Consider the following 136,215-nt stretch of genomic DNA (forward strand, 5'->3'; position numbering starts at 1 on the left):
CCAGAAATCGCTCTCCCAGCGCTGCTGAAATAAGGGGGCAGCTGCTGTCCCCCCCCCTCAGTAAGCAGGCTGCAGGCGAGGGTGGTCCCACTCTCACCCTCCTTTCTTTCTGGGGCTGAGGAGGAGATGGAGGGGTTTGGGAGCTGCGAGCAGCTGTGAGCTGGGTGCCCAGGGCCTCTCCCCAGCACAACATGTGGAGCAGACCAGGGAGACAGCCTGGCTCTCACAGCTGCCGGCATCATCATCCTCCTGCCTGGCTCCCTGTTCCCACCGTGAGCCCATGCAGGCAGGATGGGCCGTCAGAGCGTCTCCCCAGAGGCCCTGGGGATGGTGTGTTGCATGCACGTGTGTGGCAGTGGCATTGCACATGGACAGGGACCAGCCTGTCCCCTCTCTGCTGCAGGGTCTGGCTGTGGCACTGCCGCCTGGCTGCACAGCACCTGTGTGGCCACCAGCCCTGGGGGACTCAAGGTAGGGGAGGATGGAGCGATGCCCTGCATGGAAGGGTCGGTGTGGGGAAAGCGCCCCGGCAAACCCAGGCAAGGCTGGGTGGGTGGGGGTGGCAGGGAAGGACGAGGAGCTGGAGGGTCCCAGGGTGGCTGCGGTGAGCCCAGTACACCTGGGTGGTTAGCAGGGCTGGGCTGCTTGTGCTGGCTGCAGAGGAAGGGCTGGGAAGATGGGGGCTGTGGTGGGCCCTCTGCCGTCCCCATGCAAAGGGGGAAGACATCCCTGAGCACCCTTCCCCAGCTGCCTGGATGCTGGGACCCACATCACGGCTCTCCAAGCCCCAGTGGCTCCAGCAGCATTGCCCCCGCAGTGCGTGGGTAGGGACCAGTGGTGAAATTCAAGCAAGCTGTGAAACACTGAGAAACCCTTTAACATTTCCCTCCTCCGTACCTGGAGCTGGAAAGCCCCTCTAGCAGCCCTGGCTCCCCAGTTTCTCCTCTCTCCCTCCCCAAGTGCCCTGCAAAGGGGCCATAGGCATGGTCCCGGGAAGGAACGAGGACACGGGGATGCTGCAGCAGCTCTGGGCAGTGCTGAGGTCTTTGGAGAAGACAGCATCCCTGTCTGGGGCCAACGGGCAGGGGAGAGGCAAGCAGCCCACGGCTTGCTTTGCACCAGCAAACAGTGCCGAGTCGTTGCAAGGCTTAAAAAGAGGAGGAAAACTATTAAAACGGTTGAAGCCTATATATTATGTGGGTTGAATTACACTTCCCCAGCAGTGCCAGTCCCTCGGCAGTGGGAATGTGCTGGTACCAGCATAATTTTTGTCACTCCCTGAGCCCAGAGAAGTTACATCTGCATTTACGTGGCTAGAAACTGGGTTTGCTGAATGAAAAGTTGCCAGGACAGATAGAGCCACCTGCATCTTGTCACCCTTTGTATACCCTCAGCGCCTGGAACCTTGCTTGATGTCTGCTTTTGCTTTCCTCCAGGGCTCAGCATCACCTCGCAGCCCTTCCTCAGCCTAAAGCTGCCCTGAGCCTCCCAGCCTGGCCTCGCTCCGCCTGCCTCCCAGCTGTCCCCTGCATTATTAAACCAGAACCACCTTATCAGCCCCTATCTTTTTCCACTCATGCAACCCCCCCCCCCACACCCCCCCGCCCTGGTTCTAGCTTTGCCAGCCAGCAGCTCTTGCATCAGGAGCCATCAGGACACCCCTTCATCACTGACTCCACCAGCTCTGGCTGCGAGAGCCACCGAGCACCGGGTCCCCAGAGAGTCCTGTTCCTTGGGGAGCTGGAGTTGCCCCCCAGTTCACACACACACACCCCCTGCAGCCCCTTTGTGGGGGGACAACCTGCCGCTTCCCTGACCCGAGACCCCTGGGAAGCAGCTCCAGCTCCCCCCAGGCTTGGAGCTGCTCCGACACCTGGTTTTAATAATAAACGGCGCAGGAAGGGACAAAGGCGCCTTGCAGGAGGGCGGCGGGATCAGGATGGAGCTGGGGAGAGGCAGCAGGTGGGGAGAGAGGGGGGACGTGTTGCTGGGATGAGGGGAAAGCTAAGGGGGGGCATCAGCCCAGGAGCTTTGTCGGGCTGGGGGGGGTCCGGCTCCCAGCAGAGCTCCCCAGGGTCACAGCCCCAAGCTGCTCACCACCGTGTCTGTCTCAAAAACTCACAGAACTGGGTTAACTACAGCCACCGGAAAGCCAGGATTAATAGGAAGTGGTTACAAGACAATTTTCTTGGGTGGAAGAAACATCTTTTTATCATCTGTCCTTTGACATTTCAGATCTATTTTACATCTCCAGTGTTTTCTGATTTAGGCTGTGACATTTAAATAGGCGACTCATATTTACAGTCTTAGGCGTTGTAAATATCTTGTATATAAATGTCTTCTAATGCATAGGAGACATTCTATACATTTGTATCTTCTAAACAAGGTCTATAAATCTTTACAGGAAAAGGTGCAATTGCTACAAAAAGATTTCTATCAGCATTGTAATCCAGGGGTAGATGAACATATAATAAAAACACATTGATATTTTTCAGGGACCAGAATTTAGCATTATTTTATCGCAAATTGTAAATACGTCACTTCAAAATCACGGGAGACATTGGGAGAAATATTTTGCATGGCTCTTATTCAAGGACTTGGTGCCTTGCACAATTCCCTCCCTCCCCGTCTAGAGTCATTGTCCCTGCTCTGGTCACAGGTCCCACGACAAGGATGCAGTGAGTGCCAGGGCTGGAGAGCCAAGGTCATGTCCCAGCAGCTGCAGGGGTCATGCAAAAGCACACAGCCCTCTGGCAGGGCCGGCACGGCCACCGTCATCTCCCAGCACACAGCACTGCTGGGTGACATTGCAGGGTCTCAGGAGGCTTTCAGCTGCCCCAAAGCTGACCTTCCATGAGATCAGATCATCCATCATCCCAGCAGGAGCCTGACCACAGCCAGGGCCCCACCAGCCGCAACTCTGCCACCTCCCCATCCACCGAGTCCTGGTATGTCACACCCACACCCCACATCCATGACAATATCCCCTGGGAGGAGGTCCCCGGCCTGGAGGGAAGACTTGTGGAAGAAGGCAAAGGCATCACTGCTTTCGCAATCCTGCCGTGGTGTGAAATATTTGCATCATCTGGTTTTAACCTCCAGCCATCTGGTCTGGGGATGCCTTTCCCCGGGGAGTAAGGGGCTCCTCCGCGGTCAGCGATCTCTGTTATTTATAGGGTGCAAACCCACCCTTGCTTCTCCCCGTGAAAGCTGTTTCCAAGGCCCTTCCCGACTCCCTCGCTAGGTTTCCAGAGCCAAGGTCTTGGACGGATTAGTACTTGCCAGACTTGGCCCCTTTCATGTACCTCTTCTGGGGGAGCAGAAAGAGGAGGTGGTTAGCTTGGTGGGGAGGGTCACAGTGAGATTTCTCCAACATAAAACCATAGTATAGACATTTTTTCATTGAAATAATTCTGACCCCATGCAAACAGCAGCCCGGGCTCCACATCCCTCCTGCAGCTGCCTGCAGTGGGGATTGACCAGCACATCCCCAAGCAGCCAGGGAGGATGCAGGACGTGTTGGGGCACGGACATGGGATGTATCAGGACGTGGACAAGGGATGTGTCAGGGCATGGCCACAGGATGAATTGAGGTGCAGAGCGCAGCCCCCAGGGCTGGACCCGACCCTGCAGCGACACATCACGGGCAGGAAAGCCAGCCCTCGCCATGGCCACCACAGTCCCGCCGGCAGGCTGGGGCTGCAGGGGGCTTGGAGCAGCCTCAAGCTCAGCCCTGTGACCTTCAGGATGCCCAGGAAGCTGCTGCCTCCCACCTGCTACTCCATGCAGCCCCCAGCCCCCAGGGGCAATAAACAATTGCTTGAGTTAATTGCTTGGGGCTGCCTTGGGCTCTCCAGCGCATCTGCAGGATGAGGCCACAGCAAGTGCAGCCCCAGCAGCCCCCGGCCACAGAAGGGGAGCTGCTCAGGGCCATGGAGGGTTCGAGCCCAGAGTGTGGATGCTGGCCAGGGGTCCCACTCCCCCTGAGGCCCTGCCAGCCACAGCCACCCGGCCCCTGTCCCATGCCCAGCCCGGTGCAGATTTCACCAAGGCTGCATGTTTTCGGCAGACACAGAAGCTAGAAAACATGACCAGTGCCAAGGCAGGCCATGGGTGAGGGGGACAGACCTTCCTCCCCCACAGCTCTCCTGAGGCCATGGGAGGGCAGAGCACTCCTCATCCTCCAGGGCAACCAAGGACCATCACATGGGGCTGAGCTGTACTTCTGGCCCTGTTAATTAATAAGCAATTAACTCAAGGCTAAGCTGGGCAGCAGCTGGTCCCACCTGGGGCAGCCCGCGGCCCATAACCCAGGGCTGGATGGGGACGATGGGGGCCAGGGAACAGCCCCACCGCTCCCTCCTGGGCTCGGGGACACCAGGAAGGGAACCGTGCCTAAGGGGTTGGTAGGGTGCCTGGCTTGGCTTTGTTCCAGCGCAGCCAAAAATTAAAAGCCTCCTTGTCCAGGCAGGCAGCCCACAGCTCTCCCCTTGCAGCCCCCTCTCCTCCGGCCAGCAGCTCCTGCGGCACCGCACATCGTTTGTCACTCCAACAGGTTCAAACAAATCCGGCTGGGATTAATTAGGCTCTGTCTTCGTTTCCTCCAGCGCTTCGCAGGGGCCAGGCTGCGGAAGGCGGCGGGGAGGCAGCAGACAGGCGGGCAGGCTCTGGCAAGCAGGGACTGGCTAATCGGGCGAGGGGGGGAAAGCAAGCAGGATCCCCCTCTTCCCCCCCAAATCCCTGCGCCATCGCTAACGCAGCCGGCGCTGGATGCTGTCCCGGGAACACGAGGCTGCGGGCAGCTGTGCAGCGTGGCCAGATCCAGGACTAGACAGCTGCTGCCACCTCGTGCACGGAGGGCTGCTCCCACCCACCCCCCCGTCCTCCCCAAAGCCCCCCAAAGATGGGCCCAAAAGCCCCCAAAGGCAGATGGGGCCCCCGGGGGGAGGACTGGATCATGCCAGGGAGGAGAGAAACAGGCAACAACCAGCAAGTAAAACCAGAGCCCCCCGTTTATTAGCAGTTGGTTCAACAGGACTTTACACCAGCGCCCGGGAGCCCCTCCCAGTGTAACCCCTCCGAGGGGCAAAGGGCATGTGCAGCCCCCCACGGCCCCACGCACAGCTACAGGGGCTGCTGCAAAAATAACCGGGTGGGAACACCCGCTGCCAGCGGGGACCCTCTGTCACCCAGGGCATAACACTGCATCCCCCCACGCCGTCTGGGCCCCGCACCGGTGGCGAAGGAGGCATCCAGGGTACCGTGTCCACCTCCTGTGGCAACCACTGCCATCCCACGCCCTGCGGAGCAGCTCCAGCCAAGGGGAAATTTGGGCCTTTATCCCAGTAAACCCGTGATGGCCCAGTCTCATCTGCCAGCCCTGGCAGCAAAACCCAGGGGACAGGACGGAGCGCGGGAGCGGCAGAGCCAGGGCTGCAGCTCTGCACGGCACCACCGGTATAGACGCATCTATGGCTGGGAAACCGTCCCACGTTTCCCCACTGACCTTCGTCCACGTCACATGTAACAACCGAATCGACCACGTAAAACCCTCGGGGTCTAGGTACAAATTCTGGTACCGAAGAAAAACAACACCCTGCAAAATGGGAACCAAATGACACCACCCCCACCCTCCCCTGCACCCCAACATTATTAAAATACTTTCACTTTTAATATTCAAGAGGTTTGAAGTTCTCAGCATCCTTCTGATTGCCATTATCCCAACGTCTGCCCTGTCCCCGAGGGTTGGCTCAGCTCCATGCCAGGGGACGCCGGGCACCGCTCAGCTTTACCACAGGAAACACCACGCGTGTACAAGGTTGCAGGGTGGGCTTGGGGGGACAGGAGTGCACTGGGGGCAGCACACCAGCCCCTTCTCCTGCTTGGCCAGTGGAGCAAGAGGTTGAGGAGCTTGAAAACTAATGGAGATGACAAAAGAAATTGTGCCTGAGTCTCTGAAAGAAAAATCCACCTTGTTTGCAGCTTTTCCAAGTAAGCATCAGGGGAATCCAGCAAACTCTCCTGTTTTCTGTCATGGAGCTGATGGCAGGAGTGGGCCTGGGTCCCTCTGTGCCTTGGGTCTCCACCAGATCCATTCCTCTGCTCCAGCTCAGCAAAGTCACCTCCAGTGTGCGCAGAGACGCTCCTCCACCCTTGGATCAGGAGGTGAGGGACGGCTCTGCTGCTGCCCGTGGGCCCAGAGGAGTTGGAGCCCATTTTGGGCAAAGAAAGGGGGAATTTGTGCCACTTCCCCATGTCAGAGCAAGGCGGGAAGGGACCTCGCCAACAGGCCCAGGGATTAAAAAGGAAAAATAAAATGGAAGAGAAATGGGTGCGGGGTAGGCGGAGAGGTGACAGGGCAGGGACAGCAGCATCAGGCTGCTGCTTAGGCAGCCTCTTGGCGCAGCCATCCGCTCCCGGGGGTCTGCTCCCGGGGGTCCCCTCCAAGACGGCGGCCAGGTATTGCTGAGGAAGGTCCCGCCGGCTGCAGGGGCTGGCCCCGCTCAGGGATTGCTGGGCGGGCGGTGGGCAGCAGCTACCTGGTGCTCTGCAGCTCCTCCCGCAGCCAGGTGGGCAGCGTCTGCCCCATTTTGTACAGAAGCTTGGAGAGCTCGATGTTATGGTCCCTGTAATAGTCCCGCAGGAAGGTGCGTGACTGCAATGGGAGAACAGAGAGAAGGGTCAGGGGGACCAGCTCTGAGCCCACCGCCCCGGCATGGCCCCTTGCCCCGCCTCGGGACCATCCCAGGAGGCTTTCCGCATACTCACATCTGAATCCATCTCAGGGTACTTCCTCCCTTTGCTCTTTCCCAAGCATTTTGTTTTCCCTCCATCCAGAAGCTGACACCAGAATCCTTTCTTTGGATCAAACCTGTGAAGTGAGAGCTCTGCCTCGCTCCTCTTGCCCCTGCACGCCTTCCACAGGCAACCACACTGCCCAACAAGCCCTGCTGCTGCTCAGCCCTGCTCAGGGCCGCTTCTCCACCTCTTTTTAATCCGCAGCCCAGCTAACATCTCATTATCGACCCCCTGGCACAACAGGCTCCCCGTGCAGCCGCACAATAAGCAGCCCGCCAAGGTTCATTCGTCACCACACTGCCCTGCTGAGGGAGCACAGGCGTCTGTGTGGGTTCATTATTTTCTGTGGCACCTTTGGCCCTGGATGCCCTCAAGAGCCTCACAGCACCTGGGTGCAGACTCAGAGCAGCTACGTATACAAGCAAGCCTGCACAGAGGTAAATTAATATTTTTCTAGGAGCTCTGGAGACTCTTGCTTCCCCTGGTGGACTCTAATGTTTGGAAGGTTCTGAGCAAGGTGACACCTGCAGAGGTGCCACACAGCCAGCAGCAAGAACTGCTCTCTGCATTGCGTGCACGAGGAGCCAAGGTGTCAGGGCTCAACACTGTCACGTGTGGCACAAATGCAGCCCTGAACTGCAACAGAGTTGCTCCTGGGCTGCCCAGAATGACACCACTGTCCCCACCGTGGTGTCTGGACAAGCACAGCAAAGTGGGGTGCTTGCTGAATGGTATTTCTGACTGCAGCTACCCCAGTATAGGTCACAGCAACGGGGAGCTGCTGTTCCAGCCTCAGGTGAAACCCTGGTCTCATCAAAACCAGCAGCAGCTCTGCGGTGAGCCCCAGTGCTGGGGGCTGCCCCAGGCAACCCACCGCCCCAGGAGCAATGCCAGGTTGGAGGAAGAAGTTTGGGAAAGGACTCACGCCAGGGTCTTGTGATAATCAATGAAGTTGGTCACACCGAGGAATTTCTGGACCGTCTCCATCACTTTGGCGGGTTCCGTTCGGAGCAGCTTGCCGTCCAGGACCAGGATCTGCAAGGAGCAAAGCAGGGCAGTGAGGTGCCACTGGCTCCCAGCCCCGCTCTCCTGGGGCACAATGATGCCCTCGCCACACTTTTTGCCATCATGGAACGAAATGTGCCACCAGCCCGCACAGGGCCCACTTTTGAATGCTAACGTGCCCCAGCGTTCACTTACACTGTGTGTTGGAAAATGAAATGCAAATAAAAGCCAGAGCCAGGATCCATCCAGGATAACATCAAAGCTTCAACTCAGGGCTGCCCAACCCACAGCCAGCCAGGACTGCATTATAGCAATTCCCCCAGCAGAAGACAACTAATAGGGTTCATAAGGTTAAATGACGGTGGAAAAATCATTCAGGGACCGAGCCCGTATACTGCCAGCAGTGCTGCACTGTGCCGGTCACAGCAGGGCTGGCATCCAGCTGCCATTTCCCCTGCAGACAGTTCAAACCACGGGCAGCTTTGCCTGCCACTTTTGTTCTGCTTCAATGCCGCAGCAGCACCAGACAGAGCAGCCCTGCGGGGGTCTGTGGCCAGGAGTGGCAGGCGAGTGGTGGGTGCCCCTGTAGAGCCACCCACCGCCCTCCACTCCACGGCTCCCTTTCAACCCTGTTTTGCCAAAGGACTGGCACAAGGACATCTTCATGCATCGCCCATTACCAACCTCATTCAGCCAGGGCTTCCTTCTTGCACAGTATATCCCCTCTGCCCCTTCTCGGAGTACTGTCACCCTTCCCCTGTGGTTTTTAGGGTATAAGAGCAGCAGCTCCCACGCGAGCACCCTCACAGCTGACTTTGGACCCAAGCTCTCTTCCCCCTGCATCCCTGGGTGAGGGGGCTCCCCAGGGGTGCTGCCGCTGTAGGAGTGGGGCGCTCCCATCCCTACCTGGTTGGCATGGTAGCTGTTCAGCCAGCGCTCGATGTGGGTGGCGTACCAGCCTGGCACCAGGCAGCGATTCTGCAGGGTCCGGAGCCTTGGAGCAGCCTTGGGTCCCGCCGTGATCACCTCATGGAAGGTGTATTTCAGGGCAACTGGGTCATCGTGAGCTCGCTGGTGCTGTCAGGCAGGAGCAAGGCAGGTTTGTTCCTGGGGCAAGCCAAATCCTGGGCTGCCCACAAGGCTCCCAGGCCACCATGCCACATCCTCACGCATCTTGTTCAGCCAAAAAGCGTGGTGTCCACAGCCATCCCACCTCCCAAACCAAGCTGATGGAGGGAAACCCTTTGCCCCAAGGATCCAAGCTGGGGGACAGGCAGAGATGGGCGGCTCACCTGATACCAGGAGTAGGCTCGATCTGCAGGATTGATGAGGATGGTGATGACTTTGGCCTTGGAGAGCAGGGCCGCAGCTCGCCGGGGAGCCACTTCAGAGTCAAAGTAGTTGGCACTTTTCTCGAAGTAGAAGTCAGAGGTGGTGTTGGAGGGGATGGGGAAGAACTCCATGTACCTGGGGGAGGCACACTGTCAGGCAGGCGCTACCAGATGTCCCTGGCACCCACCCTTGCAGGTGACATCTCAGACACTGTACCAAGCACTAAACCTGCAGAGTCCCTCCAGGTCTGACATGCTGCCTGGGGCTTCACAACCCCCTCAAGCCATTCTGGAGGGCCAGACCTCACTAGATTCCCCAGGCAGACCCTGAAACCAGGGGGCAGCAGATGCACACAAGTCTGGCTTTTCTGCCAAGGGCACTTCTGAGTCCTGGCAAGCGGCCTTTGCCTTATGGACAACATCTCGGGGATAAGCCATGGTGGTACGATGGCCTGAAGGCACAGGGCAAAGCCTGTGTGGGATTCATCCAACCTTGCAGCACCCAGGTGCCCTCCACCAAGAGCCCGGCAGTTACAAGGCCAACGGGAAACCCCACAGCACCGCTGCTCCTGTTCCTGAAGAAACTGGTGCTCCCAGCTCAGCCCCTGCAACACGAAGACCTACCAGTCAATGCCCTTGTGATAGTTGTGTCCGTTGAAGAACTGTATCTCCTCGAAGGTCTCCGAGCTGGGGTAGTTGCTGCTCAGGTCCGGGTGCATCCCCAAGAAGAGATAAAGGGCAGTTGTTCCTTCAGACAGACAGAAAGCGAGAGCTGACTTGGGCCAAACCTCCCTCCAAGCTCTGCGTCAGGGCAGGAGGGCTGAGAGAGGCTCTCTGGGGTGTGGAGGGGACTTGGCAAGTCCCCCAGCATGCTCACAGCACCGAGGGTGAAGGGAAGCACCTGTTTTTTGAGGCCCAATTATGAGAAGCTTTGGGAATCGGTCACAGGTCTTTTCTTTGGACCAAATGTCTTTGTGACGTTTGTCTTCACAGGGATCCTGAAACGCAGGAGGGAGTATTAGAGACAGGGCAGCCCCAATGGGACCGTGCACCACTGCTCAGCCCCCTCCAACCTGAGCAGACACACAGGGAGGCCACACTGCTCAGCGGGCAGGGCGAAGACCAGGCTTATCTCCACATCTACGGGGCAAACTTTCCTGGCACTGCCCGCAGAACCACAGAGAGGTGAAAAACTGCTGCTTACGCAGGTGATCAGAGGGAAATCCAGGTTGGAAGGGACCCGAGTAGCTCAGAGGAGGGCCAGCTATACCCCACGTCCCTCTCCCAGCACAAGAAACAGGGCTGCTCTGCCCATTCTAGGCACGGAGGGTACCTGCCACAGAGGGTCCTTCTCCTCGGAGAAGATCTGGAAGTATTTCTGTGCCAGCTGCACGGGTGGTAACGTCTGCAGCTTCAAGTTGGTCCAAGAGTTGAGGAAGCGGACCAGGTGCTTGAAGGTGTACAAGCCCAGGCGGTCGTTGCCATAATTGGACAGATGGGTCATGAAGATGCTGATCTGAAGCAGAGAGGACAGAGCAGGGATTAGCAGAGCCTCACCTGGCAGCTGTCCCATGCAAACGGCTCCCACCCTGGCTGAGGACATCAGGGACAACTCCCACAGCAGCGCTGGGGGACAGCTCTGCAAGCGATGCCTGTCCACCTGTCCCCGGGCAGCTGGACGGCAGGACTCACCGGGTTGAGGAGCACGGTCAGGAACAGTTCACCCCCATTGATGATTTTGTCCAGCTCACTGGAGCCACCGGGGTATTCGTTGTAGAAAATGGTGTGCGTGAAGAGGCCACAGGTTTGCCGGGGGAGTACCTGGGATAGAAGAAAGATACAGATGGAGCAGGCACAGGAGCCAGGACAATGAAACAGCCACACAGCCTCTTCCAGGCATCTAGGTCTGGATCCCCTTCTCCTCCCAAACGAAAAGGGGGTCCTCAACCCCTCTGAGGTCAGGACCGCTCCACTGCCCCTCACCACCTCCGACTTGAACACTGCTATCCACAAGGGATGGAGGTGGACAGATGGAGAAGCCAAAAATTGTCCTCACACAAGCTTCCTCTATGCAGGACGAGCAGAGGGCACAGCTCCCTTAAATCAAATAATCTGAGCTGCCCAGAAATCACCCACTGAGGTTCTGGGGTTTGGTGGGGGGAGGCAAGAGGAGAGAAGAACCAGAGATAAAGCCTGGCCACATACCATGATGCCATTGTGGATGAAGCCACGGCGATAGCGAGCAGGTTTCAGGTGGGGGTACTCCTCCGTGCTCGTCACTTTGATTGACCAAACCTGCTTCCAAGCTTCGTACAACTGCACATGGACAGGGTACACGCCCGAGTGGTGGGGGGCCACGGCATACCCCATGTCAGTGGGGATGCCGTGCTCCTGCAGAGAAGAGAGCAGGGAGTGGGTGATGGTGGAGACCCCAGAACCACAACATCCCAAAGCAAGCTCTCCCCATGGGACTGCCCGTTCCAAACTACAAATTGTTTATTTGTGCCTCTGGAGAGCAACCAGGGCAGGGCTGTGCCCACACATCATCTCCTAAAACCAGGGCTGTCTCCATGAAAAGGAGCCCCGGAGCAGACATGCCCGGTGGGCAATCCCTCCTCTGCTTCACAAGGACCATCCTCATCCCTGCCAGTTCTGCTGTCACCAACAAAACAGCAGCAGCAAAGCTCTTCTGTGGAGAACGAGAAGATATATCCATACAGAACGGTGAAGTGGTTTGTATCAGTAGATACAAAACTTCCTGGAAATTCTGAGCTGGACAACCGCCCTTCCCAAGTAGGAATGGTCTGATCTCTCTCTAATCAAGCAACTCTAATTACCAAACAAGGCATTCAAATTAGCCTGAAGATCCCTCTCTTAGGCCACAGGATCCAATTATTATTACTGGGCCTGGCTTTACTCATTTGGATTCAAGACAGCTGTGAGCAAACCAGTCAATCCCAGTATGACCCATTCTCAACGCTGGCTTTATCAAGACACGTGAAGGACAGTCCAAGAGGGTGGACAACCCCTTACCAAACTGAAGGCCAGAGCCTGCCCTTATAACAAAACACGTCCCCAACAGCTCAGCCTGCAGAGGGAGTTTCCATCAGCCAAAGCCTCCCAGCACATGGCCCCAGCTCCAGGATCCTGCGCCACTGCCCAGCACAGCATGAAACCGCACCTGGCTGAGCACCCAACCCGCACCCCCCTGGACTGGGCTGCCGCTCCCTCCACGGTGCCGGGCCAGGGGAGCACAGCTGCAATGCACACATGACGTCTCCCCTCGAACAGGCAGCGGGGCAGCTCCCTGCCACAGCAGCAAGTTGGCTGGTGCAGGTAAATCCTTCTGCTCCAGGTACTAGAGTATAAATGAATTTACCCGTCTGGCTGCAACATGGGCGACATGACTTAAAGTCACCACGTCCCTTTGGTCCAGCAAGCAGAGACCATCACCCGGGTCCCCTGGCAAGACTCTTCACCACCCTTCTCCCATCCTCCCCCCACCATGAGCACCCCCACCGGCGGCATCTTACTCACGACAGCGAATTTCTTGTTTAAGGTCATCTGCTCAGCAAGAACCGACTGGTTGTGGAAGAGGTGAGGCTGCATGTGGCTCCACATGTGGGGGAACCACCAGAACTCCCTCACGTAGGAGAGCAGCAGGTCATCGCCTTCGTCCTCGGCATCGGTACCTGGGGGCACAACGCTCGCCGTCGCCACTGGGCATGCAGAGCCACACGCAAGCAGTCGGGGCAGAGGGAGGGGGAGCCCCTCTCAGTGATCGAGTGATGGGGAGCAGCAGGGTGGGATGCCTGAGGACCCTCCCGCAGCCCCGATGTTGGCCCCTCTGAGCACTGGTTTGTGTCCCAACACCAGCCATATGCCACAAACACACAAAGCGATGCCCTCGTTCTCCTCACCCGTGTGGAAGAATTTCCCTGAGTATCCCAAGTTGAAGGTGAAGTTCGGGATGTGGGTGCGCAGCTCATTCTGTGTGTCAAACAGCGCCTGAGAGAGTGAGAGAGCAAGCAAGATGTCCTCAGCATCTGGCCACAGGGATGGCTGCCATGCCAGGGCGAGGACCCGTGCTCCCAAGAGCTTTGCAGGGGACCAGGGGATACTCTGGGGGCAGCAAAGCTCATCCCTGGAGCATCCCAGAGCAGGCACAAGTGCCCAGCCCCACACGTCCCCTGCCCACCCAGCCAGGACGTCACAGCCGCACCTTGACATCTTCCACCTTCATGCGCGTGCCCTCCTTGCCCACAAAGATGTCATCAATGTCCACCAGGATGTAGCGGTCGAGGGGCAGGGAGAGCCTCTTGCCTGTCAGGAAGGAGACAGAGTCCACGAAGACCAGCTTGTGCAGCCAGAAGTTGAGGTTGTTGCCGAAGAGCACCCTCTGGATGCCATCGTGGAGGCCCAGGTCCTGCATCACGGTGGTGTGCAGCGCTGCGTCTACACTCATGTGCGGGATGGATTCGGCCGACTTGGTTTTGGCCAAGAGGACAGGCTCGTAAGTGGAGTGGTTGGACTGGAAGACAGTCCAGTCCTCCCCGGGGAGCACGCCTTTCTCCACCTCGCTGGGGCGTGTGATGTACAGCAAGGGTGACTTGGGGTTGATGCTGCAGTCCTTCAGCGCCAGGTTGGAGTGGAGGAAGAGGGGGAAGCCCTTCAACTGGGCACTCAGCAGGCTGTTCTCATTGGCCTGCATGGGGGAGAAGAGGGCTAGAGGAGACGGGACACTGGGGACGAGTGCCCAGACTGGCTGAACGGGCAGGGGCTCACCAGGGGCACCAACAGCCACGGCAAGGGGCAATGTGGCTCACCACCCGCACTGACCCAGCTGCCGGATTTCCCTCCTCCCTCTCCCGAGCATGGGGTGCCCTCGTCCCCCTCTCATGCTCAATCCTGCTCGTATCCAACACGCAAAGCGCCCTGGGGCCACAAGCCCTGGGCAAGACAAGGGCAGGGGAGTACAGAGCAAAATACCTGCTCATGCTTTTGGCGAACGCCAGCAAGGGTCGCTGCTGGGAAACAGGATGCTGGGAAACAGCAACTGGCCTGACCCCAGAGGTGTGGGTTTAGTCCCAGAACACCCAGGGGCCACACAGCCCTTCCACAGGGAGAGGGCTAAGACAGTGCCTCTGCTAGAAGCCCATGCCCCATGCCAGGCTGTGGGCCAGCTCCACACCAACTCAGGCTGCTTGCAGAAAGCAAGGGGAAGGCAAAGTCCCTCCAAGGCAGCAAGACCCCAGAACCCCCTGCTCTGGCCTGGCCGGGCCACGCGGCCTCAGTTCACTCTGGACACCCCATTACCTTGAAGAAGCCGATGATGCCCACACCGTACTCCACACAGTACTTGTCCAGCAGCTCCCGATTCCAGGCGTCCAGGTTGACATACTTGAGGATGTTCTCATAGATGATGAGTGCAAAGCGTCCCCGGTCCTTGTCGGTCAGCGTGGGCATGTCCCCCTTCCCCGGGGCAATCTCCGTCCTGTATTTGAAGCGGCTCGACTCCAAAATGGCCACGATCTCCTGGCCCAGCTGGGAGTAGAGGCTCTCCACGAAGACCAGCACCAAGGGGTCTGTGCGGGAGGAGTCAGCCACCTTGAGGGTCTTCAGTGGCAGCAAGCGGGAAGGGGCAACCTTGGGCTCGTCGCAGTCCGGCCCTGCCACGTCCCCAGAGGGCTCCAAGCCCCTTTTCCACCCATATAAATAATACGCAGAGACAAAAACACTGAGCAGGCATAAGGCAAAGAGCACGAGCAACACCACCTGCGGAGAGAGCTGCCAGATACCCCGCCGGGCCCTGGCCAGCACAGTCATCCTTGCATCCGCAGGGCGAGCTGGGGCCCCTCTCCCCTGCCCGCCCCGTCCTCTTGCGAGCCCCGGGGAGGGGAAGAAGCAACTACCCAAGCAAAAAAAATAGCTAAAATAAAATCGAATACTACTAATAAATTAAAAATACTAGCAGGCCGCCTGTGCAGACTCTCTCCCCTCCAGCAGTCTGGCGTCCCTCGCCGTCCGCTTCATGTCACCATGGCAGACGCACCGAGAGTCCCCTTGCCGAGCCGAAATCCCTGTGGTGGTGCCGGTGGGAGCAGCAGCAGCCCCACGGCCTCAGTGCGGGGAGGGGGCGGCGGGCGGCCTCGGCACAGCTTGCGGTGGGTGCATGGGCATGGCAGCTCCCTGGGGCGCCCTGGTCCCCCCGCTCCACACGGCACCCTGCGAGAGAGAGGAGGGATGAGCGGGGAGGGACAGCGTTGGTACCAACACCACCGCTTTCATCCACGCCAACACGGCGGTCCTGGCAGATCCCTCGGCGAGCTCGCTGGCATGCCAGGGCTTGCTGCAAGAGCACTGTGAGCTCCTGACAATGCCAGGGATGGGGCGGGAGTGCAGCACGTGCTGTGGGACCCCAGCTGTGGCCTGTGCCTGGGGCATGGCAGCATCACCAGGGTGCTCCGGAGGGGAGCTCCCAGTCCCCCACAAGTCCCAGTCACACCGAGCAGCCGGAGAAGCAGCCCTGCTCCTCCTGTTTGCCCAGCGGGAGCCAGGCTGCAGTGGGGAGAACAGGGGTGTGGGGGCTGTGAGCCCTGCATCACCCAGCCTGGCTGCCAGCGAGGGACATGGGCTGCCAGCCAGCCAGGCGGCATGAGGCCAAGCTGGGAGCCACCAGCCAAGGTCACCGAGACGGGCATGTGGGAGTGCCCACGTGGAGCTGAAGGGACCTTGGGAATATTCTACCCTTCCCTGTGAAAGGTTCATTTAAAAGAAAAGAAAGAAAAAAAATAAAAAGATGGGCACTGCTTGCCAGGAGGTGAAGCCACCCAGGGCAGGTCACTGATGTAGCCAGTGTGTTTAAGGAAAAAAAGAAAAAAGCGTTGGCACAGCAGCTCACAGCACTGTCCTCAAACTCACCACCAGCCCCGGAGACAAGGGCAGGAGTCCCTGCTCCTCCGCTGGCACCGTGGCCGAGTACCTGCCCTACAGACATCAGCCGGGGCACGTAACGGGATTAAACGTGGCCGGCTGAACGGTACCGTGGATTACAGGCTAGGGCTTGGCAGTGTAATCCTGTCATCCTTGCCCTTCCCTGTAGTAAGCCCCACTCCAGGCCCCGCTTCCCAACCCTGCCAGCATGGCACTGCTTCACCCAGGCCGCCGTGCACACCACCGGCAGCCAGTCTCCATCACCATCTCTGCCGCTCGCTGGCAACCCCCGCTGCCAGCTGTGCCAGGCACAGTGGAGCACCTGGTTTTATTGATTTGCAATTTATCTTTATGCACATGGATGATCTCCAGGCAGGACCAAAAGAGGATGCGCCTTTGCTCCTCAGCCCCCTTAGGTGTGCCCTGTCTCCGCTCACTCCTTCCCCCCCTCCAGTGGGCTTGGACCTTCATCATCCCCAGGATAACACCCCAGCTGGGCTTTCAGGGCAGGGTGCTTCTCCAGGTCTGAAACAAGCAGCACACGTGGACGCTGAATTTAGGGATGTGCCTGTGCAGAGGGAGGCTCCCCTGACTGGGTACCATCCTTAGTGATGCAGAGAGCCGGGACCACGTTATCAAGCATCTTAGCCATGCCATCCTGCTCCCCTTCCGTTTTTTTTTCATCTTTCAGGAGTGGTGGGTGCTGGCAGCCGCATTCCCATGCTGATGGGCAGGCAAGTGACAACCAGTGGGTTTGATGCCAAGTGCTGGAGCCAGAGGCTGATGGGCCGGGACCCTGTGTCCATCACTGCACCACCCTCCAAGAGACCGAGCAGAGAGCAACAGGGCCCCACACCTACATCACTTGCCATTGCCAAGGGGGCTTTGTTAGTCCATCCTCTTCTGAGAGCTTTTAATTACAGTACTTAATGATCAGGCTTTGGAGACAGCATTTCTGGGCAGATGCTGGCTGACTCTCCCCAAGGAGGGAGGCTGCTGCATCAAAACACAAAGGCAACACCTGCCTGGGTGGGGGCAGCACCAGACCCCCAGAGCAGCCAGGTGGGAGCAGGGACTGGGGCAGGCAGCATCCCGCCCCACAAACCTGCCACCGCCCCACAAACCTGCCACCGAGGCAGAAAGCAGGCAGGAATCCTGCCCTGCTGGCTCGCTGCCAGAGCAAACCCTCCATGGCAAGGATGCTGAGGGATTCAGGGTGATGCTGTGGGGTGGGGATGCTCCTACTCAGGGCTTTCCCTGTGCAAGTGGGTGCTGGCTGCACACTGCCCAGCAAACCCCTGCACAGCCCCGCAGTAGTGGGAGAGCCGACAGCTCCACGCCAGAGAAGGTTTAGGTCCAAGAGCACAAAAGAGTTCTCAACAACAACAGCTTTTCTAAAAAAAAAAAAAAAAAAAAGGGAAACAGGATGGTAAAATAGAAAAAAAAATAACACACAAGAGCTGGCAGGGTGAGAGCCAGGGTCAAACTTCTTTTTAATGTGATTTTTAGAGCTGCTCAGGTGGCTTTTAAAACCACAGTGGTTATTTAAAAGGCAACAGCTGGAAATGTCAGCACCAGTATCACATGTGGACCTCAGGCTCCCAGAAACACCATACAGCACCGGCAGGCTCCCATCACACAGACGGCTGCTCAGCCACAGCCGCACATCAAGGACCACAGAAGAAAAAGCCCCAGAAAACGCTCTTTGGTAGGTTTCTGAGCAAAGCCCTGGCCCAGGCTCCACTAGAGAGGAGGCTCCGTGAGGAGGCTTAGACACAACACTCTTAATCTGGCTGCCCTGACAAACACAATCAGCATCCAAGCGGCTTCCCTGGCACAGCTGGGAGCCCGGAGCACCCTGCAGGGCCGGATCTGACCCCAGGGCAGGCAGGGAACATAACGGATGGCTGGGGAAGCCCTTTACTATATCAGCACTTCAAATCTAAGACAGCTGCAGGAAGAAGGGGAAAATGGTTGAAAAGCTTTTCTAAATCCACCCCCCAGTGCAGTTTGGGGGCTGCAGTTTCCCCTGGCCAGAGTTATTGGCCACAAACACTCCCCAGGGAACCACTGCATCCCAGAAAGCCAGAGGGGCACAGGAGGGGATAAGAGAGGATGAAACCATCTCTGTCAGTGGCTTTCAGCGCTCTTCCTTTAACCTCCGGTGGAATTTTGCAGGGATGCAATGGGAGGATTAAATATAAGCAAGGAAGTGCAAGCAGATCCGGAGGAGAGGGAAGGGCTGGCAGTCCCAGCAGACAACCACAGCAGGATTTGATTTATTGGGGGTTGCAATAGGTCTGGCCACAGGTGCAAGCAGTGAAGATCAGGCAGTTCACAAGTCCTGGCTGTCAGATAAATCAAGTGTCCCAACCCCATGGCCCAGGGATGGGAGGTAAGCTCAAAACCGCAGATGTGACACGGCAAGAAATTGCTCATGTATCTCCCACACATCACTTTGGAAAGGGCTGCGAGGGAGGGAGCAAGCATCCACCTCCATGAAGAAGGGACCCCAAGACCCTGCATGCACAAGGACCCCAAACCCTGACTCCAGGAGCTCACAGGCCCCCAAGATTCAGCCCATAGAGACTGGGCCATGTCTTAAACACCACAGCCAGATGGGTTATCTGGCTCCTCTTCCACTGGCACCCTTCGGGTGGGCACCCCTCTCCTCACCCCCTCATCGCCACAGAAGAGCCCCCCACGCCAGCACCGCTGGGTAATCACCTTGTCCCAGCCACACCATCTCTACTTCTCCACCATGTAAGCCAGCCCTGGGGGTTAAGCCTGGATGGAGGAGGATTTAGAGGCAGGATGCTAAGCTGCATCGCCCAGCTCAGCGATTTGCAACCACTTCTGCTCGCTCCAATGCTTCCCTTCCCGTATCTGACCGCCACAGGGGATACGGCTGGCTCAGCCCCACTGACGCATCTGCTCTGTCTCCCACTTGCACATTTGATGGCAAAAGGCTACTGGAAGGTCTAAGTTCAGCCAGGCCAGGACCCAGGTCTGCAGTGGGGTGACAGCACTCAGCCCACCATGCCTGCTGTCTCCCATACCTCGTGCATCCTCAGCAATCATTAACTGGTGCCCTGCAGCCCCAGGAATCACAACTACCTGTAAAAGACGCACAAAAGGCAGCTGAATTATTATTAATAGGTTTAAGTTCCCTCTAGAGGGAATCCCCTTCACTCTGCAGGTAATATTTAGAGGGCTGCAGGTCTAAAACCACTGAGCTAAGCACATCCTTAGAGAAGAGATTAATGCCACCATATTATTCGAGACAACTGTGAGCTTAAGACAGGGGAGCTTGCTTTGAAAATGAAAAAATAACTGGCATGAAAAACCTGCCTTTAAACACCTGTCTCTGCACCGCTGCCTTTATCAACACTGAACGGCAGCGGTCCCAACTGCAACTGGAAATATCTGCAAAGAGCTAGGAGTACTGCACGGGAGAAGAGCCATCACAAGGCACAAAGGACCACTGCCTGCCCCTGTCCCCATCACCTCCCACCCCAGCCAGGGTTGGATCCGCCGGCCAGAGAAGGCACAATCAGGAGGCGATGAACTCCTTTGCTTCAGTGCATGGTGATGTGATGATGCACACTGGTATCAAAGCACAGGAGGCAGAAGGTCACAGCCCCCTGTGCATCCCACAGAGATGCTCAAGGAGGGACTGAAACCCTGCACCAGAGGGGATCTTCATCCCAGCTGCCCAGGGAGAGGAACCCAGCACAAAAGCTCCAACCGCTGCAAAACTGTGGAATTCTACTGGCAACCCCACTTACTGGTAGCCAGGGCAAGCCTTTAGGATGGGCCCAGAGACACAGACAGAGGGATGAGCTGCATGGACACCCAGCTGCCTCCTGCCAGGCTGCAAACCCAGGGTGTCCGGGCAGGGGAGAGGGATGTGGAGCAGACAGAGAGGGGAAAACGAGCAGAAGGACAGAAACAAGCAGAAGTGAGCTCGTCCTGGCCACGCGTTCTCACTGAGGCCGCCCGCGCGGTTTTGTAGTGCCAGATAAGGAGCGTCTTAGCCGTAGATTATACGGGCTGCTTAAGCACTTTGCAGACAGTAGTTACAATATGCCAGGGAGAACACCCTGCTGCTGTCAGGGGGACAGACACAGCACCGCTTTCCTAAGGACACTGGCATTTCCCCGGTGCCCTAAAGGTGCAAAATTAAAGGAGGACAACAGCAGCCCGGGCAGCTGCCCTTGGGATAGGCAGGGACAGGCAGCCACTGGCACTACTCCCACCCCAAACCCACCCAGCTTGGCTTCTCCCTTCTGTGCATAGGCTGGACAGGAGGAAACACGGGGGAGTATCAGGAAAATTTATCCCAAAATTATTCAAGGTCTAGAGCATTTGCACCCCAGAAGGAATTCGGCAGGAAAATCCTCTTTTTCTCAGCACTTTTCTAAAGATCTCACTTATAAAGCCTGGCCAGAACTGAGCAATCAGAGCATCCACCTGGACTGCTGCTGCTGAACCAAGTTTCCCCTCAACACCTCGCTCCCTTCTGGAAATAAACCTCCGGCTCCGGCTGCCCACCACCTGCCTCCTGTGCGAAAGAAACCAAGGCGAGCGATGAGCCCAGTGAAAGCCATCAAAGATGTTCACTTAAAAAAAGTTATTTTTGGCCAAAGCACCTAGCTCTGGAAAAGATGTTTTTCACCCAGAAGGCCGTGCTAGCACTTCAGTTTTACTGGAAAAGATAAAAGTAATGTTTTTCTCAAGTTTTCTTCAAAAAACCAATCATGAAAATGGTCCTTTCCCTGCAAAGGGATGGAAAGGAAGGTTCGGTGTGCAGCAAATCGCTGCAAACATTTGCTGAATTTTTAGGGGAGAAAAACCTTAAACCGATGGAAAAAAAAAACCCACCCAAACTCCCAAAGAACTGGGTGATGTTTCTGGAAGCCCGTGATTAAAACTTCTTCTATGGCAGAGCAGCTGGCAAGCCCAACTGGCAGGGCTTTTAAGACCAGCTCTAGCAAACCCCACATCACAAGCCCACTCCCCAGGTACTGCCCCTGCTAACCCCCAGCCCTGAGGTGCTGCAGCCCCCTGCCAGTGAGGCTGTACAGGGGAACCCCCTGTGGAGGCCACCCCATTTCTGATCCTTGGGCACTGGTGGCTGCCACCCTCCCTTGTCTTCAGCACCCTGATCTGGAAAAGCACCTCTCCGCGCTCCCACACGTCTGTCTCAAACACCTGCATGAAATCAGCCTCCTCAGTAAACTAGGCCAGCAATTAGCAGCAGTCATTAGCTTTCCTGTGCCCAAGGGATGCTGGGCTGGGCAGCTGACCCCCTGGCACCAACGCTCCCCAACACCATCCCAACCAAACCTGACACCCCAGGGCCAGGTTACGGTTCGGGTCATGCCACTGCCTCTCAAAAAAACAAGCTGGAGCCCTTCACAGGTGACTCCTCATGGATATTTTTTGCCCTTGAAACCTCAGGAACAGCCTCGCTCCAGAGGAAGCGGAGCTGGGGGAATTCTCCCAAACCTTAATTGAAAGAGGCGCTTAACGAGGAGAGTTTCTTTTGTCTGTTAATTGAAACAGGTTCTTACTGACAAAACTCTCCACGAATTTTAAGTGGGTTCGCAGGAGGGGAAAAATCCACTCAATGAATTGGGTTTTCCTGCTTTGAAATGTGCCGTGTAGGTCCCTGTGGCTCTCCAAACGCCTGAGAGCCTTTTGGGATAAGCAGGGCCTGAATCCCAAGCATTTTAAAATGGAAAAGGGCAAGGGGAAAATAATCTCCCCGTGAGTTTTTATAATTCACTGGAGCAACAGCCAGCACTCTCGCCAGCAGGTTGCATGAGAACTCCTACCCAAAAAACCACACTGACTGAAAATCCCTCAACGCCATGGCTCTGACACTTTGGCCAGATTTTCCCAGCAGAGATGCTGATCCTGCCATGAGTGTGAGGGTGATGCTGGACTGGAGAGCTGCGGGGCAACAGCGATTTCCCCTGCCAGCCACGGCAGCACTGCGAGCCCCACGGGACAGGCCAGCTGCTTCATTTTCTTGACAGCTTCCCATTACAGGGAATTTGAAGTCAGTAGGAGAGCAGATTCACCCCACCACAGAAGAACTGCCAGCTGTACTGGGGAGCGGAGGCTGCCCTGCCAAGTGCCAACTCGGCCCCAAAATGGCACTTTTGCAAAGCAGCATCCATAAAACCACAGCATGAACCAGCTCACAGAGGGCAACCAACCCCCTGGTGCCTGCATTCAGGAGAAATCCCTGCAAGGACGGAGCACTGCACAAGCTGCCCCCTCCTCCCAGGGGCTCCTGAGGATGCTCCTGCCAGACCACATCCATCCTGCCTGATGTCCCAAAGCTTTGCTGAGCCACAGTCGACCTCTGCTTCCCTGCAGTCTCCCAGGACAGACCCTCCTGGGAGCCCAGTGCACCCACGGGGCTGGGTGCTTGCAGCCAGTATTGAATTATAAGTCAGGTAAGTGCCTGCCATGAGCGTAGTTGTGCTCCAGCAACAGCTCCTGGGCTGGCAGGTCCTTTCGGGAAGGGCCAGGCAGCACACGCTGACGCATGGGTGGGATGCTCCCGGGGCCGGCACGCTCCAAGGTCATGGCCAGGCCAGGCGGAGGTCAGATCTTTTATTAGACCAATGGACACTGCTGGAAAAAACGACACATCTTGGACGCGCAGGCATTCCTCGAGCCCAAGAGCACATCTGTTTTTTCCTAAAGGCATTAGTTAGGCTAATAAAAGACATTTCTTCTGCACGCAAACTTTGACACCCTTAAAAAAAGCACCAGAGGCTGCAATGCCGGCCAGTCCAGGGGAAATGCAGACAGCAGGAACAGGCGCAGAGCACAGGAGACACTCGCAAGATCTGTTTTTGTTTTCACCCTCTAAGACACTGCTGGTAAAGCCCATACTTGCCCCCTGCAAGCACAGCATCAGGGCTGCTGGCACCCAAGCTGCCTCTTGCCTCCCCTATTTCCAGATCCACATCTGAGCTTGCACGAACCAAGCAGCATGTCCACAGGAAGCCTGTTGCTTTAGTTTACCTGCTCCCAGGCTACATCAGCCCTGTCCTCTCCTCCTCCTCTGCAGGGCTCCAAGCAAAGCAAACGCTCAAGGAACCAACCTCTGATGCCCCACCAGCACCTCCATTCCAGCACCACACTGCCTGCCCCACTCCCCTGCCCCCAGCTCATGCTTTCAGCCAGTGAGAGTTAATAAACCACCGGTAACATGTGCCGCTCCCACCGGTCAGTTGGGCCAGGGGACTGCACCACTCTTGGCCTCTCTAACTGGGTACATTCCCCACTCAGGTAGGCTCCCACATCCCCACCCAGCCATCAGGCAAAGCATCCCCATCCTGGGTACCACACACAGCCTCCTTCCCTCCTGGCCCCAATCCCACTCTCGGACATAAATCCATGAGGCCAGCCGTGCACCAGCACAGCCAAGGGATGAATCAAGGCTGCTCGAGGAGATGTAAAATGGCCTGAGCCATATGTTTAGACTTCAGGCATCGATAGAATTTTGCAGCCGTATTTCAGGATTGTGCCATTAACACTTTTTAATGCATCCCTTTTTTTTTAAGCTGATAACACCACTTCAGGCTCCAAGCCCTGGGGCTGCAGGGCTGTATAAGGCTGTGAAGAAGCAGACTGTGCTCGGGACAGAGGGGGGATCGTCGGCGAGATGCTGTCAAGTAGCTGGAAAGCATTTTTTTTTTGCTGAGGCCAAGGCACGGGAGGCAGAGCCAAGGTAGCAGCAGGCCACCCTGAGGAGCTGGGACAGCCTAGGGGCTGTCATCCTTCCAGACCATACGCAGAGCCATCAGGCAAGTCACACATCTCCCCATGCAGCAGTGGGAGCTGAGAGGGATACCCCTCGCCGTACATCCAACCCTCAACATGCCCAAGCCCAGACAGACAGAAAACACTTCTTCCCTGCTTTACGTCAGCAATGAGATTTCCAAGATATTTTGGGCTCCCTGGCAGAAGGGGCACAATAGGGAAGAGCCCCTGGGAGAGAGTCTCAGTATCCCAAGACAACCTGAATCTCCTTGGCTTTGGATCAGGCCAGCAGGAGGGCTGAACTCCAGGCATCCCCTCACATAAATACCCAGGCAGCTCCTCCCAGGATACCCCACATTTCAGTATCTCTGGACCTTCCTAAACCCCTCCAGGAAGGCTCATGCCACCTGAAGGTAGCACCGAGGATCTTGTCCTCTTCCCCAGACAGAGCTGCAGCAGGGTCCCACTGCTTTTGGGGAAGACGCAGCAACCAAGGTGCTCCCAACCCCAGCCACCTCACCACCCAGCCGGCAGTCACGTGGGGGATTTACGGCTTAATATTGATTCGTCTTCTGCAAGCTCTGCCATTACAGTCGGTGGCTTTTGCAACAACATGAATCATAAGCTACAGGCCGCCTTCTCCCCGTGTCCGCACCGTGTGACTCACCGAGCCCTTCCAGGGATCCTGGCACGAGTGCTGCCCTGCTACTCCACACCTGGGGACAGGAACAGAGGGCAGGTGCAGCGGGCACCATCTCCCATGGGCACTTGGGGACTGAGTTGTCACAGCCCCCAAGGTTTGTGAGGTGGTCTCCAAGAAAGCATCACGCTTACCTTCCACCCGGGTCCTCCTTCCCCCGTCTCAGGCTTCAAAGCCACCAGCACACAGATGCCAATGGCACACTGTATAAATGCGCTTTGGCCAAAAATAGGCAAGGAAGCCAAGGGCAGTCCTGAGGTCCTAAGTGCCTTCAAGAGCAGGGCTGGAAACATCGGTGAGATAGGCTGGGAATCCTAGTCCTCCACGGCCACAAAACAACCGCAAGGTATAGAAGCTTAATATTTTACTTCTCTCTCTGTCTTGAGCCCCAACCTCATTCTAGCAGGCTCTACCTCAACACCCAAAACCCAACAACTCAATAAGGTACATCTAGAAGGTAGAATTCCACACAAAAAAAAAAAAAAAAAAAATTTAAGCAAAGCCCTCCATAACCCTGTCCCGGAGTACAAACAGCCAAGAGAGCAGCTCCATTTTCAGTGCCCAGCCAGAAGCCCCTGAAATGGGGCATTTGGTGGGACCACAGCCCTCTGTCCCCGGGCCAGGCACCTGGAGATGCTCCCAGAATCAAACCTAGTTATAAAAGCCTGCAGGTGGAGAGGGGCAGGCAGTGCTGGTGACACTGCAGCAGTGACATGCTCGGCCACACCATACTTCACAGTAACACGCTACTGAAAAAAACATTAATCATTCCCGCTTCATTCCAGCCCAGTTTTTGACTTGTGAGCTGTCTTTTTTCTTCTGTTTAAATTACCACCAACAGTGCATTAAATAGTCCTGTTCTAGAGCACTGACAGCACCGTATAGAAAGAAAAGTGGGAAAAAACCCAAACCAGCCTGTAATAAAGTCTGCCTGGCTGGGATGGGTTTTCCATCCCCACCCAAACACAACCAGACCAGACCCGCCACCTTCCCAAAGGCACAGGAAGCGGGAAAAGCTTCATGTGTGTGAGCTTTCCCGTCAGCGCCCATGCCCCGTGCTGTCGGCTCCAGGTTGGAAGGGAGGAATGTGGGGGCTGCAGCTGGCGGCACGGCATGGCACACACCAGGGCTGGGTGAGATGACCATGGCAGGTAGCTTGGGGACCAGCAGGACAGTAATGTGGGAGGTCCTGGCTTCCCCATACCCACGCACGGATGCTCCAGACACAGAGGGGTGTTGTGAAACACAAGCTTTGCCTTCACCGTCCTTGCCAAAAAGGAACACCAATATAGGTGAAGGGAAGATGCTCGGCCATCCCGCCAGAGGCCAGCAAAGTTGAAGAGTTTTTTCCTGCACATAAAGCCCTCCACGTTTTTTCTATTGTTTAATTTCCTTCTTCTCCACCCACGGCAAGTTCACTCAGAAGCAAGGAACTTATTTCCTATTGAATTCATCCTGGTTGTTTTATTTGGAAAAGGACAACTTCCTCGGCCGTGGTCCCCATGCACAGCCGAAAGGAGCAAGCACGGGGCTGCCTGTCTCCTCATCTGCGCCAGCCCAGCCCCGGTAAAAAACACTCTCGAGATCAGAGTAACAAAGATGCTGCTTTGCTGCAGGACGAGCTGCTGTTTCAAGGATGTCGGTGACAAAGGGGCATTGCAAGGCACCGGCTTCCCAACCCTGCGAGCACCGGTAGCGGGAAGAAGAGCAGCCCCATGGCGTGCTGCGGCAGCAGCCGGCTGGGACCGCGGGAAGGGAGAGCCCCGGCGCTGGGATGCGATCGCGGTGCTGGGAGCAAGCGCCAGCCTCGATGGGAAGCAAAGCCTTGCAAGCGATGCCAAAAGGTGGCCGAGCTGGCAGCCGCACCGCCGGGCATCACCGGCTGCCACTGTCGGCAGGGGACAGGCTGCTGTGCAGCGCTGGAGGCAAAACCCCAAAGACCTGGGGGGAAACCATCAATACAGCCAGGCAGGAGAGGCCCGGGAGCTCAGCGTGGCGGGGTGCGCGCCAGGACCTGTTCCAGAGGGGCGACAAGGTGCCTCACGGGGACTCCAGCCAGCAGGCGGGCGCCACGGAACCGGCCCTCCGGCTTCCCCCAGCCCTTCGCTGTCTGTAACCGGTCCCCCGCGCCCCCTGGCCCAGCCCGGGGCCGCCGCAGGCCTCGAACCCGCGTCCCGGGCGCCCGCCGCAGCCCGGCCTCGCCCCCCCGGCGGCCCCGCCCGCTGCCCCGCGCCGCGCTGGGATGCCCGGGCAGCGGCGGGGAGGGCACCCCCGTGCCGCCCTCCCGAGCCCCCCGAGCCGCACAGCCGAGGGGGGCGGCGGGGGCACGCGGCGGGGCGGGGGTGCCCGAGCCGAGGGCTCGCGGGGCTGCCCGGGCCGAGGTGGGCTCCTGCGCCGGACCCCTGGCTCTGTCGCCCCGGGCAGGCCCCGCCGGAGCCCCGGCGCCGGCCGGCTCCTCCCGAGGGGCACCGGGAGCGCCGCAGCGACCTGCCGAGGGGACGGGAGGGGCGGCACGGGGAGAGAGCCGCCGTGCCCGGGGGGGGCTGGGGTGGCGACAAGGGCGGCGGGGCCCGGTTCCCCCGGCCCAGCTCCCAGCCCGGCCCGGCGGCGGTGCGAGGCCCGGCGGGTCCCGGCCCGCGCTGCCGCCGCCCTTTGTCTGCGCCGCCGCCTCCCGCCCCGCTCGGCCCGTACCTGCCCGCCCGGCCGGGCCCGCGCCGCGCCGCTCCGCCAGGCCGCCACCGCCGCCCGCTCCGCTCCGCTCGGCTCGGCTCAGCTCGGCTCCGCCGGGCCCGGCCCCGCTCGGCGCGTCCCGCCCGCCGCCCCGGCCAGGCGCCGCCCCCTGCCGCCCCCCGCCAGGCCCCGGCCCGGCAGCGCCGCCCCGGGGCCCGCGCTGGGCTCCCCGCCCGGGCGGCGGCGGGGGCTGGTGGAGCGGGGCTGGGGAGGGCGGGATGGCGGCGGCATCCCCGCGGCCGGCGGGCCCGGCCCCGCCCGGGGCTGCCCTTCCCCACAGCCCCCGCCTAACACAGCTCCTCGGCCCCGCGACCAGAGCGCAGCCTGGTGCCGGTAATCTCCCGACGGGAGGGCTCTGATGCCCCCGGGCCTGGGGCGCGAGCGCGGATGCGCCCGGCGGCGCTCCCACCGGGTCCCTGCTCCCGCGGCTGTTCCCCGGGGCGAGCGCGGCGGGGTGTCCCGAAGGGAGAGGCCCAGGTAGCCTGTTGGGTGTAACTGGGGTGTCAGGCTGATGCCTCCCGCGGAGCCCTTTCATCTTGCTCCCGGAAGGTGTGCACCCTTCGCTTCAGCTCTTCGAAGCCAGTTAAGCCTGAGCTTGTCCCCATCCTCCTCTCCACCCGCAGGACCCGGGTGTGTTTTCCGAGTGCCCGTACATCACCTCGGTTCAGCTATTCCACCCTGACCCCAAGAAAAGCTCAAGGTACGCGTCTGAGTCACGGCCTGGCTGCCCCCCGACTTGCATGCACACACACAAAATTCCCTTCATTCCTCAGAGAGGGGAAAAACGAGCTTAACGCGGCTCAGCTGCTCTCCTCCTGCCCCTGCCCTCCCTGCGGAGGCTGCCAGGGGCTCTGCCGGCGTGCGGAGACACGCTCGGGTCCAGGGAGGGGAGCCCACGTCAGCTGCCAGCAAGAGCTGCCTGGCTCCGGCTCACCACCTGCATGAGAAGGGATGCTCGGAGGAGACCCTGCCAGATTTCACGTCCAGCCCGCAGGGATGAGATGTGGCAGCAGGTCTGCTGGGTTTGGGTTTAGTGGCGTGCTCTGGGAGAGCTTCCCACTCAACGGGAGTCGAGGAAGCAATTTCAATCAAATGCAACGGGCAGATAAACAAAAAGAAAAGAAGAAAGGAAATCGTAGGGAAGGAGCACAAAGAATTACAGACAATTATGGCTGCAAATTTTCTAACACACTGAAGCACTCATTGAAGTTAAGACTTTTTATCCTTAAACATTTGCTTCCCTCACAAGCCTTTTCTCTGAAGATTTCTGAGTATCTTGCCTACGCCAAAGTTACTTGAAAGCTCAGAAAACAAAAAGGGACAAACAGGAAGTTTTTCAACTGCAAACTGCTGTGAAGGGTATTAAAGAGATTTTTTTTCAGCCTTAAATGATTTGCAAACTCAGCCTGAAAATATATCTCCACCGGGAACACTTTCTGAGGCCATGCTAACCTCCGTCAGAGTTTTAGCAGAGGAGACTCATGCACAAATCACTGAGCAAAAAGCCAGCAATGAGTAATCAAAGGCACGCACCAAACTCTGAGGACAATCTGCAGAATCCACAATCTCCAGCGGTAAAGTTTTCCACTTAATAATTACTTCGGAGAAAAAGGAATTTGTTGAATTCTTGGTCTGGCATTTGCTAATAGTTTTTTGGTTTTTTTTAAAGAATGACCTACTCATTTGAAACAGAAGGCTGCTCAGAAAGGCATTGGTATTTATTAATGCCAGCTCTACTATTTTACATGAGTATCAGGTAGCTTTTTTTTTGCTTTTTTTCCCGCTATCTTCTGTTTGCAAACACAAAGGAAACCAGTTCCTTTCCTGCATGCTTTAACTTACAGGCTCTTCTTCAGTGCATCTGTCGGATAGAAGTTCAGTGGCTTTCCTCCGCGTTGTCTCCAATTTATTAATCAACACTTTCAGCTCCCTGCTGAGTTACAGCCAAATTATGGTCCCCTTGAAGTCCATGGCAGCACTTCCACTGACTTCATTAGGACCAGAAACCGGCTCTTGAAGTCTCTGCCAATTCCTGAAGTGCTTTAACTTCAGTGTTGGAGATTTCTTTTATAATCTTCTTACGCCTGTTTCTGACACATCATTTTACATGTGTGCATGCACAAACTGCCTTTCTGAAACTAAAACCAGCCTTAAAAGCAATAGGAAAAGCTGCTTTTTTTCTTCTTTTTTTCTCTTTTTTTTTTTTTTTTTTTTTTTTACCTGTGAATGGCTGCATTCAGGGTCCTGAATTTCTCTTTTCCAGGGCTACTAGAGGAAAGATCCCATTCTGAGGGACCTGGAACTGAGAACCCTGACCGCAGACCCCGCTCTGTACCACGCAGACAGCAAGGGCTCAGCCTGCAAGGAGAGTTTTGGCCTCTTCCAGCTCCAGTTTCTGTTTCAAGGCCACCAGTAAGGCCACTGGTCTGATGGATCATGGGAACAAGATGCAGACACGAAAGTGGTATTTGCGCGCCAAACATTCCTCCTCGCAGGAAGCCTGGAGCCAGGGCCTTCGCAGGTCAGGCCAGTCACTAGCCACTGACCTCTCTCAGCCAGGACCAGTTTACACCAAGGCCAAAGCCCCGGCAGGAGAAGAGGTCGAGATCAGTGTTTCCATTTGCCTTCGCTCTCAGGCTCCCTTTTTGTTTAGTCACTGGCTGAGTTACGAAATCTGCTTGCAGCGTCACTGTGTCTGTGGGTTTCCCATGGGCTGGAGAGGCTATTACTAAGGAGCAGCTGGAATCTTAATTACCCATTAAGGAACTAAATCTGGGGGATTTCTCAAAGCAAATACATATCATCTCTGGCACTGACCCCACCGTGGCCTGAGCATCCTTCCTGGCCTGGCTGGAGGACGCAGCCCTTGCAGCCCCTGTGAGTGCCTCCCTTCTCACTCATCCCAGCCTGGGAAGGTCCTCAGCTCTGTACTCGGCTGCTGGGGCAGCCCGGCCACAGCTGGCACTCGAGCCCCAGGAACATTCTGCAGGGCAGGCAGTTCCCTTGTAGACATGCAAGTACTGGTGCAAAGCGAAGCAAAAAGGAAAAAATTTGTGGGGAGTGGAGAAAGCCTCATCCAGCACAGAGCCTGGAGGGACTGGGAGCAGCTTGCCTCCCAGCTGCTTCGGGACTGAGGGCAGCACTGGGTTTTGAACTGCTGGGTTGATTTATTATTTTTTTTGGAAGCTTAACTGGTGATTTCAGCCTGTTACCCCATAAGTGGAGGCTTGCCTGTTTCCTTGCCTCTGGCTTGCATCTGTCCCAGGGGAACATCTGTAGGCTGGCGCAAGCCTCGCAGAGGATCATTGCAGCCTGCCCTGCACATGTAGCTTCTCGGGGAGGAATCCACCCTGCCCGGCTCAGGCTGCCTGCGCACCCTTCACCCTTCCCACAGCTCCTTCTCAGATGGGTCACCCACAGCCACCATGGCACACGTGGCCTAATGCAGGCCGACCTTGCAGCACTTGCCTGCTGGTAACTCCTTCCTTCCCCTTTCCTTCAAATCAGGCCAAGGCCAGCCAGCGTCACTGGAGCTCCCGGCTGGAATTACAGCAGTCCCGCCAATGTATATTTTAAAAGCCTCTCCTTCAATGTTTAAACAGGAAGGTTCCTGACACAGTGGCAAACCACGAATGAAGAGAGGAGCAGGTGAGGGTTGCCCGTGAGGTCAAGACAGGCTTTATGGCGACACCCGTGAGCGCAGAGAGCTTTCCTGGGAGAGAAGGCCAGTACAGGGGGGTGCAGGCGAGCAGGGGGCCTTGCCAACCCAACCGCTTCTCCCAGGTGGCAGCTGAGAGGTTTGCATCCTGGAGGGACCAGGGATGCTCAGCCAGAGAAAGGAAAAAGTACCGTGAAAGATATCAGCCTTGCTAGGCACGTGGATCCTCCCCCAAAAACACACAGCACCCCAGAGCTGCGGGGCTGGTGGCTGCAAGAAGGGGGTCAGGAGTTTCCCGGCGAGCCGGCAGCAAAGGCTGTCAGTTGAGCAGCTCCCTGCAGGTGTGTTTTCAGGCCTTTGGACTGCACAACTCCCTAGCGGGGCCGTTACCAGGAGCCTCCCTCCCTCCCTCGTCCATCTGCGTCTCCTCCAGCCGGACACAGAGCTCAGAGCGCAGTTCCTGGGTGCAGATCTGGCGGCCCGTCAGCCTCCCCATGTAGGCACCCACGGGTGGGCTCCCGGGCTGTCGCTCACCCCCAGCCCCGCTCCGAGCTCTCTGCTTCCCCAGAGCGCGAAGTGCCGGACGCGGCCCAGCACCGGGGGGGGAGGCATCTGGAAGCAGGGCAGGATCAGGCCCGGGAAGTGTATCGCGAGCGGGCAGAGTGCTGGCGTTACACCGGTTTTTCTCCAGTTGTTTTTTAAACCGCTTCAGGATTACGCTTCCGCCATCCTGGGGAGGGACCCTCGGCCAGCTGCCGCCTCCATCTTGGGGAGGGACCCCCGTGAGGAAGGCGCCGCCATCTTGGGAAGGGACCCGGGAGGGCGGCCGTGCCATCTTAGGGGGGGAGGCCCGGCTTGCCCTCGGGAGCGCCGTTCCCGGCTTCGCGGCGGGGGTGGGGGCGGGAGCGGGGCACAGCCCTGCCCCTGCGAACCCGGGAACGCCGCTCCCCCCGCCTCCCCCGGCCATCGCTTCCGGGTGAGCGGCGGTGACCTCCGCCCCCCGACCTGCCGCTTCCTTTCCAGCGGCGGCCGCCGGAGCAGACGGTAGGTGAGCGCGGGGCTGCGGCGTATCCGCCGCCATCTGCTCGCCCGCGCCTCGCCGCGGCCTCCCCGCCCGCCGCCCGTCTCCCCGGGCCCGGGGCTCCGCGGGGCGGCGTGCCCGGTGCGGGCGAGGCGCGCCTGGCGGAGCGGGGCGCTAGGCCGCGGGCGAGCCGGGGGCTGGCGTAGCTGGGCGCTCGGGGCAGGGCCGGCGCTCCCGGCTGGGGGTGGCGGGCTGGAGGAGCGGGGAGGCCGGGTCCGTGGCTCTGCGCTCGGCCGAGGCTGCGGGAGGCGGCTGCGGGCCGACCCACCCCCGGGCCCGGTGGCAGCGCGAACCTCCGCCCGCCGGGCCCTCAGCGGCCGGGGCTGCGCCCAGCGCGGCTTCAGGTGAGCGGCGGGTTCGGTGCCGCGGCCAGCATCGCCGTTACAGCTCCCACGGCTCCGAGCTTGCCCTGCCTGCCGGCTCGGTGTGGCCGGGCTTTACGGACCCCGGCTGGGGACGGCGGCGGCCGTGGACCTTCGGCGGGCTGTGCCGGGCGGGGGAAGTGGCTCTGCCAGCGGGGCCTGTAGCCTGGCCCGAGGGGTTGGTGCGCAGTGCTGTGTTCTGTGGCGTCGGGACGACCGTGTTTGTGGATGAAAGTAGGTCATGCTTGGGCTGATTTGCTTAATGAAGTTAGTGGGCTTCTCTCTTGTGCGAGGCGCCAGCTGTAGCTGGTATTTGGCAGGAGAGGGCAATAGGGAACCGTCTTCCTGTGCTCAGGAGCAGATGCACGGGATCCCCAGCCGCTTAACCGAGCACTGCCAAGTGCCGTCTGCTGTCTTCCATAGCTGGGTGTAGGCTTCAGAGGGAGAGGAGTTACCTGGGCTTGTCCCAAGGATGTGGCTAGGACACCAGTAACGTGGAAGGATTCAAGCAAGTACTTGAAAGGTCTGCAGAGTCAGAGCTTCGTGAGAGTACCTGGGTCTTCAATAATTGTTTGGTTAGGTGTGTTCTTTCTGTAAAGTCATACATAAAATTGAGCAAGGGGGATGTCTCGGCGTTGTTGGTTATCAAGGAAAGGGGCTCCCTCTTGCCGTGCTGTGGTGGTGCCTGGGGACATCAGCTGCCATGAAGCACAGCTTAGGCAGCTCCTGCTGCGAAGTGCTGCAGAACAGACCCTGCTAAACAGTTGTGACCTGTCTGCCAGCGTACAACAAAGCTGGGAATCTTGGGTGTTAGAAGAACTCTATCTGTACCCCAGAATTGCTACCTATGTTTTGGCAATGGTAACTCATTTATCTTGCTTGGTAAAGGGTTGCAGTAGCAGGGAATTTCATAAAATCCTGTAAAAGAATGCTGAGAAATCCACCATCACTCATACTTCTCTTTTGTTGTTCAGAAATGGCACCTCGTAAGGGCAAGGAGAAGAAGGAGGAGCAGGTCATCAGCTTGGGACCTCAGGTTGCTGAAGGAGAAAATGTGTTTGGCGTCTGTCATATCTTTGCTTCCTTCAATGACACTTTTGTCCATGTGACTGATCTCTCTGGCAAGTGAGTAGTGAACAGTGATCACCTTGCTGTAGTACCTGGCTCCTTTGGTTTTGAAAGCAAAAATTAGGTTTGGCTAGAGGTTCCACCAAAGTCCTTGAGCTTCTGCTGAGCTGTAAGATGACATGGCATGTGTGCATGTGTGAATGCAGCCCTGTGGCGCTGTGTGCTCCTCTGTGATGAATATTGTGTTTGAGGTACTGGATGGCAGCTTATTAATCCAGTAACATTCAAAGTACCGGGTTCTGTCTGTATCCAGAAGCTGGTTTGTGGGGAGGAGGGAGGGAAGGGCTTTTTTTCTTTCTGAACGTCACCTTCCTCTTTTGTAGGGAAACCATCTGCCGTGTGACTGGTGGCATGAAGGTGAAGGCGGACAGAGATGAGTCTTCTCCCTATGCAGCTATGCTGGCAGCCCAAGATGTTGCCCAGCGGTGCAAGGAACTGGGCATCACTGCCCTGCACATCAAGCTGCGTGCTACTGGTGGAAATCGGTACGTTGGAGGGGCTGGGCTCAGCATTCCCAGGGGTTGTGTCCAGTCTTAGAACTTTTCCAGGTTGTACCACATCCCTTTGTACTGCCTTAGTTGGTAAGGTAGGTGTATCCTGTGAACTTGACTTTTAAAATTCACCCAGAGCCTGTCTGTCACTTTGTGTGGTGGCTGGCTGATGTCATCCCTCACTGAGCACGTGGAACTTGTCCTGAACGGGCATCTTCAGTTGACTCGAGCTAGGGTGTGCTCATACTTACCTGGTAGTGGGTGGGGAGGTGCTGTCAAACTCGTGTGTTACCTGGGAATGAGAGTGAAGTGCCTGTCTGGTGGCTGATGGTGAATGGTTTGGGTCTGGGGACAAGAGGAGGTTGAGTTCTGGAATCTGGATGTTTTGGAATGGGAAAACTGGTTTTCTAAATGTCAGTTGTTTGTGAACTGTGTTCAGCTTCTGAATCATTTAAGGGGTTGTTTGTTTTGACACTCTCCTCCAGGACCAAAACTCCTGGACCTGGTGCCCAGTCAGCCCTGAGAGCTCTGGCTCGCTCTGGAATGAAGATCGGCCGCATTGGTGAGTGATGGAGAAAGTGGATAGCTAGACACATAAGTCATGGTGTATCAGTGCAGAGCCTTGCAACTTTAAAAAAAAAAAAAAAAGCCACCAAACCAAAACTGTTTTGAGGGATTATGTAGTAAAAGGAGCTTTGTAGGCATGTATACCACTCGGTACAATGATTTAGCTTTGGGATCTTCTTCTTAGCCTCTGTCTGACAGCACTGAAGGTACGGGTTAATTTAAACATTCTTATATTGGCGGTTCACCAGGAGGTGGTGTGAGCAGACTTCAGAAACCAGGTTTCTGTCTGTGTGATAAACCCCAGCTGCGCAGCAGGATGCTGGTGCTCCTCTGATGTAACAGCGTTTGCGCCAGAGCTGTTCAGTCGCTTGGAGCATGTTGGTCTCGATTTAAGACTGTAACACAGTAGTAATGGAGTTCCTCCAGCTGTTTGAGGGCAAGTCCCAAACTTTGTAGGGGAGTCACAAGAAGTGGTGGTGATGGCTTCTCTGGAAATTACATCAGGCACCATCTGTTTCTTTGGAAATGCTGTGGCTGCATGTGTAAGTGGATGGGAGACGGGGACTTTTGCTTCCTAAACATCAAAAGCTCTGCGTAAATTCACAGGCTTCACTCCTGTGGAGCGTTTGTTCCTCCTGTGCCTGGCTCCTGTGGTGGTTGCCTGCTGAGGTGCAGCCATGGGATGTTGGTGTGACTTGGGCCTGGGTGGCTGTGTCTGGCTGGTTTCTTGGGGTACCTGTGGAAGGTAACTCTGTTTTGGATTTTCTTCTCCCCACAGAGGATGTCACCCCCATCCCCTCTGACAGCACTCGCAGGAAGGGTGGTCGCCGGGGACGTCGTCTGTAAACAGTGCTGCACCTTTCATTATTAAAGCTCTCTTTTAAACCTCTGCTCAACTGTGTTTTCTTACTGAGGTGTACTTAGAAGTTGAGTGGCTTCAGTTTAATTCCATCCATGAACAGCTTGTGCTCTGAAGCTGGTCTTCTGGTTGGCTTGGGGTTGTTACTGCTGCAGCAAAGGTGCTCTCGAATATACATGGGAAAAGCTTCTAAAAGCACTAGAATTACAGCTCCCTCGGCTGCTCTGTTTATGTATTTATACTTCCAGAGGCATTTAAGAAAAATGACTCCTCACTTAGGCACACTGCGCTTCCTGCAGCGTTTGACCTCCATGGAATGTGCTGCCATCACCTGGAATAAATGCCCTTTTCCACCTTTGCCAGTGTTCTCTTCCTAGCTCTCCAGGCTTCAGAATCACTGCTGTTCCTGTCGCTTCCTCTGCTGTAGCAAGATTTTAGACCAAGAGAACGTATGATGGGCATACTTGAGCATAGTTTAAGATTGGCGGACTCTGTATGCTCCTGGTTAAAATAACTGGCTTCTACAGCCTCCTTGAGAGAGATGGAACGGTCAGAATGCCTCCTGTGCTGTGGTGCTGTCGGCCTTCGCGCAGTGTGGTGGCTGTTTTGATGGGGGTCTGCCCTGTGCTACCCTGTGATCCCGCTGCAGCGCGGGGTGCGGTGGGTAGGAGTTTGTTGTAGAGGCCGATACAACTTGCCTCACTTTGCTGCCTCAGTTCAGTGGAACTCTTGGCCATGAGTGAGTGAGCTCATCTGGAGCTGGTGAAATGTTGGGGAATAGTGGTGAGGTTTAAGTGATGGTTGTGGTTGAAAAACCTTAGGATTCTTAGCACAGTTACATGGCAGATGTGAATAGTCCTATGCGTGATGTGTGACCTATAAAATGAGGCTGGAAGCTGGTGGTCTGATGTCCTGGGCTCCTGAGCAAAGTCTGCTTCCAGACCCCAAACTTTGAGAACCTCACCACCGTCGTGTGGGCGCTTTCCCACCCTTTTGCATCTTAAAACGCTTCACAGGGGTTTCCTTCGCCTGCCTGCTCCTGAGCCTCCCTCCCCACACGGGAAAGGATGCTTTGGCTGATGGTAGTGTTGGAGGCGCGCCCCTCTCAAAGCAGTCTCTGTTCTGGTACAGTTACTCAGCCTGGAATAGATCCAGGGAATGTTGCTCCTGTCAAGATTGGTTTTCAGTTGTTGAGCCCTAGCTCTTTCACAGTAAAATGGGATGAGTTTCATGGCAGAAGAAACACGGGTGTCTGGTCTGAAGCCATGGTGTGTCTCGGTCTTCACAGTGAAAACTACTTGGATGCTTGTGGTTTCGAAGTGAGTCATGATTTTTTTGGAGGTGCCTTTGCTGTGTAGAAGAAAGCCGGGCTTGCAAGCAAGCTAACTACTGCTGGGGTTTCTGCAAACTGTTGCTTAATACGCAACTTCCCCTTTCTGTGGAAAAAATCTTTGCCTGGACTGATTGATATTCCTAAACCAGCATTTCCCTTGGCACAGCTGAAGTGTTTTATTTGTAATTTTATATGTGGACATGGAAAACTTTAGAATAGACTTCCCTTACTGTCTTAAGAGAGTGTGCTATTTGGAGTTCAAGCCATTCTTTTCCTGTACTTCAAAGTGTTCTTTGAACTCTGGAGAAGGTGCTGAAAACATGAAACCAGCAGTGGCTCAGCCAACGTGGAGCTGAACTGAGGAGGCGACTGGGCGGAGGAACCCAGGGGAGAGGGAGGCGAAGGTGTGGTGTGATGCTAACAGCCCTGGTCGGGTGGTTTTTTCATATATACAGTGAAACCTGTTGCTGTTCTGGTATGTGTTACTTTGTCCCGTGTGACATTAATGTGGCTACTGCACAGGGTATGTTTGGGCAAAGCTGTACAGGAATATAAAATCCAACACAGGATCTTCGCAGCGGTATGATTTTCACAGGCCCCACTCGTACCTTTAGGTGCAGTTTGAGATGTTTTCTGCTCAGTTCCATCTCCCTTCTGTGGCCCACCAAGGCAGGGCGCAGCCACCCTGGTGCAGGCTCGTTTAGCCCTGCTGTTTTTAAGGACAGACGTGGAAATGGGAAGGTGCCTGCTCGGTACCGCTTTAAGGGCGTGAGAAGGGAAGTGGCTCTTCATCTGCAGCAGGGTCAGGCCGACCTCTGGGCAGCTTGGACCTGGCTGGTGAGCCTGGCAGTGGCATTGGCCTTGTTTGGCTCTGGAGAGGAGGTTGCTGAAGCACCAGCTGGGGCCTTTCTGTCTAACCTGAGGTAGGAGGAACGCAGTTCCACCGCCCTACTTGGCGTATCCTCCCCCAGGGAGGTTTGCTGGGGTTTGCACAGGTGGCGGGAGCTTTGCCCAGGACAGGAAGGTGGATTTGCTTTATTAGCCCTCAATCTTCGGAAGCAGGAGCTCTGCTGGGTGCGCAGGGCTGTCGGGGCTGAGCTGCTGTAAGCCCAGTTCCTACCACTTGCCCTCACCATGCTGTGCCGTGGGCAGGGTGTTCCCTGGGCTCGCTGCACAATTAATAGCAAAAATGGCTTTTATTTCTTAGCCGACCTGACGTCTTTGAAACAACTTCCTGCGTCGATGTGAAACTCCCCAAGGGAGAAATGGTGAATGAGGAAGAGAAACCGGAGAGCCACACGCATCCCTGCGCAGAGCGGGCTGCTCAGCATGCGTCCTGGGGCTGGCTGGACAGAAAAACTCTCCTGGCTGAGCAGTGTCGATGGGTTTCATGGCTCTTGCCGTTCCTGCCCTACCTAGCTGCCTCGTCTTGCGTGACGCAGCGAGGAACTGCGTCACCTGCAAAGCCCCTGCGGCTGGCTGTTGCCTCCCCCATTGTGTGGGTGGGGGACACGTGTGGCTGCCTACCCCGTGTCTCCCCAGCAGCGATGCTTGTCCTGCCGAGGGCGCGGGGCTGCCCGCTGGTTGCAGCGCATCCCCAGCCCACGAAGACCCCAGAGGCAGGTCTGCGTTCGCTGGTGAGCCCTGCAGCTCAGCCGTTCCCCTCGAGTTTGTCCGGGGCTGATCCTGCGCTGCCCGGGGTGTTGTCCCACAGGCAGTGAGAGATGTGGGTTTGTTCACCAAATGTCAGTCTGTGCAGGGTCTGCGGGCTGTGAGCTGCGAGACGGAGGTTGGGCTGGTAATGAATGGCTTCACGTGAATGCCCGTGGGGTTATTTCCGTCTCCCTGCCTGAAATAATCACTCTGCCAGCTTGGGTCAGGGTCCCCGTGGAACAGGCAGGTTTGGGCTGAGTCCTGAAACTTCTCCTTGCTCCAGATGACTCCTTTTCCAACCAGAAGACGGCTGGTTCCCCAGCCTCCTGTAATGGTGCTTGTCAAGTTTTTCATGGGTGGCACGAAACGTGCACAAATAGGAAGCCTTGGGGGTGACAGGGTGCTGATGAGCCCGTGCTGTGCCTGGGTGTCAGCCTCAGGCTGTGGAGGAAAGAGAGGGGGATAAGCAGGCTGAAAGCTGCTCCGGAAAATGGTCTGCATCTTCCCAGGAAAATCAACGTACAGACTTAAAACAGCTCGGAGGCTGTGTGTGTGCATAGTGCTTGTGGTGGGGAAGGTACTGAAGAAGTTAATGGAAAAGTCTGTGTGGAGCGAGGGCTGATTTGGTGCTGACAGGCCCCCTCTGGGCTGGGGGCTCAGCCTGCCCGTGGTGGGGCTGGGGCTCTTTCCCACCCCCCTGTTTATCGCCTGTGTTTGCGGTTTGCGGAGTTGGGTCCAGCTCCATAAATCGCTGGGTGTTTTGCTCACTGAGTTCCCGTTCAGACTTTCCTTACTTGCCCTCAGCACCGAGGCTGGTCACGGAACATGCCTGGACCGTGGCCCCAGGGCTGGGGGTGGGGTGGTGGTCTCGCAGCCCCAGAGGTGCTGATTGAGGGATGGGGCTGTGAGAAAAAACCTGCATCCCCCCAAAACTCCTGGTGCCCACCGTGGCCTGAGAGTGAGGGGAGAGATGAAAACATTATGGAAGGGTTTTATGTGTTTTAACACCTCGGATGGTTTCTAAATGCAGCATCACCTAAAAAGCAGCAGTTACTTGTCTTCAAAATAGCCTCTGGGGAGGAAGGCAGGAGCTGGGGATGCAGGTGGCCTGAGGCACCTGGGTAGGGGGATCTGTGCACCCCTGGGTGCCCTGGGGCTTTCCCAGCTGGATCACCTGAGCCTGGGGTGACCAGGCTCTGAGCCCTGAGGAGGGGCTGTGACTCCCCACCTGGGAGGCCGGAGCATTGTCCCACCAGCGCCTGCTTCTCCTCCAGAAACAGCATCAGCCAGGAGGCCCTGCCCTGCTCTCTGGAAAAGCTTTTAGATTCTTCCTTAAGCCTGCTCTCCCCGGAGGCTGGCTGTGCCACCCCTGCCGGCCGGGATGGCGCCAGGGCTGGCTGGGGAGAAGGGCTGGAGTCAATGGAGAACCCAAGGGCTGGAGTCAATGGAGAACCCAAGGGCTGGAGTCAATGGAGAACCCAAGGGCTGGAGTCAATGGAGAACCCAAGGGCTGGAGTCAATGGAGAACCCAAGGGCTGGAGTCAATGGAGAACCCTGCCCCTGCTCGCCCCTCACAGCCATACCGCTCTCCGGCCCTTGGGCTGCGGTCACCGGTGATGCCAGGGCGGATTGCTTTTAATTTCACACTCGGCGTTTCACTTTTGGCTGATGCTGGCCATGGTTGTGCTGGGTCCTGACGCTAGAGATGGGGGGTGCAGCGTGCCTAGCAAGGCCAAGGCTCAGCGCTGGCGTCGGGGGCGTGTTAGCCCCCGGCTGCCCCGGGTCCTTGTATAAAATAACTGAAAATCAGCATTATGGGGGTGGATGGCTGCTCTCGCCTACACAGTGCTAGCAGGGCTGTGGGGTGGCCTGGGGACCCACGCTGCCCCACTCCCACTGGTGCTTTGGGGGTTGTCCACATTGGGGGGCTGCTTCTGCGTTCTTGGGTTTGGGGGTTCAGCCCCCTGGAGTTGCTGTAGACAGGGCGAGGGGGGTCCCGCAGGAGGGAGGGGGGCTTTAAACACTTGGTCCTTTAATCGTTACTTCCGCAGCCCAAGAGGTGCTGGCAGATCACCCCCACTCAGGGGGGTCCAAAATGACCCTCAAGGAGGGGTTTGGACCAAAGTGCAGCTTTTCCTTGGTGGCGGAGGTGAGTGAGGAGAGGTACACCCTGACAGCATGCGCCCACAGAGGGTCCTGCTCAGCCTTTGGTGTGGGGAGCCCTCCCTGTGACATCCCACCTCTGCATCCCACCCCCTTCCTCACGTGCTGCCTCCCACCTCCACATCCCCCTTTTCACATCCTGTACCCCATATCCCCCCAGGCCTACCAAAGCCCCCAGGCCCATGGCACTGGGTGTCACCAGGCTGGGCATTGTGACCAGCCTGTGGCGGTGGGGTGGGAAGCGATGCCCCACGAGTTGGCCATGGTGCTCGCAGCCACATCCAGCATCATTTCTGGACCAGAGACCTGGTAAGCAGATGTCTGCCTGGCAACAGGTGACGGAGGTGCCGGCAGCCAATGGGGCTTTTTTCTGCTGCTCCCCCCCCCGCCCCGGGGGTGGCAGGGTAGGGTGGGGGCCTGGGGGGGTATTTCCAGCGACAGCACTCGGGGCACACATTGCTCATCAGGGTGCCGACAGCAGAGCCATGGCCGAGGAGCAGCGGGACCTCATCTCCGACCACGGCAGCAGCGTGTTCCGTGCCAGGGACACTCAGAGGTGATGGGGGGCATGGGGGTGTGGGGTCAAGGGGGGATGAGGAGGCCAAAGCGGGGATGTGGGGCAGAGGGGGAACAGCACGGCCGTTGCGTGGCCATGGGGTAGAAAGGGATACAGTTGGGCCAAGGAGGTACAGAGTGACTATGGGGCAGAAGGTGGGGGTCATGTTATGGCTATGGGGCACTGTGGAGCTAAGGGGGGCATGATGTGGCTGTAGGGTGGAAGGGGCTGGAGCGTGGCTGTGGGGCAGGCAGGGGCACGGGATGGCTCTGGGGTGGGTGGGTGCATGGGGTGGCTCTGGGGTTGAGGGGGGGGCACTATCTCTGGGGCAGATGGAGGTGTGGCATGGCATGGGTGGATAGGTTTGCAGTGTGGCTGTGGGGCAGATGAGGGCACAGCAACAGGTTCAGGTCATGGCTATGGGGTGGATGGGGCAACAGCATGGCTATGGGGCAGGCAGGCTCAAGGTGGGGCCATGGGGCAGGCGGGCTGATGATGTGGCTATGGGGCAGGCAGGGACACAACGTTGTCCCAGACGCCAGCCAGCTTTGTAAGGCCACCCCCCATGTCCCAACCAGCCCTCATCTCCCAACTCCCTTGGGGGAGTCCCCAAATATTTCCAGCCAATCAGAAGGCCAGGAGCTCTGGCATCATCAGTCGCCAGGCAGACATCTGGACAGCAGGTCCAGCTCTTGACATAAATGCAGCAGCACCGGCAGCAGGGCAGCACCCATGGGTGCAGGCACCTCATCGGGCAGCAGAGGCAGCTGGCGGCTCCCTGGGGCACCGCTGCACCCCTCCAGTGCCCCGCTCGCCCCGGTGGGGCAGGATCTGGCCTGGGGAGGCTGTGGCAGCATGGCAGGTGGCTGCATGGCGCTGGGCTTTGCCCTGCCTCGGCATCCCAGTGTGATGGCAGCACTGCGCCAGCCACCTGCCCGGCCTGCCTCTGCACTCACGGTGCCCCACACCCTTGCTTTTTGCACAAAACTTTAAAAATTAAGTGTAGTTGGGCATCCCATGGGATATGTCCTCTGCCCTCCAGGACCACCAAGGCTTCAGGTGGCTTCATCATCCTGCAAAACACCCAGAGTGAGGCCGTGCCCCAAAATCCCCTGGCAGCCCGCCTGCCCGCAGCCCCCGTGCGCCCACATGCTCCTCGGGTACCCCTCCCCCGCCTCCCCCGCTCTTGCCCCTGCAGGGGGTTTCGGTTCCCCAATGTGGAGTGACCTTCACGCTGAGATTTCACTTCTGCATGCCCGCGACAGGGGAATTTGCCTTTGGTGCAGCCCCCGCCCAGGGGTTTCGTGGGCACAGTGATCCAGGGTACGTGGTCATCTCCTGCAGCGGCTGAGTTCCCTCTCCGTGTGCTGCACGCAGGTCTGCGTTGGGCAGCAAAGCCGCCCTCTCCACGCTCTCCATCCTGGTGGCACTGCTGATCGCCGGCCAGGCTGTCACCGTCTACTTCGTCTACCAGCAGAACGGGCAGATCAGCAAGCTGACCAAGACCTCCCAGACCCTGCAGCTGGAGGCACTGCAGAGGAAGCTGCCTGCCAGTCAGTAGCACCACGGGCACCGGCACGGGAGGGTTTGGCTGGGGAGGGGGGATGGGTCCTACCCAGACGCCCCCACCCCAGTGCTCCTCACACCACTCCTTCCTCGGCAGGCGCCAAGCCAGCCAAGGGTGCGAAGATAGCCGTAATGAGCATGCCGCTGAGGGGCCCGTCTCTCGATCCCACTGCTGACGTGGTAAGAGATGCCCACCGCTGCTCGGCACTAGCTGCTGCCTGCCCTTGGGGCTCGCTGCCAGCCCTTGCGCTCATGCTGCCCCTTTCCCTTCTCTCTTGAGGCCACGGCTCCTGCCAGCAACAAAACTGAGGATCAAGTGAAGCACCTGCTGCTGGTAAGGTCCCCTGCTCCCCCAACAATCCCTGCCCCCTGTGCTGCGGGAGGCCGTGGGACCCTCTGCTTCCAGCTTGTTGTCTCTCGGCTGGGTCTGGGGTCTCTTGAGTGCTCCGAGCTGTAGGAGCTCCTGGCCTCCTGCAAAGTCCATCTGGCCGATACAAGCAGAGCTTCACCCTCCCCTCAACTCATTTTTCTTGGCCTTGTCTCACTGTGGTGGTCACTGCAGCAAGCAGACCCCAGGAAGAAGTTCCCGGAGCTGAAGTACAGCATGATGGCGGACAACCTGAAGACCCTGAAGACCACCATGACTGATGCAGACTGGAAGGTCAGTGCTTGCTGCTGTCCTACTCTTCCCCTTCCAGGAACACCCCACTTCAGGGAAGCAGTGGGGCATCGCCACCTGGAAAAACAAAGTCCTGCTTGAACCAGGCTTGGGTTGCTCCTGCCTCAAGGAAGGTGGTGGTGCTCACAACCTTCTTTGGCCCAAGCCGGAGCTTGCAGCATGGCTCCCACGTGGTGCACGTGCGCGCACACACACACACCTGCTGGTTAAACATTCTGGTTCCTCCTGTTGCAGTCCTTTGAATCCTGGATGCACAAGTGGCTGCTGTTTGAAATGGCCAAGAACACCAAGCCCAAGGGGCGTAAGACAACCGCAGCAAAGAAAGGTATCGCGGTGGGGGCTGCCGACCTGGGGAGGGTTGGGACTGGATGTTTGGGAGCAATCACCCCCCCCCAAGGAGGTGCCAGCATGGGGCTTCCCAAAGCCAAACCCTCCGTCCCCCGATCATGGACCTCCTTCTTCATTCCATGTGGAATCGTTGGTGGCCTTCAGGACATCACAGAGCCACTGCCTGCAGGGCATTTGGCATGAGCAAATGTCTGAAAAGCTGGAGCACCACTGTCCCTGTCCCGTCCCTGGCTAGCTCAAAAGCTTTAGAAAGGCCACTGGGGTGGGGCTTGTTTGCCTTTTAACTGCTTCTGGATGAGAAGACCCCTCAGAGGCTGCCGGGCAGAAGGGCCTGGGGGGCTCACAGTGTCTCCCCTTTGTTTTTACTGCCCTAGTGCAAACTAAGTGCCAGGCGGAGGCCAGTTCTGGGGGTGTCCAACCGGGTCACTTCCAGCCGCAGTGCGATGAGAACGGCGACTACCTGCCCAAGCAGTGCAATGCCTCCACAGGCTACTGCTGGTGCTCCTACAAAAATGGCACCAGGATCGAGGGCACCGCTACTCGGGAAAAGCTGGACTGCCCTGGTAGGTCACCAGGGAGAATGAACAGCACGCATGGGTGCTGCCCCCCATTTTGCCTGTGCTTAGGGAAGAGAGCTGCCAGGAGGGTGCCCAAGCTGTAGAGCATCCCTCAGCCCTCTTTGATGCCGGCACGTTAAGGCTGGAGGGGACCCTAAAAACCCCAGCCCTCCTCGGGCAGCTGCAGCTAGAGCAGAGGCATGCAGTCAAACTTTTCTATGGCCACCCCCCGCCGCAGCTCACTGGGTGGGTGCAGGCTCTGCCCCACTGCCCTGGAAGGGGGGGTCGTGATGGGGTAGCCCCAGGGGTTCAGCACCCATGTCCTGCCCTCCCTCTGCAGATGCTGCTGCAGTCACTACCCCTGCTACCACTGTGGAACCGGAGATGACCTTCTCCGGCGCGGAGGCAGTCAAGCTGGCTGTGTAGGAAGGTGAGTCCAAGCAGAGTTATGGGACTGGGAAGGGGAAACCTTAGGGCTGGGGCAGAGGAGGTGGGGGGGCTGGGGGAGGCCAAGGCAGCACCAAAGTACTGCAGGGGAGGTGGAGGTTGTGATGGAGGCACAGCAGAACAGTCTGGGCTTTGGGAAGTCCTGGACCCATCTTAATGACTCCCTCCTCTTTCCCCTAAAACAGCCTAATAGAAGAGGATGCCAGCTGTTGCCTGTCCTGTCTTCAGCATCCCAGCTCAAATTTCTTTTTCTCTATTTCATTTCTGCTCTTACATTGCTTTTCCAAGGCAATTAGATTAGCAGCGGGCACCCCTGCACACCCCTGTCCCTAGAGGTATCGACTGTGCCCCCCTGCTGTAAGGCACCAGATGGGGCTTAGCTGCCACCAGGAGCAGTGCTGGAGACAAAGTGTTCCCCCAGAGAGTAGGTAAAGCAGGCTGGAAAATTATTTCAATGATGTCAGACCCATAAATCCTGTTCCCTTTTGCGCATCAGCATCCCGCAGCACCCAGACAGTGGCACGCACACTAATGCTTTCTTACACTGAATAAACATTAAAAGCAGCAAAACAACCTCCACCAGCTTCTTAACTGACCCCTGTAGCCCGAAGCCCTGTTATTACTAGAGTAGATGGTTGTTGTGCTGAGTTTTGTAGGCAACATGTTCACCTTCTGCCTTCAGGCTGGAGGACAGCTGAAGCAGTGGGTAAGTGTGCAGAGAAGCTGACCCTGGAGTCAAAGGGACTTCTAGTTTTTCTGGATATATCTGATAGTTTCTTTAGAAATGTCTCACAAGCTAATTTCAAATAAACTTTTGAATAAGAAAGCCTTGTAAACAACTCTATTTGCAAGCGCTGCCCTGCCACTAGCATGCAGCTGTCCTTGGTGTAAATGAAATGAATTTTAAGAAAAAAGGGAATAAAAAAATCGGCAAAGACACTAGGACATCTGTGCCCTGACCCAGGATCACACATATTCCTCATCTACCACTTGTTCAATCTCCCAGCACAGCACGGGAGGCTGAAGTCACCTTTAAGTGTATCGCAGCGCTGGGGAGCTGCGCCCTGTACGGGGAGCAGTGTCCCTCCTGCACCCCAGTTGCGCAGGTGCAAGGGGGCAGCCAGAGCCCTCTGCCCTCAACAGCAGAGCCTGCAGCAAGGCTGTACAGCATGGGAGGGAGGAGCACAAGGGGATCCAGTCCCTTTTTTCCTCGCCTCCTAAACCTTTAGGAGGAAGCAAGGAAACCAGGTACAAGCCCAGTACAAGGTGCAGGGTAGCAGCTGCCAGCAAGGCAGCAGGCTGGATCTGCAACAGGGTGATGTCCAAACCTATTCTTGGCTCCTGCCCCTACACAGCACTTTAGTAATTAAAAAAACCCATACAAACCAATCCTAGAAGAACAACAGCATCTGCTCGTCTCTGGGGAGGAAGCAGAAAGCAACTGATTTTTCCCCAGGGCCTGAAGTGGTCTCTATGAACTGGGTAGACACTGAGCCCTGCCCTGGGCTCAGCCCCAGCATCTACCCTGCCTCAGTCAACTCCCTTCCCTTGAAAGCAGCTGAAGAAAGATCTCACCGTTCTTTTTTTATTTTGTATTCCATAAAAAAAACCCACAAAAAATTATGCCACCTTGGCTGAGAACAGCTGCTGGACACAGCGGTTCAGTGCAATCCAGGGACACAATAGTCACTGCTGTGAGTGTTAGAATAAAAAGTAAACCCAAGAGCTCTCTTCCATAGTAGCAAAAAGACTGACACCACAAATCACAGAAGGTGAAAGAAGAAAAAAAAAAAAAAAAAAAAGGTAAAAGTTTCTCTTAAAAATATAGCTCTGTGATGAGAAAGATAGAGATGGCTGGGTATCAACTAGGAGGAAAGCAGTTTATGCAAGCTGGCTCCTCTCTGGTCAAACTGCCTCCTTCAGTTCTTGTGCAACAAGTGAGCCATCGGGAGGGACAACAAACACATCTCTGGGCCCGGGCAGGAGGCAGCAGAAAGTTACACTGCTCTGCTCTAAAAGTCATAGTTAAAAGAACTTATAAATTATTATTTAAAAAAAAAAAGTTGGAATTCTCCTGATGAGCTTCCTTTTCCTTTCTTCTGTTTGATCTTCGCCCATAAATCCTTAATCACAGGAATGCGGTACCTTTGGGGAGAGGAGTTAAAAGAGTTAGGGATGGGGAGGAGGATAAACAGCCTTACAGCTGAGCAGAGCAAGGGCAGAGTCATCTGGTCCATTTCCAGGTGTCTACATCACCGTCTAATCCACATTACTTTTCCAAGCTCCCTGTGGTCAGCAGGGACAGACACTGCTTATCTCTGCTGATGACAGAGGACAGCAACGTCCAAGGCTGGACATCCACTTCTCAGCAGCTAAAGAGTTGAGGTCAAACACATCCAAAGAAGTCAGCACACTGCTGCATGACTTTCCTTACAGCACTCCACATCCTGGCCCTCTAATCTAAGGCCAGGCCGACTCAGTGAGCATTTAGAGGACACACTGTTGTCCCAAGAGTGGCTCAGGAGTACCGAATTTGGCCAAGGTTACCGCCGTTCAGAGGTACCAACTGATAGTCCCCACAGGCCATGTACCTTCTCACAATCCTTCAGGCTTGGGTGTTTTCTTCTTCTAAAAAGAAAAGGGTGAAAAATAAATCAGTATCATCTGTACCACAAACATGAAGGACCCAGCAAAGTCACAGGCCACGGATGCGTCTTGGCTACCACCCCTACAGGGACATATTCATTACAAGGAACATCTGACAGTCTCCCTTCTGCCCCGCTTCCTAGCTCTTGGGATGGGAAGCAGTAGCCTGCCAAGCCCTCAAGGGTTCCAGTTTCTGCTGAGAACAACTAGACGAACAGACAGCTGAAGAGCAGCACTTATTCCTTGGGCAGGTTCTCTGCCACCAAAAGGGCCCCTGGGTTTGACTCTTCCAGAGAAAGGGATCTCTTCTGGGGGAGCAATACAGGAACAAGCCCTTCTTCGAGACACCCCAATCCCAAGCAACCAAAGGTCATGGTGTGTCAAGACTAGCCACAATTAACTGCAGCCGCCTCCGTACTACCAGAAAGGCCAGGACATGGCTCTGTTCCTCTCCAGCCTGGCATGCTGCAGGGATGAGCGTAACAACTGCAGCTCAGAACAACTCTCCCCATGGTACCCCTTTCCAGGGTCTTGCACATACCTTCTTCTTCTTGGGAACCTCAACAGAGCCATCTGCTATAGGCTCCCCTTCTGAAGACACCTTTTTGCTCTTCTTCTTTTCTTTTCCAGTCTTTTTTTCTGGGAGAGGGAAAGAAAAGTCAGCTAAGAGAGGGACTGGTATTGCTAACCTCTGAGATGGAGCACAGAGTGGTAGGAGCATCTCCAGTAAGTTTTTTTATCATCACATCTGAACCTGAGCAAGCTTTCTAGAACAGTAACTGGATGAGGGCAGAGCCTCACTACAAGGCAGCTGCTCCCAGGACTTTTTCTCCAGTACCTCTGAGACAGCGTGGTTTGATCCCACCATTCATGCACATATGTGGGCAGAACTACACAGGATCCCCTTCTTTCCACCTCCTGCTGCCCACCCATTTCAAGGAACCGCTTTGCAGCTGGAATAGCTGTGCACATGCCAGAAATCAGAGCAAGGGGAGCTACTAACACAGAATGGACACAAGGTTCAGGTCAGCACAACTGCTCCAAGAAGCTCCAGCTCACCCCCGTGCAACAGCCCACAGAGGGGCTGACGGACAAGCCTGCCTCCCAAAATGAAGGGCTGCACCTCTGCGGAACAGAAACCCCAGCAGACCCCGCCCACCCATTCCATCTCCTTTAATAAAAAAAAAAAAAAAAAAAAGTCTACAAGATCCAACACAGAACCAGCTCTGATTTGCAAATGCAGTCTACGCTGCAAATTAAAAACTGCCTTTGCATTAGGGCAGCAAACAGACCCTTACAGAGAGGCACGCAGACAAGAGGGGCAGGAAACACCCTTAACTGGGAGCAAGGAGCAGGAGGCTGGTACCATCCTCCTCTTTTCTCCAGGGGTTTAAAAGCAGCAGTAACAACCCTGAGTCATATCTCCTGAAGGAGCTGCTCACCATGCTGCAGCACAGACACTGATCAGGCGGGGTCAGGAAGGGGCACTGTCGCTCCCCAGGTAACAGTGGTGGCTGACACTTCAGGTGACAACACAGATTTCAAGGCTGGTCTCTTTAAAAGAGGCTGGCAGCAGGGGCAGCGTTCAGGAAGCTCTGACACGAAGCCCCACACATGTGAAGGCTGGGCTTCCTCTGCCATGCCCATAGCATGTCAGAGACCTCTGCCAGCCACATTGCACCTTAGCTCTCTGCTAGCACGTGTTGTGTTGGCCACAGAGGAGCCAGGGCAGCCAGCTGGGCTAGCAGAGCTGTTCTGCACTGCAGACAGAGCGGGGTACCATGCAGAGCGCAGTGGGCAGAACAGAGGCCTCGTAGCTTACAACCACCAAGACCTCTCTCAAGCCCAGCACAGGGGGGCAAAGAAGCCTTAGGAGGTTCAGTGCAGCCTCACCTCAACCCTTTGCCAGCCCTCAGCTAGACAGCTGCTTCCAGCCAGGACAGAAGAAAGTTCTGGAGGGACAGGTCATGCCAAAGATGATGAATGGGGGCACCAGCTTGCTCTGCAAGCAGCAAGAATCAGTGTAAGTATTAACACAGTTCCCACTGTGCCAGATGAAGGACAAAGGGGTAGGAGAGCCCAGCTTGCATCCTGGAGACTGCAGAAAAACACTGAAGTGGGGTGTTACAAATCTGGCATTGGCTTTGGGTGGGCCAAGGAGGAGGCAGCCAAGCATGAAGCTAACAGGAAAGCAGGTGCTACTTTCAAGGCCCTGCACCAGAGTCTGAATGTGCCATCAGCTGCAAGAACCTACTGCAAATGTAGCCCCAAGTGAGGGATACTTACTTTTAGCCGATTTTTTCTTTTCCTTGCTGCCTGGCAGCTTCTCCAGGTCACCAGCTTTCTTCTTTTTCTTTTTGGGTACTTCTTCATTAGCCTGCGCTTTCCACTTCTTCTTGGGCTGCCCAACAGCCTCATCCTCTTCTGGCAGTTTCCGTTTCTGAGATGTTTTCTGCTTCTTGTTCTCTTTGTCTTTGCTCTTAGATGCTTTCACAGCCTTATCTTCTGTGGAGGAAGGTTTCTTCTTTTCCTTCTTTTCTTTTTTCTCCTTTTTCTTCTTCTTCACTTCCAACCCTTCCGGTGTTTGCACTGCAGGAACTCTGGCAGTAGTGACCTCTGTTTTGCTTCCTGAGCTTGGCTCCTCTGACTGTGAGATGGACAACAGTGCATGTGATGCTGGGGTCACTTGTACCCCTTTTGCCCCAACATCATTCTCTTTCACAGCCAGGGCTTTGACTGGGGAAGGTTTGAGGCTGTCATGACCTGGCTCCGTTTTTCCGGCCACCTTCTCTTTGTTGGAGGCTCCTGTGGCTTCCTGCCCTGGAGCAGGGTTGTTTTCTGTAAAAACAGGGATGAGAGAGAGAAGACAGCTCAGGCAGCATTCATTACACAGACTACGGAGTTACTGGAGGATGGAAATATGTCTTTAGAGAGGAGCATCCAGTTCTCCTCCCAAAAGCAAAGCCCGCTGGCTATCCCTACTACAGCAGAACCAGAGAAAGATGCCTCAGCCTGAGATCAAGTATCTGATGACAACAGCCACAACAGCTTTGGCTGTTTGACTAGAGGAAACTGTCGCACAAGATGGGTGAGCACAGATAGAACAGTCCTTCCCCCGAACACCACCCCCAGGAGGTCAAGGACTTCCCAAGGTGGAGGGGGTATCCACAGCACCACCACTGTTAACAGTCACCAATGTATCCTGGTTTTGGCTTGGACAGAGTTAATTTTCTTCTCAGTAGCTGGTACAATGCTGTGTTCTCGGTTTAGTATGAGAATAATGTTGATAACACACTGATGTTTTTAGCTGTTGCCAAGCAATGCTTATACTAAGTCAAGGGCTTTTCAGTTGTTTAGGCCCTGCCAGCAAGAAGGCTGGAGGGCACAAGGAACTGGGAGAGGACACAGCCAGGACAGCTGATCTGAACGAGTCAAAGGAATATTCCATACCACAGAACATCATGCTGAGTGTATAAACTAGAGGGGGTTGGCTGGGCCGGCAATCACTGCTTGGGGACTGGCTCAGCATCGCTCAGCGGGTGGCAAGCCCTGTACTGTTTATCACCCACTGGGGTTTTTTTCCTTTTGGATTTTATTCCTCCTTCCCTCTCTCCTTTTCATTACAATTATTATTATTATTATTTTTGCATTTCATTTGATTTCAATTATTAAATTGTTGCTACCTCAACCCACAAGTTTTACCTTTTTGCCAATTTTCCTCCCCATCCCACCAGTGGGAGAGTGAGTGAGCAGCTACATCATGCTTAGTGGCTGGCTGGGGTCAAGGCACAACACAATGAATGGCTTACCCGCTCAGCACCTGGGCCTTCTTGAGCCTACGTATAGTTCAGACCTCCTCAACAGCCCTCTGCACAACTTAAATGATGCACCCAAGAGACCCATTTGAGCCTCTAGAGCAGGCCAGAGCTCGCAGCCAGACCAGAGCTCATCTGAAGGTGCCAGGATCACACCAGAGCAGAAGCAGCTTCCAGCTCCAAGTTTTACAATTTGCCAACAAACTAGGACAACAGGGAAATAGCAGGACATGTAATTTCTCCATAGGTCTTCCCACTTGCTTCCCCTCTCTGCCCTCCAGACGTGCTACAGAGCCCAGAAAGACTCAAGGGGAGGCCTGAATACCAGCACCGTATAGATGTTCTTCAGCAGTTCAACCTTCTGTAAAAGCCATCACTACCACAGCACACCAATGCAGTGCGCATCAGTTTCAGGGAGAGCCTTACCTGCTCCCATTAATTGCATTAATTATTGCAGTTAAAGCAGAACCTGGAAAAGGCCAAGATACAGAGCACAGAGCCTTGCAAGCCAGCCAGCACAGGAGGGGTGTTCCAGGAGAGGGCTGTGTCATGGCTGAGGGAAGCCAGCAGAAGGCAGCAGCACTCCATGCCGCTGGGGCTCTGCGGTGGAGACACACTGGGGAAGCGGGCCCTGTCCCAGTGTCACCCTCTCATGCCAGCAGAGATTTGCTCCTGGGCAAAGCAGACTTCCAACCTTGTCAAAGGAGACCCACCTGCTTTGTGGTTTGCAGCCACCTGGTCGATGTCTGTGTCAGAGTCGCTGCTGTCGCTGCTGGAGCTGTTGGCTGGGGCTGCTTGCGCGGAGGCCTGGGTGAGGGAGTTTGCAGCAGTCATGGCTGCTTTCCCTTGCCTGGCTTTGCCTACAGACTCGGGAGGAACCGTCTTTGGTGCCTGGGGTGCTGCTGGAGGTTTGGAGAGGCCCATATAGCCTGTCAGGAGGGACTGAAACAGCACAGAGATACTGAGGATCCACAGCAGAGCAGCCTCCCACAGCCAGACGCACAGATCTGTCTCTGCTGCTATTGCCCCCATCCTCCAAGTGAAGGGCCCACCTTTGGCCACCCACGGAGTGACCCTATACAGCTCAGCCAGCCCTGCAGAGAGGCCACAGCTGCCAGGACCAGCACAGGGAGACACTAGGTGAGCTGACAGCCACAAGAACTGATGGCCAGAGGTTCTCCTCTTTGTTCTCGCCCAGTAAAGCAGGCTTGGGTTAGGCTCCTGGCCATTAGCATGCACCCAAGCACAGCTAATGCACTGCAGATGTGCTGCACGCCCTGCACGTTACTTACAAAGGGAATTTAATGGCTTGGACACAGATTATGTTACAAATAAAACTGGGGAAAAAATCCTGCTGCTGTTGGCACTGTGCACCAGTTCTCCTGGTTTAACCCTTGCAAGGCACCACCTCCTTGCATCCCTTTTCCTGAGGAAGGCACCATGAGCCCTGGACACAAGGCTCAGTTGCCTGGGGAGGCATTCCAGGTTCAAAAGCCTCTCTCTGCCCCCACTAAAAGGCCCTGCTCACAGCACTGCACAGGGGGCCCCCCACTTCTGTGCTGGCAAACCCACTCAGCACTCTGTTTGCTACGCCTGAGAACTCAGTCCTCTCTGTCCTACTTAGGAGCTAATTGCAAGACCTGAGAGGATCCCAGACTGCTCAGGCACTATACCTGCGACATTGCCTTCTCCTCACTGGACTCCAAGGAGGAGCTGTGGGCTGGCTGGGTCCCTCCTGGTTTCTGCAGTGAGCCTGCTGGAGGAGAAGAATTCATCCCATTAAACTCATCACTGCTGCCTGGGACTGAGCTCACTCACCCAGCCACCACCAAAAGGCCTTCTGCCTTCAAAGAAAGGGGAGTGCTCTGCCAAGTGGGAAAGGAGGAATCCCTCTCCAAACACCATGTTAAAGTGACACACCTCCCATGGCGTAACAAAATGCTGTCCCCACCCTGGCTTGGCCAGCAGCACTGAGAAGATCTTTTTGGGAGAACTGACCAGGTTTGGGGGGCTGCTTGGGCATCTCCTCGTCGCTGCTGTCTGAGGAACTGCTACTGCCCGAGGTCTCCTCTGCCTGGGTGGGCAGGGCAGCCTGGCTCAGCTGGGCATCCTGCGCTGGCTGCAGGCCTGGCTTCCTTGACTTTGCAGTGTGACTTCCCAGAAGTGAAGCAGCCTGCGGGGTGGCAGTATTAGCTGGAGAAGCTTTTCCCACAGGAACAGTTTGCTTTAGGCAAGGAAGAGTGGGGACCTAGGGTGAGGAAGACAAAGTGCATCTGAAAGGAACTGCTCATGCCCATGAACTATACAAAGCAGCTCAGAGCAGAAGAGCTTGGACCACCTCAGCCTTTCTTCAGCCATACTGCTTCAGTCTGTGTCAAGGTTAGCCCAAGAACTTCTCAAACAGGGCACAGAAATCCCATCTCCCCCTGGCCCACAGATGAAGCAGGCATCTGTGGCCAAGCAGAGAACTCCTAACTGTACAGAGCACTGCCATCATAAAAGAAGGAAGAAACCAGCCTGCTAGCTGGGAGGCAGGAACAAGACAGGCACAAGAGCTACCCTCTGCTCAACTGCCTCTCCTTATGGTGCAGTAACAGTGGTTAAAATAGAGCAGCCCCCGTCCCCCCTCTTCCACGACCATGCTTCCTCAGCTGGGGACACTGCACCAGTCTCAAATTCCAGAAGACCCACTGGCCCACTCTCCCCAGGGAAGCTCCCCACTTTAGTCTCCTCCATCATTACCTCTTCTGCCAGCGCATCACTTTTCAAGTTCTCAGACACTCTGCTAACTGGAGGGACAGCAGGCGCTTTTATCCCCTTCCCCAAAGGCAGTGTGGCATTAGCCTTGGCAGTCACTGTGCTCAAAACCTTGGCTGCTTTGACGTTCTGCTGGGACAGACTCTAAAACAAATGAGAAATAAAATTAGGATAGAGCACAACTCGGAAGGAAGAGAGACAGAAGCATACACCAATTCACCACTAACTCCTGAGCCCTTCCATCATTTTCAGCACAGCACAAAGGATGAGATTATTTTTTTCCCCCCTTACAGGCCAGCTCTGTCTCCTCGGAGCCTAAAGCATTAGCTCAGCGCCCCAAAGGCATACATCCTGAGGGCAGGCAGGCAAAATGTGATGTGCTTGCAGGCTGAGAGATTCCTGTCCACTGCAGCACCAGCAAGACTGCAGTTGCAAACCCTACTTTGCAAAGCAGGCACTTGGACTGCAGGGTGTCTCCTACACTATAAAAATCACACGTTGAGAGTTAATTGGCGCACAGATAAAGCAAAGACACCAACCACAGGGCAAATCTGCCTTCAGGTCCACAAGTAAGCCACAGATTAGAGAGCAAATTAACAAGAAGCAATTTTATTGCCTCACATTTGGAACCTCCCATCAAACTAAATGTAAAGAGGGGTTAAAAATAGAAGAGCCAGGGTCATGGAAATTCAGACACTGACATCAGGTCCAAGACACAAATGCCAGCAGAGGAGGGAGCAAGACCAATGTAGTGCTCAGCCTCCTGGTTTGTGTTACAAACGAGGCTACGTGAGCAGCCCTCCCTCTCCAGATCTCTGACAAGCTGGGCCTTTGTGGGCTGACATTTCTCTCACACATCTGGCCTTCAGAAAGGAAGGCAACGTTCCACCATGCAGAGTCGCTGATCTGACGTGAGAGCTCAGCCGTCTTGCACAAAGCTCGTTACAGCAACTGCATTATTTTATACAATCTTAGTACTATAAACGTGCTTTAATCAAGGGCTGCTCAGGCTGCCTGCCTGCCACGTGGGGGGAGACAGCCTTTCCGCTGGCCGCAGCATCAGGCCAACATGGGGAAGAGTTTCCTTGAGTGCACGTAATTCCCTTCTCCCAGCAAGGGTGCTGGCCAGACAGGGGATGCGTATGTGCAGGACAAGAAGTGCACTTGGCCACTAAGCCCTGGGTTCAGCACAGAGCCAAGCCATCACCAGGTAGGAACGGTAGCCACATTCCTCAATCAACGTTTCTCCATGTGGTTTCTCTCTCGGGCTCAGCAGCAACACCCGAGCCAGCTTCACAGAGAGGCAACTCAGGCCCTAGGGAGCTCAGCCACAGCCCTATGGGACTTGGCACGGAGACACAAAGAGCAGTGAGCAGACTCAAGGTGAGAGAGCTGGGATTGACTCCATGACACTCAGCAGCGCCTTCGGCACAGATACGGGGCCACCTCCCTTCTCCAAGGCAGGGGTCTGGCCCCACTAGCTTAAAAGAAGCAAGACTACTGTGCTACCCTTCAGGGCAGATCCATCCAGCCTCCCAAGGACTGTGGAAGGGGAGTCCAGAGAGCTCCAGCTGCACCCAGGGGTTTGGGAGAAACCAGGGGGTGGGTTGCCTTGGAGGCACCCAGCTCATGAAAAGACTCTGCCTGCAAGAATTTTGCAGTCTAACTCCCTCGAGTAGGCCAGAGGGGACAGAGTCCCAGAGGAGGTCTGGGCTCATACATCTATTCATGTTCCTGCCAGAACATTCACATGCTCCACTGCTCTCACACACTGCAAGCTTGCTGTGGCAGAGATGTGTACCCAGAGCCAGGGTCAGCGAGACCCAGGGACACTGCTGCCAAGAAAACCTGGTCCAGCTAATGGGAGGGCTCCTCTCTGCACTGCTCATCACCCACCCAACTACCACCTCACAAGTCCTGAGACCTCCTAAGCATGCAGGACTAAAAGCATCCACGGTCAGTGGCTCCTTACCTGAGAAGGGGGGACTATTTCCTCCTCTGAATCTGACTCCTGGCTGGAATCATCGCTGCTGTCCACTGGTGGAGGGGCTGGGGCTGGAGCTGGTGCCGTCTTCACATTTGTTGACTGGGGTACAGCATTGGTTTCCACTGCAGGAAAAGCATCAGAGATTGTCATAAGAGACTGAGAAAGAGCTGCTCTCCGTGACTGTCCACAGAGCAGGAGCTATGACAACAGGCTGGGCATTTCTATGTACAAGGGAGAGAAGTAAACCCGCAAGGATGCAGGTGAGGGGCCCTGGCCCCTATCAGAAGACTTACCAGCTTGTGGAGGCTCTGTCTGGGCTGCAGGGGACTCCTCTTCACTGTCAGACGAGTCACTGCTCCCACTTTCTGAGGCTTGGGTTTTCAAGATGCTTCCCACTGCTTTTTCAGGCGGCCTAGCTTTGGCAGCCTGGCTCGGGTTGGGAAGAGGCCCAGGCTGTTCTGTTAACCTCTTAACAAAGAAACACAAGCCCAGAAATGTGGTATTAATACAGGTGTTGTTTAGGAGTTTAAGTGCAGTTTCAGCTCAAGCTGGGTTTTGTTTTAACCTAACACAGCTGTTACTAACCCTCACTCCAACCTTGGCGTGTCAAGATTGGAAGGGGCTTCAGTTACTGCCTGGATTGAGCTGCTGAAGACACATACCACTGCATTTAGCAATATGCTTCTGACAGGAAGCCCGAGTGTGTTTTACAAGAGCCTGCAGAGATAACAATGCTCACAAGCTCATAACAGCAATTCCTTATTGAGCCCAAGACACTGGCTGGACAGGAAGAAGCACTGCAACCCCAAGACACCCATTTCAAGTAAGCCTCTTATTTAAGCATGACCTCCCTGCAGCCTTGGGGAATCAGCAGGAGCTGGGAAACCTCGTGCCAAAACACTTGTAAGATTCAGAGACAATACCAGATCCTAGAGCTGCTGGAGAGCTCAACACAGGGGCTGAAACAAGCGTTTGGGAACACAGAAGGCAGACAAAGACAAGATTGGGACCCACCTTGGAAACTGATCTGTCAACAAGTCTCAGAATTTAGAAATCTCCAGACAACAAAAAACCCTGCAACTCATTTGGACTGTGCCTTTCTACAGCATGTGCCAACACTGTGATGTCCCAGGACAGGCCACAAGCCACTGGCACAAGCAACTGGTGTATCAGCACTAGGAAGCCACAGTTCTCACAGCACCAGATACACAACTGCCAGGTGAGACTATCTCTTCCCTGCCCCTCCCCCTGCTTGGGCCAAGGGATGCAGATAACCCCTCCAACACACTGCTGAAGGCTTGTGGTGGCGGAAGGAGAGCTTGCCGAGAGATCTGGTAACTTTGCCACCCGCAGATATTCTCCAGGCTCGCAGTGCTCTGCACCTACTCAGTTTACTCTACTCATCGCTCATCTCCAGGCTGCTCTGCCAAAGAGTACATCACGCTCGCCAGGGCAGGCAGACCGCATCCAACCTGCATGTGACAGCAGCCTGCCCCAGGGCTCCATCTCCAGGTCTCCCACAAGAAGGTGAGAGAGATTCCTGCCTGGCTATGCAGCCCCTGTCATACCCCTCTCCCAACCCCGCCACGCTGCTAACACAGTGATACCCTCCCACCCCACGGCAGTGGACCAGGAAGACTTCAGCAGTGCCACCTCTCCTGGGGGCTGCTCCTGGCCGGGAACCGAAAGCACCAGCCTAGCAGCCTCCCAGGGAAACGGATCTTACCATGCTTCCTGGCACTGCCCCACCAAGGGCTGCCACTGGGCCAGTGTTTATCATCTCCAAGCCAAACACTAAACAGACAACAGCATCTGCATGTTTATTCCATTACAGAACAGCTCTTCAAAGAAGCCAAGCACATTTTGACTCTGCTTAGAGAAACAGAAACCTCCACAAGCACTTGGAGAGGGGGGATTGCAAGCCTCACTTGTCTGTTTTGTTTTGATACCAGTGAGTCACTATCTCCCCAGGAGAGAGGCCAGATTTGCAACGCTGAAGAGAGAACTACTTGAAGCAGACACAAGAATTCACACACTTTACTCGAACGTGCTAGCTCTGCTCCCAAGCACTGCTGTGCAAGCAAAGAGTCTACTGAGATCAGGCCCCACTCGCTCATTTTTAAGACCTTCATAGCAATGGGACTGGCTTCTCTCCCTACTCAGATGCACAGCATGAGGACTGCTTTGTTTCCTAACTTAGCAAGAGATTGGGAAAGAGCTGCCACACAGAGGCATCTTGACACAGAAAGAACTTAACTACATTCACAGAGAAACCACCACAAGCTTTACAGAGCCTTGGGACTCCTCAGATCTTCCTGGGAAAAGGCCAAGATCCCTCCACCCACCTCACCTTGGTCACTGCCAGATGCCTGACAGCCGCCATGTCCTATGGTGTGGCCCCAGGTGGGATCCAGCCAGCAGCAAGGCTGAGTTACACTTGGGGAGCAGGGTAACACAGGCAGAGAGCTTCTGACAACTTAAAGAGTCATAGGTACCAAAGTAACTCAGAAGGGAGGGAAATAATTCAAGAGGAAATTATCTTTCCTGCTCCCTCTCCAGCCCCCAAACCCAGAGCTGCCTGCACCTTGGTACAAGTGTAATGACTCAGCTCCCGCACAACCCACTGCCACTCTGCTGAGACCATTTGCATCATGCAGCACTGCATGACAAGGGGGGGAAACAACGCTGAGCCACGTGCGCTGAGCGTGTTGTAACAATCACACTCCGTAGCTGCCTGTGCACTGCAGAAGCACTGCCAGCGTATCAAGACTGGGACCAGTATCTCAGCTGTGTCACGACACAGCAAAGGTACAAATGAAACCTGCAAGGGAGTGGGGACAAGGTTCAGGGAGGGAAAGGGATCCTCCATCTCTTGGAAGATTTGGCTTCTCACCACCAGGGCCTGTGGTCAGAGATAAAAACTTGCAGGCACAACTTTTACCAGTCCAGCCTGCACAGGTTTTCCTGGGATGCACAAGGAAGACACACGTTCCCAACACACGCAGGTGCATCTCATACCCAGTCCTGGTAAGCAGAAGCCAAAGCCTGTCCATAAAGGGCTTCAGTGCCATCTTTGGCCCAAAACATCCAGGAAAGAGGAAACAGCAGAATTAGCAGTTCCAAAAGAAAAGTAGCTCATAGCATCTTCAAGGTCAATCCAGACTGTCCCCCATCACCATCCTTCATCCCCAAAATATGCAAACACCTTGTCAACTTCTTTGACTAAATATTCCTGAGTCTTCAGGGGTAAACATACCAATTAAGCAGTTCAATTTAGGCATGATGTTCATTTTAATTGTGCTAATCCACCCCCACAGGGAAAGATGAAGCAGCTTCCAACGCTCTGTTCTGTTTGGATCTTGCACAGAAGCCAGAGGAAGTTGCAGGATACAGTAACTCAGTGGTTAGCATATGCCCAAGTAGCAGATGGTGAGGATGAGCTAAGAAGAGTTTGACTGGGAGGACAGGACTGTGGACAACAGCTGAGCCTAATGGTTTATCTTCAGGCTTCACTCGTGGTCTCTGCCTGTAGGCTACTAACACGGGAAGAAACAGCCTGTTTGGCAAAAATAGAGCTCCCTCGATGACAAGCTCTTTCTTGCTTACTGTGGCTGTTGAGGGGTAATCGCCAGTTTGCAAGAGGAAAGATGCTGAAGTGGTTAAATAGCCACCAGCAAGACAGCTACCTGTTGCTGCCAGCTTCTAATCAACGCTGGCCAGCGGGAAACAAACCTACCCCGGCACATCCTTCACCTATAACCCTGCTGCAATGAATGAGTCTCGATAGTTCTACAGTGGGACTCTGTGGCACAGCTATCAGAATAGCTGCTCCCGCCGCCCAGAGCTGAATCTTCACATATAGTCACGCAGGAAGAGAGCAGCACAGAGCCAACTGTTGGAGATGCGTCCCCCTCCACCCACCTTAGCAGACCAAGGCTATAAAGACAAAAACGCAGAGCCTCTCTGGCTCTTGCCTGTCAATAGTGAAAGGACGTGTTGACAAAGAGCCTCCTTGGCAAGGACACGTGAGGCTCTGCCCCCGGCTTCCCTTCTTCCCTTGCAGATAATAGCTGCCATCTCCAAAACACTGCTTTCAGGGCACTTTCTGAAAGGCCCTGCAGCTTAATGCAAATGGTGTCACACAATATGTTTAAGGATGCTCACAGGAAGGGATTTGTTTCCCTTCAAGTTCAGCCACCTAAGCCTGAGTTCACGGTCCTTCTGTCAAGAGAGGTCTAAACAAACCCTCACAGAAGAGCCAAGACCAAGCTACCTGTGAACTGCACACCAGGCCCACTCCAGAGGGGCAAGGCAGGCATGGGGTGAAACAGTTGGTATCAGAGAGGTTACCCACCATCCTCCTCTGGTACAGCTAGGTGAGAAGAGCTGGGCTGTATTTGTCTCCAAGTAGAAAGAAAGATCTTCCTCTCTAAGAGACTGAGATGCAACATACTACATGCTGCTGCTGTTCAAGGAGATCAGTAGTAGCATTTAAGGGCTAAACAATTGTCTTGCATATCCCATTTCCTGGCACTGAGCTGAATGTGCCATCACTTACCTTCTGGCTTACGGGCACAGGGAGATCCTCCTCTTCACTGCTCAAGGAGTCAGAGCTCTCCTCTGACTTCATACCTTCAGCAGGCTTCACGGGAGCAGTAGTCTTTCCCGGTGTGGTTTTGGCCTGCTTTGGCACTGTTGGTTTTGGTGCTGGAAGTGTTTTTGCTGGAGCTACTTTGCCAGAGGGTGATGCTGCTGGTGTAGGTTTCACTCGGGGTGGGATGGCCTGGGGGGTTTTTGGAGGTGGCTTTGTCTGGACAAGACAAGAACAGCATAAAACAAGGCAAATCCCTCAGCAGTGTAATTCATTTGCTCAGACTATAATCAAGGGAAGAGATTTCAGAGCCCCCTGGGAAAGGCAAATGCTGGAGGAAGATTAGCAGCTAGCAGGACACAAGGCATCCTTTCATCTAGCTGTGTGGGGATAGTCTCCCAAGATGAGAAAGCAGGACCAGACGTTCTTCATCAGCCTGCTGATACTACCAGTCCCCTCCAGTGAAGTACACTGCAGCATTTTGTACTCTCCACAGCAGGGAAGCTAAGCTGCACTACAGTTCCAACAAATTAGACACTATTTATGGCAATTTATAGCTGAGAGGTAAATTCAACCATGCCAATTTACCCCTTCAGGTGGGAAAAGAATTGCTGGTTTGTTTTTTTTTTTTTATTTAAAAGTACTGACAGAAATGTTTAAGAAAGGCACAGTGGCTTGATTAAAGCTCAGAACAAAGAAAGTGAGGTGAGGTGATTTAAACAGCCCATGCCTCTTTCCTCCCACCCCCAAGATGACTTTGCTATATATTACATCTATTTACAAAATTTTCTTTTCGCTGCAATTCCTAGCCCTGGAAAAGCATGCAAAGAGAGACAGTCTCAGATAGATGCACCTGGGTTATTGATGGAAGTTCCTCATCTTCGCTGTCTGAGGAGTCACTGCTCTCTGATGTATCATCAGGCTTTGCAGGCCCAGGAACCGTTGTGGATGCGGGTTTGGCTTGGTTTGGTGCCTGCACCACTTGCCTCGGTGCATTCTTCCTGAGGGACACTGGAGCAGCAGGTGCACTTTTCACAGCTGGCTTTACCTGGGAACAGGGGGAACAAAACAGAACAGGAGAACCAGAAAACAACTTTAGAAGAAACCAATTAAGAGCTGTAACTGCGTGGAATCTTTTTTAACAATGCTACCTTGCTAACTTTGACCAGGACAGGCTTGTTCAGATCCACGGGCTGTGGAGTACCTGCAAGAAGCCACTTTCTCCATAAACTGCCTGACTACATCTGTGGAATTGTACACCAATCACCTCCTACAGCTCAAAGGATCTCCCTCAACTTCAGGCACTAGAAGGAACAGGAGTGGAATAGCTGGCAGGGGTTAGCGGGACTCTCAGCCACACAGCACATTTCTCTGGCCTTGGGTTTGGGGACCTTACACACTCAAGAAATGGGGTTTTGTCAGAATACTTTCCTTCAGGGGAAGAGAAGTGATTTTGTAGAGACAAGGAACTTGGGTTGGAAAGGTTACCTGGACTGCTGGAGTTGCAGGTTCCTCCTCAGAGGATGTCTCATCACTTGATTCCTCACTGCTGCTCTCAGCAGCCCCAGCTGCCTGCTTCAGCTCTGAAACACAAACGAGGAGATGCCACAGCTGCTGCCTGCTCTGAGCTCCCAGAGTGTGATGCTAATGCAGCTTTTGAAGTGAGGAAAACAAAACAAGCAGCAAAAAGGGCTAAGGGGATTTGCAGAAAAGAGGGCCTAGCCCTCCTGGAAGCGTCAATAGCCTGCTGGGAACAGCTTCTCCAGACAAATGTTGGCCCACAAGCACCACTCCCCCGGGCGCAGGCAGAGATGGGAAATCCTTCCTGGCCACCTTCTGACCCTATGGGGAGCTGCCCAGCCACACATAGCTCCCTGCAGGGGCATCCAGCCTGGCTGGACCTCCTCTGGAAAAGATCCAAGAGAAGGACCATTTTCAGAGCTTCTATGATCTACTCCTCACATCACCCCCCAACACACACACTTCAAAGCAGTAAAAGATTTCCCTAAAGACTTCAAAAGCCAGAACCAATTGCTTTGCAATTGGGAATAAAGAGAAGATGCTGCAGTGCCTTTTCAAACAGCTGAAAGCATCTGCAGTATTAACACTGCATCTCCTCCAGAAAGGCTATGCTGTTATCTCCAACCCTGTAGTGCTAGGTGCTGCCAGACATCTTAGCACAGAATCTGCTGCCTGAAATGGGAGCAAGCATGCTGGATTCATCCCACAGAGCTCTGGAGCTGGCTGCTTTGCAGTGTTCTCACAGCCTCCCCAAGGAACAAGCGTCACCAAGCTTTCCAGCAAGGGAGCTGAAAGGAACATGCTGAAGGCATGGCTCAGACCTGATTCGCAGCAAAGCTGGAGCACACATGCATTTACCACACCCCGAAGGCTCCTTACCCACTTTGGGGGCTGGGGCCTTTGCAGTCGGCATCTCTTTTTCTTCCTCGCTCTCTGACGAGGAGCTGCTGCTGCTGCTGCTGCTGCTTTCTGGTGCTTTGGTCATTACCGGTGCTTTGCTTTGACCTACTTTGGCCACGGCTGTTGCAGTTTGTCTGGGCTTCCCAGGACTGGGCAGTTTCTGCCCAGCCTTGGCTGGAGCTGCAGACACAGCTGGCACATTGGGCTGCTGCTTATTTGAGACCACAGTTCTGTTTGCAGCAGGCAGCACTGCTGTTTTGCCTGCTGGGGCAGCCGGTTTGTTAGGAGAACGCAAGGAGTTAGCAGCTTTGCCAGTCACCACAGCTGGTGTCACCTACAGGAAACAAAATAAATTAGAAGCTTACAGACAGATGAGGGACTAAACTGGACGCAACATACCTTAAACAGCAATCCAGCAGCTGGGCAAGCCATAGAGCTCTTTAGGGAAGCACTTGGGGGACAGATATCTAAGAGAAGGCTTATGCCAGCATAGGAGGGTTATTTAAATATTAATGCCACCCCAGGCCACAATTCTACACATGCCAGTCTGGGACAGTCCTGGCCTCAAGAGTACTATCAATCTTCAAACGCAAGGAAAGAACTGCCTTACCGTAACTGCACCTTTTCCAGCTGGTGTCTCATCTTCTGACGAGGAATCATCACCTTCAGTGCTTTCTACGTTCACTACTGAGTTTGTGGCCAGAGAGAGGCTGGCTGCTGCACAAAAGAGAGCCAAAGAGAAATCATGTGAGCGCACCTCACATCAAGATGGCCTCTGGTTTGCAGAAAGGCTTCAACAGGCAGGGTAAGGTCCCTTCTCCACAGCTACCCCAACACCACCACGGCTGCCCTTGTGACAGGCAAGTGCTTTGCTCCTCTACCCCACTCTTCTCCCCACCACCAAGGCAAAGAACCTGGCAAGATCTGCATGTTTCCAAGGGCCGGTCTACAGCAGAGAGACTGACCCAAAATTTATAAGACACGTAGGTTTTTGTTAGACTACGCAAGCCAATGCCTGCTACATCAGCTGCACTAGGGATTTATCCCCACCTCAGACAGAAGGCACTGGCTTTCCAGACGAACTAACAAGTCCTTCCTTCATCCATGAAACAGGCCTGTCTTTTCTGGCCCAGCACCCACCTGGGACCAACTAGAAGGTGCTCCACAGTGAGCAGCGTTAGGTTCCCAAGGCTTCATCCAAGCAACACCCATCCCTCCCCAATGAATTGTAACCGTTTTTTTTTTTTAGCTTCAGCAGGTATTTATGTTCCTCAGAAACTCCACATGAGAAGGGGGTGCTAAATTAGTTGTCTTACTTTTCTGAGAGCACAAGGGAATAGCCATCACTTTACAAGCATTTTCTTTAGCCAAGCAAGTCAGGCTGCTCTTACAAAAGCCTCCAGTCCTACTCTGTCCACACCAGAGAAATGAAAGGCCCTTACCATTCGCAGCTTTTGCCTTCTCCTTCTCATCATCTTCTTTTTCTGAGCTCTCAGAGCTGCTCACAGGATCAGGAACTCTGATCTTTTCTGGGATGGCTGCCTCCTCATCACTCACCTTTCTTCTCCTGGAATTCGATGGAGTTCTGAGGTAACAGAATTTGTGTCAAAATGGGGGAAAAAGTATCTTGGACAAATTGGAATACAATTATTAATCCACTCTCAAGTCAGGCTCTAGCCTAAGGACATGCAGTGTCATTGCCCTACAGCTCCTAAGGGGGTGGGAGAAATGCTTCTCTAACCTGCAAGGGACATCTCCACTCCTCCTCATGACTCCCAAGGGCAGTATATCCCTGCAATACTCGAGAAGATACTGAACACAGACTTTTTTTTCCCCTGTGTCCTAGGCAGACTCTTTCTCACTTTAGCAGAAAACTAAAAGTGCGTATGGTCAGGCTGGTGTTCACTATGGAGCAAAGGCATCCTACAGAACAAATTCCATCTCCAGGAGGCAGCTATAGCCAGACAGTCAACAACTGCAGTCCCAGGGTTAAGGCAGTGATCCCCAAACAGATCCTGGTATTCCACAAGGCCAAAAGTAAATCTAAAGGCTGCAAAAGCCATTTGAACTTGGGCTCACAGGCCAAATGGACAGAAAAGTCAGATTGCAAAGAGATTTAAGAAAGGAATTGGCTGGACCTATAGATGATGTGTTGAAACAAGGGAAGAGGCCACACATGAGCATTAAACACTTAAGCTGTTCAATTGGGTTAAAACATTAAGCTGGAGAAAGAGGTCTCCAGGCTCCAAATCCTATCTGTGCCAGAAGAGATGATGTGGCTAAAGTTATCTTTAATGTACCTGTGTTTTCACTTGAAATACTTTTGCTTTATTCCGAGGATAACATTGGCTGGGCACACATCTGTGTGATTCATACATGCAATACTTATGAGCCCTGAGACACACAATTACTGGCGATAAAACCCCTCACTTTTGTGCCAGTTAAGCTTATTTTATGTGTTCATCTGATTTAAAAATAAGATTAGTTTAACAATTTGTCCAGCAAAGATTGTGCTTACTATTAGTGTTTGAGTAACACAGCTGTAACAGCAAGTTTTTTGCAAGCAGGCTAAGCTGAAAGCACATTTGCTATTACAGAGTTCTGTTAACTACCCTGATAACCCTTTTAATAAAATAATATGGCAAACCACACAGGCAACTATGATGCTGCAACACTTTTCTGATTCAGTAGTAGTTGACAGCACAACACAGATCACTGTAAGAATTTGTTGAGTGACATGGGGCTCAGGGGTACTATGTAGGGGAAAACAGCACTGCCTGCAGGCACTGGGGCTCTGGCAGCTTCTGGGGCTGAGCAGGTCCAACTTCTCCCTGCCCCCAGGCAACCTTCCATCCCCTTCCGGCATCCTCCAAGAGTAAATGCAGCCCTGGAGGGAGGCCACTCTTCATTAACTGCAGATCTCAACTGTTGGGTTCACTTTGGAAGTTTCCGAAGGAAGGAGGGCACGTAGGACAGCCTCACTCAGATGGGCAAGAGCCGCTGCGCAGTGAGGAAAGACACGTTCAGGCCAAAAGCCTATGAAGCAGTAAGACCGAAAGAGTCACAGCTCAACCACATGAGAGCACTCCAGCCAGGCAGGGCACCTTCTGGATAAAGCTACGGGTCAATACATCCCTCATGTTGACTCCAAACCAGGCATAACTTGAGAGGAACAGGAATAAATGGCATACTTCTGGGGTGGGGCGACAGAAACAGAAGGGTGATGCCACAGAAAGGAATTAAACTGATTCAAGGACACTGTTGCCCCCCCAGGCTTTAAAAGCAATAGTGTCTGGAAGGGTTTGCTGTAGCACCCAGGATAACTAGTGCAGAGAAAGGTCATCATCAATACCCAGGAGAGCAATAAATTGTTAGAGGGAGGAACTGCAAGCCTATTTCTATACCTCTACACCCTCACCTAGATCCAGTCTTTGTCCTGCTCAAGTAAGAAAATGATGGAGACACAAGAGCAAGAATCAGGGTAGCACCAAGGCATGAGGCACTCTAGCAGAAGACACCTTTGAAACAAACACTCACTTCCTGAGGCTGCTGGCACGGCCACACTGAGGAGCATCTTCACTCTAGCACTCCTCACACAGGCACAGAAGCCCAGCTCCACTGATTTCCCGATAACCCAGCTCTGTAGCTGTCACCAGGCCTCTCTGCAGCGAGTGCTGCACTCCAGCATCAAACCAAAGCGAGCTGTGCACACTGTGGTGGGTGCAAACGTCATTGCACCCCACAGATGGGAAAGCTCCATGCTGCAGACCTTCACGTGGGAAGGCATTGGGGCCGAACATGTAAGGGCTTGAAAGGACAGGCTGAAACCAAGAGACTTCCTCTGAGTCAGAAGATACAGATCTCTGCCAAAGATTAATTCCCTGTAAGAGCCTTGGTATTTCAGCATCTGCTCAAATTCTCTCTTCTTGGGTCAATACTCCTGAAAAACACGTGGCTTTAAAAAGAAAGTGAAACAGAACTGGGGAAAAGACTTTTTCCAGTGAAGCATGACCCTGAGCCCCACAATACTCCAGTACTAAACCCAACCGGCAAGAACAGCATCGGCTGCGCAAAACTAGAGTAACAGCTTATCTCCAAGCTCTGGAAATTTTAAACCAAAGTAATCTTTAACATCTGAAACGAATCGGTCTGAAACCAGAGGCTAAGAGGAAAGTCTGCTGAGCACAGCTATCATCGGAAATACGCTGACAACAGGAAATTCTAGCAAATAAAGATCACACGTGCCATGCAGCCTGGATGTTAACACAGTCTGGAATCTATTTGATAGTCATTTCCCCCATCGACTTACTTTTCCCAGTGGGTAAAGATGTCCTCGAGAGAGGTCGCAAGGGAAGGGAGCAATTTCTGTGAAAGCAGAGGGAACACGAGTCAGACCTCGGCCCCGTTTCAAGATTTGACCACCAAACAAGTGGAGACGGCACAGTCCCTGCCAGAAATGCCCAGGAAAGCGGGAACGTGCCCCTCCCGCACACAGGCTCCCAGCGAAGCCCCCGCTGCACCCAGGGCCGCGTCCTCCCCTCGGCGGCCCCGGCGCGGCTCCCGCCGCAGCAGCACGTGTTCGGAGGCAGCTGCTCCCCGGCTACGGGACGCCTTTGCCCGGCGGCCGACCTCAGCCCTTCTCCCGCGGCACCGGGGGAAACCCCTCCGGGCCGGGCCAGGCCAGCCCGTGGGGTGCAGCGCGGAGCCACGGGCCCACGGCGGGCTCGGCACCCAGTGACGGAGCACAGGCGGCCTGGGCCCTCCGGCCCCGCCGAGGCCCGAGCTCCGAGTACGGCCTCCCGAGACCCCGCCACCCGCCCCCCCGCCCGGGCCTTGCTGCCCGTTACCTGCCCGGTCTGCGCCTGCAGCTCGCGGGCCGCCCGAGCGTAGCCGCCGCGCAGCAGGTGCTGGTGGATGAGGGCGAGCAGCTCCCGCCCCCCGCGGCCGTCCACCGCCATGGCGGGCCCGCTCGGCGCAGCCTGGGGGCGCCGCTTGCTGCGCGGAGAGACGTCACTTCCGCTTCCGCCGCGCGGCCCTCTGGGAAATGTAGTGCGGGGCGGCGTGGTGACCTCGTGGTGGGCCGTGCCTGGGCCCGGGATCCGTTACACCCTCCCCGGTGGGAAACGGGGGCGAAGAGAGAGGCAGCGAGGGGGGCAGGCCGCTGACCGACGGCGGGGGGGCAGGGCGGTGATATTTCAGTAACATCCCTTCAGTTTTCCAGCCGTGAAGATGGAGGCCTTGCTCGTACAGCGCTCCAGAGATGAATCCTCAGGGCTGGTTTACTGTTGAGTGGACATCAAGATGCTCTGAGGAGCTGCTGAGGCATTTTTGGGGCTAAAACAAGCAAATGGCGAGGGGGAAGAAGAAGCTGCTGATGCAGAGCAGCTGTTGGAGAGGGGCCCCGGGGGCAGAGGGGCTGTGCCGTTACCACCCCCGGCCCCATGCTGATACTTTCCAGGAAAAATCTGGCTCCCTTCACTTTGGCAGAAGTTTATTTTTGGAAGGTTTAATAATGTCCGTGGTGCGCCTGTCGCTCACTCAAAATACAGGCCCTTTATTTGTATTTATAGGCAAGATATAAATATAAAAACTGGCAGGGCTCCATCTGGCTCGTGCACCAAATGTCTTTGACACCAGCATCATCCAAAGCTGTAAAGCCAGTGGCCAGGTGGCAGTTTTACAGCTCCTGTAAATGAAATGCAGACCTGGCTAGTCCTTTCTGGGACTGACCTCCCCCTGCACAAACGGTCATTGATGCTGGGTGTAAACGTGGCCACAGCACACGCCGTGATGGGGCGGCTGGCCCAGGGCGACTGCTACTGCTCTGAGACAACCTGAGGCACAAGGTCTGATTGGCTGGTGGTGTGGTTTGGAGACCTGGTTCTCCTAATCAGAGAATAAGGGTGAGAGGGCAGAGGGCAGTGAAGGTTGTCTCCCAAGGAGGCTGTGGACCGGGGCTGAGTGGACAGGCAGCCTGGGGCACAGCCTCAGGAAGCTGACTTCACCCACCTCTGAAAATGCAGTTGGGTGGAAATACAGCCCCTGTGGTCCACAACACAATGGGCGCTGCCTGCTGTAGACAGATTGATGAACAGATTTGAATCTACTTTGATGTGGTCTAGAATGGTTTACACCTCCAGGAAGTGCTTAGTTTGCCTTGATTATCAAAAAAACCCCCAAATCTTAACATGGAACCAACCCTCCCCTGCCTCTATCTCTGTCTGATCCCACCAGGAGCCTGGTGATTACAGGAGGTGCTGCCCAGGCCTCAGGCAAAAAGAAGCTAAGGGTCTCTCCTGGGCGATGAAGCTCTCTAAACAAATGTGGTACCATTAAAGGAGCCCTATGTGATGCATGGAATTGCAATAGCACTGTTTAGATTGGTCAGAAAGCAGGGTGGATGGGACATGCTGGAGGAGGGCTGGGAGATCGGTGAGCAGATTTGCAAATCATGACGATGCCAGCAGAGAGAGAAAGGAAGGTGAATACTGACTGCTCTCAGAGGTGGGGTAATACAGGCAGACCCATCAGCTCATGTTACAGGCAGAAGAAGGGAGCGAAGTCCTGCAGGGAATGGCGGCAGTGTGCTGCGTCTGGGCTGGGAGTCTTCCACAAGGCTAGCTTTTCCAGAGCTCTCTGTTCTCTCCATGGCCAGGGATGATGCTTTACAGGGTGCATGGGGAAACCGAGTGCGTTAGTTTCCCTAGCGTTAGGGTACCAGAAGTCCGACAAGCTCCTGCTCTGCTGCATTTTAAGGCCTCTCCTCTACAATGGCTCAGGACTTGCACACACTAGAAAGCATAAAGGGTTTGGCTTTGACCAATTTCAGTAAAACATGGACGTGAAGAAGATTGATGAGCATAGATGGGAGGAAACGCATTCAGGAGAAACTGCTCTCAAGAGAAGCAAATAGAGTATGTTAAAGCCCTGAGTGCCCATGGACAAATGGCTTGAAAAATTGACTCCATTTTCCCATCTCTTCGTAGGTCTGCTACAGTTCAGGGTCACTTGAGTCCAAAGCTTCATACCCTCAGACCATGGATACCCTTAGCAAACCACAGTGCGGGGCCTGGGAGTAACACAACCCACTTGAATGAAGAAATCTGAAAAAAATCAAACATGTATGCTGCACCACAATTACAGGTAGAGAAGGTATTTGAGGTGGTTAGTAAACATGCCAAATAATAAATAGAGCTATTCAGTCAGAGTACAGCTGCATGATTATAAATAGGAAAATCTACCCCAGCCCAAAGCCAGCTGAGACCCAACAACATACACTTATTAAGGAGTGATTTTTTGTGTGTGTGCATTTTTTTGAGGGAGGTTGAAAATATTTTGCCCACTCTTTATTTTAGGAAGGTGAAATGTCCCTGGTGGATTTCAAAAGCTAACCTCTCGGGTATGTGTTCTCCATGCCAAGATACTGAGTCATGAAGAGATTGGAGGAAGCTGTTTCAAATCCAGACAGGGGATAAAACAGCTGTAATTGAGCAGCCAGCTCAGCTCAGACTGCTAATAACCGCACAGCCCCATCCCTGCCCTCAGCCATACAAGCTGAGAGCTTTGCTCGCTGCCGCTTTCACATGCTCTTTCGTGATTGCTTGGGGTCAAACTTGTCCACACCTATTCTGTTCTGAATGACTGCTTGTGTCTGGGCCAAACCCGGGTTCAAGGAGTGTGCGTGCAGGCTGGAGAGTGCTGTCCTTCCTCCACTGTGCCCAATGGGAGCTGACAGCCTCTAGGCATATCTGCTGGACCCTTGGGCTTGCAGGGACACTGCTGCTCTGCAAGCTTCAGTTTAATGTATTTGTCCACCCATAAGCTTCCGGCATATCATGTGTTGTAGCAGTGGCGGGGGGACATCTCCCGTCGTGGTCCGACCTTTTTGTTTGGTGCCTGTGGATTTGCTTATGCCTGTTGTGGGGTCGCAGAAAGAAGCGACTTTGAAATCCATAGGGATGGCAGGGTGGTACCTGTGGGGTCTAGGTATGGGAGGATCCCAGGCTGTTTGTCCAAGGAAATTTCTGCCTCCGGCTGCTGGTGTTTACACCACAGTGGTGGACCAGGGACAACAGAAGAGGTGCTCTGCCTGCTTCTCAGGTGGTGCAGCTCCTTGCCTGACCCATTTTGTGGCTGCTGATACCAGCCAGAGTGTGAGCTGCAGGCGTGTTCTCCTTCTGCCTCAGCTCCAGGGCAGGATCCCTCAGCCAAGGGGTGCAATGGGTGGCCAGGGACATGATTTAAAGAATCAAGTCACCAATATTCGAGTGAGCGGAGGTTATCTTTATTCGGCAGCGCTGGGTGCATGGGGGATCGCTCCACCAAAGTCATGCACACCGAGGGAACCTTTCAGCCCCCTCTTTATACAAGTCACTCATGTCTATTCATTAACGTTCCGGGAACTCATTAACATATCTCGCACCTGGACAATTAGCACATTCCCATTCAAGGACCTAGTATATCTTCAAGATAACAACATTAACGTATCTCATGCCTGGACAACTAGCACACTCCCTATTTCACCCATTCAAGGATTTAGTGCATCCTCAAGTCAACAATGAAGGTCTCCTCAGATAAACACGAGCACGCTGTTCTTTAAATAAATCATATATGGCCCGTTATTCAGACAGGACCCTTGTTACCCCCAGCAGGTAACTCTGATGTGTCTCACAAGCCAGACTGTCAGCTGAGAGTGCAAGCCATATTTAGGAGGATAATCTTCATGGCCCAGTTCAGAAGCTGAGTTGAATTTCTCTGCTCTGAGTGCCCAGCCAAGAGGGCTTCGAGCTTTCTCACTCCTGAAAAGTGCCCCGGGGGTGCCACCTGGGCTGAGCGGAGCAGGGGATGTATCAGGAGAGGTGGGGATGGGTCAGAGCAGGGGGTGTGCAAGAGATGGATGGAGATGAAAGGTGTTAAGGGACAGTGGGGAGAGGAGGTGGGAGCACAGGCAGAGAGAGGAGAGGTAAGCGCTGAAGGGAGACATAGGGACAGAGGGAGGGGTTCTCATTTCCAAGGGAAGATGAGGCAGGGAAGGAAGCAAGGAAGCAGAGAAAAATCTGAGGAGAGATGGAGAAGAGGAAATGACCAAGGAAAAGTAAAGCCACCACAGTGGTTAGCCTGGGGGGATTTGTTCACTGGTGCCCCTGGTTTGGCAGCTCTGGGAGTGTGGAGGGAGGGTTGCCAGGTGCTGCTCTGTGGGGGTTTGAGTCACCGCTGATATCAGCATCTCTCACCACCTCCCGGGGAACGTGTCCTGGGCTGCAGCCAGGCCCCGGGCAGTGCTGGAGACAAAGCCAGTTTCCTTGCCCTCTGCCTGGCGGGGTGGGCTCGGGCTTTGCAAGGACAAGGAGGGGCTTTGCGAACAAACTGACTCAGGATTCCCATTTTTTCTCCCCCTTTGTTTTGCTGTTCTCTCTCCCCCTCCTCCTTTTTCTTTGTCTGCTAATGCACAGCAGATGGGAGGAAATGCCATTTTAAATGCCACAGCATCCTGATGAAATGCGATGGGTTATGGCAATCTCGGATGAATCATGGCATTGTTTTGTGTACATGGCCCCGCTGTGGCTCAGCCTCGCTTGGGCAGCTTTCTGCCTACAATTTTGCAAATAAGGTTAGGGTTGTTTAGGCATCCATGCCAGCCTGGTGGCAGGTGTCCTCCAGGGCCTTGGGTGTTCAAGTCATATTAATCAATTAACCAGCTGCATTTGTGGAGGCAAAATCCAGCCCACAGTGCTTTACCAGTGACAAAACCAGCAGCTAGCTTTGAAACATCTGGTCCATGCTGCCTTTGGGGACGTGGGGGTTATAAATCACACTCAATTCCCGTGTTACATTTATAGGATTTCCGCACAAGGTGGAAGAACAGGGTTGAGAGAACCCAACCCAGCGCAGCACAGCCCTCCCCACCACTTCCAGCTTAGCCTTTGGACCCTCTGGAAAGCTGGGCTGTGTCCCCACGCCTGCCTTCTCCTTGGCCCCACAGCTGGAACAGGTCCACAGAGCCAAGGCTGAAGGGGGTTTCTGTGATGTGGCCACTTGCTGCTGGGGCTTTGCTTGTGGTTGTCAGATCATTTCACCTAAGCTGTCAGGCAGGCATTGAATAATATTGACTCACTCGCTGGCAGCCTGCTGCCAGATAAGAAGGAGCAGCTCGGAAGTGGAAAAAAAAAAAATATATACACACATATCCCAACAGCTCCATCACTGAAACTTATAGTGACTTAGCCCTGTTAGTTTCAAACTAATTAATTGTGGGGAAAAAAAGTCACCTCTAAGCCTGCAGAATATAAAGCAGTCTTTTAATTTTGGTAGCTGAAAGAACAGATTTGAGAACTCCAACGAGCAGAAGACGTGACATTAAAATTTGGTTGCAATATGCTTAATTTTAACAATTTAGATTGGAAGTGTATAACTGCCTGTGTGTCTACTAGCGTGGCAGTTATTCAGCGCTGGCACTGAAGAGCTAGTAGCATTAAGCCATTTAATTTCTCATTTTTTTGGTAGTAGATCTAATACACATCAATGCAGCGAGCAGAAGGGCTGTTATTATTAATCAGCCCCCATCCCAGCCCTGCTTTCCCCCAGGCTCTCACTCTCGTTTGTAAGCGTATCCCTGTTAAAAGGCCTGGCAGCCTCACAACGCAGCATGGCCAACACCAACAGCCACAACAGCTCCACTGTGTTTATCCAGATTTCAGCAGCTCTACCTGGGAGGAGAGGGGAAGGGGGCTGTGTTTGCATTCATCAAGCCAGAGCTCTGGGGTATTATTTTTCTCCTGTCGGGCATCCTTTGCTGCTTTAAGTCAAAAGCCACGCAGCAGGAAAAGGAGGGGAAGGAGGGAGCAGGAAGAGGCAGGGGCTGCTCGTGCTGGGGTCAAGCCATAGACCTGCACCGTGGCTTGTGCCTTTCCAGCATCCTGAAATTTCTTGGCTCAGTTCTGACCAGAACAAAACTCCTGCTCCTGGTTAAGTGGCCCAATATGAGCCTGAGAGAAGAGGAAAACCCCCTTGATTTTCAGCAGTGAGCTGTCCCACTGGCATGGCTGTATCCTATAAATTCACCCTGGGACAGCTGGCTCCTGCTCATGCTCCCGCCAGACCTGGAGCATTTGCTCTCCAGCCGGAGGTCTCTTCCCCACAGTCCTTGATGATAACTGCCACTCTTGGCCAGCCAGTTTGCTCCAAAATCCCCCTGTGCGTTGTGTCTGGGAGGCTGGGAAAGAGAGGCAAGCTTGCCAGGGCAGGATGGCTGGGCACAATGGGTCACGCAGGGGAGGGTACACCATGAGGAGTGTCACTGTGCACAGCACGTACCACTGCTCTCCCCTACTAGCACTGTCCTGGTGTGGGCACAGCTGTGTGCCAGCGGTGAAGATGCAGTGATCTGAAAACAGGGGAAAAAATAGGAAAAAAATAGGTAGTAATTCAGCTCTCTCTTTTCAAGGGTTTCTGCTTTGTACATTAACATCCCTTCTTGGTCCCCCTCCTGCCTGACTGTGGCTGCTGGGCACGGGGAGAGTGCCATTAATGGGCTCTTGATGTGTGTTTATTTCGTTTAGCACATCCCGAGTGCCGTGGTGAGAGCTTTAGAGACGTTCGTTATGGTGATTGCTTTCCCTGCTTATGAAGATGGAAAAAGTCACAGTGGTTAAGGGAGGGGAGTGGACAGATGCCAGATGCATTAGCGCTCTGGGCAGTCATGGAGAGCCTGCTTGTTAGATGTTTTGCCTCAGAAGGAGGAGGGTTGTGAAGAGCACCACTTCCCCACGACCTGCAGCCCTTGGCCAAGCAGCTGCGGGTTGAAGGTAGACCCTGCAAGGGACGTGATACCCCACGAGGGTCTACCCTTGTTCGGCAGCACAAACCTTGCCTCATGTCATGGTGGTGCCAGCCCTTCCTCATGTTTGCAGCACGAGCAGCCAAGTCTGGGGCAATGGTCCTGCTTAAGCATCCTCATCGTCCAAAAGCATGAGTGCCAAGCCAGCCTGGCTGGCTGCAGGCCGAACGCCATGGCCCTGTCTGGGACAGGCAGCCACAGCAGGAGAGGTGATAAACCCAGCGCAGGCAGATGACATCCCTCCCTCTGGGTTTGTTTCGAGGTGGCTTTCCCTCTCATGATGGGGGATTTTGCTCTGAGGGGATACAACATGTGTGTGGTGTGGGAGCCAACTCAAGCAGAGCAGTGGGTGATGCCCCATTCCTCCCAGCACAAGGATGTCTGTAGAAGAATGGCTGCAGAAGCGTGGCCATAGAATCTCTGAAGATCTGCACAATCCAGGCCTGGTATTAGAATAGGCCTGTAATCAGAATTGTACTGCAGTTGCTGTGCTGAAGTTAACAGGAAAGGTAGCCTTGAGCTATTCTTGAATCCTGAGACCGAGTAATTATGTTGTGCCAACAGGCCGTGGCTGTAACAAGCTACAGCTGCTGGGAAAGCAGGTGCAGGGCCAAGAAAGGTAGGGACCGGTATGGGAAAACAGGGAGTAACAGCCTACAAGGCTGAAGCACAGCAACACAATTAGCTACATGGATAGAATGCTTATTTTAGTCATGATAATTAGGGGTGTGAGAACCGCGCGCGTTTAGAGACTACTAACCAATTATATTTCTGCTTTACGAATATGCATGTGTATCGGTTCTATATAAGTAGTGTTAGAAACTAATAAAGTTGAGCCAGATGCATAACTCGTATTGAGCGTCTCCTTGACTCCGGCGAACCCTTCTTCCAACAGATGTCCTCTGAGCAGGCACTCGGTGAACCACCTTTGAACCATTACCTGACTACTCTGCTTGGTCCCTGCCAGACAAGGGAGTGGGTGGGATGGAAAACTTGTGCTCCTGGTAGCCAAACCTGTCACCTCCCGGGCTTCCCAGCCAGGCTGTGGAGCACTCTGCCTCTGCTGGTGTGGGACGCAGCTCCACTCTGGCTCCAGCCACATTTTCCAGATGGATGTGACTTTGATGTACCAGAAAAGCTCAAGTTTCACACAAGAACAACATGTACACACGCACTTGCATACAAGTAACATGGGAGAGGACCAAGCTTGGAGCTGTGCCGATGTGGACAGCAGAGATGGGCTCCTGCAGCAGTGTTAGTCCCTGTCCTCACTGCCTTGCTGAGGGGACAGCACGGCCAGGGATGCCTGTTTATCCGTGTATGACAACAATACACAGGAATTACAAACAGATCCTTGCCTTATCTTGCTCAAGGGTTTTTGCAGTAAAGGGATTTATTTTAGCTTTTCTGCCAAGAAATGTACTCAGTGATTCCACCAAAGCACATATATATGTTTCTCTTGGAAACAGAAAAAACCCATTATCCATAAAAGCCCTGCACTGTTATTAATCTCTGGGTTTTCTTCCAAGTTTCATTAGGAATCTGGACATACTTGAAATGGCTTTCAGATAAAGCTGAATGAATCTCCCTCTGTCTTAGAGGCTGGTATGACTTAATTTCCTAGCTGAGATTTGGGTGGGTTGGGAGTTGGGTGGGAGATTTCCAGCCACCTAAACTGGGAAGGAGGGAGCGCCTTAAAGCAACCCAATCTGAATGACTCGCAGATGCTTTCAGTGGCTTTCTGGGAGCACAAGAAGAGCAGGGGCATCCCAATCGAGGGAAACTCTTCCTTGGCCAGTGTTGAACCAGATGGGCAAGAAATTGCTCTCGAGACACACGACTCCTAGGGCAGGAGAGCTGGGAGAGCTGACCCTCTGGGGATGAAGAGCCTCTCCAAAGCCCCTGAGAGCAAAAGCCAAAGCAGGGGTGCTGGAGTGTGGAGCAGGCTGCAGGCACTCCCCTGCCTTCCCTGGAGCAGGGGTCCTGGATGTGGCCACCTCAAAGCCACAGCAAGCCTGCCAGCCCTTGTAAGCCACAAGAGGGTGACAAAGTCCCATCCTGTGCTGCGGTGGCCCTGGACAAACCCAGAGATGTCCCCAGCTAGCAGAGGACAGCAGTTCCCCTTGGAGGCTAAGCAGGGCTGGGCAACCAGAGGCTCTTGGAAAGTCCTTGCTGAAGTCTTGGATGGGAGAGAGTGCTGGCTGGAAGTGGGATGCTGGTACTGAGGAGCTGGGGACTTCTTATTTCAGCCTAGATTTAGTTAGCATCAGTGCTGGCATCGGCAAACTGTTCCTGTTGCCAAAAGAGGGGGGAACTCCCCAAAATCACTGTAGCAGGCAGGGAAAGAAACCTCGCCCTTGCTCCGTGTTGGTGGTCTAATGTGAAACCCACGTTTTAGAGTAATTGTGGAAAAATGGAGAGCTGCTCAGTAACTGCCCTTTGTGATCACTGGGGAGCTGCATGGACAGCTGGCAGCATGACCTCCTGCTGCTCCAACGATGCTGGGGGCTCGAGGACAGGGGTTGCTGGAGGAGCCACCCAAACTCAGGCAAAGCTCGATGGAGGCAGCTTGTTGCCACTGCAAAGGGTTCTGTGGGAGCATCTGCACCACCTGGGAGCGGTACGAAGCAGGAAAGATGCTCCTGCTCCTCCTCAGCTGCCCGGGACATCCTTAGGGTGTCGGCGAGTGGTCACCCTGGCCATGTCACACAGCACAGGCTGCAGGCTCCTCCGTGCCCGTGCACTTGGGCTGCCTGTTGTGTTCTGGCCTCATGGGGAATCTGTTGCAGCTCCTGACCCCTGTGGCTTTCCTCCCTGGGGAAAAGCAGTGGACACCTCTGCTCCTGACCCCTGTGGCTTTCCTCCCTGGGGAAAAGCAGTGGTTCCCACTGCCTCTTCCCTCTCCCGCCTGCCTCCCAGTCTGCAGCATCCCCCTGCGGCACTGTGTGGGCAGCGAGCATGGGGCTTCTCGCAAGATGATATTTGCAATTCTGCTTCGAGAGGGACAACCCGCATTTCTGAACAGCCGCTCGAGGCACTGTCCAAGACAGAAGATTAAAGTGTTCTGGGAGGTTTCCAAGCTGGAGTCTCATCCTCCCCCAGTCCCAGGAGGCGAGGGCAGTGGGTGTGGGCTTGACGGCATCTCCGGCCGGGAGCTCCAGCCAGCTCCCTTGTAAACTTCATCTGTCACTGGGATGGGAAGAGCCTGCAGTGCATCAGACAGGAGGGTGGCTCTGCCAACCTCTGATCTTATCTGCTGATGAAAGCAGACCGTCGGGCGGGGAGAGCTGGCTGTGCCTCCCTGGGAAGGACAGGCTGCCTGGCCGGAGAGCCAGCCGCTGTTTTCCCACAGAGCGTGGCTTCGTTTTACCCCTCATTCTGTTGCAGGAGCGTATGTGCGCACCAGTGCATGTATGGATGTGGTATATTGGGGTGTATATTTGCAAATCCCCTCACTCCCTTCGGTTTCTTTTGCTGCTATGGATAGAAGTATGAGGAGAGAAAGGGACGATTGCACCCCTGGGTGCTTTGCGGGGTGCCCGTGAGCCAGGGATGTGGGGTGCGGCTGTGCAGTGTGATATGGAGGAGGGTGTGTGCCCGGGTAACAGCCTCTCCTCTTGCAGCTGCAGCTTCTTCACCGAGTTTATATTCCAGGGAGATTCCTCTATTTTCTCTTTAAATACTAGAAGTAATTAGATGCTGCTTATGAGTAATCACTGGGACTAAACAGTCTGGTTTCATTTAAGTGGTCAGTATGAAATGCCTCATGATTTGGTAGGGAAAAAAGCAAGAAAGACTCTTTCTCTGTCAGGCTCCCAGGAGCTGCCAGGGGGTTAAACCCCATTTTTCCTTGCCCACCTGGGACTCACTGTAAAGACCTCCCTGAGGGAGGCGTGAGAAGGGCAGTGAAGATGGAAGAGGGGCTGGTTATGCCAAAACCAAGGGGGCCATGGGGTTTGGTGGGGAAGAGCTGATCCCATGCTTACCTGTAGCCCCACAGCAACATGCAGAAATGTTTGCTGCCACTTCCCAAGCCAGAACTGTGAAAGCCTTAAGCCAATGTTAATGACCAGCTTGCAACACACTGAATTTTACAGTCCTCGGTGAAAATTGTGACAGTAAATCTGCCTTGGGCTTCAGTCGTTAAGTTGCCCTCAATACCACAAAAATCCTTGCAAATTTCATGTTGACTTTGGCCATGCAAACGCTGCTCTGTGTTGCAGTGTTAATGGCAAAAGAGATTTTCAAGGCCTTGGATGCGGTGGCGCTGGTTTGGATGAGCCAGCGGCGGGGAGCGGATGGAGGGAACAGGCTCCGTTTGGTGCGTTCAGCACATTTTATCAACTTATCCGATCCGTAGGCAGATGAAACAGTGCAAGTCAGACGGGGTGAGAAGAGATTTCCCAACAGGGTAAGCAGGCATTTGGAGGCAGGAGGAGTGTGGGAACTGCAAGGGAGAGGGAGTTTTGGGACCTGGGGCTGGGAAAGGCTCTGTGCCCTCCCTGCCTGCAGAGATCTTGGGCTGCGGGGCAGGACAGCATGGACCCAGCTGGGCTCTCCAGCCATGCTCAGCATCCCCCCAGACAAGCTCCGTATTTGTCCCATCCTTCATGCCACTCCCTGGACATGGAGCCACATCCTGATGTGTCCCAGAGACCTGATGCTGAGGAGCTGGACCAGGGCTGACCCGCACAGCTGTTCCCACATTATCCGTGCAGCCCTGAGCTCTGGTCACCTAGCAACTGTGCATCGGATCGCGCAGCAGCATTAAATAAATGGTGTTCGGCAGGACCATGAACCCTGCTGGGCCCCACATCCGCATTGCCACAGCTGGAGGCTTGGCTCTGGCAGCACTGTGGTTGCCAGCCCACAGCCTGTCATGTGCTGTCAGGGCAGCTACATAATCCGTGTTCAGGCTCCCCCTTCCTAAATCCCCCCTGTCATCCCAGATTTAAGCCAGTCCTATGGCATCCAGTGCACTGGGAGCTGCTTTGAGCCTGTCTGAGAATCAGCTTCTGCCAGGGTGGGATCTCAACCCCCAAGCTTTGACTTGGATCCTGGGGCTGATCTACATCCCCTGCTTTTGTTTAGCTTGGTGTTTAGGGGAGCTGAATATGGGTTATACCTTTCCATTTATAGTTTCAGCAAAGCATGATTGGATTTTGTTCCAGTCATTTTTTATCTTGACTAAAATGTCGGTTTTGAAGACCTATTATTAGCAATTTTGTATAGCTTCTGGATTACTGCAGATAATCATGAATCACCCTCTGCAGTATTGATATAGGTACTTTAAGCCTCCCAACAACCACCCTGTAAGTTATGCCTGCAACTGAGAGCAGAAAACCCTCGATGGTAATGGGTGGGCTTGAAATACGGGGACGGCGCTCCAGATCCGCTGTCTGTGGAGCACATTTATCTGGTGTCCTTGCGTGCGACTGGAGTCCTGGTGCACATGCCGTGGCTCAGCTCCAGCTCCCAGCACCAGCTCAGGACTTTGCTTCCAGCGTCTTCCAACCCCTTCCCCACATTTCTGCTGCTTGGTGGCCATGTTTCCTAGCAAGGTCCCCCAGTGCTGGGTGTGATGCTTTCCGTTTGGGTAACCACGTTTCTTTGCTCGATCTGGTGGTTTTTCTGGTGCCTGGTGGGCAGCTGCCTGCGATGGAGTAAATACGGCTCGTCCTGACCCATGGCTCTGACAGGAGGCTGCTCCAGGCCCCTCTGCTTTGAAATGAAGTTATTTCCATGTATCGATCTCACCCTGGAGAGCTGAGCTGCAGATGCAATGTGTTGCACCCAAAGAATCACTCCTGGAGTTTTCCATTCGAGGGAAATACTCCAGTGTGCTCCTCAGTCAACTCGGCTGACAAACTATTTTTTCTTGTTATGATTTTGCTCTGTTTCCCAGATGGGAGGGAGGAATCCAAGCTCTGAAGTTTATTCCTAGATTTCTCCGCTGATGAAGCTCATTACACAACTAGGAAAGGAAGCTCTGGCAGGCTTTGGGCACGACTGGTGGAGCAGCATGGTCATCCTGGACCTCTTTTCTGCTGGTTTAAGTCCAGAAGTCAGACAGGTCTCTGGGTTTAAACAAGGACCTTCTGGTTTGACTCATCTTGGGAAGCAATAGCAGCAACAAGGCTGATGCATTACAAACCCAGGGCAGAAGGGAAAGTGCTCCATCCCTTCGTATCTTTCTTTCCACCCTGCTAATACGTCTGTGGGCACCCTGGGCCTTCGAAGAAACTTCAAAGGAGGCAGCACACCCTCTCCTGTTAGCAGTGAAGGCTGATGAATAAGAGTGGACCCACCCACTCGTGCTTTAATCTGTCATGTTCTATGGAAATTAAGCCTTTCTCTTACAAGAAGGCAATTTGTGCTTTTGGCATCCTTGACGAGAAGGAGCTCTCATCTCTCCTGCTGGATTATTGATACCTTTTGTATTAAGTAATGCAGTGTCTAATTGGGCTCTTTGCCTGTTCTGAACCGCTCCCCAGCCAGCGCTCAGCAGAACAGAGACCTTTTGAGACGGTGGGAGCGGGTGCTGCCAGCACCCATGCCCAGGGCTCGCCGCTGCCTGCGGGACAGGGTGGGCAGCGGAGAGCCACAGGCGCCCGGGGTCTGCCCAGCAGTGCTCCCTGCCCTCTTCCTGCTCCAGCGGCTCGGTTGTGGCCAGCCTTGATGCAAAACCCTTTGAAATGCCCCTCCTGAGCTTTCCGCCTTCCTCTCCTGCCAAAATGGAAAACAACCCTTGGTGCTGGGGGAGAAGCAGCCCCTCTGTGCCAGCCCCCCAGGGTACTAAGGAAACATGTCCTGGGTAAACAGGCGGCTGTTCGCTCTAATGGGTTACAGGTGCGAGCCCGGCTGGTGCGGGCAGGTGTGTTTTCCTTGTGCTGAACCGGGGTTATAAACAAGCAGGGTGCTCAGGCCATCCTGCCCTGCCCTGCCGCGAGTTGCCCCGGTGAGAAAGGGCTCCTTGTCCGGGGCAGGCAGCCGAGCCAAGCTGGGGAGCGCTGGGCTTCATCCTCCTCCTGCTCCTGCTTTGGCTCGGGGTGGCAGGCAGAGCTCTGGGCAGGCATCCTGCCCACTGGCCGTCGCATCTCCTGCCAGCCAAAACCCACCGGCTGCCTTTGAAGAGGTCGCACCTGAAAGGGGAGATGGAAGCGAAGGGCAGACAGGAGCCAGGAGGCTGCCCAGCCCTGGGGAGGGGGTGGCCAGTCCCCCACAGTGCTGTGGCTTGGGAGGGAACCCAGGACCCCCGGCGGGGCGTTAGGAGGAGGTGGAGGGGCTGGGGCTGCTCCCATGGACCCAGAGGCATGCTGAATTCCTGGGCACCTGCCTGCCATAGCTGCTCCCAGGGGAGCAGCCTCCCTGGGGGCAGTGATGGTGCTTGTCTCATGTGAGGGGGGAACAGCCCTCACCTGCCTGGGGGCTCTACTGAAGGTGCCAGGGTGCAGCCCGGTGTGGCTATGGGATGGAGGGTCGTTTGCCAGGCGGGTGCTGGGAAGAATTGCTCTTTCTTCCCCAGCCCGGGCGAGGCTGCATACTTTGAGGATTGAGGAGTTTCTGTGTATCCCATGATAAATCGTGTGATGAATGAAGGTGGGGGAGTCCAAAATCAATAAGATGGGGAAGCCAATGTCAGGGTCACACGGCAGCACTGCCAGAAACCAGCCATGCTAAATGCTTAAATCCTTCCTTCCACCACCTTGGGACATTCTTGTCTGCTTCAAAGAGAACCCTCAGAGGCCAGGGTACCGCTGACTCTTTTTTTATAAATTTTTATTTTAAGCAAAGGTCGGTCCTTCTGGAAGGTGTGTATGTGTGTTGGGGGCAGAGCAGTGTCCTCACCAGGAGGTTGAGCCATGGGAGCCTGATGGGACTGGGCACAAACCCATCTGCCCAGTGTGCTCTCTAGCTTTCCATTAAACGCTGCCACATGCAGGCAGATTCCTTGCCTCCAGCCCATCCTGCCTGCAAAGCCAGACTCAAGTTTCTTCTCCTGACATCCTCCCCGAATACTGTGGGGATCCACATCCCAATGCATCCCTGGTTCACATCAGCTGGGAACTCTCCAGCCAGACTGCCAGCCATCACGCGAGCCCCAGGGCTCTACTGGGAAACTGCAGCGGGGAGTGCCTTGCTTCCAGGGGGGGCTGGATTTTGGGCTTGGGAAGGGGGCGGGGGGGGGCAGGATGAGGAGGGAGAGCACCCAGGCGCCGTGGAAAGCTTGCCATAAGGCATGGGAAGAAAGGAGCGGTGCCAAACCCATGGGCTCCTCTCCAGTTCTGCAAAGCAAGCACACCAGTCGTTAGAGAGAGGAGAGGAGAAGGCGGTGAGCTGCAGTTTCCCGGGAGGTGGGGAAAGGCGAGGGGAGGAATATTATATGAAGGAAGGGGAACTGATGGACTGAAGTCTCCTGAATGAAGGGGAAGGAGGAAAACAAATGTGAGCAGGAAGGCGTAGAAGTTGTTTCACGAGAGAATTTGCAGAATCATTGAGTTTTATCATCAGTGACCAAAAACGGAAGAAAAATTCCTTAGCCTAAGAGATGAACTGCTCATACTTAGGGCTTGCGTTTCATATTTTGCTGGTGCTGTGTGACTGGGAGAGGAAGAAGGGGAGCATCAGTGTTTTGATCAGGAACAAGCCCTGGCCAAGCCGAACATGTGTTGTTAGAGGCTATGGTTTACATTAGGAAAGACTCCAATATTGTGCTACGGCTTTTAAGTGCGTTTTGATGATGATGATTATTTTCAACTGTGCAAATGGCATGAAAGACGGGCAGGGTACTGAATAAAAAGGCCGTTTGGCTCCAAGAACAACATCCACCAGTGCTGCCGAGCCCTTGTCAGAGGGACAGCTGATGCTTTCCTCTCTGCCCCCGTAATGCTCTACCCCTGTGGCTTTGGCACCCTATGTCATGGCTGCTGCTGCAACGCTCCTCGTTCCTTTAACAATGATGAGGGTTGCATAAGCAAGAACTGATGCAGATTTGCTGTTTTCTCCTCCCGTGGCTTCAGCTTCTAGAGAGCAAATTATGGTGTGTTCAAAAACCTCTGAGTTCCCCCAAACCAAGCCCCGTCCCTGTAATCTGGTCAAGGTCTCACCACAGCGGTTGCTGCTAGAAAATCAGCTTCTACCCACAGGGTCCATGCGGCCAGAGGCAAGGAGGTGCTGGGCTTGGGGTGGGGAAAATGAAGTCTTGGAGTGGGAAAATGCGATTCTGGGGGCTGGTGGGGAGGAGGCAGGTCACAGTGCTGCCTGGGAGAAATGCTGCCTGCCTGCTGTGCACCAGGGAGGGGAGACGGTCCCTGGGGATATCCCTGGAGGATAAGGCACCAGGGGGGCAAAGAGCGTGTATGGCAGGGGAAGACCAGGAAAGCACCATGATCCATCCCTGGGCTGCAAGCAGGACAGCCAGGACCTCCTGAAGGCTTCCAAAGCCAATGGAGAGTCGTTCACCTCCAGTCTCATCCTCTGCTGGGCTTGGGACCAGCGATGCCTCCAGCCTCCTTCCTTCCCTCCCCACGAACTACCTGACCACCCCCTCCTCTCAGCCTTTTTTTCCCCTTCTAGACAAAATAACAAGCTCTCTCCATTCCTGGGACTGCTCCCTTCTTTTCCAGACTTGCCTAGGCTCTTTCATCGTGCCAATAAAAAAGTAAATGCATCACACGTTGGCTGGGGAAAGCGGAAACCCTTAAACATCTAAGAGGCGAGAGCAACACGCTGTGTTTTTTCGAGGCTGGGCTCAGCTCCCCGATGCCCTGTTAGGTCAAATGTCTTGCTCTGAAGAAGGAGAGAGGGGACTTATTAAAAACCTTTCATATTTTTTATTTTTAAGGTCCCGTTTCGGCAGGCCGGAGGCTAAGGCGTGAGCAGGGCTGCTGAGGGGGAAGGGCACCAAGCCGGCGGCGTGCAAACAGATTGTGCAATATTTGCCTTGCACAGAGCTCCCATTGTAAAGCCTGGGAGTTCTGCTTTCAATAATTCCCCTGCCATAATGCCCCATTGATGGTGAGAGAAAGGCAGTATTGAGGGCTGAAGGGGCTCCGGCCCCAGGAAGGGTTAAAAAATAAAGAAAAAGGGGGAAAAAAAAAAAGATTTGAAGCTTAGTTTTAAACTTTGCTATGTGGCCCTCATGGCAGCTCGCAGGCGCTGAGAAATATGCGGAGCCTGTTTGCATAACCCCGTTTGCAGCGAGCGCTGTCGGAGCCAAAACGCAAGTGCGGCCGGAGCCGGGGGGTGGTGGGGAGAAAAAAGCAGGAAGGGCTGTGTTTATTTTCATTCTTGCCCCAGGCCACATAAAATTAATAATAATAAAAAAAGAGGTAATATTCAAATATTTGGTTAGAGAACCAGCTGTGCAAATGCCAGGAGCTGTGCCAGCTGCAGGGACTTGGAGGGACCTGGCCCAGGCACTGGTCGGGGTGTGCTGCCTTGCAGGTCATGCCACTGGGCTGAAAAACACCAAAAAGGAGTGTATTGGGCTTTGGCTGATGGCTTTGCCCTGGCTACTGTGTGATTTCTCAGTGTGGGGAGCTTGGTCCCAGCTGGGAAGGGTCCAACAGGCATGTGGAGGTGCTGAGCTGGGGTGTGGGTGAGTGATGCTCTGCCCACGGAGCTGCTGCCAGCCCCGCAGCCAGCACCCAGCTCACCCGGTGGGGCTCCACATCAACTTGAACTGGTAAAACCCCCACGGATCAGGCTGGGAGGGGTATCCAATATCTTTTGTCGCAACAGCTGCTGCGACGGGGAGGAGCAGGGCTGTCCTCGCCTGGGCAGAAGCAGGACCGAAGCAGGCAGGGGCCGTCGGCTGGCTCAGCATCCATGGCCAGGCCGGCTGCCAGGGGAAACCTCCCTGTTGTGCAATGTGCTGGAGCTCTCCAAGGAAGCTCCTGGCTCTTGAGACATCTTTGAGTGAGGCTCGACAAGTGACTGCCTTGAATTAAGAGTGGCTGGGGGGGTGGCTGCGGGCCCTGAGTACTTTTTCCATCCCTAGACCTTGTGATGCATTAATCACCCTCAGAGCAGCCGTGCAGCCGGCTTAAATTGTCCTGACCCTGAAATTCCAGAGTTGTCATTTCTTCCTCTTCCTCCTCCTCCTCCTCCTCCTCCTCCCTCCCAGCTGCTCCTACCTCCTGCCTCCCTGTCAGATGATTTCAGCAGGGCTGGTTTGAGGGTCCCATTGCACACTGTTTCTCCTGGGATCTAGAGTGGTTTCCCCATATCCCTCGCAGCTTTTCACCTTTTTTATAATTTCCTGGAGAAGAACCCAGGCTGTGCATCTCTCTTCCCCAGGAGGTGTCCATGTGCTGCTGGGACCCAGCCAGCTGTCGCTGAACCTTCAGAGCAGGGTCATTGCCAACAAATTCACTCTTTATTCGCCCTTTGGCTCTTGGAAAAGCTCCCTGAGCTGAGTTAATCCCACTGTTTCCTCCCCAGACCCAGGGCCAGTTAGGACCTACTGCTGATTTCCCTGAGCCAGCTGTTCTGGCTGGGCACAGAAGGTCCCTTCCCCATGTCCCTGCTGCCACCTCCTTCCCTCCTTTCAACCCTCTGAGCTCTGGCTATTGACAGAAGCTTAAATTCAGTGTGACTCTCCCAGCCCTTGCTTCCTCATCTTAAAGTGTGAGCAGGATGCGACCCACCATGTGGCTGCAAAAGCTGCTGCAGCAGCAAATCTGTGCACCCAGGAGGTGCTCAGCTCTGCTTTTGCTCCTCAGAGGTGGAGTCCAGCCCCACTCCTGCAGCCGAACATCTCTTCTGCTGCCCCCTCCTGCACCTCCCGCTCTGCTCAATCCTCCAGCCCCAAACAAGGCACAGTTTATTAGCAGTCTGTGCCGCCTTAAAATACTTTCGCTGCTGCATCTCAGCCCTGACATCTCCGATTTCCTCTCTAATCTGTAATATTCACCCAAACTGACTATCATTTATTATTTGGAAAGAGCTGTGATTGTAACCCCTGGTGATAACTCCGTCTCCGGTCCAAGGTGTGCATGCAGCCATGTGTATGTGGCCACAGGTTGGGATGCTTGGGGAGTCCTACAGCCCCAGGTAGCTCAAGGGAGGCACAGAGAGGCCTCCCTGGGCTGCAGAGGTCCATCAACAACCACAGAGGAGCACAGAGGGTCCAGGATTTGGGTGTCCCAAACCACCCCCTACCTCTGTTCCCCTTAAGTCAGGTCCAGATTTTTCCAAGAGGAGAGAATTGTCCAAAACTAAAGATGAACAGAATTAAAGGGGAGGAGAAGGAGACACACAGGAGGCAGGTGAGTAGTGGGAAGGAGTGAGGGGAAGGGAGAAGAGAAACGGGCGGAAGAAATGACTGATAAACAACCAGGGATTAATCAAACCTTGTTGAAGGGCTTGACCCAGCCCTGCCACGCTCCTTCAAGCAAGCAGGGGTTTCTGCCAGCAGGGAAAGGCACAGAAAACAGTTATCCATCCCTGCCTCCTGCTCCTGTCCCCCCCATCCCTCCCTGCACTCCTGCAACCCCCTGCATCCTGCCTGAAACATGCTCTCTCTCTGTCCCTGTCCTTGTCCATGTCCCCCCTGCTTGTGTCTAAAGCCAGGAGGGAGAAGCCCACCCTCCCTCTGCCTTTCCTAGAGTCACCCCTGTCCCTGGGAGTGAGGAGGAACCGTGTGCTCCCTCCTGCCCACTCTTCCACAGTGCCTGGGCTCCCATGGGGCAGGCTGGCGTGGGGCAGTGGGGAGGTGTGGGGCACAAGGGGGCTGGAGGGATCAGGGGAAGGGCAGTGCCTGGGCAGAGTGTGGGGGGAGCCTTAAGAGGGGACCTAGAGGAGGGGACGCAGGAGAGGGGATGCAGAGGGGAGCCTTGGGCTGGGGACAAGGCGGGCAGCCCAGGGCAGGGGGCCAGGAGCCACCTGGCTGAGCTGCTTCTCTGAGCCAGCCCTTGCCTAAGTGCAGGCAGAGACCTCCCAAAGCCTCCAGCGAGCCCCCGCTGCTGCAGCCGTGCAGTCCTAAAGGCAGGCAGGGTGGCAGGCTGGGGGGGCTGTGTCGGGGTGCCCTGTCTGCTGGGACCGCCTGGGTCCCCATTGATACAGTGCAAAGAGCTGCAGGGCTCAGCTCCCGGCTCTGTCAAGAGTGGGTAAACGTGGATGAGTTTGTGCTACCAAAATCCCCCCTGCTGGGCCAAGTCCTGCCCCGGGAAAAGTTGAGGGGGTGAGATGCATGCTAGGCGTGACGGCTTCCTGGTGCCTGACGAACACTGGCCCTGCAAAAGGAATTACACAGGAGCATCACCCGTCTGTCCCGGAAGCGCCCCTGAAACATCAGGGCACTGACCTGGCCCCTTGTTCCAGTACCCCAGGCTCAGACCAGTACCCTTGAGCTGGCAGAGATCTCTAATTCACATCAAACCTTGCCACTGGCTAGCTGTGGCCATGGCCAGTAAGAATGATCCCTCTGTGCCTCAGTTTCCCCACTTGGAAAATGGGTGCAGCAGCACTCGCCTCACTCTGCAGTGCTCTGCATGCCCCTGGGTGGTTTTACTCAACACTGGGAGTGTCCCAACAAGTTTTTGCAATTTCCCTTTGCCCAAGATTTATTTGGATGGTGATTCTGGTAGCGCAGGCAGCTGGCCCCAGCAATCCCTCCTGGGGTCCCAGCCCTTCCCGCTGCCCTCCATGGCTGGACGCTGTGGGGGCTTCAGCTGAGCATCCCACCGTGGCCATGGCCCATGCATCACGCGTCTTGGGGCAAGTGGGGAGGGTAGTGCCAGCAGCTCAGGGAATACCACGCTTAGGACCCTGCACACTCCAGGGCTTCCCAGCTTTTTCCTGGAGCTGCTGAGCTGGGAGGGGCTGAGCCTGCGGCTCCCCATAAACCTGGCAGCTTAGCCCACGTCCCGGGCAGATGTTGGGACTCTGCCTTGGAGCAGAGGGTGGGAAAAGGAGAGGGCGGCTCTTCCCGGGAGAGTGAGGAGGAGAGCTCGGCACCACTGGGCTTGAACTTTAGCACCCTCTTCTGCAGGACTTTAAAGAAAGGGATCATATCCTGAGCGAGCTATCTGGATAGCTGGGCGGGCAGAGGGCTGGAGCCGAGGAGAATCCAGCTACTTTCTCTGGTGAGGTTTTTATGGGGTTCTTCATAAAGAAATAACGCCAGTGCGAAAACGCCAGGAAGCCAGGAAGTGTTTCTAGTGCTCGGGACGCTTGGTGAGCAGCTCTGGGGCTGCCGTTAATCACTGCGAGGAGCCCGTCCTGCCGTGCAGATGTGTTTGATTGGAGCGGCGCGAGGGTTATTTTCTTTTGACTGAAGGCAACCCAGCCCCGGCAGATTAAGTTCTTTGTGTGCACACGAGTGTGCCTTCATGGGAGCTGCTCCTGCAAAACTGGCTGCAGGGGTTTTGGGGGCCATCCCCTAGGTTGGGGGGCTCACCCGGAGGAGGGGGAGACCCTGTTTCCGTGGCTCTGAGACGATGCCGGGACAGTAGCTCCCTTTGCAGGCAGCGCAGCGTGCTCGGGATGGCCGTTTATGCCCTCACGGGCTTCTCGCTCGTCAGCCTGCTCAGCTTTGGCTATTTATCCTGGGACTGGATGAAGCCCAGTTTGGTGGCTGATGTGGCCACGAACCCCATGGAGAAATCGCTGCCTCCTGCATTCGCCAGGCCACCCCACATCATCTTCATTCTGACTGATGACCAGGGCTACCATGACGTCGGGTATCACGGCTCAGATATCCAGACGCCAACGCTGGACAGGCTGGCAGCGGAGGGTGTTAAGCTGGAGAACTACTACATCCAGCCCATCTGCACCCCGTCCCGGAGCCAGCTGATAACCGGCAGGTAAGCCAGTGCCTGCCCACTCACGTCCCCCCTTCTGTCCCTTCCTCAGCTCTGTGGGGCTTAACCCCCAGATTGCTGCTAGACAGATGCCCCTGTGTATTGGCAGATGGTGGAGATCCTCCAGAGAAAAGCATCTTGCTGCCTTTCTCTAGAAGGCTTCCCGGGTAAACGGTTGATTTTTGCATGGAATAAATAGCGGCACATGGCAAGGCCAAAAATGCGGATGCCATTGGGTAACATACATTTCTTTGGGGTAAGGTGGTCTCTGGCCATGAGGTCCTTTAGTTCTGGGCAAGGAGCTGTCCTGTGCTTCTGTTACACTGGCCCTTGGGCTTTGCTGCTGGGCTGTGAGGTCAAAGGATGATCCTCCCCTGCATCTATGAGTCCTTTAGACCGTGCTCTTCCTGATTGCGTGTTCGGTGCTGCACTGGCCAGGGCAAGCTGGATGCTGGTCTGGCACCCTCTCCCATGTGGCACAGTCAGGTCTCCCCTTATTCTGGGCCCTTCTGCCTCCTGGGACAGATGGGGCTTTCCCTGGAGCAGTGCTGGGAGCTCAGCACTCAACGTAGGAGGCAGATCTCATCAGATTGTCCTCTTCTGAGGAGTGGTCCCCAGGGAGGTCCCTGGATGTGGTACCTAATGCCTGGGTGTGGTGGAGCCCACCAGGGTCCAGGCAAAAGCCCCTCTTCCCTCCTGATGGCTCTAGAGGGGTCCCAGGAATCTTAGGGGTACACAAAGCAAGGGGGGACAGGGGTGCACAGGCACCCAGGTGGGGCACTGCAAACCCACAGGGATTGCTGTGCAACTCTTGCTTGTGCTGCCCAGCCCTGACGGAGCCCAGCCACCTCCCCTGGGCTGGCAGGAGTGGGGATGGCTGCTGGTGGCATCCTGCGAGAGCAGACCAGTGTGCTTTTGACATGTCTGCTGAGCCCCCTCTTTTTTTTTGCATCTGCTTTTGGTACTTTTGGGTGGATGAGGAGCTCCCTGTCCCTGCCGCAGAGCTTGCTCCATGGGGTTGGGTCAGGTGACACGGAGATCTGCATGCATGTGGGGTCTCCAGCACATAAAGTGCCATCGCATTCCCACCCAGCACAGCTTCTCATTGCCGTTGATTCCTCCTGACTCTTCCCTGGCAGGTACCAGATCCACACGGGGCTGCAGCACTCCATTATCCGCCCTCGGCAGCCCAACTGCCTGCCCCTCGACCAGGTCACCCTGCCACAGAAGCTGCAGGAAGCCGGTTACTCCACACACATGGTAGGCAAGTGGCACCTTGGCTTCTACAAGAAGGAGTGCCTGCCCACCCGTCGGGGCTTTGACACCTTCCTGGGCTCCCTGACGGGCAATGTGGACTACTACACCTACGACAACTGCGACGGGCCGGGTGTCTGTGGCTATGACCTGCACGAAGGCGAGGACGTGGCTTGGGACCAGAGTGGGAAGTACTCCACCTTCCTCTATGCTCAGCGTGTCAGCAAGATCCTGGCATCCCACAGCCCCAAGGAGCCCATCTTCATCTATGTGGCCTTCCAAGCAGTCCACACACCTCTGCAGTCACCCAAGGAGTACATCTACCGCTACCGCTCCATGGGCAACGTCGCTCGCCGCAAGTATGCTGCCATGGTGACATGCATGGACGAGGCGGTGAAGAACATCACCTGGGCCCTCAAGAAGTACGGTTATTACGACAACAGCGTGATCGTATTCTCCACTGACAACGGCGGGCAAACCTTCTCCGGGGGAAGCAACTGGCCACTACGGGGCCGTAAAGGGACGTACTGGGAAGGAGGAGTCCGTGGCATTGGTTTTGTCCACAGTCCCCTGATCAAGCGCAAGCGTCGGACTAGCTGGGCACTGGTTCACATCACGGACTGGTACCCAACTCTGGTCAGCCTGGCCAGGGGCAACCTGAGCAACGTCCCAGGCTTGGATGGCTACAACGTCTGGCCTGCCATCAGTGAGGGCAAGGAGTCACCGCGAACTGAAATCCTGCACAACATCGACCCCCTGTATAACCATGCCAAGTACGGCTCCTTGGAGGACGGCTTTGGTATATGGAACACGGCCGTGCAAGCCTCCATCCGTGTTGGGGAGTGGAAGCTTCTTACTGGTGACCCGGGATACAGTGACTGGATCCCACCGCAGACCCTGACCAATTTCCCAGGGAGCTGGTGGAACCTGGAACGTCTCACCGATGGCCTGAGGAAGTCCCTGTGGCTCTTCAACATCACCGCTGACCCCTACGAGCGCTATGACCTCTCGGACCAGCGCCCAGATGTGGTCAGGACCCTCCTGATGAGGTTGGTGCACTACAACCGAACGGCCATCCCGGTGCGGTACCCTGCGGAGAACCCCCGGGCTCATCCAGACTTCAACGGTGGTGCCTGGGGACCTTGGGCCAGCGAGGATGATGTGGAGGAGTGGGGAGGTGGTGGGGAGCCCCTGAAAAGTAGGAACAAAAAGAAGAAGTGCAAGATCTGCAAGCTGCGCTCTTTCTTCCGCAAGCTGAACACCAGGCTCATGTCCAACCGCATCTGACAAGAGAATCCCCCAGCACTGACCCAGCCTGGCCAGGGTGGAGCTCCAGACGGCAGTGCCGTGGGATGGGAGTGTGGAAGAGGGATGGACAGGGAGATGGCCAGCACTCTCTTGCTTTCTCTTGCTCCGGTGTTCACTCCAGAATCCTTCTCCTCTCTGGCTGGACCGGTGGCTACAGGGAGGTGGTCCCAGTGGGCAAGGAAAGGCAGTGTGGGCTCAGCCGTGCTGCTTGGTGGTGGTGCACAAGTCTGCTGAGCTGGGATGGCCCATGCACAGCCCCTTCTGGAAAGAGAGGCCCTTTTCTCAAGGACTCTGCAGGCATTTGCAAGCTTTGAGTGTTGGCCAGTGCAGCGGCAGAGGAAGCGCGGGACCCTGGGGTGGTGATGCAGAGGGGCTGGCCAGCCTCAGTGGCTCTGCCTGCAGGTTGTCCCTCCTCATTTCCCTGTATATACATGCTCCTGACTTTCGGCCTGCTGCCAGGCAGCTGTCTTCTTTGCCTTTGCTCTGGGAACTTGAGGGCCTCCCCCAAACCCAAGACCGTGGCGTTTCCCTATTTTACTTCTTTGTGGAAGGATGGGTTCCTGACCTTGGGTGTCAGACCTGAGACTGCCATGGCTGGACTCAGGTTGCTGCTACAGGGGCCTCATGTGGAGCCATGGCTTCTCCTCTCCACTGGCTTGGGGGGCCGGGAGCAGCCCTGGTGAGGAACTATGGCTTATGGAGAAGTGGTTGGGTGCACTCAGAGGACAGATATTGTTCTACAGACCCACATTTGGGACGCAGGTTTGATCCAAGCTCTGGTGGACTTCATGTGGGTCAGCCACCCAGCAGATCCTTTCCTCCATAGTTCTGCCTGGCCAGACCTCCCATGTGCATGGCTGTAGGCACCCACGTTCCTCTCCATGCGTTCTATGCATCCACCCACCCCCCACCCCCCAACTGCTCCTTCCCAGTGCTGGGGCTGTCCCCGTCCCCACATCCCTGCTGCTGAACCTGGGGCGGTAGGAAGATCTCAAGAAGGTCTCTGCAGAAGCTGATGTTCTGCTCTGTTGCTGCAGGACTTCGAAGCTGGGGAGGGGGGGTTACGGGAACGACTCTCACCTGCCAGCGCCACACCATGTCCCCTCGCTGCAGATGGGCACCGCTCTCCCACCAGCATGCAAGTAGCAGGGGGAACCAACTCCCCATCATCCACCTACCATGGGGAGCCAGCCCATGAGATTGCTGGGGGCCAGGCAGCTTGGGAGCCGGGGCAGCCAGCAAAGCGCCATGCCCCCGTGCCTTCGGCGGGGTGTGAGCGTGCGTACTTGTGCTCAGAGGAGAGCTGGCGAGGATGAAAGAGGGTAAATAGCTTTAAAAGCATTTTGGATGCATGGTGCATTTCCATTTACACAATGTGTTTTACATTTCTCCCCACAGGTTTCTCTTGGTGCAGCGTGTGTAGGCGAAGGCCCTGCTGTGAATTTTGAAAATAGTTATTTTTGTCTCTGGAAAATGAGGCCCGTTAGGACTTGTCAGCTCTTGGATGAGCAGTGTGGGCTTTCTTTTTTTTTTTTTTTTTTTCTCCCTCTCTCTCTCTCTCTCCCTTGCAAAATAACATTCATTTAAAATCTGTCATTGAAAGATGTGACAATTGGCAGCGTGCACACTGAATACCTTTCAGTGTGCTTTCAAGCCCTGTGTGTGAGAAAGGGACGGGGACGGGAAGAGAATGCAATGACACATTTGTGTATTTTTTTCTTCTTACTCTTAGCTGGATTATTTGGGGGAATTGGGATTTTCTATAGAAACAAAGGAAAAAAAAAAAGCTGACAGCAAGGCAGAATAGAGGAGGCCTCTTGCTGTAGAGGTGGGAAGGAGTTTGCAAAGCCAGACCGTGGCAGTGTGTGCATTGGTCCCAGCTGCTCTGCGTACGCCCATCACCGTACTGTCCCATCGGCCCCATGCAGCCCTACAGGCATGTCCCCGGCAGTGGCATCAAGGACAGGTTTCAGAGGGGCACCCAGCTCCTCCATCAGCTCCATCTCTATCCCCGACTCCCTTAGCACATTGCTCCATGGGGACCAGCCCACAGGCGAGCCCCAGAAGCGTGCTGCACATCCTCGAACTACCTCAACCGGCCAGCTTGATTCCTCGGGATGCGTGCCACCAACGTGCCTGTCGGCAGCGGGGCTGCGGCACCGGCTGCCGTTTGGCAAAGCCAACTGGTTGCTGAATATAAAGCAATGCTTTGCTGATAGAAGAGGAGGCTGCTGCAAGCAGAGAAGGAGCCAGAGGAGGGCAGGGGATGATGGCTGTGGGGGGCTCAGGCATGAGTCATGGCAAAGGGAGAACCGGTGTTGGAGGGAGCGGGAGAGCGGGGCTGGCCATGGGGCGGCAACAAGGCTTGGGAAACAGCTTTCATTTCCATATTTATATAAACACATCCAAGTTTAGTCCTTCTTTTATTTTTTTTTCCTTCAAAAATGGAAATTTCCATGAAAACATGTTTGATTTTTCTCCCTTCATTTTTACTAATAGCCCCATGATAAGGTTCATCTGGTCTTGCTTCATTTCCAGTTTCTGATGTGCTGGGATGATGCCGGGTTCACGCAGTCAGCCTAGCCATAGCGTTGGATCTTCATTCTTCCTTTTTTTAATTATAAAATGTTGCATTCTGAATTTTTACAAAAGAAACAGTTGAAGGAAAGCCTCTGAAAACAGAGAGGAAAAGTAGGCAGTAGCATCTCCAGGTGTTTGGAAAGTGCAGAGCCTTGGCTGGGAAGGTGGTGGCTGCTGCATGAGCTCCCCATCCCACCACTGTTCATTAATGGTCTCTGTGGGGAAAAATGCAGTGATGTGCCAAAATCCCATGTTTTCACACAGTTCAAGCCCCTTGGGAGTGCCTGTGTGCTCTGGCTGCCAAGGGGTTAGTGCAGCTGGTGAGATGCTCAGGTGGTGGTGGAGCTCCCTTGCCCAGCCCTGATGCTGCACCCAGGAGACGTGTGCACAGACAGGCTGAGCGCTCCCCTCCTTCCCAACCACCCTTCGAAGAGCTGTGTGAGCCCAAGGCTGCTGCAGATCCTGGGCAGGAGCTGGGTGCAGGAGGGATGGGGCAGGGGGATGCATCTGGGACCAGGCGGGGCTCTGGGCTGGGGGGATGTGAGAGCGGGGTGGGATAGCAGGGCAGTGTCTGCCTCTGCTCCATCGGGATGGACTGGCTGCCTCCACCCTGCCGGCTGCAGAGAATCCAGATGGGGATGGGATGGGGATAAGAATGCGGGTGGGATGGAGTTGGTGTGGGATGGAGGCAGGGGTAGGATGTGTATGGGGATGGGGATGTGTATGGGGATGGGGATGGGATGGCTCAGGCAGGTTTGAGGGTACCTTGGAGCCTCTCCAGCCCCACAGCATCTTCCACCCGAGAGAAGGAAGGGAAGCTCAGCAGCAGGAAAGGGGATGGACATCTCAGCAAACTGCCATGGTAGGAGGGTGGTAGGACACCCTGAGCACCTCATGCTGCGGAAGGGTGCTGTGGATCAGGGGCTGTATCTCGTGCCCGGCAGTCGTGTCCTTTTTCCTTCCAGGCGTCCCAGGATGTGCAGTTCTGCAAAGGTTTCTCCTTACCCAGAGCCACTGCGTGGTGGCCCAGGGGAGCTGCGTGGCACGCACTGGACATCCCCAAGTATCCACAGCCATGTCACAGGAGAGTCCCTGCCCACGGGCCCTGGTGGTGGGAAGAGGGTGGCCCTGGGGACAACCTGACCCAGCCAAAAGCAGTTTCATGTGGCCACAGGAGCGAGCGCTGGGGCTCGCAGGGACAGGGCACATTTGCAAACACAACCCTAAATGTAAATCAGCTCTCCTTACCATGGTATTTATAATCTTTTTCTAAAAATAACCCCAAATTCAGCTTCCCAGAGGACAGCAACTGAGCATCCCCCAGACCCCAGCTTGAGTGTGAAACTCTCCCAGTAATTTTGGGATCTGTGCAATATGTTATTTGCAGCCCCACTGGTTTTGCGTACAAGGCACTGCTGCAGGCTCCCTGAGGCCCATGCAAGCCCTGTCCCCTGTGAGGAGGGGGGACCTGCTGCAGCCCCCTGGGGACACTCTGGTCCTCCCTGAGCCCCGTGGGGCAGCTGCCCACCCCGTGCATCTGGGGTTTGGCATCAGACCTCGGGTGCCCATCCTGGGGCAGTCCCATTCTGGGATGCAGAAACTAAATATCTGTAGGTAGAGCTGGAACAGCACGGGGAGAGCAGGATATATTTCTGAAGAGGCAGCCCAGTGATGGAGAGGAGCTGCAGGGGATGGACGTCTCCATCAGGCGGCCAGACCCGAGCACGGCAGCGGGAGAGGAGCTTGGCTCTCCAAAGCCCTGCAGGAGCAAACCTTGGGGTGGCTGGGAACAGAGACACCAGCCAAGAAGAGACATCCGAAGAGGATCCAGAGGTCTCTGGGAGAGGGCTGGGACTACTCCCCTCCCTGGGTGCTGGTGGGAACCACCCCCCAGCCCGGAGAGGGAAGATCCCACCCAGAGCTCCTGCTCCCCTTGGGTTGTCCCCAGGCACTGGGGAGTGGAGCCACACAGCAATTCTTGCTTGGGAAAACATCATCGGCAAAGCAGAGCGTGTTCAGCACTCAGAAGCCTGACACCCCCTCACCCTCAGACAGGGAAAAATGCTGAGGAAAAGAGGAAAAAAAATGAACAGAGAGGAGAGCGGGAAGGGAGAAACCCTTCCTGGAGAGCCGCTGCCTCGGGAAGGAGGCAGGGTCCCTGTGGGGGGCTTTGACATCACCCCCTGCCCCAGGCGAGGGGTTCGGGGCACGGCGGTCAAGGCTGCAGCAGAGTTCCTGGGGGGAAGGAGGGGATGGATCCCTCGTCCCTACGGGAGCATGCCGAGTCACGTGTGGGGGGCTGAACACACATGCCAGCGTGGGGGTGGGCGCGGGAAGTTGGGGCAGGTCACATTGTGGGCACACGTAAGTTAGCACAGGCAGGAGTGAGGCGGGGGTTCATGTCTGCCCACGGGTGTCCCTGGGTCCCTGGTGTGGGGGGCTCTTCCTCTCGCTCTTCAGCTCTGAGGGGCTGCGGGGGGCTGGCAGGAAAAAGCTGAAGGAGGAGAGCACTCCCCCGAGCATCCGGCTGCACCAGCCCCCCCAGCAGCCCCCCGCCTCCTGGCATGGCCCCCAGGGTGGCAAATGAAACCCCTTTTCACATGGGAGCGGGATGGAGAGGAGATGTGCACGGGCAGGGAGGCGTTTCGGGGACTATCATATCCCCAGGGCAAAGATCGCACACGTTTATCACTCTCACCCGTGAGGGTGCCCGTTGTGCTCTGCCCACGTGGTGGCAGGTGGCATGGCCAGGGGCTGTCACCCCTTGGGGACCATGGCCCCATCCTCGTGCCCCATCTGTGTGGGAATCAGGTCCCTGCTCTGCCACCAGCGCCACAGGGTCCCCTCCGGCACAGCCACGCAGGAGCGGGAGGCTGGATGTGGGGATGCAAGGTGGGGATGAAGGTGGGTAATGGTGCAATTAATGGAAAAGCCATTAGACCTTTCTCCTCCTCCCCCTCTTCTTCCTCACTCCGCCACTTGCTGTCCTCCTCCACTTCCACCTCCTTTCTTCTCTCTCTCTCTGCTCCTCCTTCTCTCTCTCCTCTCAAAGATTTCTCCCTATTTTTGTCTGGTTAGAGCCTTTTCTTTTCCTTTTAACCCTTCCATGGCATCCTGAAAAGGAACTCAACCCATCTCAGCTGCCAAGGGCAATGCCCTCCCAGCCAGCAGTGGGAGTCCCTTCTCCAGGGGTGCTGGGGACTCCTGCTGCTGCAAAATCATCCAGAAACAGGACAAAAGCTTGGAAGAAAGCTCTTTGGTGGGGTCAGAAGGTGGAAAGCTGCAAGGGACAGTGTAGATGGTGGAGAGGGGACTGGGTCCCCGATGGGTGCTGCCTGGGGTGCTGGCAGCAATGCGGGCTCAGAGGGAAACCTCACCCGTGAGGTCTTGGACCTTGTTACTCCACTTTTATTGCCCTTTTTTTGCTTCCTTATGTTAAATGCAGCAGAGAGGAGACTCAGCAGCAGAAAGCCTGAGGAGGAGGAGGAGGGGGCTGACCTTCCGCCTCCCCCAACTCTGAAATCCCCTGCTTGTCCGCCCAGCTTGGGCACAGCAGGGAAATGCCAGCCCTCGACAGAGCCTTTTTGCTTCCGCTTTAGCTGTGCTTTCGGTCAAGATGCTTGCCCCATGGTGGGGGTGGACCCTGGGGACCCGCTCCCTGGAAAGCCCTGGGGCCTGTGGGGAGAGCCAGCAGCGAAGTGGGGAGCGGGGAGCAGCTCCGCAGCACAGCCAGCCCTCCCTGCAGAGTGATCGGGGCCAGCCCCCCGCGGGGGCCTGGCTGATGGCAGGCCAGTCTGGGGACCTGGGGACCTGCCATGGTTTCTCCAGCTTCCTCTGACACACTTCTGCTCCATCTGCTTCTACCTGCCTGGACCCACTGCAGCATGTCCCCCGTCCCGCAGCCCCCAGGCCCCAGAGGGATGCCACTGCAGGCACCAGCAGGGCCTGTATTTTGGGAGGGGTGAAGGCAGTTGCCGGGGCAACAGCATCCTGCTGCAACATGGAAACCACAGTTTCCATGGAAACCTTTTTTGCCCCAATTATTCCACCACTGCCATGTCCTTTAATTTGCCTTTAATATTTGCATTTTAACCTTCCCCCACCCCTGCAGCAGGCAGGTGACCCCTGGGCAGCCCCCAGGGCTGGGTCCCCAGCAGGGCCCTGGTCCCCACCGGCAGGCGGGGGTTTGGGAAGCAGTTGCCCCGGCAACAGAAACAGGGCGTTTCTGGCAGCGGTGGTCACCATGGGGACGGGGATGCTGACGAAGGCTTGTGAAGCTGAGAAGACAAATTGCCCTCATCATTATCTCCGGGCTTGTCAATCAAACATATTCCCTTATTTACCTCGGCGAGGAGAGAGCCCCGGGAGCACACGGAGAGGGAGGGAGTGAGAGGAGAGCTGCTTGCCCCAAACTCCGCACTGGGGAGGGAGCATTTCCAGCCCCTCGGGATGGCCACCATCACCTGCAATCGCTTCACCGAGGAGTACCAGCTCTTTGAAGAACTGGGCAAGTAAGTTGAAGACAGGGCTGGGATGCTTGGAGTGGGGCTGTGCACCGGCTGGGGAAGACCCTCAGCAATGCCGGGAAGCACTGGAGATGGGACGAGGCAGGCACGGAGTGGTGAGGGGGACTCGGGTTAGGGTGGGGGCTGCCAGCCCCAGCCCTGCCTGCTCCCTCCCTTCCCAAGTTCGGGTGGCTGGTGATGCGTGCTTGGCCAGGGGCTCAGGTCATCCCAGGGGGCTGGAGCTGCCCGGGGAGGGGGCGGCTGCCCCTCTTACGGAAAAGCCACTCCCGAAAGACGATGCTGCTGGCTCCCCCAGGAACTTCTCCAGCTGGGAGGAGGGACGGGACAGCTGAGGAGGAAAGCCAAAGCAGCGGGTGCCCCTCACATTTCTTTAGGGAATTTCTCCATGTGGATTCACCGGGGTTTGGCTAGTCCTGCAGGAGTCCCAGCCTGCCTGGCAGCCTCCAGAGAATCCCGGTGGCTCTTGGTCAGACCCAGGGTGTCTCCCTTCCCTGCCCCTGTCCCAGTATGAGTGCCCCCCGGGCAAGACACAGCCCTGCCTGACCCAGCTCTCCTGCCAGGGAGGGCTCAGCTCGGTAGGTCCGGGTGTCATCGCGTGTGCCTGGGTTAAGGTGCATATGTGTGTGCATGTGTGTGCAAACAGAAATGCCTGTGCACAGCCGGGCGAACCTGGGGGGCACTGAGCACCCCAGGGTGGAGCAGGAGATTTCAGGTCCTCTGTGCAGGGCAGAGGGATGCTCCAGGTCTCACTGAGCGTGTGGCTGTAAAACGGGTGCAGGAGCGAGGAGGCGTATGCCTGTGTTGTGGTTTCTGTGCCTTTTTTCGGAACTGGTGTGTAAATCTGGGGCGTGCAGCAGTGCTGCCCTCAGAGCATCTTGACGGCGTGGTGGCAGGCTCGGGGTGCCTGTGCCAGGTGGCTGGTGCCTGTGCTTCAGCTGGGCAGCTGTGTCCGTCCGTAGGCATGGGCTCCAGCCCTGCAGCCCTGCATCGCCGGGGCGCAGGGCAGCCTGCACGTAGATGTGCACCCGCATGCACGTGGGTGTGCGAAACGGGGGCGAGGGAGAAGGGGAGAGGACAAAGATGGAGAAATCGAGAGGCTGAAGCAGGGGAGGACATTGTGCCAGGCTGAATGTTGTTAATATTCCCCAGGCAAATGGGGGCACCGGGTTGCTGCTACAAAGTGCAGCTCCTTGGAGATGAGCAGAGCCCTGGTCCCAGGACATGCACGCCCGTCCCCTCGGCGTCGGGCTGGCTGCGAGGGGCTGGCAGGGAGCAGTGGGTCGGGGAGCAGGTCCCCGAGGCAGGGACAGTTCCAGTTGGCACTGTGGACAGGGTGATGGGGAGCTGGTGGGGTTTGGGACCTGCTTTTTCCAGAGGTTTCTTGGCTGTTCTGGGCTCTGAGGCTCTGTGGTTATGGCAGGGGGTGGGCAGGGAGTGGGCAGGAGAGGCAGTGGCTGCTGGGTGGCTGCTGGGCCCTGGCTGGGCAGACACGGCTGCGGGGACGTGGAGGGGAGCTGGCAGGCCAGGCACAATAGGGGGGAACCAGGAGGGCTCTTGGAGGCATTTGGGGTGCAGTGCTTTGCTAGGTGGGTGCTGACACAGAGGGTGAGCACCCAGGCTCAGGGGCTGCCCATGCTGCCAGGCACCATGGTGTAAAACCACCTCGACAGATGCATTTTTAGACAATGACGAATAAAGGAACAAATCTGGCGCAGTGGCTTGCTGGCCCCCTGCGAGCATCACACCCTGGTCCACTGAGCCTCCCAGGGTGATGCAGGGGCAGTGAGGTGAGGCTGGCAGCTTGGGGCAGCACATCCAGCTTGGGGCACCCCGCAGCTTTCCCCTCGGTGCTGGGGGGCAGGCACCACTGCAGCGCTGAGGCGTGTTCCCAGGTTGGAGGTTTCACCGGGCTGGTCAAGGCGCCATGGAGCTGGTTGGGGATTTTCCACTGGGATGGCTTCCAGCATATCCCGGCATATTCAAAAATCAGCAGTTTCCCATGGGGAAATTTCCACTTCATGGGCTTAGAGGGGTAAATCAGGACGAAGCGCCACACCTCTGCTCTGCTGCAGCAGCCGTTTGCAGTGGGAAGCGGTGTTTCTCCTCTGGCGAGATGCTCCCGGTGCCGGTTGGGGTGGGGGTGTCCTGGCAGGGGTGAGGCAGGGTGGGCAGCATGGCATTCCCCCACCCAGACCCCGAAGGGGAGCAGCGTCCTGCAGGGACTCAGAGCAGAAAGGGTCTGTCTTGAGTTTGCTGTCCCCAAGGCACTGGGATGTTCTGCTGGGGGGACACATGGGGTGCCCACGAGCCTGGCTGGCGGAGTTGCTGGGTGCCAGGCTGCTGCGCCCACTGTGTTGCTTTGCCATCTCCTTGGCTGACACCCATGCTGACATCCAGGCAAGCTGGGGGTTTAAGGTGCCATACACCTAATGGTAACACTACAATGGGGCTTCATGGGGGGCAGAGATGGGGAGGGGGGTCTGCAGAGCCTGCCTTATGGGGCACGAGCCCTTGGAGCATCCCTACACCTCCAAGACTTGGGATGGACATGTGTCCCAAGCAGGGGACATGGAGCTGGGGAAAACCTGCTCCCACGGCAGCCTCGGCAAAGCTGAGCAAGTGAGGGGCTGCTCTGATCCCCCCCGCTGCACCTTTCTTGCAGGAGGGGACCAAGGCAAGGGCAGGGAGCAGCATGGAGGGGGACAGGGAGAGGATCCTGCCCACGGCCCCCTGGAGTAGGACAAACATGAAGTGCAGCTCCACTGGTGCCTCCAAATCCGCCCCCACAGCAGGTTCAGGGAGAGGCTGGAGACAATTACCGTGCCGAGCGGCACAATCAGCCCCTCTGCTCCCTGAGCTGCAGGAGAGGGGTTTTATTAGAAAGGAAAAAAAATAAATATATAGAGGAACAAAAAATCCCCAGCCCACACTCTTCTCTCTAGAAAGGAGATAAAATGCCTCGGAGGAGGTGGAGGTGTTGAAGAGAGGGAGGGCAGCAGCAGCGCAGCCGGGCGCTGGCAGGGAAGGTGTGAAGAAGGGAGAAGTGGAGCATCCCGGTGGCAGAGCCTTTGCTGGGGCTGGTGGGGGGAGGCCGTGGGGACAAGGCTTGGGGTCATGCCTGGCCCGGGGGACCCAAGGAACAGGGGCTGCAGGGCTGGAGGGACAGGGCTGGCTGCTGGGCTGCGGGTCTGGCATCACCCTGAAACGGCAGCCGTCGGGGGGGCAGGTACACGGTCCCTACCCATGGCCCTGCGGGTAATGTACCAGCTAACACTGGGACATGCTGCCATGGCTGGGATGAATGCCACATCTCCAAGCCAGGCAGAGACGGGGGCCTGCAGCTGCCACTGGCGCTTGGGTTGGCCCCATCCAAAGAGCCAGCGCCCCGGCAGGGAAGGGACCCACACCACTGCCCACGGCCAGGGAACAGGACACATCTCCTTCTAAAGGGGTTTCTTGCACCAAGATGGAGCTGAGCCCCCTGCCTGGCCAAGTGCCCTGCGCTGCCTGCACTGCCCTGTCAGACCCTGGTGCAGGCAGGGGTGTCTGGGTTTGTGGTGAAGGAGATGCTGGATTTATATGGAGCCAAGAGGGGATTTTTTCCCCCAGGCTGGGAAGACCACACATGGGAAGCAAAGGAGCAGCCTGGCATGGAGAGCAGAGCCGGTTGCTGTGTAATGCCCAGCAGGGTCAAACACCCAATGTGGGGGGTTCCCAGCCAGTGCAGACCCCCTGAAGGACTCGACTGGGACTGCGATGGGACTATGGCAAGCATGCTGTACGCTGGTGTCCTGCACCCACACCCAGTGCCTTGTGTGTCCCCCTGCTCTGGGCTCATCGGGTCTTGCCTGTGCTTCATGGAGCCCAAACAAACATTTGATTTCTGTTACAAAGGTCCAGAGGAGCCAAAAGCCACAAATGCAGCCAGAGGTGTGAAACCCTGCACTCTGCCTGTGCAGCACATCCCGTCTCCAGCTGCTGCATCCCGCTTCCCACAGCTCCCCCTTCACTGCTGTTCAGTTTAGCTTGAATAAATGGATGACTGAGTGGCTGTGGGCACTGGGACCAGGAGTGGCTGGGAGTCTCCAGGCACCATGGGTCGGGGACACCTACGTCCCTCCAACCCCATGGAGGTCCCACAGCAAAACCCTGTGGCTGGGACAGAAACTCCGAGCTGGGGTGGTAGGCGTGGGGGCTTTCCTGCTCTCCAGGCTCACTGCTGCAGGCTCTCCTGGCACTGCAAAAGCAGCATATGTGTCTTTAGGAAAAAAAAAGGAAAGATGGGTCACAGGGACTCACAGAAGCCCCCAGAGCCTGGGCAGTGCAGGGTTCCTGGCAGGATGGGGAGAGTGGCACCATGGGGCTGGCAATGGCTCTGGTCTCCCCCACTTATGGCGAGATGGACACAAAGCATTTTGCCCCTCCTTTCCCATTAATCTACCCCAGACTACAGGAACATTAACAGCTCAGCTCTTCAGCAGCCAGGATTAAATGGCAGGACAGGGAGGCTGGGAAGCACCGGGATGCTGTTCCCCAGCTCCTGCCTGGCACGTGCCGCGAGCACTGCTCTGCACGGCGGTGCTTGGCATGTGGGCGGCTGGCTCCGCTGGGGCTCCAGCCTCATCCCTCTGCACCCTGCCGCTTGCCTGCTCTCCTAAAGATCACATGCAAACCCAAATTGCCTGTCTCCACCTGCCCCCACCAGTTAAATCAATTATCCGTGGCTGCTCGCCAGCCTGTGGCCTTTTATTCCTCGGCAGGGAGTGGGAGCGGGGCGACGGGGAGCGGGGGGAAGGTGGGGCAGGAGGTGGGATTGCTTTTGATAGTTGTTATTTTAGCAATTGGAAGGGTTTGGCAGAAAAGGGAACCTGGTAAAAGGTTGTGCTCAGCAGGGCTGGAGTGCGTGTGTGTGTGCAATGCCGCAGCTCCTGGCATCGCGCCGGTGCACTTTCAGTGCAATGAGTTGGCAGGGCTCAGGGTATGGGGTACGGGGGCAGAGGGGCTGCTTTGGAGCATCTCAAGCATCATTTCCCTGCCAGGTCCCAGGAGACCCTTGCACGTTGGCTCACATGTGTGCAAGCTGCAGCAGCATCAGTTCCCCACCCAGCCTTGCTCCAGTCCTTGCTTGTAGGGTCCCCTGGGCTCTCCCTGCCTGTGTGACAGTTTTGCAGCTTGGGGGGAACACCTTGCACCACTCACCTGCACCCATGGCTGGTGCTCGCACCCACTTCTGCAAAGTGCTGCTGTGATTGCAAGGTCTAGAGCATGCGAAGCCACACACACAGACTGAAGTGAAGCGGCCAAGTGCTGCATGGCGGCTGCAGCCATCCTGGTGCCCCTTGGGAGCCAATACCCTTGGTAAATCACTGCCCCTTCTCTCCCAGGGATAGGTAGGGCAGAGCCTGGGAGGGAGAGGACGAAAGGCGCACGATGGCTGGAGTGTCCCAGGGGAGCCGAAAGCGGCAAATTCTACATTCATCCCTAGGTGTACCTGTGCCTGCCCTCGTCATTCCCCAAGGGCAGCAGTGTAGTGAAGCCAGCTGAGAGCCCTCGGTGTTTTCTCCAAGCCCCTTCCAGCACCCATCCCTGTGTCTGCCCCCGTGACTGTGGCTGCCCCTCGCCCCACAGGCACATCAGGGCTAAGCCGTGTCCTTGCCCGTGCTGAGCCCTTCATCTCTCCCTCTGGCTTCTTGTCTTCCCAGAGGTGCTTTCTCCATCGTCCGGAGATGCGTGAAGGTGTTGGCAGGACAAGAGTATGCGGCCAAGATCATCAACACCAAGAAGCTGTCTGCTCGAGGTAGGCGCTGGGGGTGTTTTTGGGGAGGCAGGAGGTGAGCAGGGTTTGCGGAGCAGGGTTTGCAGAGCAGGGAATTTGTCCCCTCTTCACAGTACCAGAATGATGCCTTTGATGTGCAGCGAGGTAGGGGGTGTTTGATGTGCAGGGGGGGACCCTTTATCCCACCCTGTCCCCACTGCAGGACACACTGAGCTCCTTGATGGATGGGGTGAACATCCTGCGGAGGTGTCTTGGTGGCTGATCACTGCATCCCACCCGATCACAGGGATGCACCCACATCCAGCTGTGCCAGGGCTCTGTGGGACTCCCAAACCCCAACCCGCCTGGGGAGCTGTAGGACCTCATTTCTTTCACTGAGACACCCCCTCCACCCTGCATGCCATGTTACAGCAAAGTGATGGTTACAGCCTTGCAGCAAGTCAAGCTGCCGCCAGCCTCAGGCGATGTTTCCTTACTTGTGTACCTACATCAATAAAATGGGAAGGTCCTTCAAGTGGGGGTATGATTTCATTTCTCCCTGGAGATGGACACTCACCCCTTGCTGCTGTCCAATTAATTGCTCTGATGGAGCATGTTGGCTGCTTTGCTGCTGGAAGAGGCGCTGGCAGATCTGTCCTGGCTGCTCCTCGCTTGGGGCAAGGCTGAGCTGGGCCAGCACAGAAAAGTTTCAGCCAGCCCTTGCCCAAAGGCAGGGACCCCTCTGTCCCCAGGCATCTGGCAGAGGGGCTGTGATGAGGAGGATGGAGAGGATGGGACAGCAGCTGCTGTGACCCTGGCTCCAGCTCCTCCTGGCTGGATGTGTCGGGGAGTGCAGGATGGGTGCTGGGAGCGAGTGCCCTGCCAGGAGGTTTTAACTAAATCCCTCCCTCAGTTTCTCTCCCTGATGCCACTGCTCACCTCTGGAGGCAAAACTGAAATGCAGAAAATGGTGACAAAATCCTTCCTGACCTCAAATTAAACCAGTGCTTTGCAATCTCCCTCCCGCAGTGCTGCGAAAGCAGCACAGCGCTGATGCTGAGCACCCCCCAGCTCCTCCCAGCACCGGCCCCTGCCCCTCTTCAGAGATGCAGACCATTCCCTTCCTCTGAGGCCGAAGGCTCCCAGCCCAGGGCAGCCAGCCGGGCTCCGGGCAGAGTGTGTGGTCCTGGCCTCGGCACTTGGCTCCTGCCTGCGTGCCCAGCTGGCACCGGGGTGGGCAGCAAACGCCCCCGGGTTTGCAGGGCTGCCTGGAGGAGCAGATTGAGCCACCTTCCCTCTATTCCCTCCTGCCTCTGCTCGCCTGGTCCAGCAGTTTGCCCCTCTCCAGCCTCTTCTGGGCTTTGTGCTGTCTCTGCAGTGGCTCTGTGTCCATCTGTCCCTTGGAGAGATCTCGCCGGGGTTATTTTCACTGCTCTGGCAGCTGGATTCACCAGCTGCTTTTGCTAATGGTCTTGAAACCCCCATTTCTGCAATGCTAGCATGGGGGATGGTGCTTCCCCAGGCTGGGAGCAATCCCTAAAGGTGTCTCACCGCGACGTGCCACTGGCTGTGTCATACACAAAAGGCAGGAGGGCAGGTGTGCAGGGAGGAGAGGCGTGGGGAGAAGGTGAGAGGAGCTGTAAAACATCCCCAGCCATGATCTCTTCAGACAACCTCTTTCAGCAGGGGAGAAACGGGAGTTTTTGGAGGGGAAATGTGTTTTGGGTCCAGGCAGCAACTGGATTTGTGGGGTAGGAGAGGGGCTGCAGCTGAGGCTCACTGCCCCCAGCAGCACTTCGCTGCGTGGTGGATGTGCCATGCCATGTAGGTGGCAGGATGCCCTGACCCACGGCAGCTGCCCCCCAAGTTCAACAGGGTCCACGTGCCTGAGGGACATCCCCCTGTCCCTTTATCCTGTCCATCTGTCCCTCTGTCCCTCTGCCCCACTGCTCTGGCACAGCCATCCCACCCACATGCAAAGCCCTTGCAAGCCCTGTCCTAGAGATTTGTGCAAGCAGGGGGGTCCCCTACCAGCCTGCAGCCCCATGCAGGGGTTGTATCTGTGTGATGCTCAGAAGAAACGGCAGACCCGGAGATCCTGCCCTGGGCTGTGGCCCTGCTCCCAGCCTGTCCTTGCTGTGCATTCACTGCAGGGAAGCTCTGCCCGAGTAGGACCCATGCAGACTCGCAAAGAGCAAAGCCCCCGGAGCACAGGCTGCCTTCGCTCCCTGGGTGGCATTCAGGCAGCTCTTCCCCTTGCAGTTTGCAGCTGAGACCGTGACTCCAAGGGGAGCGATGGCCAGGCTTCCCCAGGGTTTTTCCTACCAGGGGTTCAAACGCTGGGGCATGCCAAGGGGAAGAGACTGGGTTACCAGGAGCTGCATCCCCAGGTGCTGCAGCCTGGCAGGCACAGCAGCCTCTGCACCCACACAGCTTCGCCCTTCGATGGCCAGCTGGATGTGTCGGTGTTCGCTCTGCCGGGGCATCGCTGCTAGCAACTGCCCGGGGGTCCCTGGGCAGGGGTCCCTGACCCTCACCCCATAGGGATAAGCACCTTTCCCAGCCCCTCCTGGGTACCACTGGGTCTCCAGTGCTGTCCCGTTCCCCTTTGGAGTGGCGTTATCTCTGCCCCCCCCCTTTAAACTCCCTGATCCATTTTACATTTTGCTTGGTTTTCACTGGTCTCCCACCCCCTCCCTGTGCTGTTTGTGTTTTATCAAACCTCACCAGCCTCCTGGCACTCCCCGCCAAGCTGCCTGTGCCGGGCTTTGCCTTCGCAGGCGTTTTGGTGGTGACAGATTGCGAGGGTACAAAGAGGGGGGCAGTGGCTGGGGGGGCTGCACGGTGCTGCTGCTGCTGCAACTTAGCCAGGGAGCTGGAGTGGAGCTGAGTTGTGTTGAGGAAGGGATGGGGCAACCTCCTGCTCCCCACCAGCAGCCACACTTGCCCCTGTGCAGCCGCAGGCTCAGCTGGCAGCAGCGTGCAGGCACACAGAGCGGTGCCGGGACCTGCTCCATACTCAGGGTTGCATTTGCTGCCCTTGCCTGTGATCTCTGGGCTCTTCTAAGCAAGCAAAGGAGCTTTACTGGACACCAGCAATGCTGGGCTTCCCCATGGGACATGTGGCCCCAGCTTCCAGGCTGCAGATGGGGAAACTGAGGCAGAGAGTGACAATCAGTGACTCACCTAAGATCACTGTCAGGCAGGAGCAGCAGAGGAGGCAGAAAGCAGCTCCCTTGTTCCCCAGAGAAGTGCTTGCCCCATTGGTCATACTGTCCCTCCATGCCATCCCTGTCCTTCACCCCACAATGGATTTTTGTTGTGAAAAGGAACAGGCTAAACCCCAGCCTTTCCTTGTCACCTCCTCCCACCCCGGGAAGGTTGTCTCCCATTAGGGGAAATGCTGTGGGGACCTGAACAAGGCCACTAAGGCTGTTCCAGCCTTTGGCTCACAGACCCCAGCACAGGCTGATAAAGTCACCACAAGTCCTCGGGCAACTTGCCCATGCCGAGCCCCATGGTTGCTGGATGGGGTGTATTGAGCCCTGGGGAAGGCTCCAGCCCCTGCAGGGATGGAGCTGTGTCACCTTCACGTCTCAGTGGTTGGAGACACCCAAGTTTGGTTTGATGCAGAGTGAGACTCTGGGGTGTGAACCTGCAAGGTAACAGCGGTAGTGCTGAGAGACGAGCAGCCCTAATTACATCATCGCTTCTCCTGGCTGCTGGGTTCCTGCTAGCATGAGATGCCTCCAGACAAGGCACCTCCATGTGTGGTGACTGGGTCAGGTATAAGGAGGGAGAGAAGTGCAGAGGCAGGGAAAAAGAAACAAAATGATTTGGAAATTCATTCTGGGCTGCCCCAGGGTGGAGGCTTTTTTGGCTCAGCTCAACTTGCTTTGCCCAGGGCTCTGTTGTCTCACATCCCCAAGCCTGATGAAAGCCAGGGAGATGGACCTGTGCTGCCTGTTTGGAGACAGGCACCAGAGAAAAGCAAATTTTCAGAGCCAGGGGGTTTCAATGTGGGAGAGCAAGGACCTGATATGAAATGGCTGAGGATGGAGAGGGGGAGCGAAGCGGATAACCCCATTTCAGCTTGACATCTCTCACTGATCAGCTCTATCTTCAGTCGTTCAAATTGTACCGTGTGGGGCCAGAAGTGTCCTTGCTGATTGCCTGTGCTTGGCTGAATAAGAGAAAACAGAACAGGTGCTGCCGGCAGTGTTTTCAGGCAGCCCAGGTATTCAGGAGGTGATCGGGAGTTGTTGGGAAAGAGGAGGGTGAGGGATCATCCAAAGCCCAGGACTGCCCACAGCATCAGTACCTGGAGGCTTGTCTGGGGGCCACATCCATGCTGGGATACTGTCCATCAGGCCCCGATGCTGAACATGTCCCCAAACCCATTATTGTTTAGTTATAAAGGATGGGTTTGCTTCTCGCCGGCTGCTCCATGCCCCCCAGGCTTCCTGTGCTGGCAGCTCCTCCAAGAGAGCATGGCAGGAGCTGAGAGCGGTTTATTTGCTTCCCCAGACCCTAATTTAGGGCTGTTGCCTCTTTCAGATCACCAGAAGCTGGAACGAGAAGCCCGGATCTGCCGCCTCCTGAAGCACCCCAACATTGGTAAGCGCACCCTGCTCTCCCGCCGTGTGCCTGGCAAGGAGCCGGGCAAATCTGCCGGTGCTGCATGCCCGGCTCCGCTGCCCACCTGCCTCCCGTGCCCCCGCCCTGGCTGGGAGTCCTCACCAATAATTCAGCCCTATTTGCAACAGGGCTGTTTGTCCTTCCCTCGCACTCCAGCCACCATCCCAGAGATGGGGAAGGGGCTCGGTGGAAGCCTGCCCCGTTGACCTGCAGAGCTGTCCCTCCCCTTCCTCACAGGAGACAGCATCTTCAAACGAGGTCATGGGAAGAAGGGCCTCCACCAAGCACGGGGGGACTGAAGTAGGTCCTAACTAACCCACTTGGCCATAGCTCCCTCCGGGAGAAGCAGGGCCCCAGTAGGCTGCAGGGGACTATTTTTACTCCTGTCCCCCCCTCGGGTGCTGTATTCCTCTGCATGCTCCAAAAAGCGGCTACAGCTCCGAGCAGCAGCAGCAGCGCCGGGCGTGTAGGAGGAGCGATGGCGGGGGGAAGCGAAGACTTTCCCACCGATCGTCCATCTGAGAGTAGCCTCCTTCGGAAAAGCTGTTTCAGGAAAACTCCTGAGCCCCTGCAAAAGACAAAAATAGGCCAGAAGGAGAGAGAGAGAGGGGAGGGGAAAAAACTGCAGTAAAAAAATCCCAAACCCCAGCCTTGAGAGTGATGCTGATGCAGGCTCTTGGTCTCTGGTCCGGCAGCGGAGACAGGGATGAACCCCCTCTCCCCTCCACTGCACCCCAGTATGTGCCGACTCAGATGGGATCCTGCAGCTTTTGGAATGTGTTTGGGGATAGGACAGGAGCTCTGCAGCCCTCACATCCCGCAGCCCGGAGCTGGAAGGTTTCGCCTTTGGCTGAGCTCCTTCCTGGCCCTGTCACTACTCCTGGTGACCTGGATCCTGCTGCAGCAGATCCAGGGAGCCGAACCCTGGGGCCGCTGGGACCAGCCCTGCGGCTCCTGCCCCATAAATATTTCAGTTCAGAAAAAGCCTGTCAGCTTCCACCTGTCCCAGGCACATGGCAGGTCTCCGCTGCATTGCTGGGGTGCTGGACCCTGCAGGATCTGGCTGCTGTCCCCCCCTGCCCCTGCTCTGGCAGGACCCATGCCCCACACAGGAGCTGCCCTGCCAGGGTCCTGGTGGGGAGTCCAGCCTCCCCTGGTGAGAGCAGCAGCTGGTGCCTTTCCTTTGCACCAAAATACATAGGAGGATTGCCGAGACCTGAAGGAAATACACTGCAAAGCACGTGAATAGCAAGAAATATTAAAACCCCCACGAGGACTTGCAGGTTGCTGGGCCATGCAGCTGGAGCTCCCCACGCTCCCAGCATGGCCCCAGCTTTCTCTACCAGTCTTCTTCCCTTCCCTCTCCATCCCTGCCCATGATGCTGGTGGGGTCACCAGGAACAGAAACATCTCAGCCCCCCTGTGCCTTCTCCCCCAGCCCGGCACCCCACCTCACTGTTTGGCCTTAGAGAAACCCTGGTGCACGGGGCTGGAAGGGGTTAACAGCATGAGATGCTAACCAGCCCAGTCTCACTGCTCTTTATACCCAGGAGGCTCTTCTCCATCCCTCAGCCCCACACCCTCTCTCCTTTCACCCCCCCCCTGCTCCTGCTGCCTGGAAACTTGGGCCCGCAGCTCCCTCGCCAAGCTGGCTGATGACCCACCCAGGAGCTGGAACGAGCAGCCCAGCCCTGATGAGAGGAAGGAGTCACTGCTGCCCGCGGTGTGGGGATAGCCAGGCAGGAAAACCTTCTCTACCCCCTCCCAGGAGAAGCACCTCAGCTGACAAGGGGCTTTGCTGGCCCCTTGTTCTTGTTCCCTGCAGGGAGGTGGGGTCCCTCCAGCTCCCATGGGAATGCTGTGCTGCGGTTGTGATCCTGGAGGAATCAACCCGAGCTTTGCACCGTGCCTGCAGGAGAGCCTTGCAGAGAAAACTGTGCACAGGTGGTCGAGGGCAGGTCCAGGTCCCCAGCACATTCACAGCACCTGGCAATGTGTTCTGGACAGCTGAGGTTTCCCAAAGCTTCGTTTCCTTCAGGAAGCCTTGCTTTATTGGGGAAACTCTGGCTACACCCAGCCCTGGAGTTTTAACTCCATCCAGGTACCCATTGTCTTCTGCCTCTCATTCCTGAAGCCGTGTCCTGCTCCTGCCTTGGCTCTCAGCACTGAGCTGGAGTGCTTTGGCCGGTGCAGCTCTTTCTGTGGTCAGTAACAGATACATGTAGGATCAGGCTATATTTAGAGCGGCAGCTCTTTCTTACACCTTCTTGGCTCCTGGCAGCCACAGGCATTGGGACTTCCCCAAGCAGGGGATGTATCCGGACCATCTGCTTATGGTTAGACTGGCCCTATCCGCACCGAGCTTGCCTAATCCCCGCTTTGAACAGTTTGGCTTCTGCGGGATCCCAGGCGCAATACCCCCAAACCCCTCCCAGGTGAGATGAAACAAGAGGAAATGTGTTTCTTCTAGCAGAGGAAGGCAGAAAAGCTGGGATTATGTGTCAGAGAAAAACAGGGAGCAAACACATGTTGGAGCACAGGAGATGTCTGCAGCGGCCAGCAGTGGGGAAGGATAACCAGGGAATATGAGCAAGTTGTGTCAACAGTCAAGACCATGAGAGACACCAAGAGGAAAGATGCTGTCTGGCTCAGCGGACCCCCTCTGCCCCTTGCCCTGGCCGGGCTGAGGCGATGCTGCCAGCACCTGGCTCTTGGCAGCTGCGGGATCTGCCCACTGAACTTGGAGGGAGAGGTAGGACGAGCAAAGTGGCGTTGGCTGTGCAGGGAGATAAGAGTGATGCAGCACAGTGTCTGCACTCAGCACTGGGGCTTGTTATCTCCCCCGGCTCAGACTCAAGTCTGGAGGATGTTTCCACACAGGGCTCAGCTGATTTAGCTGCAGTAAAATGGGATAGGAGCGAAAATTCCCACAAAATCATTCACCTGAATGTTTTCTTTTCCTCCCTGGTTCCCAAAGTCCTCAGACACGTTGAAAGTTGTATCAAGCTGAAACCAGGTGAGCAGAGAGGAAGGGTTAAATATTTGCAGCCTTAAGGAAACTGGAACAAAATGTGAGGCAGGGGGCAGAGGATGCTGGACCAATCTCCATTTATACATCCTACCTGTTTGTGTGCCTGTCCCCTCACTGCACATCTGCCTGCTAAGCTGCGAGCAGGAATCTAAGCCTGAACAACCAGAACCCAGCTGGAGGGTGACAGATTTGCTCCTGGCTGTACCTGGTGAGGTGTACCCGAGAGGAGAGGGTGCCACTCAGCCTGATGAGCAAGGCAAGATGCCAGCCCCGTGGGAGGAGATGGGAGACTGGGAGAACGCTTCCTCCAAAGGAAATTCATCCTGCAGTGATTCCTGGATATCCCCGACCTGAGATCTCCCAAGGAGAAAAGGAAGGTCACTAGCAGAAAATAAAAAAAGCCCCATCAGTGCCAGGGCTGGCAGCCCAGCGCCCTGGCTGAGCTCTCCCTGTGCCCAGGCACCTCTCCCGATGGGTCAGAGGGCTGGGCTGGGGGCACTCACGCCTGCAGCCTGCCCAGTGCCCAAGATAGCCCAGCAGCTGCACAGGCTATCAGCCAGGCACCAGCCCCGAGCAGTCCCGGATTTGGATTTGACCTTTGAGCCTTGCACTGCTGCCCCAGGCTGGGGACATGGCCGGGGTCCTCTGTTGAGCAGGACCTGCCCCCCGCCCCCTGAGCCAGATACAATAACAAGAGGAGGAGGGAGGAGGAATAGCCCCTCTCTTCTTTTCTCAGCTCCTGCTTGTCCCCAAAGGGGGGCAAAGGCGTTCCCGGGGAGCAGGGTGGGAGCCAGGCATACCCCATAACCCTTCTGTCTCTGCTGCAGTGAGGCTCCATGACAGCATCTCTGAAGAGGGCCACCACTACCTGATATTTGACCTGTGAGTAATGGTTAAATGCATCTCTTAATCCAAGGCAGCTGCATGCTTCCACCCTGGGGCAACACACCCTGCACCCCACAGCTGCTCCCAAACCCTCCCTCATCCTCCACCTCACCCAAGCCCTTCCCACAGGCTGGGTTGAGCCAAGCTTGGGTCCCCCAAGCTGGGCAGAGGGCAGGTCCCCACCCTGCACCCCTAACATTCCCCCCCCATGCACAGCGCAGTGGCATTTTGGGGGGGTGTGTGGGTGTGTGTGCCAGGGCTGTAAATCAATCCAGCTCCCTTGTGTGCCGTGCTGAGGTGGCCGAGCGTGACTGTCCCTGTTTTCTCACAGGGTCACCGGTGGGGAGCTGTTTGAGGACATTGTGGCCAGGGAGTACTACAGTGAAGCAGATGCCAGGTGAGCACGGACACACGCCACATTGCGGAGGGGACAGCAGTTGTCCCCTTCTCCCACGAGCTGCTCTCTCCCAGGATCCTACATGTCTGGCTTGCTGCAGCATAAGCTCCTTCCATGCTGGGAGGTGTTTTACAGCCGCTCTGCAGCGTGTACTCATAAACCAGATGTGTAGTGAGAAAAAAAAAAAAAGCAGCTCTTTTTAACTCACTGGGCTCCTGTGCCAAGAAGTGCCTGTTACCGCGGGGCTGGTGTCCCCCCCCGAATCAGGCAGCTGCCAGCCGTTGCTCACAGCATCCTCCTTCCCCAGGCTGATGGCATATCCTACATCTGACCTCCCTGTAAAGGAGCAAGGCATGGGGCTCCCAGGGCTGGGAACAGTGGGGCTCCCAGGGCTGGGGGTATCGGGGCTCCCAGGGCTGGGGGTGTCAGGGCTCCCAGGGCTGGCAAGAGGAAGCCCAGCGTCAGGCTGGTGCCGCAGCCAGCACAGACACCCCACAGTCTTTGCCCTTTCCCCTTGCAGCTGCATTAACAGTCATTTGCAAGCGTTTCTCTAGCATTTACCACTTGAAAGCACTAAGGAGAAGCAGTGAAGACAGGCTGGGTGGGAGGATGTACTGGAGCTCCGCTCCCTCCCCCGCTCCCACTGGCACTTTCCAGGTACCCTGCTGCAGACGCAGGGGGCTGGGTACGGTTTCAGCGACACTTTCGGCCCTTGCAGCTTGGCCAGGGGACAGCACTAGCCTCATTTTTTTGAGACGACATGGTTTGGTCCTCTCCAGTCTCTAGATATCACTGTGCCTCTGGGCTTTGCCCCCAGGATAAGTGTAGCCCACACAAATGTCCAAGGGCGCGATAAGCTCCACGCTACCTCTGTCTGCATGGAAATTTCCCTTATTTCTGGGCAGAAAATAATCCCATTTAATGAACCGCCTGCATGGAATCCACTTACAACCTATCCACTTGTTAGTGTCATAGAAATAAAATAAAATACATGTAAATAAAGACCTTCTGCCTTGCACACAGCTGTTTTGGAGCAGAAGTGATCATGGCCCCAGTCTTTTTCCCTTCCTTTCTCACGCATGCAGCAGAGCTGGGGTTTGATGAACTAGATATAAAGCGAACAGACGCAGCAGGAGCCACCCGCCTTAGAGCAGGCCAGGGAAATGGGGCTGAAGCAAAGGTTAGCTCTGTGTTGGAGGAGCACGTCTGCTCTGCCTGGGTTGGGAGACCAAATGTGGGTTGGCACTGTGACTCCACTGCTGGTGTCCAGCTCCTCCCCAGTGTTGCCCCTATGGGGACCCCATGGGCTCAGCTGTAGCCCCTGTGCTCCTGTTCACCGTGACTGTGTCCAGCTCTGGTGGGGTCTTACTGGGTTACAACTGCTCTGCATGGGTGCGTGGCTTTGGGTGGAGGGGGACACTGAGCTGTGCTGCAGAGCTGCGGCTGAGAAGCATGGTGAGGAGAGGGGCGGCGGGGTATGAAATGCAGCCAAGTAAAAATGTCTAAGGAAACTCTGCCTTGCCAACCACTTTGTGAGCTTTCCTCTCTCTCCCACAGTCACTGCATCCAGCAGATCCTGGAGGCTGTCCTGCACTGCCACCAGATGGGGGTGGTCCATCGGGATCTGAAGGTAGGAGCTGCAGGGGAAGTGGCTGTGGGAGGATGTGGGGACCCCATCTGCGATGCAAACCCCTGTGGAGCAATGCCCAGCGTCTTCCAGGGCAGCTGAAACAGTGGGGAGGAACGCCATGTAGGGCTTCTGGAAAGCCACAGGGCAAAGACCAGCTCTGGGGCGAAACAAAACAAGGGAGAGGGGGTAGGGAGGTCCTCAGAGTCCATGGTCCTCTAAGGATCCAAGGACACTGGGACACAAAGCAGGACAAAGCAGCTGGGGAGCACATCCAGAGCCCTGACCTTCCACCGTGCTGTGCTGGGAAGCCCCCCTCCATGACAGCAGAACTCCGGGGGGGCCTTTGCTTGTCTCCAACCCTCATCTCCTCCTGCAGCCTGAGAACCTGCTGCTGGCATCCAAGTTGAAGGGTGCTGCGGTCAAGCTGGCTGACTTCGGCCTTGCCATCGAGGTGGAGGGGGACCAGCAAGCATGGTTTGGTGAGTAGGACTGGCCTGAGGTGGGGTATCCTCCGGCCCTTGTTTGTGTGTTTGGTCATGGAGGACTCAGGAGGGACGCGCATCCCCAGGACCTGAATCCTGGGTTACGGGAGCATCCTGGCAGCGCCAGCCTAGGAGGCGCAGTGGATGAGGAGGTTGATGGCTCCAGCTATGCCCCTGGAAACAGCCCAGCATTGGTACAGGGCACAGGCAAACAGCTTCACAGGGACTTGGTGAGTCACCAAGATGTCCTGGTGAGCTGGCAACAGGGGCAGACCCTGCAGGAGGAAAACCTCTTCCAAGTGCTGGAGGTGCACATTGGAGCACTCCAGCCTTATGCCGCATCCTGGGGTCTGGCTGCTGCCACGGGAAGAAAGCTGCAGTTTGCTCTGCTCTTGGGAGGCATGGAGGCGTCTGAAGGGAGCGTGCCTGTCCCACCTGGTTGGCGTGTGCCAGGGCTCTTGGCTTTTGCGGTGCCTGGCCAGGCACCAGGCACTGCTGGTGAGCTGTGCAGGGATGGGGACTGCCTGCCGTCGGTGCGTGACAAGCTGTCTGTCCCAGGTTTCGCTGGCACCCCAGGATACCTCTCTCCTGAGGTGCTCCGGAAGGATCCCTATGGCAAAGCCGTGGACCTGTGGGCTTGTGGTAAGTCAGACTGGGGCTGAAATGCTGGGAGCGGGCTGGACTGGACTGTGTGGGATGAGGCAGGCTGTTCATCTAGCATGTCCAACGTTGCAGTGGCTAGATATGTCTTAGGGAGGTCAGGGTGGAGGATTTACCCAAGAGGTGACACATTACCCGGGGTTGTCCCTAGAGCAGCACCCTCTTTCCCAGTCCAGGGGCACTCTTCTCTGAAGGATCAGCTCCCTTGCTATGCACCCAAAGCCCCCAAGCAAGGGAGATGGCAGCTCTTTTGCCCTGCGGTGCTGATGGAGCCAGGCAGTGCCTCTGTGCAGCTGCAGCCATAGGGGAGCCTTCTTCCACCCGCGATGGGGAGGAGGCATCACCCAGCCCTGCTGGGCACCCAGCTCGAGGCTGTGCACAGTGGCTGCCAGACCCATATATCTCTGCAGCTGCTGGACCCAACAACAAGCCTTTTGCTTTTTAATCGGGGAGCAAATCCTCCCATTTCCATGATTTCTGTTTCTCTGCTTGGGCTGGGCCAGTCTCCAGGCTGGGTCTGCTCATACCTCCACCAATGCGCTCTCTCCCACTGATCCCACGTCTCCTGTCCTGGGCAGGTGTCATCCTCTACATCCTGCTAGTCGGCTACCCACCCTTTTGGGATGAAGACCAGCACCGACTCTACCAGCAGATCAAGGCTGGGGCTTATGATGTGAGTGGATTTGTTTTGCTTTCCACTTTCACGGTCTCCCCTCTCTCCTGCTGTCCCTGCCTTGCAGTCTGTTGCTCCAGAAGAGCAACCAGGACAAATTCAGACAGGCAGGAGCAAGTTTCTTTCCTCTGCTGCAGTCACAGAGTGTTGACCAAGCTGCCATGGCCAGGTGCACACACTGGCATGTCCACTTTGCAGGACAGATAAGTGTTGTCCTGGGCCTTCCACCTTTCTCCTCCCTGCACTCCCGCTCTCCACTTTTCCAACTGGCAGCTCTTTCCTGTTGCTACTGACTCTCCAAACTGTCCCATGGGCAGGAGCAAAGGGTTGCAGGGGAACCAACCCAAGTGCAAAGGGGCTTCTGCTCCTTCTATTGCTCCCTGCAATCTCTCACCCTGGTCCCTTTGCTTTGGTAGTTCCCCTCTCCTGAGTGGGACACAGTCACTCCTGAAGCAAAAGATCTCATCAACAAGATGTTGACCATAAACCCGTCCAAGCGCATCACGGCAGCGGAGGCTCTGAAGCACCCCTGGATATCGGTGAGTTTGGTGGCACTCGCTGGTTGGGGTCAAAGGTATAGAGGTGTGGGGGTTCACAAGGAGGGAACATCTCACTGGGAAGCGCATGTTATCAAACATGCTGTCTGGCTCTTTTCTCCATTCTGGGAAGATGGTTTCCTGGCATGGTTCCTCCCAGTGCTCTCAAAGCAGCCTTTTCCCTGAGGCTTTACGGCAGAGAAAAGCCTGGAGCGTGAATGCAAACAGCATGTCCTAGGGGAGGGACACACATGTTCCCAGCCCTGGTGTGGACAGGCTGGTTTCTTGGTGTCAAGCTGCACTGGCGGGGGCCTTTCCTTAAGGGTGGTGGGAGTGTGCTCGTGTCTACCCATCCGTACACCCAGCAGCAATTTCCCCCAGCCCCTTGCTGCACCCCGCTCCTTTGGCTGCTGGTTCACGCTCTGAATCAGCTCCTAAAGGGAGGAGGACCGCATGGGCTTAACCCTGGGACCCCACACCATGTGCAAACCCTGAGCATGCTGCTCAATGTGGCTGGTCAGTCAAAGGGTTAACTGAGGGGGCAGCCAGCTCTTACTGCAACCCCCCCCCCCCCCTCCCCAGAGCAGATCCTGCTGACTCCAGAGCTGCGATCTCCTGCTGCCTATTAAACTTTGATCTGCTGCTGCTGCAGGTGGCTCTGGCTTGTGCCTCGGCCGTGGGAGACCGCACACGTGTGCGTGCATGTGAGAGTGGGGCCAGGGGAACCCCTTCCCCCTCTAAGCCGGGTCTTTCTCCTCTCAGCACCGTGCCACCGTGGCGTCATGCATGCACAGGCAGGAGACGGTGGACTGTCTGAAGAAGTTCAATGCCCGGAGGAAGCTGAAGGTAACTCTCATACGCTCCAAGCTGATGGCAAAATGCATGATCAGGTCATTAGTAGGTTTGTTCCTTGTGTGGGAAAGCACAGGGTGCTGCCTCTGGGTCAGCAGTGTGGGGGTGACAGACATCTGAGGATCCTCACTGTGAAGAAGGGAGAAGAGACCAAGTGGGGTGGTGGTTGCACCTGGCTGGGGTTCCCAAGTGCTTGGAGGAAAACCACAGTGAAGGAAAGCACTGAGTCACATAGCTGCCCTGGCCACGGGGGCAAGGACTTTCCCGCTGGAGTTAGTGTCAAGAAAGCTGCTTTTGGGGCAGGACATGGATCTGAGAGGCACAGCCAGATCCCTTTGCCTGATGGCCAAGCCACTTAGCCAAGGAACAAAGGGATTCATAGATTAGCAAAGAACTCTGGATCACCCTCACCAGCAGTCCCACAGGCTTTCCCTTCTGGGATGCTGCTGTGTGCTGCAGCCTGGGCTCCCTCTGATACCACCATCTCCCCAGGCTTCACTGTCGAGCTGGAGCACCTCCCTGAAGCATCCGTCTCCTGGGTGCTGCTCAGCCTCAGCCGGCAGCACGGTGCTGGGAATGGGCTCTGGAAATTGCAATGCCTTCTCCAGAGCCGGAGACACAGAGCAGGAACAGCGCTGATCTGCGCGGCAGTCAGAGCCATCAGTGCTCCAGGCCTGAACACGATGTGGCACAAAGCAGTACAGCTGCAGGCTACTAACAAGATTATCAAGAAAAGAAACTGGCTATAAACTATTAATACTTTTCAGCTAGACAAGTAATCAAATTAGTTCAGGCATACACTTCAAAATAGTAATCCATTACTGTAAGCAATTAGTCCAAAGTAATCTCATTAAATGCTGAGCAACTAGTTAGCAGAGTCGGCTGGAAAAAGGAAAGCATTTTTATGAACGTTATTTTGCAGTGGTGATCTTTGTGTGGCTCCCGTGAAAAATCCCTGCCCTGCTGCTCTTAACTGGCATGGCTTTAATTGCAATTAAATCTGGTTCTGCTCCCGGTGGCTCCCCTTGCTGCCAGCTGCTGGCCCTGGTCAGCTCAGTGGAGTCGTGCTGCATCTAGGGCAGGGCAGAACTAGACCGAAATGCACCCCGAGGATATTTAATATCCCTTTAATCTTGGAAGGAAGGCAGTTTCAGAGAATGTAACCCAACGCCCTGGAGCTGGGGATATGGAGTCAGGTATGTAGGGCTGCTTTTGATGGCAAGAGAAGAATATCAACCCGTGGGCCAGTTTCCTTCCAGTGAGGTGGCCAGGGGACAGGTGACAAGCAGGGCTTTCCTTCCCAGAGCTGGGGGGAGCAGCAGGGGTGCGGGGGGCTGGGGCCCAGCATGCCCTTTCCTTCTACCTTCTGTGTCTTTCAGGGAGCCATCCTCACCACCATGCTGGCCACCAGGAACTTCTCCGGTAGGTGCTGTCTCTGGGGCTCATCTCCTTTGTCTTACAAGGCACCCAGGGCAAACCCGTAGGGTCCCTGGAGAGCTGGCTTTGCCTTGGATGTCACAGGGGGGCTGAGGTTGCCTCGTGCCTCTGGGGACGCACGGCATTGGGTGACCAGGTCCAGGCCAGGTCACCTGGCACCTCCAGGCTGTTTTCTGGCTTGGGGTGCAAGAGAAAAGGTGTCTGGCTGAGGCACAGCAGCCCCCAGAGGTTTAGGGTGTGGGGGTTTGTATGTGCCCAACCACCTGGCTTGTGCTGGGGTGGGGATGCGGGTGCTTGGGGCAGCCAGGGCTCAAGGCACCTGGTTTGTGTCCTCCTGGAGATGTCTGTGGCTCAGGGAGAGCATCCTCTGCACCAAGAAGGTGCCGGAAAGGTCCCTGGGTGCCACTGCAGCCAGGTGGCAGCAGGTCCCTGAGGTCTCTCCCAGGCAGGCGGGTACTGATCCTGCAGGGCCTCTGCTCTCCTCCTGCCTCCCTATGTCACAAGGGCTGCACGGAGACACAGGAGCAGGGACAGAGCACGGCAGCCCAGCTTGGGCGCCTGGAGTGGTCTCAGTGCAGCCACAAGCCCCACTGTCCCAGTGCCCTTGCCAAGAGCTGTCTCCTCTGGGAACTCCTCTGGGGACACCCTGCTGCTTTGGAGCAAGCCCTGCAGCTGGGATTTCACAGGCAGGGATCAGCAGGTCCTGGTGATTCCCAGGCACAGAACCAAAAAGGTGCCAGGTGACTACAGAGCTCATCCGCTCACTGTCACCTCCAGCACTCCCCAGCCTCAGGGATGGCCCCAGCAGAGGTGCTGCAGCGGTGGGACAAGCCAGCCAAGCCTGGCATGCTGGCTGAGTGGGCTGGCAGCAGCTGTTTGGTGATAGATGGGTGTTTCGGGGTGCTTCACTGAGGCACCCCGGCAGTCAGGTGTAGCAGGTGAGCAGGGGGGACATGGGGGTTGCTGGTCCAGCCAGCTGCCAGAAGAGAGGGCTGCGGCCGGGGTTGGTATCTGCATTTGTCGCGGGGGGATCGTGCTGACACATTTAGCACTTGTGGGCAGCGTGCGGCAGGGCTGGAGGAGTCCCAGCAGCTGGGGGGATCCAGTGTCAGGCCCCGCGCCAGGAGACATGGCGGACACGAAGCATCAAAGGGCAGGAAATTCAAAAGCATCTCTTATAGCACTGCCCGTCCCACGCACAGCCCGGGGCCTTACTGGTCCTCCCTGCTGGGGAGCGCGGCAGGGCTGGCAGCCGGTGCGGTCCTGCGTGGGGCTGAGCCCCCCAGTCCCACCCTGCTCCAGGGTGCAGGGGCAGTGGGGTGCCTTGTGCAGCCCAGGGGGCTGGGGCAGAGCCGGCAGCGGTAGGTGGGCACTGGGGAAGGCGTCTGCTTTTCATCATTGTCAAAATGTGGGCTGCAGCTGTCGGGCCGGCGGGCCGGCAGCACATGATCCCGGCAGCATGGGGCTAAAATTAGAGGGCAGCAGGCGGGCAGCCCATTCCACCGCGCTGCGCCGCGCTCGGTCACCAGCAACCCCCGGCCGGAGCCTGCCTGCCGCTGAACAGCCCCACCAGCCCCCTCCAAGCTGCCCTGAGGAATTGGCGTGACGTTAGGAGACGGGTCATGCCCCTGGCTGAGAGCCACTGGGGGTAGGACAGGACAGTGCCAGCCAGGTTGCCCCTGAGCTCCCGGGAGTTGCACTGGGGGTTGCTGGAGAGAGGACAAAACCCACCAGCTGGTCCTGCGGGGTCCCATCGCTCTGCCACCTGGCACCATGCTGCTGATCCTTGGCCTCCTGGTCTTGGTGCCCTGCCTGGGTCTCCTAATCTCCTTCCTCCTCTCTCCAGGAGGCAAAAGCGGCGGCAACAAGAAGAATGACGGCGTGAAGGTAAGCCCCCTCCCTGCCACCTTCTCCTGCCTGCCCCTCCACTGCTGGGGCGGTGGTGGGGGTCTCCGTGTCATGCCAGAGGTCCCTGCGACACCCTGGGCTTTAAAGGGCGGCTGTTGGCCTGGCTGTCCCAGTGTGTCCCTGTGCCACCGGCTCGGCTCCTGCCAGGACAGGCAGTGCACAGGAGGCTTTGCAGCACAGCGAGCGAGGGGAGCAGGCTGGTGCTAGAGGGGTGCACGGGGGAAATTGCTGCTGTTTCATTGCCTGAAAAATGCGTTCACCCCTTGCTGCCCCCAGGGAGGGGGAGAGGCAGAGGCTGGGTCAGGAGCGGGGACAGGAGACAGGGGGAGGCAGCTTTGCAGCCCAGAGCCATGGCTTCAGCCTGGCAGCAGCCGTCTGGTGAGATGGGTGACTGCATCTCCTGCTCACCCTAGCATGCATCCTGCTGCAGCTGGTGGGGCTGGGCTGACTCGCCAGCTCCTGTCCTGTCCCGTCCCCAAGGGCTGGTGTGCTGCTGGGTGGCACATGGGTGCCCTTAACCCTCTTGGCAGCACTGCCGGCCCCCTGTGCCCAGTGCAGACAGAGCAAAGGCACTGGCTGATAATTGATAGAGCAATTGGCTTGGTGATGCTCTAAAAACAAGCCAGTGCTCTCTGATGGACCTTGTTTTCTGGGCTGCAGAGCTCTCAAGTTCGCCTGCCCCTCTGAGGTGGGGCCACGGCTCTTCTCCAGGACAAGGTGGCTCCTGGAGGCAGCAAAATCCTGCTGTTGAGCAGCTGCTTCTGATGATACGGAGATGTGGTAGTTAGAGGTGGTTAGTGAACTCTGTCACACTCCTCCGGCAGGAAGAAATTGTGCATGTGAGGGTCTTTCTCTCCTTACCCTTTCCCTTCATGAATACAAGTGATCACTCAGCAGGGGAGATCTGGTGTGATCACATTCCCCATTGCAGGGCAGGAGTGCAAGGTGTCAGGCAGAGATTTGGAAGCTCGACTGCAGCACAGTTGTTCTCCTTCCTCCAACCCTTTTGCGGGGACCCAGCTGTTGGGCTGTGAGATGTGCAGGGTTTTGGAAAAGCAGAGCCCTCAGCTGGCTTCTTCACTCCTCAGTCCAAATGGTCCATGGAGCCAGAGGTCTAGGGATGGCTTGTCTTTCTCCCACTGCTTCCAGACCCAGTGGCTGGGACAGGACAAGCCTGCAAAACTTGAGACCGTGCACAACTCTCCAAACCTGGGCTCAGCTCCACAACAGACCATTCTGGCCATGCAATATTATTCTGCAGCGTGCAGCTGATGGCCTGCATTGCTATGAAAGGACATTGCTTTGGGCCATGGCATCAGGATATCTTGTGACTTCTCTGACAGGATTGCTAGGTTTGTACAACAGTGCTGGCACAGAGGGGCTGGGTCCCTTGGGAGTCCCAGCAACCCATCTGACAGCCACTGCTGGCCAGGGCTCTGCTATTCTGAAGTCCTGGCTGCTTCTGGGAGTCACCTGAGAAGTGACATCAATGGTAGGGCTGACTTGGTACGAGTTGCTGGAGCAGAGGTGGGAGCAATCAGAAGATGCATTTTTAATCTGTAAAAAGAGATTGGTGGATGGAGAGGCTTCATCAGGCACTGGCCTGAATCTAATTTTCCAGCAGAAAGGGGCAGCCTTGAATTTCACCTCTAGCATTGTCGGGATGGTGTGGCTTTAGAAGACCATCTGCCAGCCCAGCTTGCTAATGGTGCTCCCTCTTGGACTTCAAAGTAGCTTTGAGGGCAGATGTTATCCTGCGAAGCAGGGCACTTGCTGTCTTAGCAAAATAGCTAGTTTGCGTAAACAGCCCTTCTTGGCCCATCACTGAAACTCAGCAAGGAGGGTCTGGTTTCGGAGGAGGGCCAGAGAGGCTGGCTTGTATCCCCAGTACTCAGCTCCTCCCTGGTGAGTGGGGAGCAGCAAGTGAAGCTTCATCCTGAGCACAGCCTACCAGCCAACACTCAGCTCAAGAGAGTGCACAAGCTCTGGAGAATGAGTTTGCTTTTTTATTGCCCTCTTTCCAACAAGTGGAGGTGAGAATGCCTGGCTGGATGGCCACGAAGGTAGAAGAGGAGAAGACAAAGTAGAGGCAACCTCTTTGCCAACAGGTTGATTGTGTTGGTCACCTTCAGTGTTACCATTCCCACCTCTCATTCCCATGCCCAGCCTGGGGTCACTCACAGCGTAACCCACTCACGGGAGCACAGGGAGGCTGGGTGCTCCAGGTGAAGCTTTAATGGCCCACTGTGGGCAGCTGGCAGATGTCAGGGCATTGCTGGCTGGTGTTCATTTTTTTCCATCTTGCTGGAAAAGTGAGGCAGGAACCTGGAAACCTGCCTTGGGCAGGTGGGAAGAGAATGGTCCTGCCTGCTCAGAGCAGGGCTGTAAGTTAGGCCAAGTGGTGTGGTTCATTGTTAGAAGAGTTGTGTTCCCATTTGGAGAAACTTGCTGGACTGACTGTCCCCATGAGAGCAGGCAGGTCCCAGGCAGCCACCCCTGCCATTCCTGCCCAAAGCCACAAAGGTGGGCAGAAGGTAGCTGGTGCTGCCCTCCAGCCTACCTGCACAGCCCTCCGGCACCACGATGGCTCTAGCCTGGGCTCAGAGGGCTCAAAATTCATCCTCTTGAGGAGGTTTCTCCCTCACTAAAAGCATTCATGGGACCAAAAATCCCCCTCGAGCCCTGCTCTGGGGTTGGTGGGAGGTCTTCTGGTCCCAGCAGCTGTGATACCTTCACTGCCCTGTGTAGTGTCACATCTCGTCACATTGTAAACTAATGAAATCACTGCCCCATGTCACATCCTGTCCCGTCCTAAATTAATGAGCTCACTGCCCCGTGTTGCATCCTGTTACTGTATGTCCAGACTTGACGCAGTCACTGCTTTGTGTTGCATTCTGTTGCGTCTGAAATTTCTGCAGTTTACTGCCCCGTCTCATGTCCTTGGGTAGCAGAAGCTGTCAGCCCTTCCTGCAGACAGCCCACCTCTGGCGGCTCCATTTCCCATGGGGTTCCTTCCAAAATACTGCAGCTCACTCTGCCCTTTAGGACATCTGTTGTTTCGGTGAAGGAGGGGCGAGTGTTAACGTAGGACCTAGCAAGGGAGGGAAGAGCTGCACTGGCAGAGGGGGAAACTCAGTGACGATGCTGGTGGGAGCCAGTTAGGATGTGAAAGGAGCAATGAGGGGGAATGGATATCGGCAGTTTTTACACTGCAGCGCACCCATGCACCTTAACAGGTCACTCCATGGAGTTTTCCAAGAGATTTGCACTGTGTATGCTACTTTTCCCTCTGCAGGGCAGGCAGAGCTGGTGCCTTGTTAAATACGCTGGTAAAACACTTTTTTACTTGGCACTGCGGCTTCCTGCACGCTGGTGTTCCCTGTCGGCTGCTGATTCATCCCCTGGGAGCTGGAGGCAGAGAAAGGGCACGAGGCCAGCGTGCACGTCCCCCTGTCTCCTAGCTAGATTAAAGATGGAGACAGGGAGAAAAGCACAGCAAGGAAGGAGAGTCCAGAAGTGGTTTGGGATTGCAAGCAGAATTGTGACTATGGGGTCATCCAACCCAAAAGCCTTAAAACCTAGTGGTAGTGGACAAGGATGGAGATATATATGTGCATGCATAAGGTCTTCTCTCTGGAGGAAACATGTCCTGATTTAAAGCACTGGGGCTGCACTCAGGACAGCTTCCCACATAGTGTGTCTGCCTTGTGGGGTTGAGTAGCAATAGCCATGCTGGCTTTAAACCAGCCAGCTTAGTACTGGTCTAGGTCCAAAGCTAACTGGGCATCTCCACACTAGTCAGCAGCATGGGCAGATGTGCCCAGAAAAGCTCCAGAGTCTGAAAACATCAGTATGGCATTCATACTGCAGGGCTGTACAGGTGGTGGAGCTGCCTGAGCTGTTCAGCGTCCTACTCCTGTTCCTGTGAGCTCACTGGCCTGGTCACAAAGCCACGAGAGTAGTCATCGACTCCTAGGGGACTTCCTTTTGGGCTAACTAGGTCCTTGGGATGAGCAACACCAGAGATTGTGGCAGATCGAGAGAAAAAGGTGCTAGCAGGAATGCGGGGAGGGAGCTGGCATGGCACCACCAGCACCACAGCCAGTGGCATGTCCCTACAGGAGCACCAGGTTGTCCCCCACCTTTCGTTTGCCCCTCCATGAGGACCACAAAGGGTGGCTCAGGAGCTGCTGCCTCTCACATGCCGCTCTCAGCCTTTCTCACTCTGTGTCTCTTCCTGTTCCATCTCTTCTCCTTGTTTTTCCAGAAAAGAAAGTCCAGTTCCAGCGTTCAGTTAATGGTGAGTGTCCTTCGTCTTCCTCAATGCCGATATTGCTGGGCCTCTCCACATGTTCCAGCTTCCCCCGTTTTTGGAAGTTACCTCGGGGTAGGGAAGAAGGGACACCGGGGTTGGAGGGAACATCCTCAAAGCCGTATCACCCACAAACCCCATTAACAGGGTTGGTGCAGGCACTTGCTGGCCACCAGCTGGTGGGAAGCCGGCCCTGGTTCTTGCTGATGGGTTCTCATGCCGTTTCTCCCAGTTCTCCTGACTCAGGTCTGCAGGCTGCATCGGTCCAAGGAGCCTTGGAGAAACACCTTCCATGCCTCTGCGGGGACTGTATGGTCATGGGACACCTTGCCAACCTACATCGGGGTATTATGGGTAATACATAAGCAAGGCTCTGCTGGGAAGAGCTAGCAGAGCCATTGCTCTAGCTCCGCTAGCAGAGTTGCCTTGATGGGGCTCCTGAAGAGAGACGGGGGGTCAGTACCCCCCTCCCCCCAAAATCTGTGTAGTGCTCAGCTGTTTCTTGAAAGAGCTGTGTCTCAGCCTTCAGTGGTCCATGTGGGTCTTGGAAGCACTCTGTTTTATTGTACATTTCTCTCCCTACTCTGCGGTCAGTGTGGTCTCTCTCACTCCTGCACAGTCCCCTCTTTCTCATCCCAGCTCCTCCTCGCTGTTAATTTGTACATCTCTCTCTTTATCGTACAGTCAACATGGTGTCTTCCACCCCTGCACAGCCCCTCTCCCTGCCCCTCCGGCAACGATCCTAGGAACCCACCAAACCCCCCCGGACCTGCCCCCATCTCTGTCCCCACAGGTGCTGGTAGGAAAGGCAGCGCCGTTCCTACCAGACCCTCCACAGCCCAGCTCTTGTGCCCTTGGCTACAAGGAGTGGAGGTCAGGGAGGGCTCTGCCAGCGCTGCCCTAGAGCTGTGGTTGAGGACGGGTTGGACCTGCTGGCGTTTTCCTTGGTTTCTGTCCATTGGCACAGTCGAGCGCTGTGGGGTCGGACTCGGGGGGCTGTCGAACACACGAGCTCCGTCTGGCGTGGGGAGAAGACCCCTCTCACCGCCCCGTCTCTCCTTTCTGTTCTTTGCTCAGGAATCGTCGGAGAGCACCAACACCACCATCGAGGATGAAGACACCAAAGGTACCGTTGGGGGCACCCGGGGAGGTGGGCAGGCTGTTTTGGAGGTGCCGTGGGGCCACCCCTAGTGAGATATTGGCTACGGCAAAACCTGCCGCCATCGAGCTGCCTCAGGTCCCTTCGGAAGTGGCTGTAACTCCTTAGGTGGTTTCACTGCTGGGGCACTGCGGGCAAGGAGGGGGCTCCCAAAAATGGGGATGTTCCCTGAAAGCAGGCGTGGAAATGGCAGACATCTCCAGGGATAGCAGCCCGGCTGCCTGCTTCTCCAAAATAAATGGCCCTTTGGGAAAATCCTCCAAGGGAAATCCCTGCCTTCCGCCTGCCCCCCTGCCAGAGCCAGCTTTCTAAGAATAACCCAGGGAATGATTTATCAGTGCTAATTTGTAAAGTCTCTCAATGAAGCGATCTCAGCGCAAAGCAAGATGGACTTTGGCCTGATGTGACACTTAATGGGACACCTGTCCTCTGGGGGAAGGGCTCCCCAAGAGTGGATGTGGAGGCAAGCAGTGCAAAGAAAGTGATGGGGGTCCCTCTCCTCCTTTCTGAATGACTCTCAGGAACATGCTCCCTCTCCTTTCATTACCCGCAATAAATAAATAAAAAATATTAAGTCAAGCATGACGCTGATTTGCATTTGAAGCAGAACCTCATTCATAAGCCCAGGGTTACCTCTGACAGCTCCTCCTGCATCCCGGGGAGCCAAACCTGCTCTTGCAGCCCAGTCCCTTCCCAAATGAGCTGGCAGTGCCTGGAGTCCCTGGCAGCAGCCACACTGTGCCATGCCCTTCGCAGGGTCCCTCCTTCTGTCTCCTGCGGTGGCTGCCCATGTCACCTACCTGTCCTCTTCCAGCCGAGACCCTCTCCTCCCATCTCAGAGGGAGGTGAGAGCATCCTTGGTCCAGCTTGCCCTGGCTGGGCCCTGCTGTGAGTTCATGGGGTAGAAGGTCCCAGCTTGGCAAGGCTTTGCAACCAAGACCAGCCTGGGCCAGGTTTTGGGCCGAGGGCAGCTCACCACTTGGTGATTAACTCTTTTGCTCTTTAGGAAAATACAGGCAGTTTCAGTTTTGCCCTGACTTTGGAGGTCTTTCCTCTCTGGGGGTGAAGAGCCCTTCCCCACATCTCTCTCTCAAGTTGCCATCCTGCTTTTTCCCTGGACAGTTTCCAATGTCCCCCAGTGTCCTGTGGTCTGTTTCTAATGAGAAAAAGATATCTCAGCGATATTGCAACACCAGCATTTCTGGTTCGTTTTCTTCTTTTATTTTCTTTGTCTCTTTAAACCAACAGTACGGAAGCAAGAAATCATTAAAGTCACAGAGCAGCTGATCGAAGCAATAAGCAATGGCGACTTTGAGTCCTACACGTGAGTGTGCCCCGTGTGATTTTGGGTTGGGGTGGGGGCTCAGCCTCCTGGAGCGGGTGTCCTCACTGTAACAGAGCAGCCCGGGAGCTTTTACTGCTGCCCAGGGCAGGGTGACTGGGTTGACATGGTGGTGGGGCACAGGGACCATCCAAGAGAAGCAGGGGACATCAGTTTCCAAACCTGATGCTTCTCTCACACTAAGCTGGCCACAGCTCTCTGGTCTCAGTATCATGGATGAGCCCATTTTCTGGTTTGCAGAAAGATGTATAACTGCAAATGTGATTTATGGTGGAAGAAGGAGCATTGCATCCATGGTATCTATTATATCCAGATTGCTGCAATCTGCTTGGAAGCATAACTGCTTTCTACTTGCTGAGCTGATGCTCTTCAGAATACACTGCTTCTGTGTCCAAGGCCTATTTAATTAGCAATATCTGAGCGAGTGCAGGTCTTCATCCCTGCCTCAGAGAACTGCAGTGGGGATATTTTGATACAGAGCAGAAAATAGGAGTTTCTCCCTGACATTTTTCTTTCTTACAAAGGGGACAGCAGTGTTTTGGGAGGTTTAATGGGAGATGGTGACTGATGGAGAATTCACCCTGCCTCTCTGGGGTCCTGGCTGCAGGCAGTGGGATGGAGGTGAGGTGGGGTGGGCTTCATGCAGAGTGCAGGGTCAAGGTCAGATTTGTGTTTGAATTACTTGCTGGTGCAGAGGCTCCTCAGTCTCAGGCTGAGGGAGTCATGCCGAGCATGAGCTGTTTGGGTTTTGCAGGCTCTCATGCTAGAAGCAGTGAGATAACTTCTCCCTTTTCTGTCCCCTTCCCACCTCCCAGGAAGATGTGTGACCCTGGGATGACTGCCTTCGAGCCTGAGGCTCTAGGCAACCTCGTGGAAGGCCTGGATTTCCACCGATTCTACTTTGAAAACCGTAAGCAGCCCCCTTGCCTCCCGAGGGACCCTTCCCACCTTCCATGGGCCCAGCTGTGTCTTGACCTCCATCAGCTTGCTGGAGAGAGGAGGGTAAGGGTGGCTTTGGGAGCATGTCTGGATGATCTGGAAGATCCCAGCAGGAGGTGAATCAAGCCTGTTAGGTCAACTGTGGCTGGGCTGTAAACAGAGGAGTTGCTTGGTTAGCTGCTTTCTAGGTGGGTTCATCCTGAATCCACCCATGCAAGCACTTACTCAGGTCCTCCAAGCAGAAAGCCTAACCCAAGCACCTCCCCTTCCCACATCGCTGCCGCCCTGGGCAAGAGCCACCCAAACTCTTTCCCCTGCCTAAAGCCACTTGTACTTGTCCTCTCTGCAGTGTGGTCCCGGAACAGCAAGCCTGTGCACACAACGATCCTGAACCCCCACATTCACCTGATGGGAGACGAGTCTGCCTGCATTGCCTATATCCGCATCACGCAGTACGTGGACGCGGGAGGGATCCCCCGCACCGCCCAGTCTGAGGAGACCCGCATCTGGCACCGCCGCGATGGCAAATGGCAAATCGTCCACTTCCACAGATCTGGCGCGCCCTCCGTCCTACCGCAGTAAGCCTGTGAGGCTCCAGGGATGGGGCATGGTGGGCAGGGAGGGGACAGAGCGGGCTCCTTGCAGCATTGAGGCTGCAAAGCGGGTGGGATCCTGCCCCAGGGATCCGCAGAAGGGAGGAGATGGCTGATCCCAGTGGGATGGCAGTGGGGAGAGGGATGCTCTGCCAAAGGGATGGTTGAAGCAAAGTCCCTGTCTTCCCGGTTTGTGTTTTGCAGCTGAAGCGCGGTCCTGCCCGTGTCGGGTTTGTCACTGACTGACTACCAAGGGGAGACCCCCTCTGACATCTTCACCTACGGGACTTTGGCTGTTGGCTCTGCTGCTTGGTTCCCGCTGGAATAACCCCTCGCTTCTCACCGCACACACGCAACAGCCCTGCTGGCGCCACGCAAGCATCCCATCGAACCCCTGCACCATGCCGGGGCCATGGCGCTGGGCCCCCTTCCTCTGCATGAACCAAGAAAAGAGAAACCATGAACCTAAACCTGAGCATCTGGCCAGTAAGATGACGTGTGCCAGGGTAAAGGCCTTCCTCCTCGGCTGCATGGAGTTGATGGGAACCCCCACTACCCAGCACGCCTCCTGAGTCGGGCTCGGGCTCGGACTCATCATCTGCCTCCATCCCCACCGCTGCTGGGAGCCCCCTGAGGAAGAGGAGGGCAGGGGCCAGTTTTGAGCCGCTCTGTGCTGCACCCTCCCTGTGTGCCAGTGGATTTTGCTTTGCTGCTATCAAGGTCCCCATGTGACGCTGTGGCTCCCGCCTGCTCCCGACCCGGGCTTCCGCTTCCCAGCACCTCGGCTGGGGAACCATGATTTAAACCATTTGCAAAGTCCATTTTCCATGTGCCCCTGGGTGAGGAGGGAAGTGTTTGGATGGGTGAGTAAAGGCTATCTGTTTATTTTCCCTTCCCAGGAGCGTAGGCTGGCTCCTTCCCAGGAGAGCAAGTAGGTTTGCGCCCTGGCTCTGGGCAGCTGCCATGCTGAGAGGGATGCTCTCCCTCCTTCTTCCCTTCTCCCTTCGGAGCAGGGACTGGTGAAGCTGGGAGAAGAGAGGAGGAGAAAGACGACTGCTTCCCAGAACCGCATCGGCACAGCCGGGAGCTGGGGCTCTCCCAGCCATGCCATGGCGGTAGCATCACTCCCACACCCTCCTCCCCACCCGCCACCCAGCCTGGATCCTTTACCCCAGCCCCCAGCCCCACGGAGCACTCACCCCTGCCCCTCGCATGTGCCCCCTGGCACTCCCCTGCGCCTGACTCCCGGGCTGGGACGGGGACAGCCGAGCTGGCTGCCGGGTCGGGGCGCAAACCTCCATTGCCCACACGACTCCTTCCAGCAACGACGAGGAATGCAACTTTAGTAACAAAACTGCAGAATCTGATCGTGCTTCAAAGAAAACAAACAAGCCTTTAGCTGTCTTCTACTTTGAGCGCATGCCTTTTTATAGGAAAAGAAAACAACCTACTGTGTATTTCGTAACTTGATTTTGAGTATTTGCTGAAATGGATCTTTATGTAATAACTAGAAACATTCAACTGTTTAGGGCGGGAAGGGTCAGGGGATTTTGGGGGGTTGCTGTTTTTTGTTGCGTTTACATTTGGAGAGGGGTTGTGCCGCCACGATGCCCCTACCAGGAGTCCCATGGCTGCCAGCCCCCACCCCACGCTGCAGCGGCTCATCCCATCCCATCCCACAGCACCGGGTGGGCAAAGGCACCCACCTCCAGCAGCACCCACCTCCCCGGGGCACCTTCCTACACCCCATGGGTCTTCCTGCAGGGCAAACCCAGGTGGTGGCTCTTGGGGAGCCACCAGGACGTGGCTTTCAGGACAGAAGACATGGCCGGGAAGGGGAATTTTGGTCTCACCTCTTTGTCGTCAGGTAGAGGTCCAAGGGCGGGTTTTTTTCCGGCCATTCTGTTTCTTGTTCTCTTTTTTCTGACTGGAACCTCTTTGCTCATTGACGTGAGACTCCTGCAGTGCTGCTGCCCCAGGGGACTTCCTAGCTCCACTCTCTTCATCTGCATGGCGTTTAACTTCCTAGACGGTGCGTGTGTTGAAAAACAAAGAAATTAACAAAAAACTGCTTGTTTTGGACATAAGAAAAAAAAAAAAAAAGGAAAAAAAAAGGAAATGTTTTCTCCATGTAAATTCTGAGTGTGTATTTTGCCTTTTCTGTGGTTTTGAATGCTTTGCTCTCTGTTGAGGCAGGGACAGCTGCTGTATGAAACGCAGCTGCATCCTTGCAAGACTGCAAAAATATTTTCCCACTGGATGGAGGGGAAGAAATCCGAACTGCTGGGGCATGAACAGGCCCTAAGAGGTGTTTTGGTGTGTCCTGCTGCGCCGACGGTGCAATGGTTGCTGGCAATGTGTGTAGGAGACGCCTTTTTTTAGGCAAATCACTCAGGTGCTCCATGGGTGTAGTGGTGTGTCCCCGTGCCCTTGGTGGACCTGTGCTGTTTGACTGTGGAGCTGCATTGGCTTGCAAGAGATGCCCCCAAAGCAGGGTAATCCATGCAGGGAGAGGATTAGCTTTTAAGGTAGAGTTTGGGTGTTTTTACAGATCTGTTTTTCTTCCTGTAATCTTTTAGTGCTGGGTTTGTTTGGTTTTTTTTTTCATTTTTAAAGGAAGGACTCAGCTCTTTCACAGGTCTCTCTCTCCCTCTCCAGAGCTGGCCGTGAAGCCAGCCACAGTGAGTGTCTCACCCACCTCCTGATGCCCAGGCTCTCCGGGCGCCAGGAGTATTTTTGGCAATCAGTATGAAATGGATGAGGATAGAGGAGGTCATGGCAGGGCTCTGTGTGGGAGCTGTAGGGCAGATGCCTTTTCAGCCTGGTTTTGGAGCTCCTGATATCTGTGGACCTCAGGTGGGCTGTGAGGGTGAAGCTGCTCCAGCAGCTGCTACTAGAGAAAGGAACTAGGACAGGGGTTGTGGTGAGGTTTGCCAGGGATGATGGATGAGATACTGGTGTAGATACCATCTCCTTTCACTGAGAGCCCACTTTGGGCAGTTGCTGCTAAGGAGGAATGTCTTGGTTTCCAGGAAGGCTTTGAGGTGTCTTCTTGGAGGTAGTTTATCCTCCTCGAGTTTTTCCTACGATCATCTCTCCAGGGACAGGTTCCTCTGGAGGCAGCTGGATGTCCTTGCAACACCTAAAATGCTCCCAATCCTTTCCAAGGGAAGCAGAGTCGGGGGTTTCAACTCCTCCTAGTCTTCCAGTCAAGCTGAAGGCTGACCAAGGAAGACCCAACTTCCCAACCTGCCCACGCTGGCAGCATTAAGCACCTGCACTTTAGGGGTCTGTCCTGCCCGGTTTCTCTTCCCCACCTTGCCCTGCTTCTCCAGAGCAGGTTCCTGTATCCCCAGAGCATCTCTGAGCAAGCACTGATATACCACCACCCTTTCTTTCAGTAGCCATGGTGAACAGCTTCTGTCTCTGTCTTCCTTCACATTTTCTGATTTCTCCTAAGCTTGCAGGAAAACTAAAAGCACCCAGTCATCAACTGCCTCCATCCTTCTTTGGCTCACAGAGCCAGGGATGCTGCAGTTACATCTGTACTTTTAAGTTGTTGGCACCATCCCTGGCACATGCTAACTGTCATCACCCCAACAATCCCACCATGGTTCTGGGGATGACAAGGTCCAGGGCATGTTCCCAATAAGCAATATGGACAAGGCCACCTTGTTGAGATGGAGTTTACCACCTCGGACCTCCTGTCCCCATCGGCCTCGAGACTGGAGATCAGGCTGTGGCACATTTCATTCCCTAATACAGGCAGAGCCCAAGTCACGTGGTCGCCTGGCCGTCTGGGTCAAACCACACTCAGAAATCCTCCAAACTGATCATCTCTTCCACCTCTCACAGACCACAGGGGATATCCGAGTGGAAGCAATTGCTGTGGTGGTCTAAGGGTCCCAGCTCCACAGGTGGGCTTGGAAGTCACCTGTTTTCCCTTCCTGGCTGCCAGGGTCCAGCTGCAACATCATCATTTCTCAGGTCTTGCTGGTGTGTCCGCTCTGGAAGAAGAGGCCACACCTGGGCGTCTGCTCTTTGCTGCAGGAGTGGGCACTCTGCTCCTTACCCTGGCCAGGCACAGCCAGGAGAGCTATCTTTCCCACCCACCCCAAGTAAATGCCCCCTCTGCCAGGCACTGGACCCTTGTCTGACCCCAAACCTGCCTCCCCTCCATAAGCTGATGCCCTCATGGAGCCCCAGAGGTTGCAGCAGGTACCAGCAGCCATCTGGTCCCACTTTGAGCTCACGTTCTGCTCGGCAGCCCATGGTGCGATCACTGAGGAGGACCAGCAAACAACCATGCCGTGTTTGAGAGGGCAGCCACATCACAGCCCCGTGGACCAAGAGGTGTCTGTCAGCAGAAGATCCCATAACCATCTCCTCTGATCATCCCAGGAGCCGGGCTGACCATTCTTCCCCACCGCAGGACACATCTCATGGTGTGCACCACTCTCTTGATGTAACAACCATCCTCCTGCCAGCAGGATAGAGACCTTACCATTATCCATTTCGAAAGGTGCAGGTCCAAGCCCACCCATACCAGACAGGAAAACCCAGATGTGAACAGGCTGTGGAAACACCAGAGGAGGGGCTGGTGGCCCCTCCACCACCTGTCCTTGAAGGCCACCCACCGGCTCCCCATCCCTTGGCTGAATGTCCTTCCCGCCTGCAGGTCACTAGGGAGTGGGAGAGGAGGCCGTGGTGGGGGCTGTAGTGAGCGGCTTCTTCCTTCTTTGGGTTGTTGTCCCTTTTTTCTAACCGTTGCACAATTTTAGGGCTTTTGTAACATTTTTTGGACAAGCAGGGATAATATGTTAACAGTGGTTTAAGAAAAAAACGAGATAACTCTCTCATATATTATATATATAAAAAATTATATATACTTACAAGAAATCTCTATGGAAATATTTATTTAAGTTGATTGCAAAAAATATATTATAATTAAGAGCATACCAAGCTTTGTCACATAACAAAAAATGAGGCCCCGGGGAGGGGAAGCTGCCTGTCCCCTCGTGTCTGTCAGTCTGTATGGTTGCAGCTGAAGCCTTTCTCTTATCTTTTTGTAAGTGCACTCAAACTGTTGAGCAGTGTGACCGTGTTGGATTCAGTGGGAGCTTGACGGGGGCGGGGCGGTGGGGGGGGGAGGGATTGGTTTTGTTTCCTTTTCCTTTGTTTTTTTGGAACCTGTGGCTGTGAACAGAATGATCACTGCTCAAATCGGATGCTCTATTTGGGGAGGGCGGCGGGGGGACCGGGCGTGGGGTGGGTGCGGGAGGGAGGGCGAGTGTCAGTTTTATTCTTGGTGTTCAAGTGCAATAAATAGCTACCAACTTCTGAGCATGGAAACGGATGATTCTCTGTCACTGCAGTGACTCAGACCGTCTGCCACCGCCTTGTCCCTCCGTCACCGCACTCCTCTCCTCGAAAGCATCGAGGCTGGGACCAAGCCTTGGGCAGCAGCTGCAGGCAGCAGGCGCTGTGCCCCTGCCCGCGGGGTGCTGGTACCCTGGGCACCCCTGGCCGCCCGCACCCCTGGGGCTTTGGCAGAGCTTGTTGCCACCCGCAGACCTGGGTCACCCCAACCCGGCCCTTTTCCCGGGGACGGGGCTCCGGGGGCTACAGGTGCCTGGGAGACCCCACAAGCTGCCCGGGGCTGGCTGGGAGGTGGGGACCGAGCTGTCACCCTTGCCCACTGGGCAGCCAGGAGAGTTTTGGGGGA

General features: G+C 55.7%; 6 protein-coding genes across 13 annotated transcripts; 4 read left to right on the forward strand and 2 right to left on the reverse strand.

Annotated features, from left to right (window-relative positions):
• Positions 1-4,994: 4,994 nt before the first annotated feature.
• Positions 4,995-27,409, reverse strand: NDST1 (N-deacetylase and N-sulfotransferase 1). The gene is made up of 15 exons (XM_056350523.1): positions 27,247-27,409; positions 14,451-15,359; positions 13,357-13,839; positions 13,055-13,142; positions 12,672-12,826; positions 11,340-11,525; positions 10,827-10,955; positions 10,468-10,650; positions 10,036-10,132; positions 9,759-9,882; positions 9,096-9,270; positions 8,710-8,880; positions 7,724-7,833; positions 6,769-6,871; positions 4,995-6,655 (listed from the first exon to the last, which is right to left on the reverse strand). Exons 2-15 carry the CDS (start codon positions 14,958-14,960, stop codon positions 6,536-6,538), a joined length of 2,634 nt encoding a protein of 877 aa, XP_056206498.1. The 5' UTR covers positions 14,961-15,359; positions 27,247-27,409; the 3' UTR covers positions 4,995-6,535.
• A 4,423-nt stretch (positions 27,410-31,832) lies between these two features.
• RPS14 (ribosomal protein S14) lies at positions 31,833-35,463 on the forward strand. 2 transcript variants are annotated; one of them, XM_056350532.1, is made up of 5 exons: positions 31,833-31,987; positions 33,361-33,511; positions 33,838-33,999; positions 34,491-34,567; positions 35,351-35,463. In XM_056350532.1, exons 2-5 carry the CDS (start codon positions 33,363-33,365, stop codon positions 35,416-35,418), a joined length of 456 nt encoding a protein of 151 aa, XP_056206507.1. In that variant the 5' UTR covers positions 31,833-31,987; positions 33,361-33,362; the 3' UTR covers positions 35,419-35,463. The 2 variants fall into 2 exon arrangements, with proteins under 2 accessions (XP_056206507.1, XP_056206506.1); XM_056350531.1 differs by having other exon boundaries at positions 31,946-31,991.
• Positions 35,464-40,987: 5,524 nt separating this feature from the next.
• CD74 (CD74 molecule) lies at positions 40,988-45,559 on the forward strand. Its single transcript, XM_056350530.1, has 9 exons — positions 40,988-41,136; positions 42,514-42,689; positions 42,800-42,879; positions 42,983-43,036; positions 43,265-43,363; positions 43,616-43,706; positions 44,104-44,292; positions 44,627-44,716; positions 44,919-45,559. Exons 1-8 carry the CDS (start codon positions 41,066-41,068, stop codon positions 44,710-44,712), a joined length of 846 nt encoding a protein of 281 aa, XP_056206505.1. The 5' UTR covers positions 40,988-41,065; the 3' UTR covers positions 44,713-44,716; positions 44,919-45,559.
• Positions 44,990-67,949, reverse strand: TCOF1 (treacle ribosome biogenesis factor 1). 4 transcript variants are annotated; one of them, XM_056350522.1, is made up of 18 exons: positions 67,798-67,949; positions 67,260-67,315; positions 64,393-64,535; positions 63,561-63,667; positions 62,930-63,284; positions 62,018-62,112; positions 61,383-61,577; positions 60,497-60,748; positions 56,232-56,406; positions 55,924-56,060; positions 53,937-54,095; positions 53,193-53,367; positions 52,868-52,950; positions 51,908-52,136; positions 49,666-50,217; positions 47,921-48,018; positions 47,325-47,361; positions 44,990-46,878 (listed from the first exon to the last, which is right to left on the reverse strand). In XM_056350522.1, exons 1-17 carry the CDS (start codon positions 67,906-67,908, stop codon positions 47,329-47,331), a joined length of 2,955 nt encoding a protein of 984 aa, XP_056206497.1. In that variant the 5' UTR covers positions 67,909-67,949; the 3' UTR covers positions 44,990-46,878; positions 47,325-47,328. The 4 variants fall into 4 exon arrangements, with proteins under 4 accessions (XP_056206497.1, XP_056206495.1, XP_056206494.1 ...); XM_056350520.1 differs by having other exon boundaries at positions 52,868-52,947; positions 53,193-53,442; XM_056350519.1 differs by having other exon boundaries at positions 53,193-53,442.
• Positions 67,950-88,687: 20,738 nt separating this feature from the next.
• ARSI (arylsulfatase family member I) lies at positions 88,688-94,522 on the forward strand. Its single transcript, XM_056350524.1, has 2 exons — positions 88,688-89,596; positions 90,733-94,522. The coding sequence occupies exons 1-2, from the start codon at positions 89,277-89,279 to the stop codon at positions 92,132-92,134; spliced, it is 1,722 nt and encodes a 573-aa protein (XP_056206499.1). The 5' UTR covers positions 88,688-89,276; the 3' UTR covers positions 92,135-94,522.
• Positions 94,523-98,977: 4,455 nt separating this feature from the next.
• On the forward strand, positions 98,978-135,842 carry CAMK2A (calcium/calmodulin dependent protein kinase II alpha). Of its 4 annotated transcripts, none has more exons than XM_056350525.1 (19): positions 98,978-99,246; positions 104,964-105,058; positions 109,574-109,633; positions 113,513-113,567; positions 113,902-113,967; positions 115,525-115,597; positions 115,974-116,076; positions 116,638-116,721; positions 117,318-117,412; positions 117,829-117,951; positions 118,711-118,794; positions 120,180-120,222; positions 122,084-122,124; positions 126,413-126,445; positions 127,535-127,583; positions 128,865-128,940; positions 129,774-129,868; positions 130,247-130,483; positions 130,695-135,842. In XM_056350525.1, exons 1-18 carry the CDS (start codon positions 99,185-99,187, stop codon positions 130,477-130,479), a joined length of 1,470 nt encoding a protein of 489 aa, XP_056206500.1. In that variant the 5' UTR covers positions 98,978-99,184; the 3' UTR covers positions 130,480-130,483; positions 130,695-135,842. The 4 variants fall into 4 exon arrangements, with proteins under 4 accessions (XP_056206500.1, XP_056206502.1, XP_056206503.1 ...); XM_056350527.1 differs by having other exon boundaries at positions 130,247-130,475; XM_056350528.1 differs by lacking the exon at positions 126,413-126,445.
• The last annotated feature ends 373 nt before the right edge of the window (positions 135,843-136,215 follow it).

The sequence above is a fragment of the Falco biarmicus genome, chromosome 8, assembly GCF_023638135.1.
Source record: "Falco biarmicus isolate bFalBia1 chromosome 8, bFalBia1.pri, whole genome shotgun sequence".
Taxonomy (NCBI): Eukaryota; Metazoa; Chordata; class Aves; order Falconiformes; family Falconidae; genus Falco; species Falco biarmicus.

What these genes read in the sequence shown, in the direction of transcription:
- ARSI (XM_056350524.1), top strand. Translation starts at nt 89,277, where the DNA reads ATGGCCGTTTATGCCCTCACGGGCTTCTCGCTCGTCAGCCTGCTCAGC. An exon ending in AGCCAGCTGATAACCGGCAG is followed by an intron (nt 89,597 to 90,732) that starts GTAAGCCAGTGC and finishes CTTCCCTGGCAG; the next exon opens with GTACCAGATCCACACGGGGC.
- TCOF1 (XM_056350519.1), bottom strand. Translation starts at nt 67,908, where the DNA reads ATGGCGGTGGACGGCCGCGGGGGGCGGGAGCTGCTCGCCCTCATCCAC. An exon ending in CTGTGCCCGTAAGCCAGAAG is followed by an intron (nt 56,407 to 60,496) that starts GTAAGTGATGGC and finishes TTCTTTGTTAAG; the next exon opens with AGGTTAACAGAACAGCCTGG. An exon ending in AAAGAAAAAATCGGCTAAAA is followed by an intron (nt 48,019 to 49,665) that starts GTAAGTATCCCT and finishes TCCCTCTCCCAG; the next exon opens with AAAAAAAGACTGGAAAAGAA.
- NDST1 (XM_056350523.1), bottom strand. Translation starts at nt 14,960, where the DNA reads ATGACTGTGCTGGCCAGGGCCCGGCGGGGTATCTGGCAGCTCTCTCCG. An exon ending in GCATCATCGGCTTCTTCAAG is followed by an intron (nt 13,840 to 14,450) that starts GTAATGGGGTGT and finishes TCCCCCATGCAG; the next exon opens with GCCAATGAGAACAGCCTGCT. An exon ending in TGAAGGTGGAAGATGTCAAG is followed by an intron (nt 13,143 to 13,356) that starts GTGCGGCTGTGA and finishes TCACTCTCTCAG; the next exon opens with GCGCTGTTTGACACACAGAA.
- CAMK2A (XM_056350525.1), top strand. Translation starts at nt 99,185, where the DNA reads ATGGCCACCATCACCTGCAATCGCTTCACCGAGGAGTACCAGCTCTTT. An exon ending in CGTGGACCTGTGGGCTTGTG is followed by an intron (nt 116,722 to 117,317) that starts GTAAGTCAGACT and finishes TGTCCTGGGCAG; the next exon opens with GTGTCATCCTCTACATCCTG. An exon ending in ATGCCCGGAGGAAGCTGAAG is followed by an intron (nt 118,795 to 120,179) that starts GTAACTCTCATA and finishes TGTGTCTTTCAG; the next exon opens with GGAGCCATCCTCACCACCAT.
- RPS14 (XM_056350532.1), top strand. Translation starts at nt 33,363, where the DNA reads ATGGCACCTCGTAAGGGCAAGGAGAAGAAGGAGGAGCAGGTCATCAGC. An exon ending in GTGACTGATCTCTCTGGCAA is followed by an intron (nt 33,512 to 33,837) that starts GTGAGTAGTGAA and finishes CCTCTTTTGTAG; the next exon opens with GGAAACCATCTGCCGTGTGA. An exon ending in AATGAAGATCGGCCGCATTG is followed by an intron (nt 34,568 to 35,350) that starts GTGAGTGATGGA and finishes TTCTCCCCACAG; the next exon opens with AGGATGTCACCCCCATCCCC.
- CD74 (XM_056350530.1), top strand. Translation starts at nt 41,066, where the DNA reads ATGGCCGAGGAGCAGCGGGACCTCATCTCCGACCACGGCAGCAGCGTG. An exon ending in CGTGCCAGGGACACTCAGAG is followed by an intron (nt 41,137 to 42,513) that starts GTGATGGGGGGC and finishes TGCTGCACGCAG; the next exon opens with GTCTGCGTTGGGCAGCAAAG. An exon ending in AAGTGAAGCACCTGCTGCTG is followed by an intron (nt 43,037 to 43,264) that starts GTAAGGTCCCCT and finishes TGGTCACTGCAG; the next exon opens with CAAGCAGACCCCAGGAAGAA.